Raw genomic sequence first — 130939 nt, forward strand, 5'->3', positions numbered from 1 at the left:
TATAACTCTATTTTCTGTTTGTAATTCTTTTCTTCTCCTTTAAGAGTAAAAGACAACTGCATTAAGCAATAATTATAACTCTGTTGATAAGCAAATAATGCACAAAGATGCCATTTTTATGACAAAAATGTGGCATAGGAAAGAGAGGGAATGCAGCTAGGAACAGAGTGTTTGTATAATATTGAAATTGTCTGTATTTATGCAAAGTCAATTGTAATAAATTATAATGTTCATTGTAATCAGCATGTTAACTATTAAGGAATTAACTCAAAAAATATCATTAAAAAAAAAACAGCAAAGGGATTCAAATGACACGGTAGAAAATATCTATGTAGTATCAGTTCAGTTAAGTCGCTCAGTCGTGTCCGACTCTGTGACCCCATGGACTGTAGCACACCAGGCCTTCCTGTCCATCACCAACTCCAGGAGTTTACTCAAACTCATGTCCATTGAGTCGGTGATGCCATCCAACCATCTCATCCTCTGTCGTCACCTTCTCCTCCCTCCTTTAATCTTTTCCAGCATCAGGGTCTTTTCCAATAAGTTGGTTCATCACATCAGGTGGCCAAAGTATTGGAATTTCACCTTCAGCATCAGTCCTTTCAATGAACATGCAGGACTTATTTCTTTTAGGATGGACTGGTTGAATCTCCTTCAGTCCAAGAGACTCTCAAGAGTCTTCTTCAACACCACAGTTGAAAAGCATCAATTCTTTGGTGCTCAGCTTTCTTTCTAGTCCAACTCTCACATCCATACATGACTACTGGAAAAACTATAGCTTTGACTAGACCGACATTTGTTGGCAAAGTAATGTCTCTGCCATTTAATATGTTGTCTAGGTTGGTCATAACTTTCCTTCCAAGGAGTAAGCGTCTTTTGATTTCATGGCTGCAGTCACCATCTGCAGTGATTTTGGAGCCCCAAAAAATAAAGTCTCTCACTGTTTCCATTGTTTCCCCATCTATTTGCCATGAAGTGATGGGACCAGATGCCATGATCTTAGTTTTCTGAAAGTTGAGCTTTAAGCCAGCTTTTTCACTCTCCTCTTTCACTTGCATCAGGAGACTCTTTAGTTCTTCTTCACTTTTTGCCATAAGTATGATGTCATCTGTGTATCTGAGGTTATTGATATTTCTCCCAGCAATCTTGATTCCAGCTTGTGCTTCATCCAGCCCAGAGTTTCTCATGATGTACTCTGCATAGAAGTTAAATAAGCAGGGTGACAATATACAGCCTTGCTGTACTCCTTTCCTAATTAGGAACCAGTCTGTTGTTGCATGTCCAATTCTAACTGTGGCTTCTTGATCTGCATACAGATTTCTCAGGAGGCAGATCAGGTATTCCCATCTCTTGAAGAATTTTCCACAGTTTATGGTGATCCGCACAAAGGCTTTGGTGTAGTCAATAAAGCGGAAGTAGATGTTTTTCTGGAACTCTCTTGCTTTTTTGATGATCCAGCAGATTTGGTAGTTTGATCTCTGGTTCCTCTGCCTTTTCTAAATTCAACTTGAACATCTGGAAGTTCACGGTTCATGTACTATTGAAGCCTGGCTTGGAGAATTTTGAGCATTGCTTTGCTAGCATGTGAGATGAGTATAATTTTGCAGTAGTCTGAGCATTCTTTGGAATTGGAATGAAAACTGACTTTTCCAGTCCTGTGGCCACTACTGAGTTTTCCAAATTTGCTGGCACATTGAATGCAGCACTTTCACAGCGTCATCTTTTAGGATTTGAAATAGCTCAACTGGAATTCCATCACCTCCACTAGCTTTGTTCGTAGTGATGCTTTCTAAGGCCCACTTGACTTTGCATATTCCAGGATGTCTGGCTCTAGGTGATCACACCATTGTGATTATCTGGGACATGAAGATATTTTTGTATAGTTCTTTTGTATATTCTTGCCACCTCTTAATATTTTCTGCTTCTGTTAGGTCCATACATTTTTGTCCTTTATTGAGCCCATCTTTGCATGAAATGTTCCCTTGGTATCTCTAATTTTCTTGAAGAGATCTCTAGTCTTTCCCATTCTATTGTTTTTCTCTATTTCTTTGCATTGATCACTGAGGAAGGCTTTTTTCTCTCTCCTTGCTATTCTTTGGAACTCTCCACTCAAATGGGTATCTTTCCTTTTCTCCTTTGCCTTTCACGTCTCTTCTTTTCACAGCTATTTGTAAGGCCTCCTCTGACAACCATTTTGTCTTTTTGCATTTCTTTATCTTAGGGATGGTCTTGATTACTGCTTCCTGTACAATGTCTGTGTAATATAAAATTCACTATTAGAGTAGAAACAAAAAGACATTGGCCATTCAGAAAACAAATGGAAAAATAATGGACATCAATCCTACCTTATCAGTAATTACATTAAGTGTAAATGGATTAAACACTTCAATAAAAAAAACAAAGATTGGTAGGATGGATTTTAAATAGCATAATTTAACTCTGTGTTGTCTATAGGTAACACAGTTTAAAGTCAAAGATGAAAATAGATTGAAAGTAAAAATGCAGGAAAAGATATACAAACAGCAGCTAGAAGAGAGCTTAAATCAGAAATAATAAGACTTTAAAATATAACATGTTACTACAGACAATACAGAATGCTATATAATGATAAAAATGTCAGTCTATCAAGATGACATCATCATAGACACATATAAACCTAACAACAAAAACAAATAAAATCCATAAAGCAAAAGCATATTTTATTTCTTTTATGGCTGAATAATATTCATTGCATGAAAATAATACATTGTGTTTATTATATAATAGATAAATCTTGAAAACACTACGCTCAGTCAAAACAGCTGGACATAAAAGGCCACATATTATATGATTTCACTTATATGACATGTCCAGAATAGGCAAATCCAAAGAGACAGAAAACTGATTTATGATTGCAAGAGTTATAGAGAGGGAGGATGGGGAAGTAATTGCTACAGGGTACAGGGTTTCCTTTGGGGGTGATAAAAATGTCTGGAATTAGATAGTGATGCTAGGTGCATAGCCTTGTGAATACAGTAAAAACCACTGAATTATATACTTTAAAGTGGTGATTTCTGAGGTATGTGGATTATATCTCAATTTTAAAACTGTAATAAAATTTAACTTATCCATATTTCTCTCTCTATCTCTTTCTCTGTCTCATACACACACACACACACACACACACACACAATAACAACAACCACAATAACATGGGTTACAGGTGAATGAAGATTTGATTACAAATATGTCTGACACTGAAACTTTGCTTGTTTTGTCATTGTGTGGTTCCCCTTAACATAGAATAAATAAAAAAGAAAAACACTAAAATAGTTCAAAGACTTTTGCCTTTTATTAGCTATTATCCTAGGAAATCTTTATTTTACTTTATTATTTATATAAATTTTTTATTGTTGCATAACAAATTACCAAGACTTAAAACAACACAAACTTATTACCTTGTGATTCTCAGAGCTCAGGTGTCTAGGTACTGGTGAACTGAGCCTTCTGCTTAGTGTATCACCAGTTTAAAATTAAGAAGTCAGCCAGGGCTGAAGAACTCATCTGGGCACCAGTGTCCTCTTCCAAGTGACCTGGCTGTTGGAAGAATTCAGTTCCTTGAGATAGTAGGACTGAGACCTTCAGTTTGCAGACTTCCACCCCTCCCTACCAAATGGCCCTCTGCATAACTGGGAGTTTGCTTCTTCACATGAATAGGAGACCATCTCAGCTGTTTTTTTCTGATCCTGAATTCTAGACTCTCTTTTAAATTGTTTATCTAATTAAGTCAGAAAAGCTATGACATACTTAGACAGGTATTAAAAAGCAGAGACATCACTTTGCTGACCAAGGTCCACATAGTCGAAGCCATGGTTTTTCTAGTAGTCATGTTACAGATGGAAGAGTTGGACCATAAAGAAGGGTGAGTGCCAAAGAACTGATGCTTTTGAATTGTGGTGCTGGACAAGACTCTTGAGAGACCTTTGGACAGCTCAGAGATCAAAGCAGTCAATCCTAAAGGAAATCAACCCTGAATATTAATTGGAAAGACTGATGCTGAGGTTTAAGCTCTAACACTTAGGACACCTGATGCAAAGAGCCAATTCACTGGAAAAAACCCTGATGCTAGAAAAGATTGAGGGCAGGAGGAGAAGGAGATGACAGAGGACAAGATGGTTGGAGGGCATCACTGACTCAATGGACATGAATTTGAGCAAACTCCAGGAGATAGTGAAGGACAGGGAAGCCTGGTGTGCTGCAGCCCATGGGATTGCAAAGTCAAACAAGACTTAGCAACTGAACAACAATAATCCTCCTTTCATTAGTTTAAAGTCAACTGATTGGGGACATTAATCACATCTGTAAAATCTATTCACCTTTATAGTATCATGTAACCTAATCAAGGGAGTAAGGATCTGATCAGATTCACAGGTCTAGACCATATTCAAGGGGAGAGGAATATTTAGGACATGGGTCATTGGATTATCTCAGAATTCTGCCTACCACAAGTAGGTTGTTGACTATATGACTACCAAGAGTGGATCTTACTAAGTTATGAATATATATAAGCATGGTCACTATTTGGACAATATTTAGGGAGATTTGGTCAGCCACACTCCAACAGAGCCAGACTCACCTTAAGCAGGAGACCTAACAGTAGCTTCCAAACCTGGTTGCCTATCAGAATAATCTGATAAAACCTACATTCCACCTCCTAGAAATTCTGACCCAGTATAAAAGGTGTAGCTGTCTCTGTGTCATCCCCTACATGCAGACACACATACACTATGTTTTCGAGTAGCTCTAGATGAGTAACAAGGTTAAGAACTAGTATGTTTAGATTCTGCAAGCAACAATTAATTAAGAATAAAAATAGTACTATGAGTCAACTATATGCTGGCTTGCAAAATAATATAATTTACATATACAAACAGCTACTTACAATATTTAATCACTGATTCCACCTCACTTTTTATTCACAGGAGGTAACACTGTAGCATAGGAAAGGAAATCTAAGGTTTAAATGGCAGATATATTTGAATTTAAATCTCTACTCCAATTATAACCCATTTTTAATCTCCATAAATGACTAAAGATCTCAGTCTCTGGTTCCAAATCCATGAAGTGAGACTATCAATACCTATTCCTCTGCCTCTTAGGTGGATGCTGAAAACGAAAGAAATTGCTGAACTCTTCTAAACACACATTATTAGAAACAATCTGAGTCTTTGTCTTGCAGTCTCCTTGACTTTTGAACTACAACAATTCCCTGGGTGTGTTCTAGGAGCATCCTGGGAGAACTGGTCCTCCTTCCACTCCTTCCTCCTTTTGGGAAAAGGGAGAAGAGCCTCCCAAAAGAGGACTTCTAGGAAGCCTGCCGCCTTTTGCTAAGGCTGCTTTCCATTCCCATTGTTCATTCTCCCTTTTATGGGACGTGTTTGAAGGGGAAAGAACCATCTGTGAATGTTAAAGGTTGTCTGTAGGTGGGTGAAGGGATATTCTCTAGAAAATTTTAATATCATATAATACACTTCCTTCACATTGATTACACATGAATTGGGCATGCATGGCCAATTATAGGACAAAATATCACTCCCACGCCTACCACATCCACCTGGCTAACTGTGATTAGTAGTCCCTCAGAGCCAGCCCACTGCGACTGGCTTACCCAGTGTCTGGCATTCAATGCTTCACTCCTTCCGGTGGGAAAGGTTAAGAAAAGCAGGATTTTTGGTTTGACATGAAATGGACATATAAAATGCTGTAGAAAAATAGGAGCATTAACATTTGAGCATTTATTTTCCTCAAACTTGCAAATAGTAATACTTGCTTTATCTAACTTGAAGGATTGTTCAGAGGATGAAGAGATATAATGGTTGTCAACTAAAGTCTGTGCTTTGTTAGGCACTAAATAATCATATGGTTTCAGAGCAAGATCTCAAAGTGGGTCAAGTAAAATTAGGAAGGAGTGATTTTCCTTCCCTCAAACCTCTTCCCATGTGTCAAATTTTAGTGATCATTGTTTGTGAGTATCTAAATCACTCTATTGGACTATAAGCTCTTTCAGAGCAGGGACTGTCTTGTTTGTTCAAAATGTTGGCTTTTACTATGAGTGAGAATAAGGTACAGGAGGGTAGATGCTTATTTGACTGTGCCAGGCACCCCTGCTGCATATTTATAATAACAAGGTTTATTCAGAATGAAGTTTTCCCAGGTGATGTTAGTGGTAAAGAACCCACCTGCCAATGCAGGAAACCTAATATTACGTGGGTTTGATCTCTGAGTGGGGAAGATCCCCTGGAGGAGGACATGGCAACCCACTTCAGTATTCTTGCTTGGACAATCCCATGGACAGAGAAGCCTGGTGGGCTATGGTCCATGGGGTCGCAGAGTCGGACATGACTGAAGCAACTTAGCACAGCCCAGCACACACACAGGCAGCCCAAAGATGGTGAGGAATTTTGTCTCTTTGGTCTACTATATCCTCAGCACTTTAGAGCCATGCTTGGTACAGAGAAAGCACTCAATAAATATTTATTGAGTAAATGAATGAAAAAATATTTGATGGCTTGAGTTACAATCAGTAAATTTAATTTGACAGAGTGAAATGGCAGCTCTTTTAATCTCTAAGAGGGGCTTCCCTGTAGCTCAGCTGGTAAAGAATCCATCTGCAACGCAGGAGACCCTGGTTCCATTCTTGGGTTGGGAAGATCCACTGGAGAAGGAATAGGCTACCCACTCCAGTATTCTTGGGCTTCCCTGGTGGCTCAGCTGGTAAAGAATCCGCCTGCAATGCAGGAGACCTGGGTTCGATCCCTAGGTTGGGAAGGCTACCCACCCCAGTATTCTGGCCTGGAGAATTCCATGGACTGTATAGTCCATGGGGTCACAAAGAGTTGGACATGACTGAATGACTTTCACTTTCACCTCTAAGAAAGGAGCAAGCAACAGTAGCTGAAGGCAAAGTTCAGTCTCTGAGATGCTGTCTCTGTGCTCTTCTCTTACCCCCTCAGAAGGGTATGCTCTCTCACCCTCTTTGTGTCTCTGCTTCTCTCCAATTTTCCCCAACCCAGCACATTTTATATTGTTCTATGACTACTCAAGACCTTTGCCTTGGAATCTGACCCAGGCCTCCTCATTCCTGCTCCCAAATTGCCTTCACCGTCAGGCTGTTTCCCTTCAGTACTTCCTTAACAACACTACATGGAGAGTGTAGTTGTTTCTGCATTTTTATGTCCTGTTTCTTGAGTATCCTCCCTGCCAGAACCTTAGTCCCCTTCTCCAAACCTCCAAGAGTACACTCACCACAGCCATATCTGCTTTGCCCTTTGCTGCTTACCATCTATCTTACTGAAAGGATGTTAGTCAGGGCTCTCCAAAGAAATAGGACCAACAAGATATATTTGGAGAGAGATTGATTTTAAGAAATTGGCCCACATGATTATGACAACTGAGAAGCCCCAAGCACCACAGTTGGCAAGCTGGGGACTCAGGAGAGCTGATGGTGTGGTTAGTTCCAGCTGGAAGGTTGGCAGACTTGAGACTCGAGACCTGATGTTTCATTTTGAATGGGAAGGTGGACAAAAGCTGATGTCCTAGTACAAAGGTGGTCAGACAGGAGGGATTCTGTCTTATGCAGGGGACGGTCAGCATTTTTGCTCTATTCATACCTTCAACTGATTGAATAAGGCCCACCCACATTGGAGAGGACAATCTCTTTTACCCAGTCTTATATTAAGAGTTAATCTTATTCAGAAACATCCTCACACACAGCCACAGTAATGTTTGACCAAATATCTGAGCACACCATGATTCAATCAAATTGACATAAAACTAACCACCACAGATGTAAACTTGTCACCTACTGAACCCTAAAATAATCTTCTCTGAGGCACTTGCCTTTTTTCTGTCTCCTGGAACTGAAAGGAGTCGGGCTTAAAGCAGGTGCCATGAAAGGGAAGAGATTCACCACCCCAGTTTCCACCCTGTTTCTCTTCCCAAGCTGGGGGACCAGAACTGGCTTCAAGCAGGACAGCACCCTCCCAAAGATGAACCTGCAAGGAAGGACTGCTGGGAGGCACAACCTCTTTATTTCTCCTTCTCCACTCACTCTCCAATCGCTCCTACAAATGTTGACTTTTTGCCTGAAACACATTCACCCTTTTCACTTGAGTAATTTACCATGGCTGTCCAAGGGCCAGGCAGCCCAGTCACCCATAGTTATGCTGTTAAATGTGTCAAATAAACATCATTGTAAGTTTTATTTACTAATGAGCACTGTGATCAAGTTGAAAAGACATGGGACAAATCATCAGAAGACTTGAGTTTGAATACTTGCTAGAAATAAGAAAATGAACAAAATCTAAAATCTAAATTTATTAAATCCCAGCTTTCTGATATTTTCCCCTTATCTATCTTGCAGCACCAATGTGAGCCTAAATGAAGAAAGGCCAATATTCATAATAGAAGTACTTCATAAATAATGAAGTGTTATTCCAAGTATAATATATTGTTACATGATTTTCAGTCTACACAATTTGTTGTTTACAGAAGCCGCCACTCATTACTTTAAAAACAAACTTTAAAAGGTCTCTGAAAGACAGGAACTTCAAACAAACTCTCCTGTGAAGCCCCAGAAATCAAACAGAAAAGGAGTGAAAGAAATATACACAAACTTTAGGAAATGCAAAAAACCAAAGGGCAGAAATGGCTGTGCAATAGCTGTGACTGATAGGAAGTACCTTGTCCTTGGAGGAGGCATTCTGTTCACCATCGCAGGACAGAGATACTGTACTTTAAGAAAGGCCTTCATTTATCATCAAAATGATATCGGGTATCATGCAGACCAGCTGTGAGGCTCTCCAAGGGTGAAAGAGACAGGACAAATTGTGTCCAAGTGTTGAAGGAGGGGGGTCACAACTCTTCCAGTGCAACCATGTAGCCCATGGGGCAGCAACAATGAAACAGCCCCGACTCCAATGCCGGCAAAGCAAAGGTGGGATCATGTCAGAGGCATATACAGGGAGAATTCATATCTCTGCTTTATAATGGATGTTCTCTTGTGCTCAAAAACCTTTGGTGAATTATGAAAGACATTTATCAGACATTAAAAAATTCCAACACTGGAAAAAATTTACCGTCATTTATCAAAGGCTTGAAGCTACAATGTATTTTTCATTATGTGATATGGAAACACATGTGCATGAGTGGGTGGGTTTCTGGTTCAACACCAAACCCACACTGTCCTACTAGTAATTGGATTCAGCCAAATACAGGACAGAGCACTCCAGGTCACTGAGCATCTTAAAATAAGACACAAAAATCATTCCAAATGATACTTAAACCCAACCATGATAACTGGAATGCCTGTACCAAAAAAGTTAATCTTTGGTGTCACATTATGATAAAGGTAATAGGCTTGAACATGACTTGTTGCATATTCAAGTTGAATGCATCTAATGTTCAACTGCAGGCATGATAAAGTCCATCTTAGGCTGTTCTCTCAATCTAAAATTGCTGAGGCTTTTCACTTTTGATCACATCTGCTTCATCATGGCCTGATCAGCACTTAATTGTAGCTAATTGATCACAATTTGTACCTTCGAACTGGTACATCTCAACCTAATTTAGAAACACAGTAGTGTTTCACATATCACTGTCTCCTTTGATCCTCCCTATCGTCTTGTGGGGGTGTCAGAGGTGTCTGGAGAAATATTTTTCCATCTCTTACATAGGAAAAATTCAGTCAAAGAATGGCTATTTCAAGATCTTGTTCAGTCGCTCAATCGTGTCCGACTCTTTGGGACCCCAAAGACTATAGCACACCAGGCTTCCCTGTCTTTCACTATCTTCCGGAGCTTGCTCAAACTCATGTCCAAGGTCTAGCCACTGCTAAATATCAGAGTTAATAGGAGAGCCCAGATTTTGTGACTCCTTACTCCAATGCTCCTTAAATATGGAAAAGAACTTCTCAGAGCTTAAGGCTGAGAGACCCTCACAATGTGCTCCTCCGGGACATCTCGTAATTTCCTCCTCAGGAGCTCCTTAAGAATAGCATAAAGGCATATCCAGCTGGAACCATTTACACAAACTGTACAGCCTGGAGGCAGGGGATGGACTTAATGACCCTAGGCTAATCAATTCCTGCTTCCTAACACAAGGAGTGATTGCAAAGTAATGATCCACCAGGCCCAGACAAACATCACAGTTATACATTAAATGAAGTTTCTGATTCCTCATTCCATGATAAATGTATGGTTAATCCTGATTCCTGATCCATCATAAATTGCTCTTCTCTTCAGGGTCACTAAGTGACATTTGACTGTGAGTTGTAGAGGAAGTTGAGCAGGAGAGCTTCAGCTGGAGTGGGCGCAATATTGTAGGTATTGTAAGTGTTCGCATTAATCTGTTGCCATCTGTCTTTATTTTGCTAACCCACTCAATCGGACGCCATAAATGTTAACAGACATAAAAATGCTTTTCTTCAACATTAGGCACACATATCTTCTTGCTTCACCTCCTGAATCTCAGACAGCTCTTGATTATCGTAAGCAATGCCACGATGATCCCCTAGCTCCCTGAAGTGGCTCCAAACAGCCATGCCATATAAGGCATTGTTCCAAATCCACAACCAGTTTTTGGATTCAGTCTCAAGGCTTCAATGCTCCTGTACTTGGCAGCAGATTTCTCCCTCTCTTACACAAAAGATCCAGAATTCAATCTTTAGCTCATCCTCTAAGAATGTGGACTCAAGCTGGGGTGGTGAAGGTTAAGCCAACCATTTTTATTCTTCCAAGCAGATTGTGATAAAGACAGCTACTCTCCTACCCTAGTCCCCCAACCACCCTACATATCAAAAGCCAGCAGAGGCCCTGTCTTTCTGCTACTATATAGTAAGTGGAAAAGCTATTTATTTGATGACTTGTAAAAAAGTTGCTACAAATGTGAAATATTTGCCATACAATTTCTAAGAGATCTGCCATCTCTGGGCCATTGAAGTTTCACTTGGAAATCTGTGTAGCTCTAGTACACTCTGGCAAATTTTGAAAGAATTAAATAACTTTTGAAGTCTAATTTGTATCGCAATGGATGATGTCGGGGACCGCCCAAATCCATCCTCTGAGACTGAGACACCCATTCCCTCAGCTCTCAGTTGAGTCCTTCTCTAAGATTCATCCTAGAGACCCACCTCACCCAGGGTCACAGGGCCACCCACATCCCATGACTAGTCACTGCAGGAGTATAAAGGTCCAGTCTTCTACCCCATTTCAGGGCAACTGCAAAGCTAGCCCAGTTTCAGAGATCCCCAAAGGGCCTTTGACAAGGCTAACAGGAACCCGAGGCTTTTGATGGGACTGCATCACATCTTTACTCCTTCCTCCTCCTGATCCTATTCCCTTCCCTTCTGCCAAAGGCAGGGTACTACCCAAAGCATGCTCCAGAGTCTATTTGCCAACAACATAAATATTTGAAAGATAATGAATTGATCAACTGGAAATCAAATGCATAGCAGTTTGTTAACTTGTTTTTTCTCTCCAGTATGACTAATAACTTTGAGCTTTGGGCTAGAGGGAGACTTTATTCTAGAAAAATGATTTTCACAGGGGATAAGGGAATATTGCTGAACCAGGTAAAAAATATACAAATGTTACTCTTCCAAACACAACTAATTTTACGGTGTTAACACTATATCATTCTGAGTCAGCTGCCAATTCTGTATCAGTTGAAATGTAGGTCCCTGTGTGGAAGAGGGTAAAGAGACAGCTCATGTGCTGTGCTGTGCTAAGTCACTTCAGTCGTGTCCAATTCTTTGCTACCCTACGGATTGTAGCCCTTCAGGGTCATGAAATTCTCCAGGCAAGAATACTGGAGTTTGTTGCCATGTCCTCCTCCAGGGGATCTTCCCAACCCAGAGACTGAACTCCATCTCCTGCGGCTCCTTCATTGCAGGCAGATTCTTTACTGCTGAGCCACCAGGGAAGGCCAAAGAGACATCTAATTTGTTGTTGTTCAGTTGCTAAGTCCTGTCTGACTCTTTGCAACCCCATTGACTGCAGCATACCAGGCTTCCCTGTCCTTCACCATCTCCAAGAGTTTTCTCAAACTCATGTCCATTAAGTCAGTGATGCTATCCAACGATCTCATCTTCTATCACCCCCTTCTCCTCCAGCCTTCAATCTTTCCCAGTATCGACTCTTATTGCAGGCAGATTCTGTACTGCTGAGCCACCAGGGAAGCCCAGAGAAACAGCTAATACTCCCCAGCTATTCATACTCACCCTTTATCTGAACTATCTGTCTCCTCTGAAGGTCAAACACTGGCAGGAGTCTTGCTTCTACCTTTCTCTTCATCTCTTTGGGGACCAAATCCTAATTTGTCATTGTTTTGGTAGTAATAGAACCAGAAGGAAGAGTAAGCGTATCATGTTTGAAAAGCTCAAGAAGTAGCTCCTTGCTCCCTAGTCCAATGGCTGACAGTATGTCTCGTCTTCCTTCCCTATGTTCCTTTATCCTATACAGCTCCTCGTGCCTCTAGATCTGTGTTTCTTAACTCTTATAGCTGTCTTCTTTATCTCCAGGGATGTTATGAAAACCAAAAATTATTGAAATAGGGAAGGTTTTAATTTATTAACTGGAAAGTGTATATTTCCTATATTACAATTAAAGACAGTGAAAGTGATATGAAATCAAGATAACATCCCTAAATTCCACAACTCTAAAGCTATTGTGCATCATTTTATCGCTCTGACCCACAATGACTGCCTGTGTCTATCTGGTTCTATTGAAGAGCCCAGTGAGAAGATGAGAATAAAGGCTAATACCAAATTGTATCCTTTTGAAATCATTAACTCTATCAGTTCCTTTTCCTAGATAAAGTGCTGTGCTGTGCTGTGCTTAGTCACTCAGTTATGTCCAACTCTTTGCAACCCCATGAACTGCAGCCCCCGGTTCCTCTGTCCATGGGGATTTTCTGGGCAAGAATGCTAACGGTGGATTGCCATGCCCTCCTCCAGGGGATCTTCCCAACTCAGGGATCGAACCCAGGTTTCCCACATTGCAGGCAGATTCTTTATAGTCTGAGCCATCAGGGAAGCCCTAGATAAAGTGGGAAATACTCAAATAAAATTGTCACCATTCAGCCAAAGTAACTTACATCACTTTGTTGACCATGGTATGTTATTTCAGTTTTTGAAAACAGCTGCTTAGTTATAAGCCTTTAAATTTAATGTCTAACTATAAAAACAAGGTAAATCAATATTTTGACATAAATGTTGACCAAAAAGGAAAGAGTATGATTATACAAGAAAAGAAACTTACCTTATTACCCATCTATATAACAATGTTATTTTTATTCAAATCCCAATGGCATTTTTCACAGAGATAGAACAAATTATTCTAAAATTTGTATGGAACCACAAAAGACTCCCAAACAGATAAAGCAATCTTGAGAAAGAAGAACAATCTGGAAGCATCACATTCCCTGATTGCATACTGTATTATAAAGTTGTAGTAATCAAAAAAGTATGTTTCTGGCATAAAAACAGACACATAGATCAATGGGACAGAATCAAGAGTCCAGAATAAACCCACACATATATGGTCAACTAATATTTGGCAAGGGAACCAAGAATATTAAATAAGGAAAAGAAAATCTCTTCAATAAATGGTTCTGGGAAGACTGATTATTCACATGCAGAAGAATGTAATTGGACCCTGTCTTAAAACCACTCAAAAATTAACTTGAAATAGATTAATGATTTAGATGTAAGAACAGAAATCATCTAGATGTAAGAACAGAAATCATTAGATGTAAGAACTGAAAGAAAACTTGGGAAGAGTCTTCTTGACAGTGGTCTTGGGAATGATTTCTTGGATATTATACCAAAAACACACACAAAAAAGGAAAAATAAATAAGTGGGACTACATCAAATGAAAAAGTTTCTACACAGTAAAATAAACATCAACAAAATGAAAAGGCAACATATAGAATAAAAGAAAATATTTTCAAACCATATATCTGATAAAGGGTTAATATCCAAAATATATAATGAACTCATATGACTCAATAGCAAAACAAGACAAAGTTTTAAAAACCCAGGTAATCTAATTTAAAAATGGGTGGAAGACTTGACATTTTTCCAAAATAGACATACAAATGGCCAACAGGTACCTGAAAAGATGTAGAACATCACTTATAATCAGGGAAATGCAAATCAAAATCACAAGGAGATATAACTCAAATGGTTAGAATCACTATTATCAAAAAGACAAAAGACAACAGGTTTTGGCAAGGATGTGGCAAAAAGGGATCCCTTATACACTATTGGTGAGAGTGTAAGTTGATATAGCCACTGTGAAAAACAGTATGAAGGTATTCCTCAAAAGATTAAAAATAAAGCTACCATATAATCCAGCAATCTTATTTCTGGGTATATATCTGAAAGAAATGAAATTGTCATCTTGAAGAGATGTCTGTGCTATCGTGTGCATTGCAGCATTATTCACGATAGCCAGGGTATAGCAACAACCTGTCTGTTAAAGGATGAATGGGTAAAGAAAATGTAGTATTTGCACACAAGGGAATATTATTCAACTATGACAAAGAAGGCAATCCTGCCATTTGCAACAACACAGATGAACCTTGAGGGTATTATGCTAAACAAAATAAGTTGGGCAGAGAAAGATAAAAAATGTATGATCTCACATTTGTGGAAGCTAAAAAAGGCAAACACATAGATAGAGTAGAAAAATTGTGGTTGTCTGGTGCTGTGGGGAGAGGAAATGAGACTCTGGTCTAAGAGTACAAACTTCTAATGTTTGGAATCTAATGTGCAGCATGGTGACTATAGTTAACAATACTATATTGTACACTTGAAAGTTGCTGAGAGAATAGATCTTAAACGTTCTTACCATACACACACACACACACACACGTAACTATGTGAGGAGGTGGATGTGCTAAATAACTATAGAGTTGTAATCATTTTGCAGTATATATTTGTATCAAATCTTCATGTTGGACACCTTAAACATACACAATATGTTATATGTCAATTATATTTCAGTAAAATTAGGATAAAAAATAAGAGAAAGGAGACTGAAATGGAAAAAGTAATCATACAATGACTTGTTCTCTAGCTTTCAAAGGCTTTAATTGAAGCATTTCTGTCAATAATGCTGCTTTCACTACTGCATAGCAGTAAAACATTTGAAGTAACTTTTGACACTCTAAGCATAAAAACTTACACTGAGGTGAGGAGTTTATAGAAAGCAACTCCTTCAATTGCTCTCTGCTCCAATGCTAACTGCTGTTGGAAACAACATAAAAAATGTATTCCTAAAGTTAAATGGGCAAAGTCTCAGCTGAGAAAGGGTTAAATAAAGAGAACCAGATTCCAGCCAGTCAGAGTCTGAACACCAATAAGCATTTCTTTAAATGATGTCATGCTTGAATCCTGATATCCTTTTGAAAAGAGCTTGTGGTTGAAGTTTCTATAAACCAGACTGAACTGGAATTTCCTCCCATCCCTCTCTCCCTCCTACACAATTTTCTTAGGTAAGCTTGTTCAAATGTAGTCATGTCCTTTCCTAATGTTTGAAAAAAAGCACTTTTTGTAATTGTGGTTTGCATTTGGAGATTTTCAGTGATCCTAGTCCACTGATGTCCATGGGCCCCTTTCATGCTTACTTGGCAATGACACAGGAATAAGTGCTTAATACAAAATTCAGAAAGACACCATCTCCTCTCGTTCATCCTAAATCTTGACTCTTTCCGTTTACGTTCTTCACACAGATCTTGAGGTGGGGAGGCCTGTGACAAATGAAAACAGAGACCACCACTTTCAGCTACATAGCAAGACAGAAAGTTGTTGTGGTCTGCGTGGCATTATCCTCTTTTCCAGTAGCCTTTTGTTGACAACCCAATAAGCGGGACATTTCCAGGTGACAGCAGGTCTGGTGAACTCAGGAAACCCGCCCACAGAAACAGTGAAACTGTTCACTTTCTGAAAGCCTTCACAACTATCTAGAGACAAACAGCACACATGAAGAGACAAGGGTCGTGTGCTCTGAATTTTGTTTTAGGCATTCCTCTAACTTAAACCGTAGAGCTATCAGGAGAGTTAGGTTTATAAAATGACTAGAAGATTGGTAAGGATTCTTAGGGCCGGGCAAAAATTGGCATGGTTGGCTGAGAAACAATGTCCTTTATACAAACCATTTTTTAGATTCAAAGAAACCTTTTTCTGAAAGAATTAATTGATCTTTTTTTTGCTGTTTAGTTGCTAAGTTATGTCAGACTCTTTTGAGACCCCATGGGCCATAGCCCGTCAGGCTCCTCTGTCCATGATATTTCTTTCCCAGGCAAGAATACTGCAGTGGGTTGCCATTTCCTTCTCCAGGGTATCTTTCTAACCCAGGGATCAAACCCATGTCTCCTGCATTGGAAGGCAGATTTTTTACCACTGAGCCACCAGGGAAGTCCAATTCATCATTTACCACCCCATTAAATCAAACCTTAAAATCATGGTTAAACAATACTATAACTTATTACATCTGGAATATACTAAAAAATAGCCATTAGAAGGAAACACATGTCAAATGTCATGCATTAAATGAGCTAATATATACATGAAGTGAAGAGTCTTTGGAAACAAAAAACTATAAAAATAGAAGGCACTTTTATTTTTAAGATTATTGGCTCTTATCATCATTATTGTCTACCTGTAGTGTAGTTTCCAAGGGAATAGGAACCACATTTCTTTTCATCTTCATTGTATCCCTCTTGCTTAATACAGTGCCTGCAACATCATAAATATTTCCTACACTGAATTTAAATTTGAATCCACAAATATTTATTAAGTACTGGGTATATAAGGTGCTGTGCAGATAGGTAATTGCAAAATTGAGTACAGAAAGAAGTTTCTAGCTTTTTCAGGAGCTACTGCTAAGTCACTTCAGTCGTGTCCGACTCTGTGAGACCCCATAGATGGCAGCCCACCAGGCTTCCCCGTCCCTGGGATTCTCCAGGCAAGAACACTGGAGTGGGTTGCCATTGCTTTTTCAGGAGAGGACTCAGTTTAATCCATCTCCAAGAGCTCTATCACCCCATATTGCAAGGCGATGACTGCAAACACAAATGCCTTCAGAACCAAACAGAAAACACTGCGTGGAAGCAGGCTGCTGATTTTAAGACAATAGAATATTATGAGCGTAGTGAAAATTGGAGAGTACAATGCTTGCTTAAAATTAGAGTTATTCGACTTCAAATATTTTGTAATCACTTTACTAACAAAAATATCAATAGTTTTGTCAACTTTCTGTCAGATTATTCATCCATGGAAAGAAATTAATTTCTGAAATACATTAGAATACAGATGAAACGTGAAAATATGATGCTAAGCAAAATAAGCACAAAATAAGAACAAAAGATAGATATTGTATGATTTTGCCTACATAAAATACCAGGAATAAAAAAATTCATAGACACAGGAAGAGGGATATGGAAAGTTTTTGCTTAATGGTTACACTTTCCATTTGTGATGATGTAAAACTCTTGGAAATCAATGGTGATGGTTGCACAACATTGTGAATGGAATTAATGTCACTGAATTATACATTTAAAAATAGTTAAAATGGCAAATTTTGCATTATTTATATTTTACCACAATAATTTTTGATTATGCATTTATTTATTTTTTATTGGAGTTTAACTGCTTTACAATGTTGTGTTAGCTTCTGCTATACAATAAAGTGATTCTGCTATATATATACATATATCCCCTCCCTCTTGAGCCTCCCTCCTACCCCAACTCCCATCCCTCCCCTCTAGCTCATCATAGAGCCCTGACATGAGCTTCCTATGCTATACAGCAGCTTCTCACTAGCCATCTCTTTTATACACAATATTGTGTGTGTGTGTATGTATATATATATATATATATATATGTCAATCTTACTCTCCCAATTCATTCCACCCTCCCCTTCCCCACCCCCACCCTCCATGTCACCTGGAAATGCCCCCCTTATTGAGTTGTCAATAATAGGCTACTGGAAAAGAGGATAATGCCACGCAGACCACAACAACTTTCTGTCTTGCTATGTAGCTGAAAGTGATGGTCTCTGTTTTCATTTGTCACAGGCCTCGCCATCTCAAGATCTATGTGAAGAACATAAATGGAAAGAGTCAAGACTTAGAATGAACGAGAGGAGATGGTGTCCAGATGTCCATTCTCAGTCTGTCTCTACAGTTTTTTTTTTTTTTTAATTCAGGCACAATCTATTCAATCTGGCTAGCCAGTTAAGACTCATGAGTCCTGGCACAAGGCTTTGCTCAATATTTATTTGCCAAATAAAGACATAATTTCCCCATGATATTCCAGAGTATAGTGGAAAGAACAGAGTATTTCAGTACAAGTGGTTATTGATCTTGCTATTTCCTAACAGGTAAATTAATCTCCCCATGCCTCAGCTTCCCTTTCCCACTAATAATTCAGAGATAATCACGGAACCCACCTCCTAGGATTTTAGTGAGAATTGTATGCGATAATTTTTGTAAAGCTCTTCTCAAAACGTCTGACTCATTATCATTATTAGCTATTATTAACATTAGATAAACTAATAAGAATTAACCATTATAATTATTAGAAAGACTAGAGAAATAATGATTTGCATTTTTGCTCCTAATCTAATGATTTATTTATTTACCTGACTTTGGTTTTCCTCTTAGGAACTACTTATACATCAATATAGAGTTCATAATCTGTGTTTAAACATTTCAGTTTTATCTAATGTTACTGACTGGCTGAAAATCATTTAGTGATGCCTGTGGTTTTAAGAATCCCCAAATCCTTTAACATAGGCCTGTCTTCACCTCTTCAGCCTTGTAGTGGACTCTTCATCACCATTTAATGCTTCCCAGCAGTCCCACTTTCTGCCTTAATAATCTCTGTGCTTCCAGAGAAGCTGACTTTTACATTGGCTCCAGAAAACAAACACCTGGCCCAGGCCAAGCTAAGCAGGATTTTCCTGTCTCCTCAACCCTGTGCATGGTCCAAAGCAGAGTATGTGGCTTCCACTGCTCCAATTGGGGGGCATCTCAGGCATCGTACTAGGACTTCTGTAACAACTTTTCCTCTCTTCTGGGTGGTATAGAAGCAGAGGTGAGGGCTGGAGCTGCTGCAGTCCCTTCACTACCTTCCGATACTCAAGTCAACACACAGGGGAGATTAGAGCCAAGGAAACCCAAGAGGAATAAAGAACTTCAATAATGTTTTGACTGGAGTCATCTATCTCTGAATTTTTCTGTTTACTGAACCAATAAATTTCCTTTATTATTACAACCAAAATGTCTTATCTGATTAAAAAAAAAAAAAAAAAAGTCTCATGTTGCTCCACAGCTCCCCACCTCTTTCCAGTCAACCAGATCTGGTTTTTGTTTCAGAACATAAATGAGCTTTTTTATATCAAACTGTTCTCAGCAATACACTCTCTCCCTGGATTGTTTATTCATCATTCTCCTTCCTATCATTTCCCTACCCTGCTTGCTCTGGTTAATTCTCAGTCACCCTGAATAGTTCAGCTCAAATATTATTTCTCCTAGAAAGCCTTCACAGATCCTTCAGTTTAGATATAGTTCTCCTATCATGATCACTCATAGCATTTTATACTTTTCCTTTGTAAGTCTTGCCACCATGATAATGAAACAATTGTCTAATTCATTGATTGATGCCTGTCTCCAACATTTTACTATTTTGTTCACTGCTGCTATATCTCTAGTGCTTAACATAAAGCCTTGCCCATAAAAAAAAAAAACAGTAAATAAATATTAGTTGGACAAATGACTAGCTTTTAGTTGTCAAGGCTAATTGTTAAGGCATTGATGTAGACTGCTTGATTTTAAAAAAATAATAGTTGAGAAAAGAAGGGTTAAAATATGAACAAAATTCTCATTTCTGGCTATGGATGAACAACCATATTCAACAAATTTTAGTTGGGCATACAACAGGGACTTAGGTACAGAAGACATTCGCCCTCCCCGTCACAAGCTCTTTGCTGGATATCAATTAGCTGGACATACAGAACACTGCTGCCCTGAAGGATTCCAAGTCACATCTATTACTCATTGCTTTGGTGCTTAGTTCAAACAGGGTCAAGCCTACATTTAGCCTTTTAAAAAGTCTGGCTTTGCTAGTGTCCTAAATAGCAGAAAAAGCATAGCTCTTAAGCTCTCTTTTCTTACAGTTTCCTTTGACTTTACCTTTATTCTCTAAGGCTTGGTGACAAAGAGAAGTATGTTGGTTGCCTCCAAGTCTATCCTCCCCAGGTATATGAAAACATTTTGGAAATCACAACCCACTGTCCACATTTAAGTTCTACTCTATTGTCATCCAGCAGTCAGAGATAGAAAGAGCCTCAGAATGAGATTGGATTCTAGTGGAAAGTTGAGACAAGCCAGAAGCCAGAATCAACTTTAGTTCTAAACATTCAGAACAGTGATGGCTCCGGTGCCTGAGTAAAGCCAGGCATTGATCTTTCCAAACTCGAGTTTTGTCCCTTAACTAGTTTCGTGATCTTGTGAATGTGACTTATGATTTTTGAGCCTCAGTTTTCTCATCTATAAATCAGGGATAAAAATACTGAGCTTCATAGGATGGAATGAGACAAGAGGCATGAAATACTTTGCACAAGGCCTGGCACATAGAAAACCTCCTTTTTACCTCTCTCTCTCTCTCTTTTTCTTTTTTATTCCACCAGGAGAAAGGTAACAGATCAGAGTGTAACTTTCCCCTGGCTTTTGTTTTGAGCTCAGGTTGCTTTATTCAGTGATGACCTGTATTGATTCCATAAGCAGATACTTCCTTGGAGATTTTAACTATATTTTTCCCCTGGGCCCACTTTACCCTGAAACAGCAACACGAAAGGTGAGACAGTTCAATGCCATTGCTTTACATCATGATAACAGCGTTGTTGACATGTCAGCCCCCTGTGTCAAAATATTATGACAACCATAATAAGTAAAATAAATTTAAAACATTTATTGGTTTTAAGTGTTATCATTTCCCTCTACTATCAGTGACATACGATGTCAAATGTGATCTATTTGAAGTATATTTTAAGCAAGATAATTAATGAATTGAATTTAGGAGCTGAATATTTAACATATTTTTATGATGCAGTTTGATGAAAAACCCCCATATGTAGAGACAGTTCAATAAAAACTCCTGGCCATAAGTCTAGATTACAGTCCAAAGACACCCCTCCTACTCAGGCCCCATGCCCACACACACAAGGGGAAGGAGACTATCAAAGTATGCTATTTAAAACACTCACACCATCCTGGTAGATGTGTGTGCATGCATGCTAAGTCATTTCAGTTGTGTCCAACTCTTTGTGACCCTGTGAACTGTGGCCCATCAGGTTCCTCTGTCCAAGGGATTCTCCAGGCAGGAATACTGGAGCGGGTCCCCATGCCCTCCTCCAGGGGATCTTCCCTCCCCAGGGATCGGACCTGAGTTTCGTATTTCCTGCATTGGCAGGCAGATTCTTTACCACTAGGGTCACCTGGGAAGCCCCATCCTGGTAGACATCAATAACCAATTCAGACTTGGTTAAAACAAAAAAAAACTTAGGAGAATTGGGTTAGTGGTCTTTTACTCTTCATTTGACCCCAAGCCCATCATCACGACTTATTTTCTCTCAGCTGATGGTTTTTGGGGCAAGGATAGGGCTAAGCTGGGCCTCATCAGGGGGACATCACAATGTCATGAGCAAAGGCTCTAACAGTGACAAGACCCAGGTGCTCAGGAAGATGAAAGGCCCAAGCCATTCTGCACCAAAGAGTGGCCTTCGGTTCAACAGTGGAGAAAAGAAGCAGGCAGGAAAAGGGGAACCAAAGTGTCAATGACAATTAGAGATTTCCCCGACAGGGCCTGTACTCAACGAGTTATAGAGGCAATTATCCTAAAAATTGTGAAGCGGCCATTTCCTCAGTAACCTAGCCCGACCTGACACCCCAGCAGAGATTGCCATAAGCAGGGAATTTATGTTATCGGAATGCCAGTTTAGCATAAATTACCTCCGGGAACAGATTTAAACCACTTGTGTTTTTAAAAAGTATGCAGCAAAAAAAATAAAAACAAAAAACAACACAACAACAAAATGAGTTTATGCAAACTCAGTACCATTTGCAGGATGGAGCCCTCTAAGTCTTTATCTCCAAAGACGAGGCCCTCCTCCTCGCCTGTTTGTTTCCCCTCGTTGGATGAAGATTCACAGCATTAATCCATAATAACTGTATCTCACTCCATTACAGGTAGTTCAAGGCCGCTCCACATAAACGATATGCATGGCTTTGTGTCTTCATCTTTAAAACCACCAGATATCTTAGTTGCAGACGTATGTTTGGTTTAATACATCCCCTGCCATAAAAGTGTTGCTTAAGACTAATGAACAAACGAATGTTTGTTTAAACCTCTTTGTGAAAATCAAACAAGCTTTCAACAGCTATTCACTTATTTATTGTCAGATGTGAATCATCACTTAGGTGCTTTGCCCTAAACTATTACCAGATAATGCTTGTAGTTTCATGGCATTAATTCACTTGCTGTGGTGTGTGTGTGTGTGTGTGTGTGTGTGTGTGTGTTTCCTCTCTCTTCTCCCTTTCAGTCAATGCCATCTCCAGAAAGGCTGTGCATGAGGAATCCCATAAGGTCACTGACAGAAATAACACTTGTGCTTCGCATAACCATGGTGTTCCCTTCTCAAGGGCCACAGCCTCCAGGGACAGCCAGCCAGCACTATGCTTCACCCAGCACCTGCCTGCCTTGGAAGGCGCCCTGAGACACCTCACCCCAAGCAGATGAACACAAGCAGGGCCTGTGTCCTGCCTCTGCCCCCACCCCTCCTGCCAAAGTAGCTGTTTTTTTCAGACTCAGCAGCACCTGAAAAGCTCCCACAAGATTTCCCCATTATATTAAATAACAGGTTTTAGAAGCTGGGAACTGTTATTCTAGTGTGGCTGGGTGTCATTAAGGTTGCACGTCTATGCTTGTTTAATTTTTCTTCTGCCATTAAGCAAACTAAATGCTAGGAGATTTTTTTTCTGTCTCAGTGGGGTCCACCCAGAATAGAAAAGAGAATAAGTGTTCCAGGGTTGTGTAACTGGGTTTTTTTGTTGCTTTCATTATGAGGAAGGAATTAAAAATCCCTCCTAGTCAGTACTTAAAATATCAAAGTCATTGTTTAATGCCTTTGAGTCACTGTACAACTAATTCAATTGCACAGTGCAGTGCCGTTTCACGGTGTGTGAAACACAGATAGTACATAGAAGTGATTGCAAAGTTGAATAAACACCAGATTAGTTTTAAAAAGTCTGCAACTTCCCGGTGGAGCCTTTCAAACTGAACTGCACTATTGTCTGACCAAGTCGATGGTGGCCAAAATGTTGCATTACCTTCCACTAGTGTTCACGTGAGAGGGTATCTGACACTGGCGTGAGGAAGAGGTAGTGGTCCTCCGAGGGGTGTGTGTACTGACAACTCTGTATCACCTGCCCGCCTGTCACCTCGGGAGACATCCCAAAACAGCCCTGTGTGGGAAAGTAAGGGACAAGAAGGGCAGTGACAGAAAGACTATGGCCAAAGGAGAGACCTCAAGATAATTTTTAATGCAATGTGATGTCAATGCATATTGTGACTTGAGAGCTAAAAAACTAGAGAGAAGGCCCCACTCTGCCGCTTCCTGGCCACGAGACCATGGTCAAGCCACCTGACATTTCCCAGCCTCAGTCTCCTTACCTGAGCCCACAATCAATAATAGCAATTATTGACTAACTCCTGTGTGTTCTAATATCAAATAAAACAAGCAAGCCCACATCCTCAGTGATGCTTATTAGCTGTTATAAACAATTATAGAAATCAAAGAAAACCCAATGCTTATTGATGGGGCTGTGACAAACACTGAGCTGAAGACCAGAGATGCAACTGCACACAAACCACAGCTCTCATTTGCAATCATTCGTTCATTCACCCCACAAAGATTTTTGAGGACCTGATAAGCACCAGGCACAGGGATTATAACTGATAAAAAATGAAATTTCTTGCTTTATAAAGCTTTTATTCTGATTGGAGAAGATGAGCAAAAAGCCAATAATTAGCTCACCTCTTTCAAGTCTTTGCTCATATATTCCTTTCTCAACAAAGTCTTTTTAAAATTTCAACCACCATCCAGTATCCTTTCTCTTTTCCCTGCTCTGATGGTTCATTTTATGTGCCATCTTGACTGGGCCTGAGGTGGCCAGATATTTGTTCAAACATTATTCTGGGTGTGATGGTGTTTGGGATGAGATTAACATTGAGTAAGTTGGTGAGTAAAGTAGTAATGTGGGTGGGCCTCGTCCAATCAGTTGAAGGCCTGAATGGAGCAAAAAGGTTGACCTTTCCTAGAGTAAAAGGGACCTCTTCTGCCTGACCACCTTCAAACTGGGATGTGAGCTTTTGCCAGTCTTCAGACTTAAATGGAAACATTGGTTCTTCATGGCTCTTGAGCCTATCAGCTTTCAGAGTGGAATCTTATGCCATCAGCTGTTCTGGTTCTCAGACTTCAGACTTGAACTGGAACAACACCATTCTGGGTCTCCCTGTTGCTGACTGCAGATCTCCATAATCATATGAGCCAATTTCTTACAACAAGTATTTATATATCTATTCTATTGGTTCTGTTTCTCAAGAAATCTGACTATTATGTCTATTCTTTGTCTTTTCTCCATTACACATCACTTTCCAACACACTTAATAATTCATCTAACATGTTTTTTAGTTTATTATTTATTTCCACCTGTAGAATGAAAATTTCACAAAGAGCTTATTCACTGGTACAGGGCTGGCACCAAGTAGGCACTCAATAAATAGTTGTAGAAAGATAAAACAAATAAATATATGTCAAGGGGAGATAAGTACTATGAATAAAAATTAAACCAGGTAAAGAAAATAGAGGGAACCAATGGAAGTTCTTTTTAGAGACAGTGGTCATTTCCTGCTAGGATCATGGATCCTGTTTCTTGGATGATCATACTATTACTTATCTTTCAAACTCACTTGTTTTCTTCTTCTTTTTTCAGTATAACTTTGTATCTTAAAATCATTGTAAATTCACCTGTAATTGTAAGTAATAATGCAGAAAGATCCTGTGTACCCACTATCAAATTTTCCTCAGTCTTGGCAAAACTATAGTACAATATCACAAATAAATTATAGACATTGGTGCCATCCGCTAATCTTATTCAAACTCACCCAGTTTTACTTCCCTCTCTCAGGCTACAAGTGATCGGTCCTCTATTCCTATGGCTTTTCCCAGCTGGACATTTTTGAAAGCAAATGAGGACTGTTCCTTGCAAAACCTGACAGATGACCACCTATTTATTATATTAGTAATATATAGTAATGGGTCTTCTTAGGTGGCACTGGAGGTAAAGAACCCACATGCCAATGAAGGAGATGTAAAAGACATGGGTTCAGTCTCTAGGTTGGGAAGATGCTCTGGAGGAGGGCATGGCAACACACTCCCATATTCTTGTCTGGAGATTCCCATGGACAGAGGAGCCTGGTGAGCTACAGCCCAAGGGTCGCAAAGAGTGGGACATGACCGAAGTGACTTAGCGTGTAGCATATAGTAACAACAATAGTAATAACCACTGCTAACAGTCATGGAATGCTTACAGCGTGCCAGACACTGTATTAAGCCCTGTTCATATTATTGCTTTTAAAACTCAGAACAGCTGTATAAGGCCAATACCTTCATTTTACAGATGAGGAAACCAAGGCAGGGAAGCATTAAGACATTTTCCCAGGGTCCCAGGGCATACCACTTTCAGAACCAGAAATCATAACAAGGTCTGTCTGGTTCCAGAATGTGCCTTTGAAACTCCCAGACATTAAACAAATAATTACAATAACTAAGCTATTAAATAATGACAAGTGAGCAAAATGTTTTGAAGGCAAAGTCAAAAGTGCTACTGCTTATAAAGTGGGAATTGGAGAAATACTTACCTCACACAGAATTATCTTAACTATTAAAAAATACTAGTTGAAAGGTTTGTATACAAAATAGAAACTTTAAAAAATGTTCAGCATTGTCAACCTGTATGCCAGAAGAAATGGTCTTAAGTGGTCATTCATCATCTTGAATTTCCAACATTTTAAGAGCAATCTCCTTAAAAGCACAGTAGCTTCCCTTATATTCTCTAAGATGCTGACATCAACATTGGGTTTTAAACTTTAAAAGATCTACAGTTTCCAACAGCAGCTTAAAGAAAGTTCCACTCAGCCTGACACCTTAACTGTGCAGCAGAGTTCACCCCCCAAAGAAATCATCTCTGAGTTCCCTCAACTCATAGGGAGAGGATCCATCACTGAGGGACTGAAGCTCTGATTCAGAATCAAGTGGGATGTCCTGGAAGGAAAAAAGTAAAGGATGTTCCCCAGTCACAGAGAAATGGATCCAGGAGCAATTCTGTCAAATTTTATCACATGTTTTCTCAAAAAGTGGAGCATTGAGGATCAGCTATCTGAGAACACTCTTAAAAATACTTACTTGTAAATAAAAATCCTTGATGTCTTAACATAGCAGTGGGAAAGCACAATCAAGAGTACAGCACTAGAATGAAATAATGCCATTTGCAGCAACAGGGATGGACCTAGAGATGACCACACGAATCACAATAAGTCAGGCAAATGCCATATGATATCACTGATATGTGGAATATAAAAAATGATACAAATGAGCTTATTTACAAAGCAGAAATAGATTCACAGACATAGAAAATAAACATGATTGCCAAAGAGGATGGAGGGGAGATGAATTAGGAATTCAGGATTAACATAGATAACACTGTACATACAATAGGTAAACAGCAAGGTTGCTGTTTATACCTGCTGTAAATACATGCTTTTTCAGATTCTTTCCCATTGTAGGTTTTTACAAGATATTGCACATAGTTCTCTGTGTTGTACAGTAGGTCCTTGCTGTTCACCTATTTTATGTACAGTGGAAACATGAGTTCAATCCCTGGCTTGGGAAGATCCCCTGGAGAAAGGTGTGGCAACCCACTTCAGTATTCTTATCTGGGAAATTCTAGACTCTGGGGTCACAAAGAGTCAGATACGGCTGAGCAACTAACACTTTCACTTTTCATATATATATGTGTGTGTGTATATATATATATATATATATATATATATTCCTGAAAGTAACACAATGTTGTGAATTAACTACACCTCAATTTTAAAAAGAAAAAGAGTACAGCACTGGGCTAAGTTAGAATACTGAATACAGAATCTCTTTATAGAGTTGTCTCAGATGTTCCTGTTCTAAACTTCTGGATTTGCTGAGGTCTGATGATTGCAGCCATGAAATTAAAAGACACTTACTCCTTGGAAGGAAAGTTATGACCAACCTAGATAGCATATTCAAAAGCAGAGACATTACTTTGCCAACAAAGGTCCGTCTAGTCAAGGCTATGGTTTTTCCAGTGGTCATGTATGGATGTGAGAGTCGGACTGTGAAGAAAGCTGAGCACCGAAGAATTGATGCTTTTGAACTGTGGTGTTGGAGAAGACTCTTGAGAGTCCCTTGGATTGTAAGGAGATCCAACCAGTCCATTCTGAAGGAGATCAGCCCTGGGATTTCTTTGGAAGGAATGATGCTAAAGCTGAAACTCCAGTACTTTGGCCACCTCTTGCAAAGAGTTGACTCATTGGAAAAGACTCTGATGCTGGGAGGGATTGGGGGCAGGAGGAGAAAGGGACAACAGAGGATGAGATGGCAGGATGGCATCACCGACTCGATGGATGTGAGTCGGAGTGAACTCCAGGAGTTGGTGATGGACAGGAAGGCCTGGCATGCTGCGATTCATGGGGTCGCAAAGAGTCGGACACGACTGAGCGACTGAACCGAACTGAATTGAACTGTTCCTGCAACCACTGATGGAAAATCAGAATGATTGAATCCTCCAGAAAGAAAGAGCATGAGCCCATACAAGTCAGCTGTTATGTGTAGGAGTCAGCATGGGGTGAGGGATAGGGGCGAAAATTGGTTAAGAGGGCCATTTCAGCACTGAAACAAATATTGGCTTGGAGCCAAAAGACTGAGTTTGAGTTCCAAGCTCTAATACAACTGGGTGGTCCCAAGCAAGATCCCCAAGTCCCAGTTTCCTCATCTATAAAATAATGATGAAAGTATTTAATGGACAAAGTTGTATGGGAATTAAATGAGAAAAGTATGCTCTGTATACACTCTAAATTTTTATATAAATAAAAGCATTCTTTCTGTTGATATTTGAGAAATTGAAGTGAAGGACACAATGAATAGGAGAAATAGGAGGGAAGATAAAAGCGTGAAGGAGCCCCACAGAAATTCTTAAAGGAGGGGTTTACACAGGAGCTGAGGCCCTTTCAAGCACTCTGCTTGGAAAATTGCACCCTGACAAATCTCTGCACCCCGTTTTTTTTCTTACCAGCACGATTTTGATCACTCCCCAGGCTAGAAAGCTTTTTGTTATCTTTTTCTGCTTCTACTCCTGAAGACGATAGGCCGTAGACAAAAGGTGGTTCATTTTCCCTTTAGCAAGGTCTCTGTTCAAATATTACCTTACCAGATGGGCCTTGGTTCATTTTAAATGGATCACACTCTAATATAGCAGCCTTTCTGGCACACGGTTGAACTCTTACCCTGTCTTTTTTGTCTCCAAAGCTCAAATCACTCCCTGACATGATTTTGCATGTTGATGTGTTGTTTATTGCATGTTCCATCACTGGAGTGTAAGGGCCATGGGAGCAGAAAGACCTTGTCTGTTTTGGTTACTAGTGCCTAAAGAGTATGTGGGACACGCTAGATGTTCCGTGGATATGTTTTGAGTAAAAGAAGGAATGAATTCCATTCTTGGTTTTTTTCTATTGACATTGTCAGCTACCTTGGGCAAATCTGAAGGCTCTTTTGCTACTTTGCACAGTGTTTAGTTTATTGTCTTTCTGTGTCATTTGAATCATTTCCTTACTTAGTTTTTGTTGTTCAGTCACTAAATCATGTCTGACTCTTTGCAACCCCATGGACTGCAGCACGCCAGGCTTCCCTGTCCTTCACCATCTCCCGGAGTTTGCTCAGACTCCTACTTGGTTTAGGTTCCCCCAAAAGTAGAGCCTGAGTCAATGGCTTTGGTGCCAGCTGTCAATTTTGAAAGTGATCCCAGGAGTTGAGGGAAACTTGGGGGTGGTGGGGTTGGTGGGGGGCACGGGCAGAGGAATGAGAAAGCCATTTCTAGGTCACTGGTATGGGCAGTGGTCACTCAGTTCTGCCTGGATTTCCTAAGGGATACACAGAACACCTTCCAAAATACAGAGGATGAAACATTGATCCACAAAAACTGAAGAATTTGAAAAAAATAAAATTTAGTCCTTGCCCTTGAGAACAGTTCTCTCTGAGTGAAAATGAAAACATGAAATACTTATGACCTATTTATTGTACTGAAGGGAATTAAATTTTATTGAGTGCCAAACATGAACTAGGCACTGTGCTAGGTGATTTATATAGATTATCTTATTTCATTTCAGCAACAAGAGCTGCTGTATATTGGCTTCTACCATTTAGTTAGGTTCTTTGCATACATGATCCCACTAGTTCTCACAATAAGGGTTTTCATCTTCATTTAAGAGAGAAGAAAAGGAAGACCTAGACAAAAGAAATCATTTGCCCTAAGCCACACCATCAATAAACGGCAGGTCTCTCTGACTCTATTGCTTGTCCTATAGAGAAACCATTGTAGAGAAAGTCCAGGGGAGCATACTCTTGAGTGAGTGACTGTGCTGTGCTTAGTGGCTCAGTCATGTCTGACTCTTTGTGACTCCGTGGGCTGTAGCCCACCAGGCTCCTCGATCCATGGGGATTCTCCAGGCAAGAATACTGGAGGGGGTTGCCATGCCCTCCTCCAGCAGATCTTCCCAACCCAGGGATCAAACCCAGGTCTCCCAGATTGTAGGCAGAATCTTTACAGTCTGAGCCACCAGGGAAACCTGAGTGACTGTGAAACAGACATAAAAAACTATAAGGATGCAGGCATGGGAAAAAATGTTATGCAGTAGACTTCATCTTAGCAAGATTTCATTAAGAAGGTGGATCTTGGTTAAGTTTTTTAAAAGATAATGAGAAGATTGGAGAGAAATGGAGAGGACAAAGGGTTGACTCTAGCCCAAGAAGACAGCTGGAGAGAAAGGCATGAAAACAGGGTAACAGGCTTCATGAAGCCAGAATCCTTGGTCATCAAAGAGTTCACCCTACAGTATCTTTCATAAATAAGTAGCGTGTCATGGAATTATGGAACATGAAATGTGGATTTAAAACATGATCTAGGTCAAATGAGAAAGAAGAAAAAAACTACAACAAAGAACAAAATCCACATTTCAGTGATGATTCTGGGGCCCTTGAACCTTAGGAACTCTTAATTTTCCCAAGCTTATTTGAAAAGACATATATTCTGTTTTTGTAGCCTGACAACAGTGGAATGCTAATAACGTTTAATTTCCTTGACTTCTAACCTTCTTAACCTGCTGTGCTGTGGAAATGGCACGGTAAATCAAAATACACTGAATTGTATGGGGAACATGTGTATTGAGCCATTCCAAACTGCCTGGTGATTTTTAAAAACACCACTCACAATGGCATTTATGCTGTTTTTATTTTTCATACATCTTTCTTCTCACTCCTGCCACAACTGGTTAGTATAGGCATCAAAAACAACACAGAATAAAGAAGAAAGCAGAAAAGAAAATCGGAAAATGTTGAGGGAAGCCAAAATGGCCATGACATCCCTCCCCACCTCAATGGTTCTAAATATTCTTCCATTTTCAATGAAAAAAAAAAAAATGGAGTATTGCCTTGGGCCTACTAAATCATTAGAAAATTAAGAACCTCTTTTTAAATAACATTTAACTTGTAAATAATGCATTAATTGACTAGCCTGAATGTTAGCTTGAGCATTTGAAACTCTGCTACTAAATTTGTAATGAAAGAAATGTGCTGTAACAGTAGACTATATGGTGAATATAACAGATTAAATATGACAGTTGATATTTGTGAAAATGGGGTTATAATTAGAGGACACCTGCAGCTGTTTTCCAACCAAAACAACAGAAATTAAACATGCATAAAGTGTGTGCGTGTGTGTCACATTTTCTGTTGGTGCCTTTCTTTTGTTCTCCTAGAGTCCTGTGTTGGGTTTTTTCCCGTCTTTTTGTCAGGCCATACGTCTAAGCAAGCAACAAGTGGCTGTTTGTGGACACACTTTATTGGATCTCTAAATGACACATCCCAGGGAGTAAAGAAAAAGGGCATAAATCTTTTTTTCCTAAGAGTTAGGAGTTACTAAAAAACATGACTGATGACCCAGCATATTTATAATGCTCAGAATTAGAGGAAACCATATGAAAAGGAACCAGCAGCTTCCTCAGTCTAGCCTGCCTTGCCCACAACTATCTAGTAGGATTTCTGAGATGGGAACATGGAGAAGGTGGCACCCTGCAACTTATATGTGATTAAAAATGTATGTGGCAGGGGGTGGGGTAAAGAAGTTGCTGGAAGTGAGGATTACATTGATTGTTGGCAGTGACTAATAATTAACAATTATTAGTGTTTGCAATTACATCAGTTCATTCTTTCATTCACTCAACAAACATAGATAAGTACTTTCTGATGCCTACACTATGCTGTGTCCTGAGACACAATGAAGAGAAAAAGAAACCATGAAAGTTAGGGAAAGAGATGAAATATGAAGAAGCAAATCTTGGCCCATCCTGTCACGAGCAACAGGGAAGTTAAGTAAGATAAAGATAAAAAGGCTTCTATTGAATTTGCCAATCAAAGGTCATTAGCAACCTTGGCAAAAATAGTTTTGTGGAGTGTTGGGAACAGAAACTAGATTACAGTGTGTTGCACAATGAGTAAGAGACAGAACATGAAGAAAGTGGGTGTAGACTGCTTTTTTCAGTCTGACTATTAAAGATTAGGGAGGGAGGATAAGAGGGAAAGAGAAAGACAGAAAATGTATCAATACAAAGAGCTGGTTTTCTAGTAGCACATGCCAAGTAGTGGTCATGGCCATCACAGAGAATCTTGACATATTAACATGCATGTGTGCAGCTCAGTTACACTGTTTTCTCCTTTTTTTTTTTTTTTTTGCTATCATGAGTTGAAATTATCTTCCAAATTAAAATTTTCATTTAATGCACTATTTGATCTTCATTTTAAAAAGGAATGTATTAAAACTTGGATACACATTCAACTGGATGAATCACAAACTGGAATCAAGGTTGCTGGGAGAAATATCAACAATCTCAGATATGCAGATGATACCACTCTAACGGCAGAAAGCCAAGAGGAACTAAAGAGCCTCTTGATGAGGGTGAAAGAGGAGAGTGACAAAGCAGGCTTAAAACTTAACATTTGAAAAACTAAGATCACAATATCCCATCCCATCCCACCACTTCATGGCAAATAGATAGGGAAGAAAATGGAAACAGTGGGAGATTTTATTTTCTTGGGCTCCCCCCAGAGACTGCAGCCATGAAATCAAAAGACTCTTGCTCCTTAGAAAAGCCATGACAAACCTAGACTGCGTATTAAAAAGCAGAGACATCAATTTGCCAACAAAGGTCTGTGCAGTCAAAGCTATGGTTTTTCCAGTAATCATGTATGGATGTGAGAAGTGGACCATAAAGAAGGCTGTGTCGAAAGACTGATACTGGAGAATACTCTTGAGAGTCCCGTAGCAAGATCAAGCCAGTCAGTCCTAAAGGAAATCAACCCTGAATATTCACCGGAAGGTCTGTTGCTGAAGCTGAAGCTCCAATACTTTGGCCACTTGATGCAAAAAACTGACTCATTGAAAAGACCCTGATGCTGAGAAAGATTGAGGGCAGGAGGAGAGGGGAATGACAGAGGATGAGATGGTTGGATGGCATCATTGTCTCAATGTACATGAGTCTGAGCAAACTCCAAGAGATAGTGAAGGACAGGGAAGGCTGGCATGCTGCAATCCATGGGGCCACAAAGAATCGGACATGACTTAATGACTGAACAACAATGCATTCACCTCTACTACATGTTATCAATGAATTGCCATTAACTTGATTAATAATCTGCATTTTTTTCTGTATGAGAATTTTCACAATTTGCTATCTAATTCTAAATGATTTAGAGCAAACCATATGAAATTACCACAAATTAACCACACTTGTAGGTCAAAACTAGCTGACCCACCAGGAGTTTCATATGGTTCATCCTAATAGTAGATAGGGGACTACAGAGATCATAGCATTTCAATATCGTTTTGAATGAGACGTAAAATGAGAAAGGAAGGAACAAACAGGAAAGCTGGGACAAACAGTATTGAGTGAGCAAAAAAAAAAAAAAACAATAGTAATCTTTTTGTCTGGGTTAGGTGTGTGTTCCCAAGGGAAATAATTTTTGAGCATGTAGCTTGATAGTAATAATAACACTTTTAAGGAGTATGGATGGCTCAAGGGATCAATTGGGATTTAGGGAGTGGGGTTTTTATCTGCAAGCTGTCCAATTTAGTCAGACTAACTTGCAATTTTACACAGCTAAACATCTTATGGATCTGAGACAAACAGACCAAAGAAAAACACTCTTACAATTGGATGTCTGGGTTAGGGTTAGGGTTAGTCTGGGCAAGTCTTTCATCCTCATGGTGATGTGATTGCCCCATCTTAAAGATGAAGGCATGAGTTACCTGCTCAGTCTCAATCCCATGTGAAAAGTCCAGGATTCTAAGTCAGAGTTAAGACAGTCCCCATACAGTCAGCAAGGAAAAGTAATTTTTCTAAACTGCCTGCACTAAAAATAAACCTAAGATGGTCTCGGGGGACAGTTACCCAGCCCCCTTCATGGACAGTACAGTCACTGTGGTGGGAGGCTGGGATGGACTAGGGAAAAAAACTAAAACCTAAAGAAAGAAAAACACTCTAATGAGGGCACCAGTGGTGAGTTGATGGGAAGTGAACTGCCACTGGGAATGTATTACCTGAATGTTTTCTCCAGAGCAGGGTCATTGGACAAATCTTAGAAGAGAAACTCCCAAAGCGTGCACTATTTGGGCTCTAGCTAAGTTCTTGAAATGTCCTTTATCAGCTGTCAGAATCACATATTCATAAACAAAGAGGAAAAGACTCACTAACATAAAACCAGAGAACAAAGAGCTGCAGATCCTGGTCCCTTCTGTGTTAACAAAGAAAACATGAAATTGTTTAAACCAACATACCAGGCATCCATGTCAACCTTGACACCTACACGGATGGTCTCAAGTTTCTCATCTCTGTGAGTCCAGGGCTAGGCAATCCCTCAGAACAACTCACTGCTCTGTGCAGGACACTATACTATACTCAGGCACTGGAAGTCCTGAGTCCTAGACCTTGGTTATATAGCATCTTAAAGAGATACCCAGTTCTCATCAAGCTATAAAATTCCTCCTTCTACACAAGGAAAGAATATGAAATTGTCTACCGCATATGTATTTTTATTTTACTGAGTTACAGGCAGAACTCTTTCCTTTATCATATTCAGTTCAGTTCAGTCACTCAGTCATGTCTGACCCTTTGCGACCCCATGGACTGCAGCCCATCAGGCTTCTCTGTCCATCACCAACTCCCAGAGCCTACTCAAACTCATGTCGATTGCATCAGTGATGCCATCCAACCATCTCATTCTCTTTCATCCCCTTCTCTTCCTGCCTTCAACCTTTCCCAGCATCAGGGTCTTTTCCAGTGAGTCAGTTCTTCGTATCAGGTGTCCAATGTATTGGAGTTTCAGCTTCAGCATCAGTCCTTCCAATGAATATACAGGACTGATTTCCTTTAGGATGTACTGGTTTGATCTCCTTACAGTCCAAGGGACTCTCAGGAGTCTTCTCCAACACCACAGTTCAAAAGCATCAGTTCTTTGGCACTCAGTTTTCTTTCTAGTCCAGCTCTCACACCCATACATGACTACTGGAAAAACCATAGCTTTGACTAGACAGACCTTTATTGGCAAAGTAATGTCTCTGCTTTTTAATATGCTGGCTAGGTTGGTCATAGCTTTTCTCCCAGGGAGCAAGCTTTGTTGGTAATGTCTCTGCTTTTTAATATGCTGTCTAGGTTGGTCACAGCTTTTCTTCCAAGGAGCAAGCATCTTTTAATTTCACGGCTGCAATCACCATCTGCAGTGATTTTGGAACCCCCAAAATAAAGTCTGTCACTAGGTGATGGGACCTGATGCCATGATCTTAGTTTTCTGAATGTTGAGTTTTAAGCCAACTTTTTCACTCTCCTCTTTCACTTGCATCATGAGGTTCTTTAGTTCCTCTTCACTTTCTGCCATAAGGGTGGTGTCATCTGCATATCTGAGGTTATTGATATTTCTCCCAGCAATCTTGATTCCAGCTTGTGCTTCATCTAGCCTGGCATTTCACATGGTGTACTCTGCATAGAAGTTAAATAAGCAGGGTGACAATATACAGCCTTAACGTACTCCTTTTCTTGATTTGGAACCAGTCTGTTGTTCCATGTCCAGTTCTAACTGTCGCTTCCTGACCTGCATACAGATTTCTCAGGAGGCAGGTCAGGTGGTCTGGTATTCCCATCTCTTTAAGAATTTCCCACAGTTTGTCTATTTATATTATTATAAAATTAGTCATGGAACTTAAGAAGGTCTCAAAAGATAGGTCTGGATGGGATTCTCTCCATTTAAAAAGTGTATTTTGTAACATTTAGCATATTTGCTTTTAATATTATAATATGTTAATGTATGTGATGAAATATCTAACTGACTCCCGAAAGGTATTTCCTAAATTTTAAAGTTAAATAGTATAACCCACAGGGCCAGACATGAAATTACAGCCAGAAATTCATACCAAGTGTCTAACCACCCTGAGGTTACTCCTGGAGGCTAAATGTCAATTGTGTTTGAAAAGACGTAATATGACCCATTGTGTTGCTTGAGAAGGCATTCTGCCACACATGGAAAACGTTGTGGCTAATTATATGATTGTTTCAAATTATTCATTCCTCCCTAAAAGAAGCTTAACTTCCCTTTTCCCACTGACATCAAGCTTGGATATGTGACTTGCTTTGGCCAATGACATTTGAGCAAATATGACAATTACCACTTCCATGCAGAAGCTATGATAGCCATCATGTGGTTCCACCTTGCTCTTCTTCCTCTGCCTGGAGAAGAGCATGACCTAAAATATGGACTTTTTTTTCAGCTTCAATTCCAGAATAAAGATGCGATACACAGCTGTAACTGGATGCAAGTGTAACTGGCCTACAGCCAACACATAACAAGAGAGATAAATAAACCCTGATTGTCACAAGCCACTGAGAACTGGGCATTATTTGTTACCAGAAATTAACATGGAAAAAACCAACCAATGCAAAAGTGAAACAAATCCATCAGGTACAAGAAGTGGTTCTGTTCCCTGAAATCCTCATATGACAATCCTAGCTGTATCTCGATGCAAATAAGGATGGGGATCATGAGGGAGAGGAATGCGAAAGAAAGTTAAGGAAAGAAATCCCAGGGAAGTATTGATGGTGTTCTAGAAGAAGTGGTTATGTTCTGTCAGCTGCATCTTAGGACATTTATTTGCTTCCAGGCTTTATCTCCTCTTCTCTCAGTTAGCACTTCCTTGAATATATTACTATAAGAACATCACTTTGCCAAGGACCAACCATATATGACTCCAAGAAACCAAAGGATTCTATATTCACCTCAAATGTGCTCTTAATATCCTCCAGTGATTATACTGTACTGTGTTTTCATAGTCCAATAATTTTCCCTCTATAGACAACTGTTTTACACCTACTCCTCTTTCTTCAAACCTCTAAATACTTTTGTCATCCTCTCTCTGTGCTGATGATTTTGCTTCCTGGTTCACTGAAAAAATGACAGACCTCAAGAGAATTTCACTCAACTTCTACCATCACATCTGCCTCCCCACCTACATCTGTGTCCATCTACTCCACCTTCCCTCCCAGCCATGTTGTTCTTGTTCAGTCACCAAGTTGTGTTTGATTCTTTGTGCCTCCATGGGCTGCAGCATGCCAGGCTTCCCTGTCTCTCATCATCTCCCAGAGTTTGCCCAAGTTCACGCCCAAACCAAAGTTAAGACCAAACTTTACCGGCCACTGTGTCCTATCCCATTCACTCAATAAAAGACATTGATCCAGCAATTTTCCCTTCTGTCTTCTGCATTACCAATTTTTTTCTATTTGATCACTCTCTTCAAAATTGAAACATTGGAATGACATATGTTATTTTCTCATATCTTCTATAAAAACTCTCTTTACTGCAATTCTCCTCCTGCTATTCCCCTTTTCATATTCTTTTTATAGCAAAACTTAAAGTTTCTGTATCCTCTGTCTCCAATTTCCCTCCTTCTATTCTCTCTTGAACCCACTTCAATCCAAGGTTTTACCTACAACTCTCTGAAGACATGGCTCTTATCAAGGTGCTAAAGACTTCTGATTTGCTAAGTCAGAGATCATTTCTCAGTTCTCATTTCTCAGTTCTCATCTTGCTCAACCAATGATTAGCACTATACACAATCACTGTCTCCTCTTTGAGACAGTGTTTCTTCATTAGGCCTCCAAGACTCTCGGCTTGTTTGGTTTTATTCCTACTTCTCTGATGACTCCTCTTCATTTATCTTTTATGTTTTTCCTTATCTCTGCATTGGAGTCCCCAGGCTTGGTCCTTGGACCTTGTCTGTTTTCTATCTATGCTTACTCTATTGAGAAACTCATCCAGTCTCAAGGATCTAAGCAATTATACTTCCAACCTTTCTCTGTCTCCTGAAATCCACACTCATTTGTCCATGACACATGATACAACTACTAGGCAACTAACAGTTGACATGTTTAAAATTCCTAATAGCCCCACCACCACCATCTAAACTATTGTTCTCACAATTGTTCCCATCTCATCAACAAACAACAGTTCAAACCAAAACTCTGAACTTGACTTCTATTTCCTCATACCCCACATCCTAACCATCCAGCAAGTCCTGTTCATTCTACCTTCAAGATATATCCAGAATCCCATCACTTCCCAAAACTGCTGCCATTCTAGCCTGAGCCACCATCATCTCCTGCCTGAATTAGTGCACTAGCCATTTAACTGTTCCCAATTTCTCTGCCTTGATCTTTTTCAAATTTGTTTTCAACTTGCCAGATGGCACTTTCTTTTTTTTTAAATTTTATTTTATTTTTAAACTTTACAATATTGTATTGGTTTTGCCAAATATCGAAATGAATCTGCCACAGGTATACATGTGTTCCCCATTCTGAACCCTCCTCCCTCCTCCCTCCCCATACCATCCCTCTGGGTCATCCCAGTGCACCAGCCCTAAGCATCCAGTATCGTGCATCAAACCTGGACTGGCAACTTGTTCCATATATGATATTTTACGTATTTCAATGCCGTTCTCCCAAATCATCCCACCCTCTCCCTCTCCCACAGAGTCCAAAAGACAGTTCTATACATCAATGTCTCTTTTGCTGTCTCGTATACAGGGTTATTGTTACCATCTTTATAAATTCCATATATATGCATTAGTATACTGTATTGGTGTTTTTCTTTCTGGCTTACTTCACTCTGTATAATAGGCTCCAGTTTCATCCACCTCATTAGAACTGATTCAAATGTATTCTTTTTAATGGCTGAGTAATACTCCATTGTGTATATGTACCACAGCTTTCTTATCCATTCATTTGTTGATGGACATCTAGGTTGCTTCCATGTCCTGGCTATTATAAACAGTGCTGCGATGAACACTGGGGTACACGTGTCTCTTTCCCTTCTGGTTTCCTCAGTGTGTATGCCCAGCAGTGGGATTGCTGGATCATAAGGCAGTTCTATTTCCAGTTTTTTTAAGGAATCTCCACACTGTTCTCCATAGTAGCTGTACTAGTTTGCATTCCCACCAACAGTGTAAGAGGGTTTCCTTTTCTCCACACCTTCTCCAGCATTTATTGCTTGTAGACTTTTGGATAGCAGCCATTCTGACTGGCGTGAAATGGTACCTCATAGTAGTTTTGATTTGTATTTCTCTGATAATGAGTGATGTTGAGCATCTTTTCATGTGTTTGTTAGCCTTCTGTATGTCTTCTTTGGAGAAATGTCCGTTTAGTTCTTTGGCCCATTTTTTGATTGGGTCATTTATTTTTCTGGAATTGAGCTGTAGGAGTTGCTTGTATATTTTTGAGATTAGTTGTTTGTCAGTTGCTTCATCTGCTATTATTTTCTCCCATTCTGAAGGCTGTCTTTTCACCTTGCTTATAGTTTCCTTTGTTGTGCAGAAGCTTTTAAGGTTAATTAGGTCCCATTTGTTTATTTTTGCTTTTATTTCCAATATTCTGGGAGGTGGGTCATAGAGGATCCTGCTGTGATGTATGTCAGAGAGTGTTTTGCCTATGTTCTCCTCTAGGAGTTTTATAGTTTCTGGTCTTACATTTAGATCTTTAATCCATTTTGAGTTTATTTTTGTGTATGGTGTTAGAAAGTGCTCTAGTTTCATTCTTTTACAAGTGGTTGACCAGTTTTCCCAGCACCACTTGTTAAAGAGATTGTCTTTAATCCATTGTATATTCTTGCCTCCTTTGTCAAAGATAAGGTGTCCATATGTGCGTGGATTTATCTCTGGGCTTTCTATTTTGTTCCATTGATCTATATTTCTGTCTTTGTGCCAGTACCAGACTGTCTTGATGACTGTGGCTTTGTAGTAGAGCCTGAAGTCAGGTAGGTTGATTCCTCCAGTCCCATTCTTCTTTCTCAAGATAGCTTTGGCTATTCGAGGTTTTTTGTATTTCCATACAAATTGTGAAATTATTTGTTCTAGCTCTGTGAAGAATACTGTTGGTAGCTTGATAGGGATTGCATTGAATCTATAGATTGCTTTGGGTAGTATACTCATTTTCACTATATTGATTCTTCCAATCCATGAACATGGTATATTTCTCCATCTATTAGTGTCCTCTTTGATTTCTTTCACCAGTGTTTTATAGTTTTCTATATATAGGTCTTTAGTTTCTTTAGGTAGATATATTTCTAAGTATTTTATTCTTTCTGTTGCAGTGGTGAATGGAATTGTTTCCTTAATTTCTCTTTCTGTTTTCTCATTATTAGTGGATAGGAATGCAAGGGATTTCTGGGTGTTGATTTTATATCCTGCAACTTTACTATAATCATTGATTAGTTCCAGTAATTTTCTGGTGGAGTCTTTAGGGTTTTCCATGTAGAGGATCATGTCATCTGCAAACAGTGAGAGTTTTACTTCTTCTTTTCCAATTTGGATTCCTTTTATTTCTTTTTCTGCTCTGATTGCTGTGGCCAAAACTTCTAAAACTATGTTGAATAGTAATGGTGAAAGTGGGCACCCTTGTCTTGTTCCTGACTTTAGAGGAAATGCTTTCAATTTTTCACCATTGAGGATAATGTTTGCTGTGGGTTTGTCATATATAGCTTTTATTATGTTGAGGTATGTTCCTTCTATTCCTGCTTTCTGGAGAGTTTTTATCATAAATGGATGTTGAATTTTGTCAAAGGCTTTCTCTGCATCTATTGAGATAATCATATGGTTTTTAATTTTCAATTTGTTAATGTGGTGTATTACATTGATTGATTTGCGGATATTGAAGAATCCTTGCATCCCTGGGATAAAGCCCACTTGGTCATGGTGTATGATCTTTTTAATGTGTTGTTGGATTCTGATTGCTAGAATTTTGTTAAGGATTTTTGCATCTATGTTCATCAGTGATATTGGCCTGTAGTTTTCTTTTTTTGTGGGATCTTTGTCAGGTTTTGGTATTAGGGTGATGGTGGCCTCATAGAATGAGTTTGGAAGTTTACCTTCCCAGATGGCACTTTCTACTCAACATCTTCCCAGTCTTTCTTCTGATCTCCACTCCTACTTTGCTCATATTCATTTGCTCCATTCCAGCTATCTTATCTTCCTTGCTAATGTTTGAACACATCAGACATACTTCCATCTCAGCACCTCTGCACTTGCTGTTCCCCCTGTCTTGAATGCTTTTTTGAGTTATTCTCATTATGTTCATGAAATAAGAAAGTAAAGTCATCACAGCTCTTTTCCTGACTTCCTTCAGATCTTTACTGGGTAAAGCCTCCTGGGCCACCCTCTCTGATGTTGCAGACCCCACTCAGCTTGATCAATCTTCCTTCTCTACTTTATTCTTCTTCTAAGCACTTATGATTATCTATGATTATTTTACTTACTAATTTGTTTATTGCCCATATTCCCCAATAACAGATATAGGCTCCATGAGGGCAAGGATTTTTTAACTACTGTACTCAAAATACTCAGGATAGGTGCCTGGCACATAGGAGGCTCAACAGATATTTGTTGAAAAAATAAATGAAACTTTTTTTTAAATTACTTCCTTGATAGCTAGACTCATATTATTTTTTAGTCTTGCCTTCCCTCCTCATCTGCTGATTTGTTTTTCAGTATTTATGGCCATTCTACTACATGTAATTTTCCAGATCAAAATTCCATATATCCTCTTTTTTCCCCTAAACCTATGTTACAGTCTACAACTTCACTTCCTTGATAGAGGAATGTATTTATTTGTATTTAGTGTTTCAGCCCCTTTATTGGAGTGATTAAAAAAAATATCAAAGTTGAGGAGAATTTTAGAGTCCCCCTTATCCCACCCTATCATTTGACACAAATGGAAACATGATCTAGAAAGGGACGAAATCCTTCAAGATTGCACACCTAGTTCCTAGTTAATAGCATAGCAGGGTCAATTCCCTCCCATAGTACCAACCACTTTATCTTCCTTCTGGCTTCTGTAAGTAAAACTAGCTTCTTTTAATTCTTCTGCCTCTTTTATTTTTTTCTCCCTCCCCTTAGTTATATCATTTTGATATCTTCATAAATCTGCTTTTATCTCATTTTGCAAGAATATTTGTGCAAAATGAAAAGGGAAGATTTTCATAGAATTTAAACAAAACCCCTACAGACTCTGCTAAACTTTTCATTAGATTCTTTTAAGATGTATTATGTATAAATATGCAAAAGATGTGTTAGAATTTAAACTCCAGAACAAAAATGTTTCAGAAAACATGATTAAAATGTTAATATAACATCTACCTCAAAAGAGTGTTGCAAAGATTCAATGGGAAAATGTACATTGCCTGGCATACAGGGGAGACAGAAAAAACATATGCCATGGCATGGAATTAGGTGTTTAAAGTGTGAGTGTTGTGTATGTACCAGAGTTCCCATGTGGCCTTACTGTACATAATACCAAGACCCAATTTTCACTCTTAGTAGAAAAATTTGGTGAATTTGTTTTGGTCCAACTAGTTATAATAATTTATTATTTTACTTCCTGAGTAATTCCTCCTTTTACACACATACAACATATCACTGAGTTAGTGGATGCCAACAGTTATCCTCATCTCCATTTACTTTGTGGTGGAAACTGAAATCCAAAGATGATTTACCTCAGCTCAAATGTAGCTAAGTAGTAGGAGAAATGGAAGCAGAAGCTTGAACTTCTAATTCCTAATCCTGAGTTTGCCCATTGAGTCAGTCAGCACCATAAGTATGAGTAAATAATTCAAAATAAATAAACTAAACATTATCTCCTGTAGCACTAAATATTTGGACATTCCTCTCATGGAGAGATTGACTCTATATTGCATGCCCTTGAATCTATGACTGTTTGGCCAATAGAATAGAGAAGTGAAGCTGGGCCAGATTCCAGGCCTAGGCTTTAAGAAACTGGCAACTCTCACTTCCTGTCTCTTAGAATATTCTCTCTGGAAACCCAGGATCAGAATGTAAGAAGTGCTATTGCCTTGGACCCACCATGTTAGAAAGGCAATGCAATAAGCATTCCAGCCAACAGTCCACCTTTCGGGTAAAACTGCCATGGTGATGCTCCTGTGAATAAAGACATCCTGAACCCTCCAGACAGGCCCATTCACCTGCTGAAGGCCACTGAACAACCTTACTTAATTCAGCACGAAGCTGAAGTATCACTGAACTGAGCCATGCCTGAATTCCTATGCAATAAAATCCTGATATATGAGAAATGGTTGTTATGTTAACTACTGAGTCTTGGAATAATATATTATGCAGCAAGAGATAATGAATAGAATTTTCTATCTGGAAGTAGAGTGCTATCATAACAATAAGTGAAACACATGTAGTAGTGGTTTGGGAAGCAGACAATGGGCAGAACTGAAAAGACTTTGAGGACTTTGTTAGTGAAAGCTGGGAGGACCTGAAGGAGACTGTTGGTGAATACGTAGAAGATAGTGCAGTACTGTTATTGGAAACTGGAGAAAAGTTGATCCTGGTTATGAAGTAGCAGAAATTTTGGCAGTGTTTTTGCCTATGGTAATATACATGATAGAAAATAGACATAATGAACTGGATTGAGCTGGATTTGGATTTCCAAAAGGAATGCCAAATGATTTATTTTTAGGCACATGATATGATATAGATAAATAAAGGTGAGGTGAAAAAAATAGGAACTGCTTAATTATTATAATTAAATAATTATTTATATTATTTTATTATATTCTGTATAATTCCTAGGAAGCAGGACTGAAGCTTAGTCGAAGAATGCCTATATGTGGCCAGTAAGACTACAGAAATGCTGTAGACTAGAGACTGCTCTGCGCTTTCTAGTCTCTCCATTTTTCATAGGAACGCCTATTGCCTATGTCTTACCTCCATCTCAACATTGTATGGGGAAACATGTCAGGGGAAATAACCTGTTTCTTTAGTTCTCAGGTTTTCAGACTGAGAGGACCCATACTCCTAGAAACAGATGTCAAGTGTCTCATTCATCCCTGTACCTGATTTGAATGACAAGAACCTAGATCTTAAGTCTGTTCTTGATGATGCCTGGGTCCTGATATTGTTATGAGATGAGAACTGGGGAGTACTTCGGAGACAGTGAAAGTGTTTTTGCATAGGGAAGGAATGTAAATAATCAATGATCAAAGAATGTACTGTGACAGATTAAATGTTGCCACAAATTCTCTGCTCTTCCATGAAGAAGTGGAGTATATATTCCCTCCCCTTGCATCTGGGTGAGCTCGGTGATTTGCTTTGGTCAACAGAATATGGCAGAAGTGAGAGTGAGCCAGTTGTTGGACCCAGACTTAAGGTACTGACAACCTCACCTTACCTTCTCTTGGAATGCCATTTCTGGGAGCCCTAAATCCTCGACTACATCATGCTATGTTGAAGAGATTCATTCTAGTTGACAAGAAGTACTCCAGAAGCCAAGATCAAGCATCTAGCCTAGGAACTAAATTTGTAAATGAATCTTAGAATCTCCAGACCAGTTCATCTGCCAGCTGAGAATCCCCAGTGATCTCAATTGACTCCACATGAAACAATCATCCAGCTGAGCCCTATTCAAACCATTAACCAAAAATACATGAGATATAATAACATGGTGCTTTAAGCCCCCATGTTTGGGGGTAACTTGTTAACATAGCGAGAAATAACCAGAACACTAACTATTCATAAAATAAGTAAATACATGTAGGCACATTTTTCACAATAGACGATACACCCTAAAGTTGTGATGAGTTGACTTTTTGTAAAGGTAACCACATTTCAAATTGCTAAGAATGATTTGTATTTTTCTCATCCATAAGACATGCAGTCACTACTGCACTTAGTTCACAGGAACACTGAGAGAAGCAAATGAGATAATATGTATCTCATCTGCAAAGCCTTTCCCAATTTGTAAATATATGACATTACTATTACTTTTCTGGGCTCCAAAATCACTGCAGATGGTGACTGCAGCCATGAAATTAAAAGACGCTTACTCCTTGGAAGGAAAGTTATGACCAACCTAGATAGCATATTCAAAAGCAGAGACATCACTTTGCCAACAAAGTTTCATCTAGTCAAGGCTATGGTTTTTCCTGTGGTCATGTATGGATGTGAGAGTTGGACTGGGAAGAAGGCTGAGTGCCGAAGAATTGATGCTTTTGATCTGTGGTGTTGGAGAAGACTCTTGAAAGTCCCTTGGACTGCAAGGAGATCCAACCAGTCCATTCTGAAGGAGATCAGCCCTGGGATTTCTTGGGAAGGAATGATGCTAAAGCTGAAACTCCAGTACTTTGGCCACCTCATGCAAATAGTTGACTCATTGGAAAAGACTCTGATGCTGGGAGGGATTTGGGGCAGGAGGTAAAGGGGATGACAGAGGATGAGATGGCTGGATGGCATCACCGACTCGATGGACGTGAGTCTGAGTGAACTCCGGGAGTTGGTGATGGACAGGGAGGCCTGACGTGCTGCGATTCATGGGGTCACAAAGAGTTGGACACGACTGAGCGACTGATCTGATCTGATCTGATCTGACTATTACTTTTTAAAGGCACATTTTAATAAAGTGAAGGGTTCCTTTGCCATTCAAATAATCATACAGTTTTTAATCAATTTTGTAAGTTCAGCTCATCACAGGTCTGGTTTTTCTATATACTCTTTTATAGGCACGTAAAATTTCTGTCCTATCTATGTAGACTTTATTCAGTACTACATTAAAGCCATGGTTATTAATAAAACTGTATTTTAGTACAATGTTGACCTGTAGCAGACATACTTTACATCAGATAAGTAAAGCCTAACTGGTATTAGCTCATTCAGTCAAGAATACAACTCTTGGTAGAGGTAGAAGAAGCAGGAAAGAAGTAGCTTGAGATAGAAAGTCTACCACAAGCTGTGGTTCTGCCTCGTGTTGGCTGCTGCTGCTGCTAAGTCACTTCAGTCGTGTCTGACTCTGTGGGACCCCATAGATGGCAGCCCACCAGGCTCCCCCATCCCTGGGATTCTCCAGGCAAGAACACTGGAGTGGGTTGCCATTTCCTTCTCCAATGCATGAAAGTGAAAAGTGAAAGTGAAGTTGCTCAGTCGTGTCCGACTCTTCGCGACCCCATGAACTGCCCCCCACTAGGCTCCTCTGCCCATGGGATTTTCCAGGCAAGAGTACTGGAGTGGGGTGCCATCACCTTCTCCGGCCTCATGCTGGCACTTGTGCTCAATTCATGCACAGTAAGCATGAAGGAGAGAGAGAACGGAGCATTCAAATACTTTCTTCCATAGCAAAGAATGAAGTGTTATGAAGGCCTAGAAGTAGACCCATGAATTGCTTCTGTTAAGAGAGCTGAGACTATGAGAAATTTGTCAAACTTTGGCTTACTGAACTCAAATATAGTAAGTTATATTTCATGTTTTTAATGACAGTTTTTCCCCTTCAGAAAGATAAAATATATAAAAATGGTCTTTAAAAGGTCATTCCTCAGATTTAGTATCAAAAAAAAGGGCTAAAAGCATTTAACACACAAGCACACACACACACCTGCATGCACACACACACATGCACACAATTGTTCATTAGTTTAGCTAGCATTATCTGCTTTTATACCTTAAAATCTTTCTTTCAAATAAACAATATACAATGATATACAATACCTCAACAGCATACATTTCCTCAGCTTTCCCATCACATGACATTACATTACCAATGCCTTATTAGCATTGGGCTTTCTTCTTTAGAGCAATTAGAACACCAGAAAACTGAGTGCCTCTCCAAAAGCATGCTAGCCAAGCATATCACAAGAGCCTGATAAGGTACTCTTCAGACACTGGCCCATCTTCTCCTTCAACTTAGGAAATTTCAGAGATTCTGGGAGCTGGAGAACTTGAGAGAGTCTACTTCCTGTTAAAGGAAAGACCAACTTGGGCCGGAAGACCCTTGAAGGCGTAACTAACCTTTGTTTCCATTGCTCTTCACCTTTCCTGCAACAGAACCTTAGATTCAGGGAAAGTACTAAAAAAGAAAAAAACTCTTTCATATAATCTTCTACAACATGGCCAAGATAAGACCTAGCATTCACTCTAACTTGGTATGATAGACTGACTAGTGTGTAAAGTGAAAAAATATTGAGGCTTACTTACCAAGTGCCCTCACAACAACCCTATAGACTAGATCCTCATTTTACAAATGAGGAAACTAAGGAATAGAGAGATTAAGGAATTCACTGACATCACATCAGTTCAGTCGCTCAGTTGTGTCCACTTCTTTGCGACTCCGTGGACTACAGTACGCCAGGCTTCCCTGTCCATCACCAACTCCCAGAGCTTGCTCCAACTCATGTCCATCGAGTCGGTGAGGCCATCCAACCATCTCATCCTCTGTCATCCCCTTCTCCTCCACCTTCAATCTTTCCCGGCATCAGGGTCTTTTCAAATGAGTCAGTTCTTTGCATCAGGTGGCCAAAGTATTGGAGCTTCAGCCACAGTGTCAGGCCTTCCAATGAATGTTCAGAACTGATTTCCTTTAGAATTGACTGATTTGATCTCCTTGCTGTCCAAGGGACTCTCAAGAGTCTTCTCCAACACCACAGTTACGTAGCTGCCATTTATTGGAAAGAAAGGAATTGGATTAAAACCCGAGTCTGGTTCCTTAACCCTATGCTTAATCACTGTTTATACTGGCTTCCAAGTGAGGATGGGGCAATAATGATAGTTATCATTTATCAAAAGGTGATAGAGGCAGGAAACCTGGGGCTTTTAAGACAGGCCGAATTCCAATCTCAACCTCTTAACACCTCCATGACCCCAGAGAGGTGAGTGAACATCTTTAGTGTAGTGAAATTTGCTTAGTTGTGTCCAACTCTTTGTGATCCCATGGACTATAGCCTGCCAGGTGCCGCTGTCCATGGAATTCTCCAGGCAAGAATACTGGAGTGGGTAAGCTGTTCCCTTCACCAGGGAATCTTCCCAAACCAGGGATCAAACCCTGGTCTCCTGCACTGAAGGCAGGTTCTTTATCCTCTGAGCCACCAGCAAAGCCTGAACTTCTTTAAGATAGACATAATTACAATACACTCATAAAGGTTAGTGTGTGTTTTAATGATCTGTTCAGTAGCTAGAATTTAATAGGCACTCAAAAAATGAGAAACAAATTATTATTAGTTCCTATATGCCAAATACCATTTATATATTATGAACAACCTAATAACAGCCATGAAAGGAAAGTATTTTATCCATTTTATAGACCCAGAAACTGAAGCCTAGAATTGCCCAGAATTACATAGTTGAGTCAAGATTTGATCCTAGGCCTATATGACTACAAAAGCTTTGCTAGTTGCACACTATTCCTCTCCTTCTCTCAGCACAGCAGCCTAGGCTGAGATCACCCTGCACCACAAGTGACATTTTAATAATCAATTAATGTTTGTCAGCAACTAAGGTGGTGAAGCTGCTTTGTTCACTGAACTTGTTGTTTCTCAAACTCCACTTTTACTCTAATGCTCAAGGGAGGAAGATATTTAACTTATCTCTCCCGAGGAAAATACTAAACTTATAAACAGTAGCACTTTATACAAAATATTCAAAGTTAGCTTAATTTAGAGAAAAGGAGCCTGGACTGAGGATCAAGACATTTGGTTTTTGTTTTGCTTTACTTTTATCAACACTCTAATGACAAACTGTGTATACTTAGACATGTAACTTCAGAACCTCTACATTCTCCCCGTGAAATGAAAGATGAGTTCAAAGTGTTCATTATAATTCTAAAGCGCTACTATTTAGTACCTCTTACATAGAAAGCTGAGTGCCGAAGAATTGAAGCTTTTGAACTGTGGTGTTGGAGAAGACTCTTGAGAGTCCCTTGGACTGCAAGGAGATCCAACCAGTCCATTCTGAAGGAGAACAGCCCTGTGATTTCTTTGGAAGGAATGATGCTAAAGCTGAAACTCCAGTACTTTGGCCACCTCGTGCGAAGAGTTGACTCATTGGAAAAGACTCTGATGCTGGGAGGGATTGGGGGCAGGAGGAGAAGGGGACGACAGAGGATAAGATGGCTGGATGGCATCACCGACTCGATGGACGTGAGTCTGAGTGAACTCTGGGAGTTGGTGATGGACAGGGAGGCCTGGCGTGCTGCGATTCATGGGGTTGCAAAGAGTCGGACACAACTGAGCGACTGAACTGGACTGACATACATACATGTATGGGCTTCCCCAGTGGCTCAGCAGTAAATAAAATATGCCTGCAATGAAGGAGATGCAGAAGATGTGGGTTTGATCCCTGTGTCAGGAAAATGCCCTGTAGGAGGGCATGGGAACCCACTCCAATATTCTTGCCCGGGAAATCCCATGGACAGAGGAGTCTAGCAGGCTACAGTCCATGGGATTGAAAACAGTCAGACATGACTGAAGTGACTGAGCACACATGCACACACATACATGTATGCATACACATGTAGCTGTCAAAAGCCTCTAAACCGGATCTTCTCAGTAGGAACCCAGCAACATTATTATTACTTAAAGAGCTGTTTCAAAACTCAGATATTAGGACCCTTGAGATTATGATTCCATTGATCTGATTGAAGCTTGAGATCAAATCTGTATATATTTTTTAAACACTGCTCAGCTTTTTCAGGTGAGCAATCAGGCTCCAGAAGCAGTGCTTTAGAATCCTTTGATAGGTACAAAATCACTATGCTCTGAGAACACAAGGATGACCAAATCCTGCACCAAGGCCTCAGCCCAGTGGAGGAAACTTAGTGTTGAGGTAAAGTTCAGTTCAATTCAGTCTCTCAGTCGTGTCCAACTCTTTGCGACCCTGTGGACTGCAGCACGCCAGGCCTCCCTTTCTATCACCAACTCCTAGAGCTTACTCAGACTCATGTTCATCGAGTTGATGATGCCATTCAACCATCTCATCCTCTGTCATCCCCTTCTCCTCTCACCTTCAATCTTTCCCAACATCAGGGTCTTTTCAAATGAGTCAGTTCTTCGCATCAGGTGGCCAAATTATTGGAGTTTCAGCTTCAGCATCAGTCCTTCCAAAGAATATTCAGGGCTGATTTCCATTTGGATTGAGTGGTTTGATCTTCTTGTAGTCCAAGGGACTCTCAAGAGTCTTTTCCAACACTACAATTTAAAAGCATCAATTCTTCAGTGCTCAGCTTTCTTTATAGTCCAGCTCTCACATCCATACATGACTACTGGAAAAACCATAGCTTTGACTAGATGGACCTTTGTCGGTAAAGTAACGTCTCTGCTTTTTAATATGCTGTCTAGGTTGGTCATAACTTTCCTTCCAAGGAGCAAGTGTCTTTTAATTTCATGGCTGCAGTCCCATCTGCAGTGATTTTTGGAGCCCCCCAAAAATAAAGTCTCTCACTGTTTCCATTTTTTCCCATCTATTTGCCATGAAGTGATGGGACCAGATGCCTTGATCTTAGTTTTCTGAATGTTGAGTTTTAAGCCAACTTTTTCACTCTCCTCTTTCACTTTCACCAAGAGGCTCTTTAGTTCTTCTAAATTTGATGGTATTGTCCATGTATTATCACATGGTGGATAGATGGAGGGAGAAACCTGTACAAATGATTTTCCTATTTAAAAAAAAATCCATATTGCCATTATAGCATCAATTTTAAATCTGAAGCAAAGATCTAGAAAGCAATAGGATTGACTCACATAGTTGTGGTGTCACATTCAACTTGAGAATCACCCAAAGTCAAGAGAAAGTGTGGTCAATAAAGCCCAAAGATACAGTCAGTACCTGAGCACAAAACCTGTTATCTAGTACCTGGGTTTGCTGAGCTAGGATTATGACATGATACCAAAACCATTAATAAAAATGAATATGACTGAGAAAAGTAGATTGAAGAGAATTCAAAGACAAACACAGTGGCACCCAATATCAAGAAATGAGTCATAGCTCTTTACTATTGTCAAGGCCAGCTGAAGTCATGCTGGAAAGGATGTCACCACCCAGAAAGAAATGGGTCATTTTTTAAAGTAAAAATATTAATACTACTCAGACCATCATAGTAAATAAAAATATTTACCCAAGGACCAGTGATACTGTACATAAAAGGCTGAAGGTCAGGTTGGCACATATCCACCGTCACCATTTCCAAAACTGAAGGATCATGCAAGCCAGCAGGTAAATACACATAGATCTATTGTCTATTTGGAGATATATTTTGTGTATGACCTTAAGTACTTCTTGTTTGAGTGTTATCTTCAAAATAGAGTTAACAAGACTGTCTAAGAGTATTTGACAATTATTTAATTACAACCTGCAAAGTACACTAAACTCTTTGGCAGAAAAAGATACGTGAAGAAATGTGTAAAATGGATAAGAGCAAAATAGTCCTTAAAAACACCCTGACACCCTCCTCTATAAGCTACATGCTACATCTATCTTCTAGATCTTCTAATCTCAATATTTCATCAGGTATTCATGAATGAAATCACTTATAATCAGTCAAGGAAATCCTTCATCAATAAACTGAGTCCTGTGTAGACAGCCTCTTTGCTCTGCCCAGGGGGGATATATGAAGACATTGGAATCTGAGGCATAATTTGTTATTCAGTCACTAAGTCATGTCTGACTCTTTTGTGACCCCATGGACTATAGCCCTCCAGGCTCCTCTGTCCATAGGATTTCCCAGCAAGAATATTGGAGTGAGCTGTTATTTCCTTCTCCAGGAGATCTTCCGACCCAGGGATCGAACTCAAATCCACATGAACTCGAATCTACATTGGCAGGTGGATTCTTTACCACTAAGCCACCCAGCATAATACAAAAATATATTTGGTCTTTGCCCACAGTTCCTGGTACAGAGCTTCTAAAACCCTTGGCATTTCCTGAGTGATAGGAGTATCTTTTGTTATTCCAGAGTTTATGCTAGTCATATGACTTAGGGCAAGGGCCCCTAGATAATCTCAGGATGGGGCTGGTCACCCGAGAGACCAAATGATTAGAGTGTCAGCCCCACCCAGCAACCTTCAGGAAGGGAAGGGTGGGGCTGGACCTTCAGCTGTATAGAAAATCATGAACAGTGAAATTCAGAAAGCTCCCAGTTTGGTGAACAACTCTAGGTGCTGCAAGGGTGATGTGCCTGGGAAGGCATGGAAACTCCATTCTCTGGCCCTCCTCTACTCCCCAGTACCTTAACCTATGCCTCTCTTCCATGTAGTAAGTAAGACTTTTCAGAGTTCTGAGAGCCATTATAGCAAATTATCAAACTTGAGGAGACTGTCATGGAAATCCCCCATTTAGAGTTAGGGAGTCAGAAGTACAGGTAGCCTAGGACTTGAGATTGGCCTCTGAAGTGGGAACAGTCTTGTGGGACTGAACCCTTTAACTCCTGGGATCTGAGGCTAGCTCCAGGTAGGCAGTGTCAGAATTGAATTGAATTGTTGGATACACAGCTGTGTCTGACAAATCTGGAAGTGGTGTTGGAAAAGACATCAGGTATTTGGTATCAGGAGAAAAAGAACAACAACGTATTTCTTCATATCAGAGCTTTTCTGGACTGATGTCCCAAAAGGTTACATTTCAAGACTAAAAGAAAATTGGCCAGAAACTTCATGTCAATCAACAAATTTTAAAATGAGATGTTGTTTGGTTATAGTTTCGTTAATACCTCTGTTATTTCTAAAATTTTATTCAGAGGAAATAAAGCCCTTTTTACATGTTAAATATCAATCTAAGTCCAAAATATTTCACCAGATGGATTCTTATTAAAATGCAATAAAAGAATAAAAGGAAAATACAGCGCACAGGAGCAGCCAGTTAATCCACAGGTTAAGTCCTCTCCTAATGAAATGACAGAAGCAGTTTCTATTTTTTTTTTAATTTTATTTTATGTTTAAACTTTACATAATTGTATTAGTTTTGCCAAATATCAAAATGAATCCACCACAGGTATACATGTGTTCCTCAACTGCTTATAGTAAAGCATATAATGTACTGTAAAGAGTACAAGCTGTAGATCAACAGACCTAGTTCAGTTCAGTTCAGTCACTCAGTCGTGTCCGACTCTTTGTGACCCCATGGACTGCAGCACACCAGGCCTCCCTGTCTATCACCAACTCCCAGAGCTTACTTAAACTCATGTCCATCGAGTCAGTGATGCCATCCAGCTATCTCATCCTCTGTCGTCCCCTTCTCCTCCTGCTCCCAATCCCTCCCAGCATCAGGGTCTTTTCCAATGAGTCAACTCTTCACATGAGGTGGCCAAAGTACTGGAGTTTCAGCTTTACCATCATTCCTTCCAGAGAACACCCAGGACCGATTTCCTTTAGGATGTACTGGTTTGATCTCCTTGCAGTCCAAGGGACTCTCAGGAGTCTTCTCCAACACCACAGTTCAAAAGCATCAGTTCTTTGGCACTCAGTTTTCTTTCTAGTCCAGCTCTCACACCCATACATGACTACTGGAAAAACCATAGCTTTGACTAGATGGACCTTTGTTGTAATGTCTCTGCTTTTTAATATGCTGTCTAGGTTGGTCATAACTTTTCTTCCAAGGAGCAAGAGACGTAAGTCTTAGGTTTATAATTGCCTAATACTGCCATGGGCTTCCCTGATAGCTCAGTTAAAGAATCTGCCTGCAATGCAGAAGACCCAGGTTCAATCCCTGGGTTGGGAAGATCCACTGGAGAAGGGATAGGCTACCTAGTCCAGTATTCATGGGCTTCCGTTTTGGCTCAGCTGGTAAAGAATCCGCCCTCAATGCAGGAGACCTGGATTTGATCCCTGGGTTGGGAAGATCCCCTGGAGAAAAGAAAGGCTACCCATTCCAGTATTCTGGCCTAGAGAATTCCGTGGGGTCGCAAAGAGTTGGACACGACTAGGCAACTTTCACTTCACTTCACAATACTGCCATGAACTAGTTTGGGGACTTAAGAATTAACACATAAATGCCCTGAGATTTTAGTGGTTTCATTATTATAATAATACATTTGGACCAGACAATATTGAAGATCTAAGACTCTCTAAGAAAGTTTTCTATTAACATTTTCTATAATGTTAGCAACATTGACTAGCTTTTGAAATTAAGCAAAGGTCTCAGAACTATCCCATGGTCGATACCTGAAAACAAAATTATTTTCTCACAATAGGAAAACACCTAGCTTCATCATCTACAAAATAAGAGGTCAGTATATTGTTTCATTCTTGGCATGACTGGAGAAATATAGGATTGCACATGTTATCTAAAACTTCAGGGAAACACAGGAAAACATTTCTTCTAATCTTAATAGGAAAAAAGAGCAAAGAAAACCTAGTCCATATACCAAATGAGAGGGAAAAAGGCAGCAAAAAAAGCAGAGAGGGAGATAAAAGCACAAAACCAAGATGAAAAAGATAAAGCAAAAATAGTTTTATGAAAATAAATATAAATAAAGTTCTTTATTAAAAGATTGACTCTAAAATTGGGTTAAAAAGCACAGTCCATCAGATTTTCCAGGTAAGGGTACTGGAGTGGGTTGCTATTTCCTTCTCCAGGAGATCTTCCCAACCCAGGGATTGAATCCAGGTCTCCCACATTGTAGGCAGATGCTTTACCATCTGAGCCACCAGGGAAGTCTGAATCCAACTATATGCTGGACTAAAAAATATACATCTAAATTAAAAAGATCAGTAAAGATTTACCAGGTTTATATAAAACAAAAGATTAATGACACAAAAGGTACACAAAAGGCACTAGATAAAAAATTTTAATTTAGAATAAAAAAGATAGACTTGACAACAAAAGTATAAGTAGGAGCCATTATATACCTAGTAACTGATATTAAGCTATATAAAGCACACAGCTCTTACACAGTGAGAGAACTAGCCAGATACACAACTGAGACCTTGAAACGGTTTTCCTTCTTTGATAAATCAGTAGACCTAATAGAAATTATATTTAACCAGTAATTTTTAAATAATATAATGTTTTAGTTTAAATTTTATGAAATTCCCAGAGTACATAGACTCTTAAAATATGTAGAATATTTTTAGAAGTTGATCATGTACCAAAAAAAATTAAACTTTGATAAATTCTATAAAGGAAAAATATACAGTCTACATCCTGCAACTGTAATGAAATAAACTGGGAAATAGGAGTTGGTAAAAAAGGAAACTTTATTTGTAAATTAGAAAAATACATAAGTAACTCTTGGATCAGAGAAAAAATAAAAATTTTATTATAAACTACATATATATTAGAAACTTGTATATTAGAATATTTCATATTAAAACTAAATAATATATTTAAAACTAGTCAGAAGAAATAGGAGATCTCTATGCTTGCTTTATTAGAGCAGAAGTAATTCAAGTAAAAGACTTAAGCTTAATTGAATTTAAGAAGTTAGAAAGTAAAAGTAATTTTTGAAAGCAGATGGAAATAAATAACAAAAATTAAAGCAGATAATAATGAAAGCAAACACAGAAAACATAATGGTCAAGCATATTCTGAAAAGTTCAGAAAAAAATTAAAAATATATAAAAGACCTTAGGACAATTACAAAAGATGAGAAATGAGGTAGAACTAGAGATATGAGAGACACTCTTAAAATTATACAATACCATACCATATACTGTGAAATTTTCAAAATTCACTAATGTTTTGGGGAAATAGAAATGGCTAAAATTAATTCAAAAAGAACTAGTAAATTGAATAATTCTTTGTCAGTGGAAAAAAAAATTGATTCCAATAAGATTTCTAAGTCAAAGCTATTTTACCAGTCTTTGCATGTCTTTAAAGAAATCATCTACTCATCACCTACACATTTTAGCACAGAAAAAGATGGGAAATTTTCAGACTCCTTTCATAGTGAACATATTCACAAGAACCTAATGAAGATAACATGGGGAAAAATTACAAACCAATGCTATTTCTGAGTATAGATATAAACTTCTTGAAATTGGGATCTCTTAATTAAATAATGAAGACGGTGAGATTTTATCCTATTTACAAGCTGATACGTTACCCTGCCATAGTTTCATGATGCAGAAGAAACAAGACTTTGGGGTCAGAGATGAAGGATTTTATTTCTTACAGCACAGAAATTAGCCTGAGCATCAGTATGTATGTCAGTGCCCCTTGCCCTCAATTCTCAGAGAGGTGAAGCTACATGGACCCATATAGATGCCGGCACATTCAGTGGGTTGCATTACAGGAGAGGAACCCTGAGCTTAGGAAACTCAAATCTTTAAAAGTGGACAATAAGAATCCTCCCATTGCCCCAGAGGGAGACATTATCTTTTTCATAGTGGACAGTAAGCATGAGTGCTGTTTGCTCCAGAGGGAGACACTATATCTTCAAGGCTATAAGCAAACCTGCCCTTTACTTTGGCAGGAAAGACTATCTCTGTCTTTGAAAAGATATTCTGAAACAAAGAGCAGTCAGTGCCTCTGCTTACACAATACACAGAAATATAAGAGATCCATGGAGAATCACCTCCCAGCACATCATTAGTGGGTAGTTTTCTAAAAATGCAAGGATGGTTTAATATTTAAAAATAAAAATAAAGCAAAGGAAAAACAATATAATACAATTCAACATCTAGTCTTGGGGGTTAGAAAGAAAACTTTTTTATAAATAGAAATATTACTTCTTTAAATGTCTAATTTAAATCTATCTGTTTAAATCTATCTGTTAAAATCTATGCAAATATGTTAAATATTTATCCTAAAGCAACAAGCAACATCCTTACAGTGAAACCCTACAGGCATTCACAATAAAATCAGAAACAAAATAAGGATGGCCATAATAACTGCTATTATCTAACATTATTCTGGAAGTTCCAGTCAAAGAAAAGAAAATAAAACATATATAAGAAGTATAAGTAACAAAAGTCATCATTATTTTAGGTGACACAGTTATATGTAGACAATGCAAGAAGATCAAAGGAAAAACTTTAAAAACACTGAGTTCAATAAAGAAGCCACAGCAAAATAAACATTTAAAAAATGTCCAATGCCAGCAATAATGAGTTATTTTAAACAATGTTAAACCATAATAACTAGTTACATAAGATTCCATTTCTGGTAACCTCAAAATTTTTTTAAAAATAGAAATAACCTGAAGAAGAAAGAATGCCTCCTATACAAATATAAATTCAGCACTGTTGAGGCTTTCAAAAGAAAGTATTAAAAAAAGTCACAGGTTCCTATGTGGTAAAAGGAATTTTGAAAGTTATTAAATATTTCCAAGTTGAGCTGTAAAAATAACTATATTCAAATTAAATTCCCAGTAATAATTTAGGGATCAGATTTGATAAAAAAAAATAAATGTTAAATGTATATAGAAGAATATCATATGATGATGACAAGCAGGTTTCTAAAAATAGAGAAATGAGAAGGAATATATCCTTCTAAACATTAAAGCATATCATAAAGTTACAGTAAAAACTTAAGCAAACAAAGAGTGAAATTATAGAAAAATAAGCCTACAGTGCAATGGAGGAAAACAGAGACCAGAAAAAGTGTATACACATCATAAATCAGTAGAGAAAGGATGGTACTGAGTCAACTGATTTTTTTCTTGAAAAAAAAATCTCTCTTACATGAAATAATATCTGGATTGTAAAAGCTATATTTTTTAAATAAAACCATAGGAATCTAGAGTGACAGGTGAAATCTTTGGGGAAGGCAAGGACAAAAGCCAAGATGGAGTAAGTCATGAAGAAAAATGAGAATAGATTTAGCTGAATAGAAATTTTTTTACTAAAAAGTCACTATAATATAGTATTAAAAGGCATTCTATAACAATAATAAAACATTACAAAAGTAATGATAGATTTACTGTATAATGGAGACAGCATTGGGTAGTTTACAAGTTCAAGCTCCAATTTACATACAAAAAATGTTCATGTGTTATTTATGATATAAAATAAATGAAAGGTGATATAATGAAGTGATTAGGAGCGTGGGAGTAAATCCCAGTTCCAGCTATTGCTAGAGATATTACCATGCCTCAGTTTTATCATCCCTAAAATGAGAATAATACCAAACCTCACAGGGTGGTTGGGAGAGTTATGAGAAAATGCAGCTTGGGACAGAGAAAACATTGGATAAATGTTAACTAGAGGAGTATTAGTTGCAGTATGAGATATAATCACTTACACTCTCACTCTTGACCCATTTGAATCTCCCCATCTGTGTCAGGAAACGAATGAGAGATAAACACAGGAATCTAACTGATGCGCATCTATGCATAATCTAATTGCTGATTAAGCCAGATTAGAGAAGTAACTCAATCTGTGGCCCAAAGAAATGAGTCTTATTTGCAGAATACGAGAAAGAGAAGTTGGCTGCACTCTAGAAACCAGGAGCTCCAAGAAGGGGCTGAACCAAGAAGCCTGGGGATTTCACAGGATCATGGTGGTAATGACTGAGTCATTATGACTTCTCCATCGTCACCAACCAAGGAACTCACCTCACCTTGGCATCCAGAGAAGTGACAAGTCAGTGTTCTTCTTACATGTCTCTTTCTCAGTCAGCGGAAAGGACATCCTCTCCACCTTCAGCCATAGAAACATGAGGTGAGAGGGATAAGCATTTGCCATTTCGCCCCACCTTATTATTTGGAAATAATTTTAAATGAAGGAATTGCAATGGGATGCTTTACAACCATTCAGAAGTATTTTGGACATTGGAAAACTGTCATAATACAATGTTGAGGGGCAGTGTGGAGCAGAGTCCCATTATTTATTCATATTTGCAGAGGAAAATTCAGTAAGAAAAACAATAAAATGTTTTCAAAAATTGGTTATTTGATGGGTAGTGAGCTTATAGGCAATTTTAATTTCTTATAGTTCACTGTATTTTTGAAACTTTCTTCAGTTTTTATTACATTCTTATTCAGAAATAAAGGAGAGAAATATGACTGGTTACTGGCTTCTTCAGACAATTTCAATTTCTCAAACCAACAATACTCTAATTTAAAAGGATTTAAAGTATATGGTTTACTTCTTGGCACTGAGATTTTAGAAATGGGCCAGGAAAGAGAGACTTTCCCTTTGTTTCTATATGCACATCTGTATTTTCTTTACAAGCACACATTACTTTTGAAATTAAAATATAAGGCATTAAAATTTGCATTTTAAAAAGTGGGCTTTTTTAAATCTTCTACATCAAGAGACAGGAAAAACAAAGCAAAGCCAAATATATATGTGTAAACGTTAAAGTTTATGGTTGGGCTTGGGTAGCCTACCACCTAGAAGCTGGGTATTTATTTCAGGGCTCTGTTTCTGTGAGGTTCAAGGGCACCAAACGGGCATTATAAATATTAATAAAAACTTCAAAAGCTAAGCCACATTTTTATGGAGTTAGGAGCATAAACTGAAAGAATTAATTCGGGAAGGGAAAGGTGGTGGTTTTCTATGGTTGTTTTGTTTTGCTTTTGCTGAGAAATCCAGCAGTTCCAATTCTGTCACAATAAGGAAAATCATATAGTTGGTTATTTTGAAAATCGGCAATGCTTGAGTGTGTATCAGGCCACAGACAAACACAGAGAGGGTCGAGAATAGTGTTTTCAGAGTAGAATTTATATCTAAATGTCTAGTTACTGATCTAGCCCCCAGGCCCTCCAGGAGTTGGGTCATCTATTAGACGATGCGTGTATGTTTGTATATATATGTTTTCTAAAAGCTGACCCCAAATCTGAAGAATGTGAAGGGCAAAAACATAACTGTGTAACTGGCCTCTTGAAAATAAAAGCCAAATTGAATGAGCAGAAAGGATGGGCACTTCTAAGATGGGGCTGCTGGATGGTGAATACATGTGAGCAATGATGAGAGGGGACAGCCCTGCAGTCCTACCTTCCAGCCGGACTGTGCTCACTTTATGGGCTGGAGAGGGGCTGCATTAAAGTTTAATCATACTAAGACCATTTACAAGGCCATGTTCTATTTACATGGCCACTTTCATCCCAAGAATTCCAGGATTTGGTAGACTTCTTCACATTTATTTTCACATCCTGACCGAAAAGTAAGGTGGAGCAGGTGCTAACTTCTTTTCACAGGCTGGGGAAACAGAGCAGGTAAACAGATCTTCTGTGCCCCCTGGTGAGACAGGGAGTTAAAGAAGGGAGGGCTGCACATTTTTTGTTGCTCAGAAGGAACCAGGCTAGCACACAGGAAGGACTGAATTTGCCTTCCTGTTCAAGAGGAATCTGGATTAGATAGTGCATTTGGCATCAGTGAGCAGGGAACCAATGGATGGATGAATGAAATAGGGAGTTCAGGAAAACCCCATCTCAGGAATCTGGATTAGATAGTGCATTTGGCATCAGTGAGCAGGGAACCAATGGATGGATGAATGAAATAGGGAGTTCAGGAAAACCCCATCTCAGGATGCAGAGGGGAGGTCTTCTTGACAGTCAATGCTGAAAATTCCACACAGAGTCCTTTCTTTACGTGATTGCATTGGAACCTCAAAAGCCCTCTGTAAAGTGTCAATAGCTCTAGAGGCATACTACATTTAGCCACTCTCAGACAATAGCATTGCAATATTAATTAATTTATGAAATTTGTCTCTAATTATATTGTTAGCTGAATCCTGAGTCCCAGTGGAACTAGACGCAGGGCAAAATGGAAGGAAGGAGTATCAGTCATGTTCTGCAAACTCAAGTCATTCTTGCAAAGAAGCTATATATTAATTAATGCAATTAGTTAACTAGAAAAAAATGGTCCAGACTATTTCTGATGGAAGCAGAATGACTCAGTGAGAGAATAATAATAATTCTGGTCCAAGTCTTGCCTGGCTATTCACCAGCTACACAGCAGCACACAAGTCAACCTCGCTAAGCCTTCACTTCTCCTTTGTTATGTGAGAATAATCGTGTATGTTCTTGGTTTGGATTCCCCCAAGGGCAAATATGGAGTTAAGGATGGGGGATAAGTTTGGATGGTAGTGCCAGGGATTACTGGGGAAATGAGATGGGAGGAGGGGAAAATCATTCCAAGTGGCTTCAATGAGGGGTTTCCACTGTGGTCACTGCTCTGAAGCTCTGTGAGGACCTAGAAGGAAACTGGGAAACTGCCTTAGAATTGTCCCAACAAAGTGAGAGGAAGTTGGGGGATTCACACAGGAACTCCCATTCCTCAAATGTTGAGAGTCATTCCTGGGCCAGGGATTCCTGGGTATTTCCAGCTTAGCCCCTCACTGGGCTGAGGATCTTCCCTTGAGACCAGAGCACACCTCAGGGAGAGACACTGCTGTCCCACAGGAGCCCAGACTGCTGGCAGGAGGCTTCCAAGGGTAGAGCAAGGAGTGGAGATGGGCGTCAACTGTGTTACACACAGAGCCGCTTCATATAGCTGATGCAGAAAGTCACAGAGGATAGTGTGGATATGATGGTTAGCATAACACAAGGCATGTAATAAAGAGCCAGTAAATGGCAATTGTTGTTATTGTCATTATGGCTACATTTTTACATTAAGGTGGGCTTCCCAGGTGGCATAGTAGTAAAGAATTCAGTTGCCAATGCAGAAGATGAAGGAGACAAGGATTCAGTCCCTGGAAGATTCCCTGGAGAAGGAAATTGGAACCAGCTTCAGTATTCTTGCCTGGAAAATCCCATGGATAGAGTATAGTCCATGGAGTCGCAAAGAGTCGGACACAACTGAGCGACTGAGCATACATACATACGGGCTTACTGTCACAGCAGAGGGTTCAGGGAGCCAGGAGACAGCTAAAAGCTCCTGAATAGATCTGAGAAACCCTAAGAATTGAAAAAAGTGAAAATAGTGTGAGGCTGTCAGAAGCAACCTTCATGTCCTTCCAAATTTTGCCTCCTTGATCCTGTGGGCTACTGGTGGGTCAGCTTGGCCAGATCTCTAAAGAGAACCAGAGAAGAAAAAAAGGGTTGTGGATCCTCAATACCAGCCTTCCAAGATGGAAGCATACCTGCCAGTGGAAAATCCCAACCTTCTGGCTAAGACAAGAGCTACCTGACTACAGAAGGAAGCTGCAATAAATATTTCTGGTTTAACCTGGTTTATAGGACAGAGAACAGCTTCTCTGAAGTTTTGCTTTGACTTTAGGCCCAATTCAACAGGCATAACGCAAAAGGAAAGTGAGGTCACTCAGTTGTGTCCAACTCTGTGACCCCATGGACTGTAGCCTATGAGGTTCCTCCACCCATGGAATTTTCCAGGCAAGAGTACTGGAGTGGGTTGCCATTTCCTTCTCCTCAACAGGCATGAATCCCCACAAATTAACTCCCAGGGAAAACACAAGCATTTGAGGAAAGAACTGACATCTTTTGCAAAAGAGCACAGCCCTCAGTCCAGCACATGCAAGATGACTGCCTTTCGGCTGAGGTGAGAGATAATGGAGCCAGGTGAGCCCCCGTGGACAGGTGAAGCAGCCACACTAGCTGAATCCATCACCATTCCCTTTGTGCAGTGTTGTGCTTCTAACCCCCTCGTATATGGAACACGGTTCACAAAAGGAAACTGCTTTGTTTGGCAGGTGGGAAATCATTTCAATGGTGCTATTTTTCTGTTTACTCAAATAAATATAAAGAAGCTTTTCTTTTCCACAAAGAATTGTTGTCGCTATTTGAATCTATGTTGCTTCCAAAACAAACACCTTACTTTTAGTATCAGAGCAGAGCATTCTGTTCCACAGAGAAGTGATATTCTGTAGAAGGCTGGTGGGAAACTTGGAGAATATTGAAAGGATAAAAGTAATTTCAGAACAAACAACTTGGAAACTGTGTTTTCTGAACCAGGATTTGTCCTTCCCACAGGATGGACATTAAGTGACTGGAAGATGAAGGATTAGCCTATAGAGCATGGGGTGGTCCAGACTCTCCCTAAACCCACAAGAGATCTTACTAGACTGTTCTCAAAATTGTTTCTCTTTCTCTCTGCCAACTCCGAGCCCCTTCTTCTCCTACAAGTCCACTTCTGCTTCCAGTTGTGTTTTGTGGAAACCTCACTGCCTCTCTGATGAGCAGGTGCTTACTGAGACCTGGACCAGATCTCAAATTACAATGAGTCTCAAGCAAAAATTTCTAGATTCACTCATGGATTCCTTCTACCATCACACAATTCAAGTTTCAATTCCTGCCATATCTACATCTGTGTCATTATTGCCTGGCCAAATTTCACTAGGATTCCTTCTAGTCCAACTTGTTTTTATCTTTCCAATCCGTAAAATGGATACTAACTTAACAAAAGAAAAGCAGATAAGCAAATATGCTCTTGTTATCGGTTGACTTCTCTCTTCTATCTTTTTGTATGAGTCAACATCATTATTATCATCCTCCTCAAAACAAGTGACAATCAATGAGTGTTTATATGCATTATCCTGTGCCATTCTCCAAACACAACGAGGGAGACACCATTATCCCCATTCTACATAGGAGGAATCTGTAACCTGGAAAGATTTAGTAACTATTCTACAGCTAGACAGGGCAGCACTGGCAGATAGAACCCAAGAATCTGCCTCCTCAGTTTGTGTTCTAAACCACCACATACTTCTGCCTTCCACTGCCTTATCAGGCTGTGGTCTCCTGGGGAACCATCTATAACAGCCATATATAGATCCCCTACTAATAAAGACTGCAGTCTTAATATCTTCCATGTGAGGTGCCCCATACATTGACACAGCCCCTTCCACATGCATCCTCTTGTTGAATTCGAATGGCAACAATTTCAATAGGGATCTGTCAGGTACGAGTCTGCCTTCTCAGCTTAAAAAAGAAAACTAGAAATTCAACATTCTCCATCCACAAGAACAGCCAATAAAGACATCTACTTAGCTTCGTTCTTTTTTTCCTCTCCCTTCAGGGTGCAGGCTTCTCTCACACATTGTGCCCCCCTCTCTCTCTTCCGCCTCTATAGAAACAGAATGTTGTTTCCTGTAAGCAAAGTGTTCCCCTGATGGGAGTGACACGCATGTATCAATGAAAGAATAAAACTCCCTCAGTTGAAACCTAGTTAGAACCTGCAGAATTTATAACTCAGCAGCAAGAATTTTCTCTTTGCTGAAAACTGGGGCATAATCAAGGCTTTCAATGAAGAGTAGAAAAGGGAAATCGCTGAAAATCAATTCAGTATTTTTGAGGTGTGGAAGAGAAATAAAGGAAATGTTCTCTCAACTATTTTGTGGTCAGAGAGATACGATAATTGTTTTCCTTTTTGAGGTCAAGACTTCTCCTTGGTTCATGGTGTGACCTTGCTGTGCCATTCCGTGGTCTGATGCTGCTTCCCTCAGCAATTCTAAGAATATAATCACACATCGGTAAAGCGCTCAGTGCAAACACTGAATGACTGGGATCAGTGTCACAATACTGCCTCTCATTAATGGTTTGACCTAAAGCAAGTTCTTCAGTAGACTTTCTAAGTCCATTTCCCCATCTGCAAAATGGGGATAATAAATCTACCTCAAAAGCTTGTTATTGGATTAAATAAGAATCCAAAACACTTAATGTGCCTGATAGAAAGTCCTTAGCAAACTAGAGCTAACAACATATACAATACTCTTTTTTAAAAAATCATTTCAATAGTCCTGGTTTGTTCAGTTTATTTAAATATCCTGCAATCTAGTGATGATAAATATTAATATAGATAGTAAGTTTTAGCAGTTTAGATAAATGATCACTGTGACATAAAAAAAGGACACCCAGATCTCAATGTTTTGTGGTGGTGGTGGTTTAGTCACTAAGTTGCGTTTGATTCTTATGACCCCACGGACTGTAGCCCTCCAGGCTCCTCAGTCCGTGGGATTTTCCAGGTAAGGATTCTAGAGTGGGTTGCCATTTCCTTTTCCAGAGGACTTCCTGATCTCCAGAGGATCAAAGCCTCATCTTTTGTACTGCAGGCAGGTTCTTTGCTGCTGAGCCACCAGGGAAGATCTCAGTGTCTCAGCATAGTCATTTTGCTTCTCACCCATGGCAAGTCCAAAGTGGAGGAGGTTCCTGATCAGACACACTTCTGGGTTGACCTTCTTCAGTTGGTGACTCAGGGAATAAATCATCTACTGCCAACAGACTTCTTCCATTTCCCTGTGTCTTCCAGTTCTTGGTTTTCAGTCACTTGAGGGAGGAGGGAGAGGAGCTAGAAGTCCATGTCCTACGGTCACTAGCATTCTGGTGTCTGGCCCTCGGTCATGTGACTCCCATCTAGACACACAGGGCTGGGAGATGCTGTTAGCTGTGTGTCCAGAAAGGAGGGGAAGAGTAGGTGTGGGTGAACATTGTTAGAAAAGATCAGGGAATTCATTTCACTTTTAATTTTCATACAGGAAGGACTTATTTTTTGGAGGCATGTACAAAGAAGAGAGTATATTGGTCACTTGTACATTAGAAACATGTCAGCAGAAAACAAAACTGCATGGATCAGAGGCCATACTGCAAAGGGGACAGAAGTGTGATTTTCATGTTCCCCTGACAGATCTCTACTCTGTTCTCCCTTCTTAATCAGTGTCTTTCTCTGTCTTCTAGCCTCCCACCATAGGGCCCCATATAATGTTTCATATTTAAGACAATGATATCTTTTAAAATAGGCCTTAGTTCCTCAGAGCCATATTGTCTGGGAGCTGACAACTAATTAATATGATAAGTAATTCGCACAGCTAGAACAACGATTTTTTGTGGGAATTGTGTTTCTAGGCCCAAGTAACCTGTACTTTTAATAGGTTCCTTCCAAAGACAATGGCTTTAACCAAATAACATTGGTCTAATAGTACATGCTCAGTTGCTTCAGTCATGTCCAGCTCTTTGTGACCCTGGGGACTGCAGCCGGCCAGGCTCCATGGGATTCTCCAGACAAGAATACTGGAGTGGGTTTCTATGCCCTCCTGCAGGGGATCTTCCTAACCCAGGGTTGAGCCTGTGTCTCCTGCATCTCCTACATTGCAGGCAGATTCTTTATCCGCTGAGCCACCTGGGAAGTCCCAGTTTAATGGTAAGAACTGCTCAAATGTGAGAATCTCAGTCATGATGGCAGGTCAGAGAGAACACATGTAGCAGGAGCTGCTCTGATAGAAACCTTGGACATCTTAACTTTATTCCTTTTTTTACTCAACATTCCTCTTAACTGGGCTGGTGAATTACGTGTCCAAAAAAGGTTTTTAACTGAATTTAAATTTTTATTTTATATTAGAGTATAGTTGATTTACAATGTTGTATTAGTTTCAGGTATACAGAAAAGTGATTCAGTTATACATATGCATGTATTCGTTCTTTTTCAGACTCTTTTCCTATATAGGTTATTATAGTACATTGAGTAGAGTTTCTTGTGCAGTACAGTAGGTCCTTGTTGTTTATCTATTTTATATATGGTAGTATATATAGGCACCCCACTCCAGTACTCTTGCCTGGAAAATCCCAGGGATGGGGGAGCCTGGTAGGCTGCAGTCCATGGAGTCGCTAAGAGTCGGACACGACTGAGCGACTTCACTTTCACTTTTCACTTTCATGCATTGGAGAAGGAAATGGCAACCCACTCCAGTGTTCTTGCCTGGAAAATCCCAGGGATGGGGGAGCCTGGTGGGCTGCCGTCTATGGGCTCGCACAGAGTTGGACACGACTAAAGCGACTTAGCAGCAGCAGCAGTGTATATATATTAATCCAAAATTCCTAATTTATCCCTCCCCACCCCCATCTTTCCCCTTTGGTAACTATAAGTTTGTGTTCTATATCTGTAAGACTGTTTCTGTTTTGTAAATAAGTTCATTAGTATTTTTTTTAGATTCCACATATAAGTGATACCATATAATATCTGCCTTTGTCTGACTTACTTCACTTAATATGATAATCTCTAGGTCTATCCATGTTGCTGAAAATGGCATTATTTCATTCTTTTTGTGGTTGAGTAATATTCCATTGTGTATATGTTCCACATCTTTTTTATCCATTTCTCTGTCAGTGGGCATTTAAGTCATTTTCATGTCCTGGCAATTATAAATAGTGCTGCAATGAACAATGCATGTGCAATGTATCTTTTCAAATTACAATTTTCTTTGGATATATGACCAGGAGTGGGATTACTAGATCACATGATAGAATGTTTTGCTATTAGGCTGAATCATTTAGTTCGAAAGGGTTCTTAGAAAAGCACTGCATACTTTGGAAAGAATTTTGTGTTGCTATGTAAGATTCCTTGTATCATGCTTTCCTTCCTAGATATGGAAACCCAGTGCCTGGAAGAACAGCAAAATGCAATGACTCCATGGAGGTCCCATCATCATCATAATTGTGTTCAGAAATTAAAATTCCTCATCGATTCTTTTTTTCTGTTTCTTTTTTATTTTTTACATTATGAAAGTATTATAATACATTTACGTGAGACTTGGAAAATACAGAACCAGGTTACATATAGCTTCACTGTGAAAGTGAAAGTGAAAGTCGCTCAGTCATGTCCGACTCTTTGGGACCCCCAAGGACTATACAGTACATGGAATTCTCTAGGCCAGAATAATGGAGTGGGTACCCCACTCCAGCACTCTTGCCTGAAAAATCCCATGGACGGAGGAGCCTGGTGGGCTGCAGTCCATATGGTCGCAAAGAGTCGGACACGACTGAGCGACTTTCCTTTCACTTTTCACTTTCCTGCATTGGAGAAGGAAATGGCAACCCACTCCAGTGTTCTTGCCTGGAGAGTCCCAGGGACGGGGGAGCCTGGTGGGCTCTACGGGGTCGCACAGAGTCAGACATGACTGAAGCGACTTAGCAGCAGCAGCAGTCTTTCCCTTCTTCAGGGGATCTTCCCAAACCGGAGATCAAACCTAGGTCTCCTGCATTGCAGGTGGATTCTTTACCAGCTGAGCCACAAGGGAAGCCCAAGAATACTGGAGTGGGTAGCCTATCCAGTCTCCAGCGGATCTTCCCAACCTAGGAATCGAACCCGGGTCTCCTGCATTGCAGGCAGATTCTTTACCAACTGAGCTATCAGGGAAACTCCACTATATATTACAATTATTTTTTAAGTAGTTACATCAACATTTTTAGCTGGAGTTTCAATATCAAACTCCCCAAAATTAATAAAATGAATATACAGAGAAGTAGAAGGATATAGTAGACCTGAAAAGCACTATCTTCATTGACTCTTGATTAGGAAGAATCACATTATGTCCACTTCTTCCTGAATCCAGGGCACTGTAGGGGGTTGGTTTTGATTTGGTTTTGTTTTTTGGATATGAGTAAATGCAAAGGTTTTTGTGGTAAATGTCAGCAAACTAATCCAAGCTCCTTCAGCAAGAATTGTTTCTCTGTGAGTAGGTTCATAAATGCGCAATTTCTGGCTTCCATGCCCTGAATGTGAAGAATAGAGCTGCTCTTTCTGATGTCATAAGGTAGGAGATGGACCTCTGCAATCTCATTCACAATATGAAGGGCACTATCCAGAGATCTGCTGTCTCTCATTTAAGAAATCAGACACAAGGAATGGGAAGAAAAGCAAGACTCTGCAGCTGGGGTGGCTGCACACACAATCACCCTCCTCAGGAGTGTCAAAGGATCCCAACTTCTGGTGACTGTCCCCGAGGTCAGCTCTCACAACCAGCGCCCTTTCCCTTCCTTGACACTTAGTAACCTAGTGAATTAAAGATAACCACTCCCATGCTAGAGAGGGAGACTCTGGGATACCAAAAAAGAAACAACTTTGCCAGGACCATACATGTCATTATTGCTCACGGAGACCTGGTCTTGCCTCTAAATTAGCCGGTCTTCACCTCCCAGAGCTCTTATGTGTTTGGTTTTCAGCAAACAGCAAGAGACAACCTCATTCCCACAACAGAATTAATGAAGAAGGGACGCACACTACAGATAAAGCTGAGTTCAGATCCAGCCTGGCCGCACACTAGCTGTGTGACTTTGCAAAGTCCCCCGGCCTTGGTCTCTTCCTCTTAGATTGGGGATCCAAGGGTAATTGTAAGGACATGTAAGCTGTTGTGTGTGAATGCCTAACATCTGGAAAGCATTGGCATGCAGAACTATTAATAGCTGATGATGATACTTTAATTTTTTTTAAGCTTATTAGACCCCACTTGGATATAGTGCGCTGGGCTGGGGCTGGCATACAAGAAATAGGATACATATGTGCTCCTGACAGGCTTAAAAATCTAGTTGGAAAGCTAGGTTATATGAAATAGCAAAAGAGTATATTTTCAGTGCTAAGTGAATAGAACACAAAATAGTACAGAAGTAGGAAGCAACAGTAATAAGTAGAAGTGTCAGGGAAATTAAGGTGGTTTTGGCAAAGAGTTTGAGACAGACACTAGAGGAGACATATTTTGCCCACTCCAGAGTAAGTGGTTTGAGCAGCAATGGTGAAGCTTATATATTTAACAAGAAACTCTCCATTTACCCAACTGATTGGATCTTTGATGGTAGATTCCAGACTCAATTAATGAGACACGTGGATTGCATTTTGAGAGTCGCTTCCTGATGTCTTGCAAATTCTACTTTGCAACAATCTACCTGCCTGTCTCAGTCTGGCTGTGCCACAAAAGACCAGTTAATGTCACAAAGAACACTTCAGGGTGTCAGTCAGTTCAGTCACTCAGTTGTGTCTGACTCTTTGTGACCCCATGGACTGCAGCACGGCAGGCTTCCCTGTCCATCACCAATTCCCAGAGCTTACTCAAACTCATGTCCATTGAGTTGGTGATGTCATCCAACCATCTCATCCTCTGTCGTCCCCTTCTCCTCCTGCCTTCAGTCTTTCCCAGCATCAGGGTCTTTTCCAATGAGTCAGGTGACCAAAGTATTGTAGTTTCAGCTTTAGCTATCAGTCTTTCCAATGAATATTCAGGACTGATCTCTTTTAGGATTGACTGGTTGGATCTCCTTGCAGTTCAAGAGACTCTCAAGAGTCTTCGCCAACACCACAGTTCAAAATCATCAATTTTTCAGCACTCAGCTCTATTTATAGTTCAAATCTCATATCCATACATGACTACTGCAAAAACCATAGCTTTGACTGGACAGACTGTTGTTAAGCAATGTCTCTGCTTTTTAATATGCTATCTAGATTGGTCATAGCTTTTCTTCCAAGGAGCAAGCATCTTTTAATTTCATGGCTGCAGTCACCATCTGAGTGATTTTGGAGCCCAAAAAAATAAAGTCTCTGATTGTTTCCATTGTTTCCCCATCTATTTGCCATGAAGTGATGGGAATGAATGTCATGATCTTAGTTTTCTAAATGTTGAGTTTTAAGCCAACTTTTTCACTCTCCTCTTTAACTTTCATCAAGAAGATCTTTAGTTCTTCTTTGCTTTCTGCCATAAAGGTGGTGTGATCTGCATATCTGAGGTGATTGATATTTCTCCCGGAAATCTTGATTCCAGCTTGTGCTTCATCCAGCCTGGCATTTCTCATGATGTACTCTGCATAGAAGTTAAATAAGCAGGGTGACAATATACAGACTTGATGTACTCCTTTCCTAATTTGGAACCAGTCTTTCGTTCCATGTCCAATTCTAACTGTTGCTTATAGACCCGCATACAGATTTATCAGGAGGCAGGTCAGGTGGTCTGGTATTCCCATCTCTTTCAGAATTTTCCACAGTTTATTGTGATCCACACAGTCAAAGGCTTTGCCGTGGTCAATAAAGCAGAAGTAGATGGATGTTTTTCTGGAATTCTCTTGCTTTGTTGATGATCCAATGGATGTTGGCAATTTGATTTCTGGTTCCTCTGCCTTTTCTAAATTCAGTTTGAACATCTGGAAGTTCATGGTTCATGTACTGTTGAAGCCTGGCTTGAAGAATTTTGAGCATTATTTTGCTAGTGTGTGAGATGAGTGCAATTGTGCGGTAGTTTGAACACTCTTTGTCATTGCCTTTCCATGGTGTTGGAATGAAAATTGACCTTTTCCAGTCCTGTGGATACTGCTGTGTTTTCCAAATTTGCTGGCATATTGAGTGCAGCACTTTCACAGCATCATCTTTTAGGGTTTGAAGTAGCTCAACTGGAATTCCATAACCTCCACTAGTTTGTTTGTAGTGATGCTTCCTAAGGCCCACTTCACTTCGCATTCCAGGATGTCTGGCCCTAGGTGAGTGATCCCACCATAGTGGTTATCTTCAGGGTGAGATGGTGTGAGGGGTCAAATGACCTGATTTGATCTGCAAATGGCCCATATCATCCAGGTAAAGCTCACTGAGATAAACATCCACAACCAGTGCACAGTGTCTAACTCTTGAGCCTTGCATAGGTGTTCGCAAGACAAATTAGAACTCTCTATGATGGTCATTCCCATCCTTTTCTTCTGCAGGCTATGCCGTACTCTTATCACTCAGCAGAGGTTTCCCAGAGGAGAGCTGGCCTCTGTGTGTGTCCACATGTGTGCACGCACTTACTCACACAGACATATGTCTTGAGCAAGCAGAGCACCTTAGAATTTTATGGGCACACATCACATTTTGTTAACACACAGCTTCTAGTTCAAAAAGTCTGAGGTGAGGCCTGAAATTCTGCCTTTCTGACAGGCTCCCGGGCATTCCCATTTTTCCCAAGCTGCCTCTTCACAGACCACATTGAAAGCATGTGGACCCCTTCCAGGTGGTGTGGGAAGGCAGGCTTGTAGAGACTGATTGAGAACCAGTGCTCTCCAGTGACCAGGGGACGCCCTGGATTCCCCTAGGTATCCTTGAGCAGTAGTCCTGCTCAGATGAACTGGTGTGTGGGTGCTCGACGCTGCATGCCCCTGGCAGGATCACCATGGCCAGGAGATATCATTTGGGAGTCTGGTAGCCTATGACTACCAATCTTAAAGGTAGTCAGCCCTGAATATTCATTGGAAGGACAGACGCTGAAGCTGAAGTTTCAATACTTTGGCCACCTGATGCAAACAGCCAGATCATTGGAAAAGACTTTAATATTGGGAAAAATTGAAGGCAGAAGGCGAAGAGGATGACAGAGGTTAAGACAGTTGGATGGTATCACTGATTCAATGGACATGAACTTGGGCAAACTCTGGGAGATAGTGAGGGACAGGGAAGCCTGAGGTGCTGCAGTCCATGGGGTCACAGAGTTGGACATGACTTGGTGACTGAACAACAACAAAAAGCTTATGACTAGGACAGCTGAGACCAAGTGGACACCTATTCCTAGACCACTGTGAAGTCATGGAAACCTCCGCTGCGCTCACAGGACACCTTCTCTGTGGAGGTCAGGAGATTTTTCTCCTACATGTCATAAACTCACAAACCAGGCCTGGCTCTGTCTGTGGAAACTTTCTCTGAAAGACTAAGAGGTTCCACACAGAGTGAGAGAAGGCAAGAGGGGCAGCAGGGTTTTGGCATTCCTTCCCCTGGGGGTCTTTAAGTGCAGTTCTGAGCGGTGCTGTTGGGAGGTCGGGGGCAGGTCATCTTAAGGCCTGTGTGTAGTCAGAACATAGCTTTGGATGTGAAATGTTCCCTGGCTTTAAAGGCTGTGAGAGAGACGTGGCTGGTTTTCCCCACAGACACAGTGACACAGTGTGATCCAACAGCTGCCCGCTGCCCGCCCACCCACCCCATGGCATGGGTCACCGTCACCGAAGGCCCCCAGGTAGCATGGCTTTTGTCCAGTACCCCCCTTCTATGCCCATAACTCTGAAACTACATGACATCTTAACCTTTATAAGAATTTCTTCTAGACAGCATTTAAAAACACCCAAATCTTTCTTGACCTTTACATTTCAGCAGAGTTTTTTTTCCTTAAATTGATGTTACAATAATTTTTTTTAAGCTGTGGCATTTTTAAAGCTACTTCAAGAGGAACTTCACTTTCCCTTACCCATCCTATTTGAGACCAATCATTAATCATGAAGGGAAGGCACCAGGACTCAAAGCCAGCTTTATTATGTTTTCGTGTTTGTGACATTTTCTTTCTATCAGCCAGTGGGAAGTTCTTACCCTTTTCGTTTATTATCTACAAGTTGTAGAATTTGTTTTCCAGGTTCCAGCCCTCTTCCATCACCTTCCACACCCTCCTCTGTCATGGCCCCAGCTTCTGAGAGCTCCTTCAGACTGGGGTCTGCAGAGAACGACTAATGAATATCATCTCAACTTTGCAAAAATGCAAGTCCACTTTGTCTCAGGCAAAACAGACCTTTCTGTCTGTCAAGAGACAACTCGGTTGTCATATTCCAATCTTTTTTTTTTTTCCTTCATAAGGACAACTCTTATAGAGGGACTATGAAATGATGGATCCATAATTGCATAAGGGTTTAGGTCAGAGATCATGAAAAAACTGAAGCCCTTAAGGCCACTATTCTGTCTGGGTAGAGTCCGATAGACTTGGTAGCAGTGGCACCTTCTAAACCAGGGGTTCTTAACTTGGAGTTCATAGATGCAGCTGTGTGTATGGAATTCAGATAGCTATAAACTTGGCTGGGGAAAAAAATATTGTATCTTTATTTTTATTAATTTCTAACTGAAATTTAGCATTTTATTCAAGTATATATAAAGGCAAAAAACTACTGTGGTGTTGGCAGGTATGCCTTCACTGCATCACCAATGGAAATCACAGATGTTTTCATATGTATCACAGTTGTTATAGATATCTTGAAAAACTGCTTATATTCACCACTACTTAAAATACGCTAGTTATTAGTTTGGCTGTTAGATCTTGTTATTTAATGCATTAATAAAGAAGCACATATATTACTATCTCACACATTTGTGTATTTTTAATACTTTGATAATTATATTTCCATGTAATTTGTTTCCTTTGTAATTCTATATACCTTAATGTTATATATTTAAAGCATTATTCTGAGAGGGGTCCATAAGTTTCAACCAGATTTCAAAGGGGTTCATGGCACACACAGGAATGTAAGTAAGAAGCCCCTTTCAGACTTCAAGTTTGCCAGTGTCAAAGTGGCCTAGTCATTTATTTTTTAACATTCCTAATGCTTGTAGGGATTTGAGTTGACTTGCTTAAGTTTAAGGATCTTTTTGAAAAGTTTTTCTTTGCATTAGGAGGTATGTCCTTAATCACAGGTGATATTATAGTCATCCATTCATTTTATTATTAATTTTTTAAATATACCTAATGAACTTTATTAAGCTTTCTGCCAAATATTGTGAACGATTCACTGAGACATTGTCCCTGCCTCTAACATCTTGGGCTCCAATAAGAAGTTTATCAGTCCTATAAACTCCTTATTAAATTATAAGTGTTCTGTGCTCTTATTCCCACCACTAGCAATATCTAACCCTGAGTAGCAAAGAATAGTGATCCAGCCCTATACCAGGTGTTATCAGTGGACAGAAATGTTTTCTTTCTCATCTTCTTCTAGAAAGTTTGAGGACTTTCATCCAATAGCCATTTATTAAGTGTCAATTAGATGTGTGGGCAAGGAAGATACACAACTCTAAATGAGTCTCAAGTTTCTATCTTGAGTGTCCCAGTAGAGAATGCTACATTTCAACCCAAAACAGAGTGTGTGAGAGAAGGGAGGAGATCATTCTTCCTGGAGAAGGAGATTGTTGGGTTTTGATCTTGGTGAATTTGAGGTTGTATGATTATAGGTGGATATGTGGATCCAAGCTTAGAAAAAGTTTGAATTCAAAATCGAAATATGGGTGTCATCAGCTGTACAGGTGGTTAGTAAAACCATTGGCCTAGATGAGATTGCTCTTTTAACATGCAAATGTGCATCCTATAAGGACTTTTATGCAACTGAAGACAATGACAGGTATATTGTAAATAACCTCCCAACATCCATCCCTCCATGGAACAGAACACAATAACTTAAGAACCATGAAATCTCTCTACAAAATCATATTCTCAATATTACTTTAAAAGAATACTAAGAATGCTAAATATATATAGTGAGTAAAAAGAGAAAAAGAACCAAATTCTATGCCTTTCTGTCCCTTTCATCCCCCACCACAGAGCTTTGCTGTAAGCAAAGACAGGTCAATAAAAACTGTTAGGAATACAGAAGAGGGAACAGACAAGGGGACCTTAAGAAAAGTTAAAAAGACCACCAGCAAGATTAAACAGAGCAGAATATCCTAAAGGAGATTTCAAAGTTTGTGCCTTTGAAAGGGTGTAGGCATCTCCTTAAAGGGCTAGGCACACAATTTAAAGGGAAAAGGATAGTTTAAAATGAGCAAGTAAGATTTAAAGGAATTGTCTTGCAAACAATAGTTTCTGGAAGAGAAAATAAAAGAGAAAGAAATAAGAACAAGAGTCCTTTAGCAGTTAGGTAGTAAAGCAGAAATGAAGAAAAATGTAGAGCTCAGCAAGAAAAAAAATAGATCAACAAAATGAGTGGACTCACAATCCCTCTTCCACACCAAAACAAACAAAACCTGCTAAAGTATTTGAATTTTAATACACAACAGTGAAGAGTGCCTTTCAGTTAGAACTGTGTAAAATATTCCAGTATCACAAAAAGGAAACTCAGAACAATAAAATCCAAAAAGGACTACAGCAGAATGAATTTACACAGAAATCAACACAGGAAAATCCAACCACCCTCCCCCAAAAGAAAAAAAAAAAAGACAAAAACAAAACAAAAATAAAACATGAAGCAGAAGGAAACTTTATGCTTACACTCCAAATCAAATTAAATATATCGTAACAAAGATTTAAAGATATGAAAAAAATACACTTTAAATTATGAATTCAAACACTGAGAACAGAAATGGTCAAAAAGGGGGAGAATGAAAAATTGTTGACTGAAATCAGGAAAGAAATGAAAGAAAAAAGATGATATTATAAATAAAGAACAAATTGTAGTGCCCAAGAGAAAACAGACTCAAAGGAAAATAATAATGGACATTGAAGAAATGCAGGAAAACAACAAAGAGAATGAAATGACACAAAGGAAAATATAAAGTGGATCAGAGAAAATTAGTGGAAATAGAAGACAGGCAAAAGGAATAATATTTTATTACTAGAGTCATAGAGAAGAAAAAGAAAACAAATGATGTGCAATTAGTCTTTAAAATTATAATCCAAAAAAATTTTCCAGAAATAGAAAAAGACATGAATCTAGGTTGGAAAGGCTTACTGGGTATCTGAGAAAAGTAAATAATAACTGAGACATATGCTTATAAACTCTTAGATTTCAAATGCAAAGATAAAATCTTCAAGACCTCCAGACAAAAAGAAGAAACAATTTTTTCAAAACTTATTTTTGACAAAACTAATGATGTCAAGAAAATTCAACTGGCATCAGAGTTTTAACAAATCAATGTACAAAAAAGGTGACAATGAAGTAACATTTTTTAAAAGTTTAATGAAAGAAATTGTGAACAAAAGACTTTGTATACAGTCAAGCTATCCTTCAAATATCAAATAACAATTTTTAATATACAAGAACTTATGGAATTCTGTACCTATACAGCGTTCATAAAGAATCTACCAAAGAAGGAGCTTCATCCAACTAAATCATATCAGTGTCTTATCTGGTGACTACATCACTCTAATCTCTGCCTCCATCTTCTCACCACCTTCTCCCCTACATAGGTGTCTAATCTCACTTTACTTCTATTTTACAAGCACATTTGTGATAGCATGTAGGGTCCACTTAGACAATCCATGATAATTTCCTCATCTGAAGTTCCTTAATTTAATCATATCTACAACAGTTTTATTGTAAAAGGTAGCATTTACAGCTTTTGGAAATTAGGACCTGATGGCCATTATTCAGCCTACTACAAATAATAAGTCTAAAGGAAAAAAATGATATGACAATTTCCATAGACACTGAGAAAGCATTTGACTAAATTCAACACAATCATGATAAAATTACTCCAGTATATAAGAACTGAAAGATACCTCTTGAAATAATGAATAGTTCTAAAGTCAATATCTTATTTAATGAAGAAACACTACTGCCATCCCCACTAAGATCAGGAACACAAATGCCCACGATCTCTGCTACTATTAGTACTACTGGAGAATACAATTAGACAAAAGAAATCGACTAGAGGCATAAGAATGACTAAAGAAGAAAGAAAACTATATTTGCAGATGATATAATAAACCTGGAAAATTCAAAGAATCAATAGTAAAACTAACTCAAATGATGAAAGTATTTACCGAAGTAGTAGGATATGAAATTAGCTCATTAAAATCAAATCCCTTCATATAAAGAAATAATAAACAGAAGAAATCCTGGTAAATAAAAACCCATTTACAACAGCATCAAAATGCAGTACTTACAAGTAAATTTAACAAAAAGTATACAAACCTACAAAAGGAAAAATTTTTAAACACTCTTGAATGACACTAATTAAGGTTAGAACAAATGGAAAGACATCCTTTATTCTTAATAGGATTGTAGTTATTATTTAAAAAAAAAAAACCTGTTCTCCCAAAGTTAATAATAAATTGAATATAATAACAATAACAGCAAGCTATTTTCTGAAGGTAGACAATTTGATACTAAAATTCAAATAAAAAAAAAGCATGCAAAGACAGGTAGAAAAACACTAAGAAAGAAAAACTGTGTGTGGTGACTAGTTCTTATCAGAAATTAAAATATTCTATAAAGCCTTGATAATTAAAGCAATGTGGAACATGAGTAGAGAAACAGACAAATAGACTAGAACAGAGTAGTCCAGATATAGCCTCCAAATCACATGGAAATTTAGTATATGAAAAAAGTGGCATCTCAAATCATTGGGGTAAAGATGAACTTTTAAATAAATAGTCTGAAACAAGTATGTAATCATTTGGAAAAGTTAAAATACATTTGTACCTCACATCATACAGTAAATGAACTCCAAGTGGATTAGATATCTAAATTTAAAAATTGAAATTAAATCATATAAAGGAAAACATAGCTAAATTATTCTATTCTTTAACCTTGGTAAGAAAAAGACTTCCTACCTATGGTTTAAAATCAGAGACCAGAGAAAAGTTAATAAATTTGACTGCATTTGAATGAAAAAAATTTTGCATGACAAAAAGCACCATGAACAAGATCGCAGGACAACTGATGAATGGCAAGAAAATATTTGTAATATATACCAGAAAAAAGAACTATTATTCTTTATATACAAAGAAATCTTAATTATTAATGGACAAAGGACATAAATCCTGATAGAAAAATGAAGGGAAATTCACACATACATCCCAAAGATTTTTTTTAAAAAGCCTTCAAACATGCGAAAAACTGCTCAAACTCATTCATACGCCAACAAATCCATTTTTCACCTATCAGACTGGCAAAACATGTAAAATATGAGAACACATTCTATTACTTAGGCTTATTGTTGAAACTATGGAGAAACAGGCACTTACCTACATTTCTAGTAAGAATGCAAATTACTGCAACCATTCTAGAGGAACATTTGGCAATGTCTAAAAAAACTGCATATGCATTTTCTTTTTAACCTAGCAATCTGAGTTCTAGGGGACATATCTCCAACAATGCAGGTACACATATACACAAATTTATACATTGCCTCATTGTTTGTAATTGCAAAACACTAGAAACAACTTAAATGCCCATATGTGGAACAGTGCTTGAATAAACTGGTATTGCCACGTAATAAGAGTACTATGCAACTGTATAAAAGAATGAACAAAACCTCTAGAACTGATGTTTCACATATATTAAGTGAAAAGAAGCAAATCATCAAAGAGTGTATCTCCTTTCTTCAATTCGGTTAAGTTGCTTAGTCATGTCTGACTTTTTGCAACACCATGGACTACATACAGCATGCCAGGCTTCCCTGTCCATCGGCAGCTCCCAGAGCTTGCTCAAATTCATGTCCATCAAGTCAGCGATGCCAGCCAACTGTCTCATCCTCTGTCATCCCCTTCTCCTCCCGCCTTCAATCTTTCCCAGCATCCGGTTCTTTTTCAGTGAATCAGTAATTCACATCAAGTGGCCAAAGTATTAGAGCTTCAGCTTCAGCCTCAGTCTTTCCAATGAATATTCAGGACTGATTTCCTTTAGGATTGACTGGTTTGATCTCCTTGCAGTCCAGGGGACTCTCAAGAGTCTTCTCCAACACCACAGTTCAAAAGCACCAATTCTTCAGTGCTCAGCTTTCTTTATGGTCCAACTTTCACATCCATACATGGCTACTGGAAGAACAATAGCTTTGACTCGATGGACCTTTGTCAGCAAAGTAATGTCTCTGATTTTTAATATGTTGTCTAGGTTTGTCATGGCTTTTCCTTTTCTTAAGTGCTTAATATTTCATGCAGAAAAAATTCAAGAATGATAGAAAATTTGAATAAACTCAAAGCACCTGCCTCAAAGTACTTATCAATACAAAGGGAAAGATAGTAACTTCATTGTGGAGAAACAAGCAGGTACCAACTTAACCAAGTGATCAAAGTCTAGTAATAAGACACACCAGTAATAAGACATCCTGCTTATTTAACTTACATGCAGAGTACATCATGTGAAATGCCAGGCTGGATGAAGCACAAGCTGGAATGAAGATTGCCGGGAGAAATATCAATAACCTCAGACATGCAGATGACACCACCGTTATGGCAGAAAGTGAAGAAGAACTAAAGAGCCTCTTGATAAAAGTGAAAGAGGAGAGTGAAAAAGTTGGCTTAAAACTCAACATTCAGAAAACTAAGATAATGGCATCCAGTCCCGTCACTTCATGGCAAATAGATGGGGAAACAATGGAAACGGTGAGAGACTTTATTTTTGGGAGGCTTCAAAATCACTGCAGATGGTGATTGCAGCCATGAAATTAAAAGACTCTTGCTCCTTGGAAAAAAAGCTATGACAAACCTAGACAGCATATTAAAAAGCAGAGATATTACTTTACCAACAAAGGTCCATCTAGTCAAAGCTATGGTTTTTGCAGTAGTCATGTATGGATGTGAGATTTGGACTATAAAGAAAGCTGAGCGCTGAAGAATTGGTGCTTTTGAACTGTGGTGTTGGAGAAGACTCTTGAGAGTCTCTTGGACTACAAGGAGATCAAACCAGTCAATCCTAAAGGAAATCAGCCCTGAATATTCAGGAAGGACTGATGCTTAAGCTGAAACTCCAACAGTTCGGCCACCTGATGCAAAGAACTGACTCGTTGGTAAAGACCTTGATGCTGGGAAAGATGGAAGGCAGGAGGAGAAGGGGATGATAGAGGATGAGATTGTTGGGTGGCATCACCATGTGATGGACATGAGTTTAAATAGGCTCCAGGAGTTGGTGATGGACAGGGAATCCTGTCATGCTGCGGTCCATGGGGTCACAAAGAGTCAGACACAACTGAGTGAGTGAATTGAACTGAACTGAACTGAATAAGACATATTGGCATCATAGCATATGATATGATGTGCTGAAAAGGGACACAATATCATTTCTGTGGTATTTTTGCAAAACCTGCATAACCTTACCCCAATCATGAGAAAACATTAGACAAAGCTAAATTAAAGAATATTTTACAAAATTACTGATCACTACTCTTCTAAAAGAGCCAGTCATAAGGGACAAGGAAAGACTGAGAAACTGTGACAGATTGGAGGCAAAATGCAATGTGAGGTTCTGGATACGATCCTGGAACTGGAAAACGATATTTGTAGGAAACTTTGTGAATTTCTAATGAAGTCTGTAGTTTCGTTACTAACACTGTACTAATGTTAATCTCCTGTTCTTGATAATTATAACGGTGATGAGAGACTTTAACATAAGTAGAAGCAGAGTGAGGGATATAAAGGAATACTTTATAGTATTTTTTTTCAACATTTTCAAGCCTAAAATTAGTTTAAACTGAAATGTTGTTTTAAAATCTAAATAAATAAATAAATGGATCTCTGAACTTCTGTTACAGGTTTTCTGGAAACCTCCACCTTTTCACAACTCTTCTATAAAAGTTTTGAAACATTTCTGAAACCACATACCACTAATTGTAAACTCATGATCAGAAGGGCAGCCTCGCAGGCTGCCAAATTTGTGAAGAAGAGAAAGCTAGAAGGGGCACCAGACGAAATGGGGCATCTGAAAGGAGAGATTTTTAAATGACCTCTTTTGTGTTGCTAAATTTATTCCTACCCCGCAATAGGCTACAACCATCACAAGGACACAAAACTCATCAGGTAAATTCAAGGACTTTTTAAAAATGCATCTAAACCACCTCCTGTCCAAAACATTCAAGCTTAACCTTTCTCCTGAAAATGCAATCTGCTCTTTCCACCCCGCCTGCATACCAGACTCTGAGACCTAGATTGTCACACGAGCAGAACCATTCCCTTGTCCTGATTCAATAGGTTCTCGTTGTTACATTATCAGCTTGAGATCCTAGGGGTATGTGGAGACGTGCCTATTCATTGCTGAGAGAGTCCACACACAATTTCTGTCCTTCACATAACTTTGTCCTTAAAAGCTATCTTTGGAATTCATTTCAGTTATGTTTTCCCAAAGACCGTGTAAAGGGATGACTGCTGTTTCTTCATATTAGAAGTAAAAGAAATGAGCCAAAACTCTCAAAACAATTGATTGAGGTGCTCACAGTAAAAAAAAAAGTCTTGATAACCATAAGGACAGATTTAAAGTCTCCAGCCTATGCTTCCTCTTTTTGGTTTAGAAAACTGTGCTGCTCTGGCAAATGTATACGTTAGCCTACTGACCACAAGCCACCCAGCTGACAGCGCTCTGCCACTCCATTCATGATATAGTGATGTGCAAAGCCTTTTGCACATATTTCATTTAATTTGATCCTCAAACCAACTATATTGTAATAGAGGTAGGATAGAAATTTCCTTTTAATAAAGATGCTATATTCTGAATGTTTGGTGTCCCCCCAAAACTCACATGTTGAACTCCTAACCCCTAAGCTGATGTATCAGGGAGCTAGCCATGGGAGGTGATTAGGTCAGGGGGACAGAGCTCTTGTAATGAGATCAATGCCCTCAGAGAACACAGGGAAGACACAGGGAAGGAGAGGCTAGGACAAACTGAGAGAGTAGCATTGAAACATACACATTACCATATGTAAACTAGATCAGTTCAGTCGCTCAGTCGTGTCTGACTCTTTGCGACCCCATGAATCACAGCACGCCAGGCCTCCCTGTCCATCACCAACTCCCGGAGTTCACTCAGACTCACGTCCATCGAGTCAGCGATGCCATCCAGCCATCTCATCCTCTGTCGTCCCCTTCTCCTCCTGCCCCCAATCCCTCCCAGCACCAGAGTCTTTTCCAATGAGTCAACTCTTCGCATGAGGTGGCCAAAGTGCTAGAGTTTCAGCTTTAGCATCATTCCTTCCAAAGAAATCCCAGGGCTGATCTCCTTCAGAATGGACTGGTTGGATCTCCTTGCAGTCCAAGGGACTCTCAAGAGTCTTCTCCAACACCACAGTTCAAAAGCATCAATTCTTCGGCGCTCAGCCTTCTTCACAGTCCAACTCTCACATCCATACATGACCACTGGAAAAACCATAGCCTTGACTAGATGGACCTTTGTTGGCAAAGTAATGTCTCTGCTTTTGAATATGGTATCTAGGTTGGTCATAACTTTCCTTCCAAGGAGTAAGCGTCTTTTAATTTCATCACTGCAGTCACCATCTGCAGTGATTTTGGAGCCCCCAAAAATAAAGTCTGACACTGTTTCCACTGTTTCCCCATCTATTTCCCATGAAGTGATGGGACCAGATGCCATGATCTTCGTTTTCTGAATGTTGAGCTTTAAGCCAAATTTTTCACTCTCCACTTTCACTTTCATCAACTAGATAGCCAGTGGAAATGTGCTGTATGACACAAGAAGCTCAAATCCAGTGCTCTGTGACAACCTAGAAGGCTGGGATGGGGTGGGAGGCAGGGGAGAGGTTCAAGAAGGAGGGGACATATGTATACCTATGGCTGATCCATGTTGATATATGGAAGAAACTAAAAATATTGTAAAGCAATCATCTTGCAATTAAAAATAAGTAAATTTAAATTTGAAATGGGTCCAGAAAGATCCTCCCTTCTTCTCCAGCATGCATAGACACAGTCAGAAGCTGAGAAGTCTACAACCAGAAAAGAGCCTTCACACAACCATGCTGGCTCCCAGATTTCAGACTTCCAGCCTCCAGAACTTAAAGAAATGAATTTTTTTTGCTGACAAGCTACTCAGTGTGGTGTATTTCGTTATGGTAGCCTGAACAAAGACAAATAACCCCATACCCTTCAATAACACATAACGCTCTAAACCATTCAATAACAGCACATAAACAGCCCTCTTATGTGCGTGACCTTATTTAGGTCACACTGAAGTGAAAAGTGTGAGGTAATACTATCCCCATTTTCAATAATAAGTGAGGCTCAGAGGTGGATGAATCCAAAGTCACTCAGGTAGATTCAAGAAGACGTCAGAGCAATCTTCTGACTCATAACCTAGTAATTTCCCCCACTAGCTACATACCTGAACAAGGAGAAATTACATGTTTCTGAATGTGACTCCAAAGATGAGTCCATGAGTGACTTCTTACCAGAAGGGAATCTAACGGGGTCATTCTGCTTAGTGGCTTAGCCACACAGCTATTCCAATGGGTGAGGCAGAAATAGAACATGGTCACAAGTCATGAGAGTGGAGCAGCACCTGACCAGGCTTCGGGATAGAAATCAGACAGTTATCTTTGTGGGTATCTGTGGTTCACTTAGGAACCATTCCAAGGACTCCAGGAGAGCCAGATAGGATGTACGTTAACTCATTAATTAAAAGCTCAGAAGAAATCACAAGGTATTTGAGGTAGGAGCCGATTAGGCTTAGGGTGTCTCCTGTTACATAAAAGGTTGTAATGAGCCAGCTTCCTCCGCTTTACCTCCCTCCCTAGCATCTCTTAAAGATATGAGGGTTCAGCTTGCATGACTCAGAAGAACTGGGTTTCATAAACAACAGGACACCAGAGTCATGCTTAACCCTTGAGCATGCCACTGGGTCTCATGATGTTCCAGAGTCTGACTATGGGTTTATGATAGAAAAAAAAAGAACCAAGAAACTGGAGAGGGAAGAGCTGCAGGGGTGAGTGAGTGTGCAGAGAATCAGGCTCCCCTTGGATTCTGGCTATGCTGAGGATAGTGCCCAGTGGAAAATTCTGGCCACCCGTGTAATGGCCCCATAGCTCAGCTGGACAAACTCGCTAATCTGGCAACTGTCACTTTATTTAGTGATCCAGACAACACGATTGAGTTTATTGACAGTGGCCTGGACTCCAGGAGTCACATGGGTGACATAGGCCTGGGCAGGAAGCACACCTTCTACCCTCCCCGTGGGCACTGCAATGCAAGTTTCAAGGCCCTTTCCCCCAGAGCTGAGGGGATTTCTATTCACTCCTGTTAACATATTTACAGAAAGGTATTTGGGGAAAACTTTCACATGTGCAAAGCAGCATTCTGATAAGGCGTGCAGAGCCCCACAGAGTCCCGGGGCTGAAGGTCACAAGGAAGAAAGCAAAACCAGTAAACTCGGGGATGTTTTGTCCTGAACTTGTAAATCCAAACCATCTCCCAGTTATGAAATGGAAAGTTTGTGGGGAAAAACAAATGCTTTGGTTATTACGGTGTTACTACATTCATAAAATATATTTCATTGAGGGGGGAGTTTACACAGGGGGTAATGAGATTTTTGCTTTATAAATTATTTATAACCACTTAATCCAGGTACTGTGGGTTATTTTTTTTATTCCTTCGTTTTCACAGCTACACAACACTTCAGTATTTCTAATTTATTTCTGCTTACAATACAGATGTTCTCAATTGTGTTTCTAACTACATTTCAACCGTTATGATCGCATTTATTTGTTTGTGTCAGCACACAAGCAAGGGTTGAATGTGCACCACACAATAGTGAGGCTTCGAGAAGCCTGTAAGAGGCCTCTTGTGCTTTAGTTATCAACAAATTAAAGCAGCTTGGCAGCTCTATCTTTATCATCGGTGGTTTTAATCTCCAGATAATTCCCCCGCAGTTGGGTAAGCAGGACGACAGCCCTCTCTTAGTGCAGAAAGGTTGCACGCCTTAAAACAGCACTTTTCACGATGACCATTTGGAAGGAACATTTGGAGAACATTTGGGTTATGTCCTCTAACTGAATTTCCAAGCTGTTGGTAACAGGCTAAAGAAAACGCAGTCTGTACTGAATCCTAAGAAAGCAAGAGTGTAAGAGCCTTGAAGGTCATGTGTAAATATTGACATTTTAATTTTTTTTAGCATACCCAAGTGGAGCCCTCCAGTTGCTTATCTTGCCGTAAAAACCCACCCATCTGCACTGCCCTACAGGAGTGTGGGGAGAAAATCTGATCTGAGCAGCCATGGGTACTCCTCCTGCCTTTGCTAACAAGGATGAGTTTTGTTTGTGCAAAAACTGAGTCAGAGGGGCGTTCCTCCCTTCTCGTCTCCACCACAGACCGATGCACCTGATTAGATAACAGAAATCTGTGGGCTGAATGTTCGTGTAGTGACAGGAAAGCCAAGAGGCAAAAGTACGCAGGGAAGATAACCTCTCACTTACTCACAGAGGCAAGTCAGGGGTCCAAAACCGAAGTTATTCGGGGAACCGATAACTGGTTAATTTGGCCAGAACACTCTCCTGTGTGTCCTCAGGAGCAGTGTGAGGAATAAATGCCAGCATGTCTTCAGGGTCTCTATCCTTCTCACAATCCAGGACACTGCCTGCAGAGCTTAATTCAAGCAGAGGAGAATTCTGAAGGTGAAGTACAAGTGACAGCCTGATCTTCCCACCAAAAACGGTGGTTAGGGTACCCCACGCACTTCGTGAGTTCACCAAGATGCTTCGGTGTTACCCGATGAAGGCATTCCTTTCCTAATCCAGAGCCAAGAGCCCACTTACATAGAACAGCCTGGCAGTTTGATGACTCACCAGAAACTCCTGTCTCCCCACAGTGAGGTCACTAGAATCATTTCCCTCCTGAGAAATGGTGAATGCAAATACAGGTCCAACAGATTCCAGGAGCCAGGAGCCAGTGAGTGAAACATGGAGGAATCAGGGACATCTCAAGTGGTCTTTGGCCTAAAAGGTCTTTTCTAGGTGAAAAGAAGAAAATCGAATGCAGGAACAAAACGATCTTTGATGCTTCATAACTCAAGCTCAAACTTACAAAACGGGGAATGTGATATTAAAGACCAACTCTCTTTTCCGCCCTCTGTGTTTGAGCTTTGAAGGGAACTCCTCAAATATTCTAGCCTCTGTGCCCAAATCAATGTCATGATTTACAAGTCATGCTAGAGCTGAAATGTTAACCACCCTTCCTAAGTCTAGTCTTGCTGAGTCCTGACCAGTACAATTACTGAAATAGTGCAATAAAGTGCTCTCAAAGATATGTTGCTTGTTTTGTTTTTAAGCAGTACTTAGTGGGCACTTTCATATGTGCTAAGTTGATCCATTTGTGTCCAACTCTGTGTGACTATGTACTGTAGCTGCCATGGAATTCTCCAGGTAAGAATATGGGAGTGGGCTGCCATGCCCTTCTCTGGGGGATCTTCCCAACCCAGGGATTGAACTCGTGTCTCTTATAGCTCCTGCACTGGCAAGGATCTTTACCACTAGCACCACCTGGGAAGCTCGAGTGGGCAATTGGCCCCGTTCAAATTTTCCAAGTGGGCAAAAAAATGTCAGCTGGCCCCTTCTTCTTCTCTCTGTGCTTTCCCTTCACCTACTTAGCAAACCTTTCCTTCTTTCCCAATGATGAAATTGCAAGTTTCTTCTAGCTCAACTAGTTCCTTTTAGTCACTGGAAAGCAAAGCTAATCACTACCTTAATGTATTTGCTTGCATATGGTAGTTTTGTATTTTGCACAAACCAAAAAAATTTTCAATTTGAGTGAAGCAAAGAAAAACAAAGGAATGACTCTTTGGAGGTGGAGTGTCAGAGACATGGATAAAATATAACTTGGGGCAGCAAAGTATACTTTCAGCATCCTTAAATCAGAGGAACCAGTCAAGTCAGTATCCACCAGGCAGACCTGGCAAATTTCAGGACAGGCTCCCCCCTACAGTCCCACTGTGATGTTTTAAGCATCCTTTATAGTCAGCTCTACCAACCTACCTTGCAATCCCTGGTAGCTCAGACAGTAAAGCGTCTGCCTACAATGCCGGAGACCCAGGTTCGATCCCTGGGTCAGGAAGATCCACTGGAGAAGGAGATAGCAACCCACTCCAGTATTCTTGCCTGGAAAATCCCATGGACTGAGAAGCCTGTTAGGCTACAGTCCATGGGGTCACAAAGAGTCAGACACGACTGAGCAACTTCACTTTCACTTTCATCAACCTACTCAGAACTTAATATTCCTAAATACCTGAACTAAAGTAACAGAGTCTAGCTATTCTGGTTATTTTCAAGACCCTACTGGACACTGGTTTGAAACAATCCAGAAATGAATAAAGAGCACATTGGAGTTTCTTTGAAACAGCTAAGTTAGAGTAGCACAATTCATTGTTTTTATACAGAAGTTGATTACCTGGTTAGCCCTGATTTGTTTCAGTTTAAAGTGATGCCTTCTTTCCGGTTTGGTCTACTCTGCATACTTGAACCTGCAGAGGTGGGAGGGGAGACAAAGAAGATGTGTTTCATTTGAGCTTGTGAAAATGATGGCTCTTATCAAGTTCAATGTCATAAGTTTTCTTCCACAAGAAGGAAGAGTATACTTCCCGGTGATCGATGGTTCTTTATTACATAGAAATGGTTCCTAATTCTCAGCAGATAGAGCACTTGAGGTAACAGGAGTATTCTCCCAAGTCACAAAGAATAATGTGATGGTCAATATGATTGACTGTTGTAAGCTTTCATAGCTTGTTTCAAACTGAGATCCTGAAATATGGAAAAAGAACAGTGCCGGCTGGCCAAGGGAACCCATTGCTGGGAAAAGGAACATAAACATCCCCAAAGGCCATCAGACAATGATCATTTTCAACATTAGTCTGAAAGTGATAAGCTAATAAGAATAGGAAACTTAGGCTATATATACTGGATTCATAAAACATCCTTCCAAAAAAGGGGAAGTTTTTAATTTTCCATGATGTTTGAAATCTACAATGGTCTGGCATTATTTCCACGTATGTTAGGGAAATTCATTTTTACTTTCATCTGGATTAGTGTATGTCAATCAGTAGGCACATCAGAAGCACATGGGAGTTACTTGGGGCTTGAGGTTTTGTTTATTTGTTTGTCTTCATAAAATATTTTAGTATCTCACTATGAAACTACACTGAAATTGAATTTCATAGGCTGTGTCAAAGAAACGTGTACTTCGAAAAATTCCCCAAGTAGCTTCTGAGAATGAACCCCTAATTCAATGACTTTTTGAATGTTGTGATGAAAATCATTCAGATTTAAAAACCACACCTTCTTAATCTGGTGCTTGGGGACAAGGAAAGAAGAGAGTCTTTAAACACTAAAGACAATTTTGACAAAAGTGGGCACAAGGTTAAGGAATTTAGAACCCAATATAAAAGAAGCAAAGGACCCTTTCTTCCCTTGTCTTCTCTCACTGTCCTCTCACAATTCTTCTCTCAGTAACTACTCTGCAAGGTTTTTACTCCTTGGTTCTCTTACACTCTCTCCCTACACGTTTGTCTAGATGATCTAACCTATCTCCTTGGCTCCAGCTCCATATATATTTGACTCCTGCCTTAGTCTGCTCAGGTTGCCACAAGATACGATAGACTGGGTGACTTACACAACATTTATTTTCTCACAGTCCTGGAGGTTAGAAGTCTTAGCCAAGATGCTGGCAGGTTGGTTTCTTCTGGGGCCTATCTCCTTAGCTTATACATGGCCATCTTCTCCCTGGACCTTCACCTGGTCTCCTTTCTGTCTTTCTAGATCTTGCTATCCTAATTTTTTCTATCAAGACATCAGCTATATTGGAATAGGGTCTATCCTAATAACCTCATTTTAATTTATTACCTCTTTCAAGACTTCATCTAAAAGTACAGTCACATTCCGAAGTGTTAGGCTGTTCAGTCGCTAAGCCGTGTCCGACTCTGCATCCCCAAGGACTGCAGCACGCCCGGCTTCTCCATCCATCACCATCTCTCGGAGTCAGGACATCAATGTGTGAACTTTAGGGACACGCAATTCAGCCCTAATAACTCTGAATCATCTGACTCTGGACCTACATGATGACTGGCTCCTGTGTTTGAAAAACTCTCACATGAAAACAAGGGACAAGACGTCTCTACTAAGAGATCAGAACAAGGAGCAGAGTGTGGAAGGTAAAGTGGGAAAGTCTCAGCCCAACATAAAGAATTGTGTGACAATGAGAGGAATCCAGTTCTTAGGGGCTGCAGGCCCTAACAGTGTGTCTCCATCTCAGAAGGTCACAGCAGAAGCTAGCTGGACCCTCTACTGCTCCTGTCTTCAGGGATATCTAGCAGGAGCCTAGAAGATATCTTTTTCTTCTTTAATTTGATGACTTTAATGAAGGAATTAAATCAAGATGATCAAAATAAAGCAATGTGCATGCTAAGTCACAAAGTCGTATCTTTGTGGTCCTATGGACTGTAGCCCACCAGACTCCTATGTCCATGGGATTTTCCAGGAAAGAATACTGGAGTGGGTTGCCATGCCCCCCTCCAAGGGATCTTCCAAACCCAGGGATTGAACCCGTGTCTCTTACGTCTCCAGCATTGGCACGCAAGTTCTTTACCACTAGCGCCACCTCAAAGTGAAAGTGAAAGTGAAGTCACTCAGTCGTGTCCGACTCTCTGCGACCCCCTGGACTGTAGCCCACCAGGCTTTTCCATTCATGGGATTCTCCTGGCAAGAATACTGGAGTGGGTTGTCATTTCCTTCTCCAGGGGATCTTCCCAACCCAGGGATCAAACCCAGGTCTCCCACATTGCAGGCAGACGCTTTAACCTCTGAACCACCAGGGAAGCCCCAAATAAAGCAATGGAAACGTCTAAAAAGCCTGTGACTAGATGTGTCTATAAGTACAGCATAATCAGATATGAGGAGAAAGGTTTTCGGAATTCTTAATTCATGACTTCCCTGGAGTAATATAATGGCAAATTACGTAAGGGTGAGAGCTGTTTCAAACATAGTGAGGCCTCAGGTAACACTGATGGGGAAGGCTAGACCAACTCAGAAACGTCTTTCCCAAGACAAAATCATCATTCAACAAGTGGATATCCATGGCAATTAAATGGAGGTTTTCCCCACCAAAATTACAAACATCAGAAACTGAGTGGTCTGACAGAACCTCTTTGTTCTCAGCATCAGCTTACAATGTATGCGCACCAAAGCCACTCAAGAGGCCATCGTATGGCATGTGTCAGCATCCAAGGGCCATTTGTGGGAAGACCCTGACTCCAGGTCCCATTCTTCCATAGACAAGTCTGCTGACCTATGGTGGGGCCTTGTCTTCTCAATTTATTTTTTTTCTTTTATTATGATTTTTTTTAATTGGAGGATAATTGCTTTACAATGCTGTGTTAGTTTCTGTTGTACAACAATGTTAATCAGCTGTGCGTATACATATATCCCCTCCCTCCTGAGCCTCCCTGCCACTAGCACCATTCCACCGCACTAGGTCATCACAGAGCACCAAGCTGAGCTTCCTGTGCTTTACAGCGGGTTCCCACAAGCTATCTCTTTAACACATGGTAGTGTATATATGGGAGAAGGCAATGGCAATCCACTCCAGTACTCTTGCCTGGAAAATCCCATGGATGAAGGAGCCTGGTAGGCTGCAGTCCACGGGATTGCTAAGAGTCGGACACAACTGAGCGACTTTACTTTCACTTTACACTTTCATGCATTGGAGAAGGAAATGGCAACCCACTCCAGTGTTCTTGCCTGGAGAATCCCAGGTACAGGGGAACCTTGTGGTCCGCCATCTCTGGAGTCGCACAGAGTCAGACACGACTTAGCAGCAGCAGCAGTGTATATATGTCAATCCTATTCCCTCAATTCATCCCATCTTTTCCTTTCCCCCATCCCATGTCCACAAGTCTCTTCTCTAGAAAAATGATACTGATGAACCTACTTGCAGGATAGGAGTAGAGAGCCATCCTCAATTTTTTAATCTGTAAAACAGGAGTAACAGTACCTAGCTTCACATCAAGTTGTGAGAATTGATGAGATTATGTAATTTATGAATTCATGCAATTTAATTGAACTTAACTGTGAATTGTAGATTATTCAACTATATGGTATTAGTACTATTTCCCTCCCAAAATATTATTGACATTATGCTTTTCTTGTTGCCCAAGGTCACTGACTATGCGTGTGTGCATGTGAAGTCGCTTCAGTCATGTCCAAATCTTTGCGATCCTATAGACTGTAGCCCACCAGCCTCCTCTGTCCAAGGGATTCTCCAGGCAAGAATAGTGGAGTGGGTTGCCACTACCTCCTCCAGGGGAACTTCCCAACTCAGGGATCAAACCCATATCTCTTTATGTCTCCTGCATTGGCAGATGCATTCTTTACCACTACCACCACCTGGAAATCCCATCACTGCCTATACGGTGTGCTATAAATGCAGGTCATCTCCTTCTTAGATGGACCATGAAAGGTTTCTAGGGACTCTGACAGTACAACTCATTCAGAAAGATGCAGAAGATGTCCTAGACCCAGTGAGGAAAATAATCCAGGAGAGGCATTCCTATCCCAAGAAACTATAAAGAGATAATCAAAACCAAAAGCTGAAAAATGTGCGAAAATGAAGAAATTCCATACATCAGAGCAACAAGAGATCTTGTGAATCTTTTCATAGATGATAATTCCAAACTTTACTCAGGATTAAGCTCTAAGATGCTTATTAAAAATGCAGACTCTCCCTTCCTGGAAACCCTCCCCACCACCACCATCACTACCACCCCTGATATTCCAGTTCACTAGGACAACACTTTGAAAAACACTTACCTGGAGTGGATTCAGACTCTCAAAAAAAAATAAATAAATAAAAGCCATGCTTCTTACAACACTAAGAAGGCGTGAAGGCTTTGTGGTATTTACTAAATCTGGGTTCCATGAGAAGAATCTAGGGGTGACCTGGGGTTTCCTTAGCATTCCTCTTTAGTATCTCTACCTGCCCACCTCTAAAATATGCCACAGTAAGCATTCAAGTTAAGTAAAAATTTTGCGCTTGCCGGGCAAAGCAGTCTCAAAACAAAGCCCCATTCCTTCTTTCAGATTGGCATCCTAAACACCTAAGTCTAGAAATTCTGAATTTGCCAGCTGCACAGAAGGATGAGAGCTACGTGTATGACAGTGTCAAGTCCCCATTGAGCTGTGCAAAGCTGTCATATGTAAAGCAAAAATATATATACAAGCAAAGCTGACTTAGCTTATAAGGGGCTCTTCCTGGCACATGTAGCTCAGGTGGAATGAAGGACCTGAGAAGATTCATCCAGTCCGCCCAACCCACCACCCACTTTCATTAGTGTACACATGAATAGGTGAAACAGCCAAAAAAACAACTCTATAATGTATCTGTGATCCAAAAGTCTACAAGCAATAAATGCTGGAGAAGATGTGGAGAAAAGGGAACCTTCTTACACTGTTGGTGGGAATGCAAACTAGTACAGCCACTATGGAGAACAGTGTGGAGATTTCTCAAAAAACTGGAAATAGAACTGCCATACAACCCAGCAATCCCACTGCTGGGCATACACACCGAGGAAACCAGAATTGAAAGAGACGCGTGTACCCCAATGTTCATCGCAGCACTGTTTATAATAGCCAGGACATGGAAGCAACCTAGATGTCCATCAGCAGATGAATGGATAAGAAAGCTGTGGTACATATACACAATGGAGTATTACTCAGCCATTAAAAAGAATACATTTGAATCGGTTCTAATGAGGTGGATGAAACTGGAGCCTATTATACAGAGTGAAGTAAGCCAGAAAGAAAAACACCAATACAGTATACTAACGCATATATATGGAATTTAGAAAGAGGGTAATGATAACCCTCTATGCGAGACAGCAAAAGAGACACAGATGTATAGAACAGTCTTTTGGACTCTGTGGGAGAGGGAGGAGGGGGGATGATCTGGGAGAATGGCATTAAAACATGCATAATATCATATAAGAAACGAATCGCCAGTCCAAGTTCAATGCAGGATACAGGAAGCTTGGGGCTGGTGCCCTGGGATGACCCAGAGGGATGGTACGGGGATGGAGGTGAGGGGGGTTCAGAATGGGGAACACGTGTACACCTGTGGCGGATTCATGTTGATGTATGGCAAAACCAATACAATATTGTAAAGCAAAAAATATATTTAGAATAATAATAAAAAAATTATAAAAAAAAAGATCCTGAGGCTCTGAGTAAGAAACTGAGACACTTACAAGAACTTTTGGAATTGTTTTTATACCCTGGTAATCATGATCGCTGAGGAAGTTGTAGGGCCATTTTTCCTGCTCTTGATATACTGAACTCACCTGCTGTATCTCCAGATCATGCCCACTCAATTCTGTATCCACAGCCACATGCAGCCTCGGGGTTCCACCTTGACAGCCTGACCCACTTGAATCCAGGAAAATACTTGAATCAGTGAGGGATAACTAATAGTAGGTGACATGCTAAGACAAACTCTTGTATCTGGCACTATTTCTTTCTTTGCTAAGTATACTTATAATTTGATCAGTAGAATATGTGTAGCACTCTCTTTTATAATATTTTTATAGAAATCAATACAGTGTAACCAAATTGGTGTCAATAGGTTAGGTTCCTTATTTGTCATTATTGAGAATTTTCATTTCTTCATTGAAAAACTGTTGGTTATGTCATGCCATTTGACTTCTGGTTCAAGTGCTTTCAAAGAAACTGATTTATAAAAACGCATCTTTGAAATCCTGACAGTCTAAGAACTGGAAAGTCTAAGTCAAATCAGAATAGCAGACTGAAGTTGGTTAAGATGGGAAAGTAAGAGGGTAACTAGAACAACAATATTAAGTACACATATATATGTTTACCAACAAAAGGCAGAAGGTCAAATGAAGCAGGCAGTAATAAAAAATGGGCAAGCACATTTTGATTTATCTTTTAAAAAGTATTCAGTGTCCCAATACTTTTCCCATTGAAACAAATACATTATTCAAAGGGAAAATGTGTATGTGGAACATTAAGACAAGACTCTTATTTCAATTTCTGAGCCTAGTAAGCCATCATTTGCATCATCTGTCCATTTATGAAAGGTTTCACAGTGTAAGGTGCACTTTCAAAAGCACTATTTATTCATCTAACCAACATTTTTTTATTTTAGTTGCTCCTCTCTTGCATGTTAAAAAAATCACTTTCCCCTTCTGATCTGGGGAAATTATTTTTTAACATGCAATTTTTCCCCTAGAATTCCCAAATCCTAGTAATGACAAAAAATAAAAATGACCACCAAGTTCCCCATATTTAGAGGGTGCCATTTCACTACTTCTCACTCATTGTACTCAGTTGCTAGTCATTTGACAGTTTCATAGAATGTAAGGAGCATGTCTCCTAAGCCTCTAAAAGTTTCTAGGAATGCCCTAGGACCTATAGAACTCTTCTTTGTTTGCCATGTCATGTAATTGGCTGGGCATTAGGTTTACAAATAAACCTTGAGTATATCGATTTTAAAAGAATTAAGGATCACCTATGTTGTATCACAGAGAAGGCAATGGCACCCCACTCCAGTACTCTTGCCTGGAAAATCCCATGGATGGAGGAGCCTGGTAGGCTGCAGTCCATGGGGTCGCTAAGAGTCGGACATGACTGAGCGACTTCACTTTCACTTTTCACTTTCATACATTGGAGAAGGAAATGGCAACCCACTCCAGTGTTCTTGCCTGGAGAATCCAAGGGACGGGGGAGCCTGGAGGGCTGCCGTCTATGGGGTCATACAGAGTCGGACACGACTGAAGTGACTTAGCATAGCATAGCATATGTTGTGTCATACACTGTAATAGAAATTACAAGAGAGAAGTAAAAGCAGGGCCCTGACCATAAGAGCTCAAAAGGGGAGAAATACATATAAAAAACTTAGTAAATATAAAGCAAGTGCTCTACAACCGAGGTAAGGGCAGTATCTGAGGGTGGATTTTTTTTAACCTAGTTTATCTGCCCAATTCTCTCACTAACATCCTCGACTTTCTATGCTGGTGAGGATGAGCATCTGAAACACATAGCTGTCATATGTTTTAGGTACTATGATCTATTTTATTTACATTCTTCAAAATGTTAGAATGTGTTGTGAAAATATGTCCTCTGAGCCCTTTTTGAATACAAGCCAGACTAATTTCACTTAGAAATCACATCAGATTAATCTTTTTATCTTGATAAGAGTATTGAATTAGTCTACTAGGCGGATCTAGTGAATCTGGACTTGAGCAAAAATTCTGAGAGGGTCTCGAGATTTCCTGCTGGTCAAGTTGAAATGTAATTTATACCAAATGATACCACAGTAAGATGGATTCATAATGGTTAAACTACAGCACCCTAACAGCATCAGTCAGCCTGAGGAGAGTTTCTAAGACATACCTTAGGCCTGTGCCCTAGCACTTAGCCAAGCATGTTATGCAACAGTTTGCCTGAAGACATAAAAACTGTGCTCTACTAAAACTCCAATGAATTTAAAAATAACAGAGTAGGGCAAAAAACTGGTACTGAGCCCGGTCCCTGATAAATATATTTTTTAAAGTTTCAATAATAAATGAATGAATAAAAAAATGGATTGCACAGATTTAAAGGAACTAACATATAATAGATCACATGTAATGAAAGAAATGTGAGGTCCTGCACCAGGGTCTAAAGCTACCGAAGTACAACAGCAAAGGAGAGGGTTTACTAGGCAGTTTGGGGTAGCCAGACTCTCTCTCCACAAAAAAGATAAAACATAAACAAAAACATTAATACTCTAATTGGTTATAACCAATTATAATTCAACAGAAGTATGGAACCTAAAATGAAGAAGATGGTCATCTGGTTTGTACTCTTGATATAAGCCCATATCTGGAGCATTTTGTTCAATTCTGAATGCTACACACTGAATAAGTTAAAGAAAAATTGAATGGTGAGTAAGCTAAATAGGATGTCATATGAGAAATAATTTATTATACAGGGTTATCATCATAATCATAAAAGGAACTAGGTGACAAGCACTTCACATGAATTTTCTTGTTAGATCCTCACAACATTTTGCCTGTGAAGCAAATATCAGTATTATCCCCCTTACAAATAAGAAAAGGCTGAGAAAGGCCAGGCAATTTGCCCAAACTCAGGTGATAGATGAAGGCAGCCTTGAGTCTCAACAAGGTTTCTCTGATTCTAGAGCCTACATACTTAAGAAGAGGAGACAAAAATGGGAAAGACTATTGCGTGGACACAAAATTAGAGCCTATTCATATTGGCTTCAAGAAAGAGCACTGGAACCAAAGCATGGAAACTACTAGGAAAACTGGCCTCAACGTATGAAAAAATGTATAATAGTTCTTTTAGGTGTCTCTACAGATTCCCTCCCATGGTTTTCCACACCATTTCAGGTCAAATTGACCATTTCCTTAAACGAGGGCAATTATATTAATTGCAAAGAGTTTTCTGTTTTCTGTGTAAGACTCATAGTTCAGATTTTTAAGGTGGTATATTACTGTTGGCCACTTTTCTATATGTGTCTATATTTCTGTTCCTCTTAACTACTGCACAGATCTGAGTAATGCGAGGATCCAAGATGTGTTGTTTTGACTTTATAAAATATACTAGTTATAGTTGCCCTTGAAAACTGAGAATTGTGCTCTCCTTCAGTGCTACCTTGAAGCCACCATGGGAGATATACAAGTCACCCTTGGTTTTGAAAAGAAGCAATCCATTTCCAAGTTGCAATCTACTTGAAATAATCTCCCCAATTACATGGAAGTAATTTACTCTATATTTACTTTCTGCTTTGGACTATCAAATATCTCCTCCTCTCACCCCCAGGGGCAGCAGCTGGGATTAAAAGTTCCACTACCCTCCCAGCTGGGGCTTTATTATTTAACTCTTTCATGCCCATTTAAGAGCAGACAAGGTTTGCACCAGATGATGACTGAAGTCCCCTTTAGCCTAAGACATAATATTGCAATATTAACCTAACTTATTTTAGATCCAACCTATTTCCAAAGATGTTTATTGTTTTTAGTACAAATTCTTTCTCCAGCACAAAGGCTGACCTATATAAAGCTAAGCAGTTGAAAACTAAAACATTTAATCAAGTGTCAAATCCACCTATGCAATACCAAACAGATAAATGCATATATTGTTTGCTCCAAGGTCAGGCAAAACTCAAGTGGCACTAAGCCCAGTCACCCCTCTCAGCCGGGTAAAGTCTAACTTTCCATCCTACCCATGGAGGCCTCCAAAACTCAGAGGAGAGGGCATTTTTTATTGCTAATTCTCTGTCCTGGGTGTAGCCCTGCGAATCTCTGGGCTTCTTCCTGTTCTAGCACCTATAGTGAGGAAGAAAAATCCTTTTCAAATCAATCTTGGCCTCTCACAGCCCAGAACCATGGGTGAGCCTGACTCCTGGTTTGTTTTTAATAGTGGACTTAATTTCATATAGCTGGTTCAGGTTTACAGAAAACCTGAGCAGAAATAACAAACGGTTCCCATGTCCCCTTCCCCAGCCCCTCCTTTATCCCACAGTTTCCCCAATTATGACACCTGGCCTTGAATTTGACTTATGATAGAAGAGTCCAGGTTTGGAGTTCTGAAGTTCCCTGCCCTTCAGATGATAGAGCATGTGCTCAAGCCCACCCCTGTTTTAAATTGAACTCACTTGCTCTGGAGGCTTCCATCAGCTGCTAGGACCATCCTGAACTGAGTTCTTCAAGAACACAAACCCGGCCCAGAGGCAACCACTGCTAAAAACAAGCCAGACAGCAGGCAGGAGGCAGGAATGGGCTCTGGCAAGAGCCCGAGGACAGCAAGTTTCAACAGGGTATTTTTTGAAGAGATTGTTGGCGACATTATCTTATTAAGTTACAGCAAGATCATCCTTCCGTGAGTAAAGTCTATATGAAAAACAATTCAGCAAACATCACGGTGCTGTTATCTGTGAGAGTTGCCCCTGCAAATCTCTGACCAGGGCTGCTGTGCTAGGATGAACCTCTCCCCAGGCCTGGCCCTCTTTCTGCACTAACTTTTAATTGTTAATGAATTAAACTTGCTGAGGAGATAAGAATAATGTTGTTTTGTTTGCACACAGGCTGCATGACTAACAAGGACAATATAAATAAACCCATTCCCAGCTTTGTCTGCAGGTGTACGCATAGCGCCTGTGTTCAAGTGAAGCCTGGGATGGCTCCCACACAAGATTAGGTGGTTATTGCGGAAGCCAAGGCTTGCACACTGTTAAAAGCCCAAGCTAATATGTTCACTTAAGACATTATGCCTAATTATGCTATTTGTCAGTAGGGAAACCTGTTCTCCAAACCTGAAACCTTCCTGATGCACCGATGTGGGTCTGAGTCCTATAAATATGCCAAGACGACTCTGTAGGATTCAGAGCCAACGATGCTCCATGATGTTTATGAAAATGAGCAAAATCAAATCCTTGTGCATTCTGTCCCCCCAGGATGGTATGAGTTTCTTTTTGGTCCTGTAGCTATCATAACAAATAAGTGCAAGGGGAACTGTTTGTTCTTTTATTTTTGGAAACTTACTGCAATCTCTGCAGGCATCTCCTATGAAATACAGAGCTCTCTGTCCACCACATTGTTTCAAGGTATTGGTAGGGAGGGGGTTCTTTATTTATGAGTTTGTTTCAAATTCGAAGAAGGGCTGCCCTGGGGCATGTAAAGTACAGCATGCTGACTGTGGTTAATAGCACTGCATTAAATATTTGAAAGTTGCTAAAAGAGTAGGTCTTAAAAGTTCTCATCCCAGAAAACAAAATTTTTATAACTAAATATGGTGACAGATGTTAACTAGACTTATTGTAGTGATCATTTCATAATATATACAACTGTCAAAGCATCATGTTGTACACACCTGAAACTAATATCACGTTATACATCAATCATCCCTTAAAAAAAAAAAAAAAGGAATGCCTTCATGACCAGGAGAAGTTACTAAAGTCTCAAGTTCTGAGTCATGGTTTGGGCTTGGCTCCTGATGTTAGTAGAGTCAAGTGTCTTGTGGTTTGTATTCCTTGTCTGTAGACAGGTGTGATGTGGTATGATAAGAACACTAACCAATGTTTTGGCCGTGTGCTGAGTACACAGAATCCTCTGGTGATGTGTGAACATCGTGTGTGTGTGTGTGTGTGTACCTTCCTCTGCCCCTACCCCATTGATATAGAGGAAGCAGGTCCCACCAACCAGGATAGGAATCGATGCACTGGGAGCCGATCAGAATGTCTGCAGATCACTAACCACCAGTTCAAAAGGCTTCAAAAAAATGAATTTAATTTGATTAATCAGAGACTGAAATCACACATCAAGGCCTTAGGAGATCTCATGGTGAACTAAATCAAGTGGATCGCTTCATTCCTCAAATCCTGCCTGTGGCTCCCAGGCAGAAACTGTAATCTCTGGGAGCTTACAAGGCAATCATTCACCCCCAGACATATTTGGACTCCTCCTCCAACAGGTAGAGGCTTGAACCTATGCATCCATCCTCATCCATACCCCTACAGTCTTGTCATATATACTAACATGTCCAAATACCCAAAATCACCCTAAATTCAATATAGTTATTTATGTTTAAAATCTGCAATACAGCGAGTCTAAAAGTAGCTCGCTATTACCTAAAACAAGATCATTCTCCTGCATCCCACATTTCCTCCTGTAGGATCCCTGCCTTCTCTTGTCTCTTCATCAGACTTCTAACCAAAGCCCATTGTTGCTCACTGCTCCTTGACTTCTAATTCTTCATTTTCCCCTTTCTCAATTTTACTGCTCCAGACTCTTAATTGCCTTGGTTTTTCTTGTTTCTCACCATTCTAACCCCTTCAGAAATACTGCAATTTTCTCATTAACTTAATCAAGATCTTTTTTACCTTTTTTTTTTTCCTCTCTGCCAATCTGGCTCTAGCTTTTACCTACTATCATTCCACCTTTCATCCAGCAACCACTTTCCATCCATCCATTTCACAAGTGTTTACTGAGCATCTGTGGGCACCATGCACTGCTTTAAGCATTGGGGAAAAGAAGATAGATAATAAATATCCCTATTCTCAAGGAGCTCATGTGAAAATGTGGATGGATATGTACGCAGTGTGTGTGGTCAATAACTTCAGTGTGGTTCAAGTATTATGAGAGGAGCCCCAGTGCTCTGGAGGTCGGAGAGGGAGAGGAAAGTGATCAGACCTTCTCCTCCTCCACCAGGCTCATGTCCCCTCTGCAACATGAATACCAAGCCTGGGCTCACATCATTGACACTTCACACCTGAAGAGTCCTTTTTATCCAAATCTTGGCTACATTATGAGATCATAGGCCCTTGGGTTCCAGTAATCATCAGCACATATACTTATCTCAATCTTGGTGAACTTTGAGACTTATCATTGTGTGTGTGCTCAGTCACTTAGTCATGTCCGACTCTTTGGAGCCCATGGGCTGTAACCCACCAGGGTCCTCTGTCCATGGAATTCTCCAGGCAAGAACACTGGAGTGGGTTGCCATTTCCTTCTTCAGGGGATCTTCCTAAGGCAGAGATTGAACTGTCATTCATAGGACCCAATTTAAAAATTGTTTTATATGTGTTGCTTTGCCTTCTCAAATCAAGTTTGACTTCCAATTGGAGGGTCTGTAACTGTGTCTGCATACATCTCTTGTATTCTTCATAGTGTTCTGCTAGGAACACAATAAAAACACAATTAAAAAGACATCAGGTGAATCACTGATACTTAGATTTTCCTGACCATTTCCGCTCCTCCCTCCCCCTGCTTTCTTAACAGAAGTAACATCACATCTACACATAGTAAGCACTCAATAAAAGGAATATTGAGGAAAGGAAAAATAAAATATTCCTACAGGAATATTTTCCTGTACTCTCAATATAAGAGAGTACAGGAACTTTGAAATTAAACAGATCCAAGTTCAAATTCCAATTCAACTACTCCGTGTTTGATCTTGAGCTAGTTTAACTTTTCTGAGCCTTACATTCCTGAATTGCAAAATGAGAACTAATAATACAAACTTGTTTCCGTTTCCAGGATGGTTAAATAAGTCTGTGAATGTAGTTTGGCATGTAATAAGGGACCAAAACCTGCTAGATCCTGTCTTCCCCACTATTCTTCCTCCTCTATCACCACTCTTTCTCAGCAAGCAAAATTTGCCAAAAACCAATAGAGACATTTAAAACTTCTCCACCTGTGTGATTTTGATTGCCGAACAGAGCTATAAACTTTTCTCAAGCAGCCAACCTAAAGCCTGGTAATTAACTACATCATGTCCTTCACACCTAGCATATCACAGGGAAATTGTTGGCTTATGTACTTTTTTTTTTAGTGTTATTATGCGGACATAAATGTATAAGAATTCTGTGATCTTTGAGTCCTACGGCTCTCAAAAACGTGAAGCTGTACATTTTTTGACTGCCCTTCATTCAGTCCACAGGAATGCGAGATCCTGTACATTCTGCTACCCACAGAAAGGGTTAAACATTCCCACTACAAAAAGACTTAGTGTTCTAACTATAAATGTCATGGGAACATGGCCTGGAAAAGCTGAAGGCCATTGCATTATACAATTACCTATTTACTGGAGACAGTATATTTAATAACTAATCATCTAATCTAATAATACAGAAGAATATCAGACTGAAAGGTCAAGTGTTTAGGATTAGGGAGAAAGCAGCCTTAAAAGTACATTTAAAAGAGCCTCACAGATCAACAAGTCAGCTTGAGATTCTGCCATGTTACTGCTGCTCCCAGGCCTTTAGGGGTCTAAGAAATGTCACTATCTTTCAAACTCAGAATATTTATTACAGACTCTGCTCATAGGGGTTTTATTGCATGAAGTCTCTTCATTAGCACTTGAAGATGATTATTTCACCTTGTGTAACGGCATATTAGCTCTATGAAGAAAAATGTTATACTAGGAGATTTTCAATATACTCTTAATGAGAGCTCTTGCCCTAAATGTTATTCTTCCCTTGGGACCCGCTTGTGACAAGTTCTGTTTGCTTCCATTTGTGGTTCTTTCTTCTGAATGTCTTTCTCAGAGACCTAAGTGGTCATTATTCCTAGAAATTTTCATGGTACAAACTCTTCATTTTGTAAAATCTTAAAAACCTCATATGGAAAAGCACCTCACTTTTAAAAAATCCCTCACTTTTAAAAGCCTGAATGGACACCTTCACCATTCTTTAAAAAGGAAAATTCTTGTCACAATTCAAATTCCATGGATAAATCTCTTGAAGAACCACAATGCGGTTCTGATGATACAAACTTGGTCAAGACATTTATCTTTATTCCAGATATTTAAGTCCTTTTCCTTGATGTTTTAGTAAGTCACTCTCACTTCAGTCACCTGATGTCTTCAAATCTTGGAACTTTTTTTACAGTTTCTCAGAGTAGAACATCTTTGGAGAAAGATCCAAGTATCCCCTCTTCTTCCAAAAACTCCCCAAAACCTAAAACCCTATAACTCTCAGGATAGAATAGGTTATTCTGAGGTAACAAAATTAGCCCTGAACTCCCAGTGGATTATCAAGACTAACTTTTATCTTTTTGTTCCATTTTATATTCATCACAAGTTAGTGGGAAACTACTCATATGGTTATTCAGGGACCACGTTGAAGGAGGTTACACCAACCTAGCCAGGCATCCACAGCAGAAGGAAGAAGAGACAAGGGGTGTCTCATTGGCACCTTTCTATGCCTTGACTCAAAACTGACACCATCCTGCTTCAGTTTACAATGCATTAGCTAGAACTTGTCGCAGATCCCCCTAAGTTGCAGGAAATGTGGTCTTCTCTATGTGCAAAACATAAGAGGAGAACCTGATATTGGTGAAACTAGAAATACCTAAACCAAGCATGGTGTTTGGTGGTAGTTTAGTCGCTCAGTCATGTCCAACTCTTTGGGACCCCATGGACTGTAGTCCTCCAGGCTCCTCTGACTGTGGAATTTTTCAGGCAAAAATACTGGAGTGGTTTGCCATTTCCTTCTCCAGAAAACCTCCCTGATCCAGGGATCGAACCCAGGTCTCCTGCATTGCAGGCCTGTTCTTTACCAACTGAGCCACCAGGGAAGCCCCAACACAAGCATATGCACACTAAATATTACCACTGTCTACACTGAGACAAGAAGAATGAAGCCAACCAAAAAGTTTGAACACAAAGCAAATCTCTAAGCCTGGCTACCCAGTGAATCCAGAATAACCCAAACAGAAGTACAAATACTTCCTGTGTGCTCTTGTCAATTGGAAGGTGAATCCAAATTCACATTCTGCTTTTAGATCCCTGATTTTTTTTTTCAATACTTTGTTGTAAGATTTTTTTTCCCAAAGTTTTACACTCTAGGCAATAAAAGAATTTCCAAAGAGAAAGACTGATGCTCACTAATTTAAGTTTAAGGTCAGTTACCATGTGTTGCATATCAAATTCCCAGCAAATCCCAAGTTCCTGAGTGGGAATTTGGGCTCTTTAGTATTTATTTCCATCAGATCCTATGATTTGCTTCTCTTTGTTCAAAAGACAAATTCATACCCAAAATAATGCCTGGCACAGTACCTGACTTAGAGCGGATGCTCAATATATGTAACAATGCTTAGGAATAACAAAAGAATGCGTGTGAAAATAGAAAAAAATATAAGAGAATATACTTATACAAATTTCTAGACTTACACTCAATGCCAAAACAATGAATTTCAAAATCAGTGTGTCTTACTAATTGCATATGATAAATAATGTCAAGGACAGTGCTGATTATAGTAAAAGGATAATTAGGGAAAAGACAGAGACATTTCTGTTTTCTTCCAATTTTGAATCTCCCCCCTCCCCATTCTCTTTCCCATTTGGACAGATCCTTATGATATAGTTTTCATTTATCAAGGAGGTAATATCATGCCAGCTTCACACCAGGGAAAGCAACTGTGCTGTCTTCAGTACCCTTCTGAAGGGGAGAAGTCACCAATCGTTCTTGGAAATAAGGTGTTGTTGAAAATAATTGTGTAATTCTTCTCTTGGTAGAAGAAAATATTGGCCAGGATTGTGCAAAAAGATTCTTCTATGTTGGAAGAGCTTTGACTTACAACTCAGCCATTCTCTGCTACATACATAAAATGGTAGTCATGTCAGAAAAAGAAGCCAATATGAGGTTGAAAATTCTTCATTTCAGTTGGACTTTTCCTTGGGCATAAAAATAAATCATATATAGTATATAGTGAGTTTTGCTTCATGTAAGGCAGTGTTCTAAAGTTACCAAACCAAACTTGGATCCACTCACCTGCCACACAGCAAAGTCAATCTATTGACATCAGGTTGTGGTGAAGTAAAGTACAGCGTTTATTTTCAGGGCACAAGACAAGGAGAGTAGGAAGCTCATGCTCAAAAGACCCGAACTCCCCAGTGGCAGTCAGGGAACAGTTTATAGAGGCAAATGTGGGGGTGAGGGGTACAGAGTGCAGGACTTTCTTCTGATCCTTTGGTGGTGAGGTAACAGGGTGTTCAGGAAACTTAATCACCAACTTTCTGGTCCCAACCAGTCTGGGATTTACATGTTCAGCATGTTGTCACCATCTTCCACCTGGGTGGGAGTTTCATTTCTGTAGAACAGCTCAAAGATATATGCATCAGATATTTATGTATATTCCTTGAGGAGGAAGTAGGACTCTCTTTTTTTGCTGAACTATTATTCAACCTACCTTGTTTAACTGTCTTTCCTTTGTTTCCACATTCTCTCACTTCCCTAATTGGTAACTCCTTAAGTCTGCTGTTTGGAACTCAGAGAAAGTCTAGGATACTAAAGCCTTCTCTACAAAGAAATGGGAGACATGGAGGGGCTTTTGTTTCTGGGAGGATGCTGCAGTTTCCTGATTTGTTTCAATCCCTGCTTTTCTTTGTCACTCCTCCTCCTGAGGGAAATAGAGGAGGAATAAGAAAGAGAATAAAGCTTTAGATAGAGAGGATAATCATAAAGTAGGCAAGGAAACTTGGTTTAAGGGGGATTCAGCTTCATTAAGCATGTTATATGTATTTTACTTCTCCAAAGTGGGGTCATGTACTCCACAAGTTGTGCAAGATGACAAGAAAGTATTAAAATACTTCTTTCTGTTTATTTTGTAATTTCATTATTTAATTTCTATGTTTGTGTATTTCATACTTTACATAACATATGATGTAATGGTACTTGTGTAAAAAAGAAGTATGTATGAATGTATACATATGTTAAAGGTACATGAATGATCATTTGCTTATTATTTTTTTTTAACTGATGAGATGGGATGATGATGATGATGATGATTCTGTTTACAGAAGAGGAAACTGAGGCATAACAACATTAAAATGACTCCTCCAAAATGTCAAAGCTGGTAAATTACAGAACTGGAAACAAAGTGTCTGATTCCCACCTCTATGTTGTCTGGCATGATCATTAAAGGAATTCTTGGTGTTCAGACACTGGTGCCTGAAAACCAATCTCATTTGTGCCTGCAGAAATGCCAATCTCTGGGGCAGAAGAAATTCCATACTTTGATCATTTTCCACAGGGCATTAGAAGGAAAAGAAATTGAAGGAACCAAAGCCAGACAAACCCTAGGTAGTAAATGCAAAAGAATTCACAGAAAGTAAAAATCAAAGGAAAATGTCACAACATTTGGTCCAACATCCTATTCTTCACCCACCCCCTTCATGTCCTTCTACGGAAATCAGATTCCTGGCACATGCAATCCATTGTTTGGACATGCAGTAGTGGACCCAACCAGATTCCTAACACCAGGGAGTTGAGAGGCAATCAACATGAATTGAGACACTCAACACGAATTGAGTCTCATCTTCTGCTGATTGAGCACTGAAGGGTGTGACTCCCCATGTGGTCCCTAAAAGCTACACCCAAGGGAGAAACATTTTACGTTGTTCAAAATACTCAGAGCTATGTCACTTTTTGTGGTTGTTATCTTCAATTTTCTTAACTAGTAATGAGTGATGCTCGTAAATGTTAAGCCAAAAAGCACTAGACTCTCTGTAGGACAGTCATTATAGAAGACTTTGAAGCTTAGGAAGAAGTTTGAAGCTTAAAAAATTTTTTAAAAATTTAAAACTCTATATTGTACACATTAAAAAAATAAGTGCAATGGAGTACTTTATAGGTAACCAAGTTTCTCAGGCAGTGATAAAGATTTAATTTTTTTAAATCACTATCAAACTCTTTTGCACATTATTTGCATAAGTTCTCAAACAATGGGACTGTTTTCATGTAAATTTCTTTTCAGGGAGATTCTTGCTTTCTGAAAGCAGTGTAACTGTAGCTGAGTTATATAAAGTAACATTTTATTGCCTCCTGCGGAAGATGCTTTGTACTAATGATCTGAAAACTGGTGTTTCGTGCTTGGTATTAGTCGATGATCTGTGGTTCAAAATGTGAAGAAAAAGAGGGGCCTTTATTTTTTAGTTAATTACTTTTGACTAAGATGGTGAGAGCGCTTCCCAGAACTTCCTGGATCACTGAAATCCAGAAACCCACTACAATACCTAAATGAAGCCATTGACCCCATCACAGGAGGGACAGAAGGGAAAAAAAAAAGAAAAGCAATTCACGAATATTGTACATGCCTGATTTCAGTGAGAAATCTTTCTGTGTTTCAGAAATCTCTTTTCTCTAACTGCCCTTGTCACCTTACTAGCTGAGAAAAAGGAGATCAAAAAGCAACATGAATATGTAAAAAGGTGAGTTTTGTTGGAACTACAGAAATAGAATTGACTGCCCCAACACAAACAAAGCTCCCGTCCCCCATCCCCCGGGACTTCACAATGAGAAAAAAACAGAAACAAAACAGAAAAACCAACTTACTCGGTTTAAGGTTTTTGGCTCAGATATACTTCTATCTGAAAATTATAGCAAATCAATCAATCAATCTTTTCTTTCACTCTCTGTCCCCTTATTTCTCAGGGAACTCCTGAGTTCTCTAATTCCTGAACACTCCTAGGGTAGTTCAGCTTATACAATAGAATGTTCTGTGATTGTTTTCTGAATTCCACATTAACTCCTGTCTACATTTGCAGAGAACATGACTCCTTGATGGCATTTGACTTTCAAAGAGTAAAGGCTCAACCCAGTTTAGATAACCCAAGTCCTCAATGCATAACACACAAAAAATGTCAGTCCTGATTGCAAAGTTCAGGATAGAGCTGTGTCAGCTAATTTAATCATTGACCATGAAATACCAGTTATCTTAATCCTAAATGGCTGCATATTTCTGTGCAATTGAATACTGACCCTACTAGGAAGAATTCAAGGATTTCGCTTTTTAGTAAATACTGTTAGAAATCAGATGTCTCAATTGAACACAAAATAGTAATGTTTTTTAGGCACTGAGTCTTCTCCCCAATTCTCACATGCTACTACCCTTCCTGTAGTCTCTGGCTTAGGCTAGTGGCTCTCCTTCCCGCCACCACCCCCAGCAGAACCACACACCCCTTCGGTTCCACCTCTATTCTTATTTTGTTTTGTTTTTTTCGGTCACCAGTTGAAACATTCTGTGTCCGAGGATTCCATTTGGACACTTAGGAAGAAGAGCACTCTGGCAGAACTGGGCCACAGGAAGCAGAGAGCTAGCTTGGCATCTCTCTGACATATTCTGTCTCTCGGTCTCCTTTTCCTTTCTGGATATCCGACATGCTTGCTACTGGCGTGACAAACACAACAAGGTCGAGATGTCTTCATTTTCTGCCAAAGCAAGGCCTCTGCTACACTGTGATGGAGGTCCTGGATTTTCAAGGCCAGCTCGGCATCCCCAGCTGCTGTGAGCCAGGCAGGAGATGGAGGCTAGGAGGCTGTTGAGGCCCAGCCTATGGCCCTGTGTGGGACCTCAGCAGAGAGGCCGGGGGCCTGAGGAAACCCCAGCAGCAAGGGAAAAACAGATTGACTCTCAGTGACTCATTTAGCTCCTGGATTGGACAGATCTCTCCCCTGCTGGCAATTTGGCTCAGCATCAATAGTTTGGATACCAGGCTGAATAGCTTAAAATAATTAGGGGGAAAAAATCTGCAAAACTGCTAGCCATCCAACTCTTTACTCTGTGCTGAAAGACATGGGACAAATGACATCTAGGTTATTAAAAATGAAGTCACTGGATTTGCTGTCCATTTGGTCCAAAAAGCAGAAAACTGGATAAAACTCAAATTTATAATTCAGCGTAGATGGCCTGTTTGTCCTTGAGGCGATCCATGAATTTTGGCCAGGCAGGCACTATGACATGTGGAAGTAATAGGGCGGGGGGAGGTGGGGGCAGGGATGAACAATGTTCGATTTCACCCCCACTCGCTTCCACCCCCTGGGTGGGGGAGGGAAATGAAAATGTCAATAAAGAGTGTGAATGCAAAGAGAAATGGAATGGGAGCCCAGAGTTTAGTAGCTGGCAGTTTCAACTTTATATACTTTAGGCCGACAGGCGGCTGGATTTCCTGTACTTTATATCCAGTGTACAAAAACAGAAGCAACAGGCTCATTTGGTATCAGTAAAGGTCAGTTAAAATTATAGAGACATCCTTTGGAGCAAATCCCCAGTCTTGTATTTGCATATTTATGAACTAGAGATTATGACAGGCCATTCCATTTATTAGAGCAGTGCTGCTATAGTTAATAGTCTGTCAGCATTTCCATTATAAACCCCGTTTTTCAGTGTTTTAATATCTCAGCTGTTAGAAATCACATCAGGCTGAAAAGTGGTCTTCAGCCTCTCCAGGCCACAGCAGGGTGAGCTGCTGGTGGTAGTGGTGATGGGGCTTTGAACCCAGCAAAGGCACTTAAATCAAGTCGATTTTTACACTGGTCATTGGCAGTAAATAGAAAATCAAGGATTCTGAGAAGCGTTGTTGAATTCCTTTCTTTCCCCACCACCTCGAGTTCCCAAATCATCTTTCCCTTGTCATGGTATACTTGTCAGTATTAGGGCTTTCACTGTCTATTTAGAGGAAAGACTAGGATTTTAGGACAAAGATTGGGTGCTTTAACTTGTCAAAGTAGTCTCTCCCCACTGGAATTGAGAGGGGAAAGAGCCCCAGAGTCGAGCAAAGATGTGGGAGGCCTTCATTCACTCATTTAGAATTAGGTCACAAAATCATGGAGACTGGCAAATTCAAGTTCTGCAGGATCTGTTGGCAGGCTGGACACCCAGGGAGGAACTGATTTTGCAGTTGAAGTCTGAAGGCCATCTACTGGCAGAATTCTCTCTTTCTCAAGGGAGGTCAATCTTCCTCTCAAGGCTTTCAACTGATTGAATGATGCCTACTCACACTAAAGCCCATCAAATTAAGCAGTAATCTACTTTACTCAAAGTTTACAGCCATAAGTGTTAATATCCTTTTAAAAATACTTCCACAGCAGCATCCAGACATATCTGACCAAGTATCCAGGTAGAGTGGCCTAAACAAGTTGCCCCCTAAAATTAACTATAGAAGGCATGAATAACATCATATCTTAAGCATCTCCTGTATATCAAGTTCTGGGTTTGACCCTGGCAACACAAAATTACCGACACAGTCCTTGTCCTCGAGGATCTTATAGTCTACCATCTCACTGCTACCAAGATTACACAAGTTACAGGACCCAACAGAATCAGCAGTTAGTTCCATCCTTTGCTTTCTCTTTTCAATGACTCAAGATGCCCTCTGTTAGAAGCATTTTGGTGGGTATGATTTCAGCTGCATTCTCAAGAGAAGGCACTGGTATCTAGGGACTCCTTATCATCCAGGAAGACAGCTTGCTCTTTCCAAACCAAATTCTTGTCATTTTGACCTGACATGAAGCTGCGGAGTAACTCAGTGATAGTCAAAGCTCCCTTGGGATTTGAGAAGCTATTGGAATAATAGGAAAAAGGAAGCAGGTTGCCTTCTCATTAACAAGTCATTACAAAAAATGAGTAGTCACTCCTGTTACATAGCTCCTGACATATCTCTAGAGAAACCCCACATCCTCAGTTGGAGAGTCTCCATGGGGTAGGTTGAAAATTCCCACACTGCTAAGCAGAGCTTCCAGGATTCTCCCTCCACAGCACTGCATACCAGACCCAAAACCCTGCATCAGAAGACCCTTCAATCTCCAGGATGATCTGACCCTAGCAAGACCATGTGTATAACCAAAGTCTCTAGCTCTATCTTTGAGAGCTGCTTTACCTAATAGAAGCAATTCTTCTTGCCCTTTTGTTTCTTTTTAGAGTCAGAGGCCCTTTTTCTTTACTTCCTTAAGATGTGTCACAGACTTCCCTGGTGGCACAGTGGATAAGAATCTGCCTGCAATTGCACAGGGCACGGGTTCAACCCCTGGTCCAGGAGGATTCCACATGCCGCAGGTCAACTAACCCTGTGTGACACACTAATGAGTCTGTGGTCTAGAGACTACGAGCTGCAACTACTCAACCCCTGAGCCCTAGAGCCCATGGTCCGAAAGAAGAAAAGCCCCCACGATGAGAAGCCCGTGCACCACAATGAACTGTAGTCCCTGCTCTCTGCAACGAGAGAAAGCCCACAAGCAGTAAGGAAGACCCAGTGCAGCAAAAAATAAATTAATTAAATAAGTGAATGTTAAAAAAAAGATGTGTCACTTCTAGATACACAGAACAGGCTTTTGAAGTCTTGAGGCAGAGAATGTCAGCACTATATCACTCAATTTCACTGTTAAGAAAAAAATTTAAATAAAACTAAATGCACAAATTACAGATGCTGCTATTGCTTGCTGTCTGGGGTGGGGGCGGGGGGGAACCTGAAGGCAATTGGAATAAGAAGACCAAAAAGTGCTGATTCAGTCTCCTGAGAGTGTAGCTCAATATTCCATCAAGAGATGCAGCATTCAGTCTAAGAAACAGCTGTCTCCATGTCTATGAATTTGGCTCTTATTTACTTCCATCTTTTAGGTTCCCCACAAAATGAATAGGACTTATGTAACTGCTTTCAGCAGCATCTCTGAATGAGAAGAACAATTACGTAATAAAACATACACCAGGATGTGTGTAACTGTGTAATAACGCATGCCTCACCGTGCTAGGCTGGTTGCCAAGAACCACCTAGGCATGTTATTTTATTACAAGAACATATTCTCTCCAGGCATGTTGAAATTATTTTTAAGTTTAAGAAAAAAAAGTTTACTAATCAAAAGAGAACATCAACTTAAAAAACAACAAGACAATTTTTAAAAGTCTGATCATGATCCCTAAAGGTAACAGAAAAATTACACCTTACCTAACAAAACTTACAGTATAAAATTAAAACTTGGTGTTATGATTCACTCCTGTCACCACAGGACTTAAGATGACAGAATGTCAATAAGGAAAAAAACAGAAGCTGGACTTCAGATGACATGTTACTCTCACGGTTGGCCAGAGTTCTGACCAAAGTGGAGCCATTTCCCAACCAAGAGAGTTTCAGCTTTGTAGAGCCTGCTCTGACCCAACAAAGAGACACACCAAAGGCCTTTTAGACTGGCCACACTCTGAAATTCTTTTTTGTAGTTCTGATAGTCATACAACCAAAAATTAATCTCAGAAATTTGACAGTTGAGATTTTTTTTTTGGCAGCTCAACCTCTTCAATGTTGTCTTCCCTCAAGTGAAACTATGTGCTAGGATAAAGTCCTCACACCTTATATTTATAGTGTACCTATCTATCAGTCTATACTCTCACACAAACATATACAACATATGCATTATAAAGTTCCAATCTTATTTTTCTATATATGCAAGCTAATTATATTTACATCTCTCCTGTTCTTTCAACTCACTCCACAGAAACTAAAGCTCATGTGCCAAGGATAAGTATGAGATAAGGGGAGGGGTGAGAGGGCTATTTCTGCAATTTGTAAGATTAATTTGTAATTTCTCAGATCAGATTGTATCCACTTTACAATCAACACAAGTTATCATATCAAAGCAAGTATAGAGGCATATGTATGATAGACTCCAAATCTACAAGTATTTTTTTTTTTTGGTTTTGATTTTTTTTTTATTGACCTGATAGATCCTTAAGATATAGAAGGTTTGATTGCAATCCTTATAGACTGAATTGATCCCCTCAAATTCACAAGCTGAAGACCTAGTACCTCAGAATGTAATTGTATTTGGGGATAAGGTCTTCAAAGAAGGAAAGTTAAATGAAAATATTGGGGTGGATTTTCAGATCAGATCAGATCATCAGTCGCTCAGTCCTGTCCTACTCTTTGCGACCCCACGAATCGCAGCACGCCAGGCCTCCCTGTCCATCACCAACTCCCGGAGTTCACTCAGACTCACGTCCATCGAGTCAGTGATGCCATCCAGCCATCTCATCCTCTGTCGTCCCCATCTCCTCTTGCCCCCAATCCCTCCCACCATCAGAGTCTTTTCCAATGAGTCAACTCTTTGCATGAGGTGGCCAAAGTACTGGAGTTTCAGCTTTAGCATCATTCCTTCCAAAGAAATCCCAGGGCTGATCTCCTTCAGAATGGACTGGTTGGATCTCCTTGCAGTCCAAGGGACTCTCAAGAGTTTTCTCCAACACCACAGTTCAAAAGCATCAATTCTTTGGCACTCAGCCTTCTTCACAGTCTAACTCTCACATCCATACATGACCACAGGAAAAACCATAGCCTTGATTAGACGAAACTTTGTTGGCAAAGTAATGTCTCTGCTTTTGAATATGCTATCTAGGTTGGTCATAACTTTCCTTCCAAGGAGTAAGCGTCTTTTAATTTCATGGCTGCAGTCACAATCTGCAGTGATTTTGGAGCCCCCAAAAATAAAGTCTGACACTGTTTCCACTGTTTCCCCATCTATTTCCCATGAAGTGATGGGACCATGATCTTCGTTTTCTGAATGTTGAGCTTTAAGCCAACTTTTTCACTCTCCTCTTTCACTTTCATCAAGAGGCTTTTTAGTTCCTCTTCACTCTCTGCCATAAGGGTGGTGTCATCTGCATATCTGAGGTGATTGATATTTCTCCCGGCAATCTTGATTCCAGCTTGTGTTTCTTCCAGTCCAGCATGTCTCATGATGTACTCTGCCTAGAAGTTAAATAAGCAGGATGACAATATACAGCCTTGACGTACTCCTTTTCCTATGTGGAACCAGTCAGTTGTTCCATGTCGGGTTCTAACTGTTGCTTCCTGACCTCCATACAAATTTCTCAAGAGGCAGATCAGGTGGTCTGGTATTCCCATCTCTTTCAGAATTTTACACAGTTTATTGTGATCCACACAGTCAAAGGCTTTGGCATAGTCAAGAAAGCAGAAATAGATGTTTTTCTGGAACTCTCTTGCTTTTTCCATGATCCAGTGGATGTTGGCAATTTGATCTCTGGTTCCTCTGCCTTTTCTAAAACCAGCTTCAACATCTGGAAGTTCACGGTTCACATATTGCTGAAGCCTGGCTTGGAGAATTTTGAGCATTACTCTATTAGCGTATGAGATGAGTGTAATTGTGCGATAGTTTGAGCATTCTTTGGCATTGCCTTTCTTTGGGATTGGAATGAAAACTGACCTTTTCCAGTCCTGTGGCCACTGCTGAGTTTTCCAAATTTGCTGGCATATTGAGTGCAGCACTTTCACAGCATCATCTTTCAGGATTTGGAATAGCTCAACTGGAATTCCATCACCTCCACTAGCTTTGTTCGTAGTGATGCTTTCTAAGGCCCACTTGACTTCACATTCCAGGATGTCTGGCTCTAGCTCAGTGATCACACCTTCATGATTATCTGGGTCGTGAAGATCTTTTTTGTACAGTTCTTCTGTGTATTCTTGCCACCTCTTCTTAATATCTTCTGCTTCTGTTAGGTCCATACCATTTCTGTCCTTTATCGAGCCCATCTTTGCATGAAATGTTCCTTTGGTATCTCTGATTTTCTTGGAGAGATCTCTAGTCTTTCCCATTCTGGTGGATTTTAATTCAATGTAACTGGTGTCCCTATAGAAGAGAGGGTTTGGACATACAGAGACATGTCAGAGGAACAATCACGAGAGGACACAGATAGAAGGTAGCCCTCTGCCAGCCAAGGAGAGAGCCCTCAGAAGAAGACAAAACATGCCAATACTTGACCTTGGACTTCCAGTCTGCAGAACTGTGAGAAAACAGTATCTGGTGTTTAAGCCAACCACTCTGTGATACTTTGTTATGGAAGCCTTAGTAAACTACTATAGTTATTAATACTAATTTATTAATTCAACAAACATTTTGGGGACAATTTTTTTTGTCTTATTTATTTTTATTGAAGTATAGGTGATTTATAATGTTATTCAGTTCAGTTCTGTTCAGTTCAGTCGCTCAGTTGTGTCCGACTCTTTGCGACCCCATGAACCGCAGCGCACCAGGCCTCCCTGTCCATCACCAACTCCCGGAGTCCACCCAAACCCATGTCCATTGTGTCAGTGATGTCATCCAACTATCTCATCCTCTGTCATCCCCTTCTCCTCCTGCCCTCAATCTTTCCCAGCATCAGGGTCTTTTCAAATGAATCAGCTCTCCCCATCAGGTGGCCAAAGTATTGGAGTTTCAGCTTTAGCATCAGTCCCTCCAATGAACACCCAGGACTGACCTCCTTTAGGATGGACTGGTTGGATCTCCTTGCAGTCCAAGGGACGCTCAAGAGTCTTTTCCAATACCACAGTTCAAAAGCATCAATTCTTTGGCACTCAGCTCTCTTTATAGTCCAACTCTCACATGCATACATGACCACTGGAAAAACAATAGCCTTGACTAGACAGACCTTTGTTGGCAAAGTAATGTCTCTGCTTTTGAATATGCTGTCTAGGTTGGTCATAACTTTCCTTCCAAGGAGTAAGCATCTTTTAATTTCATGGCTGCAGTCACCATCTGCAGTGATTTTGGAGCCCCCAAAAATAAAGTCTGACACTGTTTCCACTGTTTCCCCATCTATTTCCCATGAAGTGATGGGACCGGAAGCCATGATCTTCGTTTTCTGAATGTTGAGCTTTAAGCCAACTTTTTCACTCTCCTCTTTCACTTTCATCAAGAGGCTTTTTAGTTCCTCTTCACTTTCTGCCTTAAGGGTGGTGTCATCTGCATATCTGAGGTGATTGATATTTCTCCCGGCAATCTTGATTCCAGTTTGTGCTTCATCCAGCCCAGAGTTTCTCATGATGTACTCTGCATATAAGTTAAATAAGCAGGGTGACAATATGCAGCCTTGACGTACTCCTTTTCCTATTTGGAACCAGTCAGTTGTTCCATGTCGGGTTCTAACTGTTGCTTCCTGACCTGCATACAGGTTTCTCAAGAGGCAGGTCAGGTGGGCTGGTATTCCCATCTCTTTCAGAATTTTCCACAGTTTATTGTGATCCACACAGTCAAAGGCTTTGGCATAGTCAAGAAAGCAGAAATAGATGCTTTTCTGGAACTGTCTTGCTTTTTCCATGATCCAGCAGATGTTGGCAATTTGATCTCTGGTTCCTCTGCCTTTTCTAAAACAAGCTTGAACATCTGGAAGTTCATGGTTCACATATTGCTGAAGCCTGGCTTGGAGAATTTTGAGCATTACTTTACTAGCTTGTGAGATGAGTGCAATTGTGCGGTAGTTTGAGCATTCTTTGGCATTGCCTTTCTTTGGGATTGGAATGAAAACTGACCTTTTCCAGTCCTGTGGCCACTGCTGAGTTTTCCAAATTTGCTGGCATATTGAGTGCAGCACTTTCACAGCATCATCTTTCAGGATTTGAAATAGCTCAACTGGAATTCCATCGCCTCCACTAGCTTTGTTCATAGTGATGCTTCCTAAGGCCCACCTGACTTCACATTCCAGGATGTCCAGCTCTAGGTGAGTGTGAGTGATCACACCTTCATGAATATCTGGGTCATGAAGATCTTTTTTGTACAGTTCTTCTGTGTATTCTTGCCACCTCTTCTTAATATCTTCTGCTTCTGTTAGGTCCAGACCATTTCTGTCCTTTATTGAGCCCTCTTTGCATGAAATGTTCCCTTGGTATCTCTAATTTTCTTGAAGAGATCTCTAGTCCTTCCCATTCTATTATTTTCCACTGTTAATTCCTATTAAATACCAATGTGATTTGGTTATACATATTTATACATTCTTTCTTTAATATTCTTTTCCATTATGGTTTATCATATTTTTTTTTAATTGGAGGATAATTGCTTTACAATGTTGTGTTAGTTTCTCCTGCACAGCAATGTGAATTAGCTATAAGCATACATACAACTTTGGGAGATAGTGAAGGACAAGGAAACCCAGCATGCTACAATACATGGAGTCTCAAAGAGTTTGATGTGATTTAGCAACTGAACAACTCCCTCTTCAGCCTCCTTCCCACCCACCCCCAATCCCTCCCCTCTAGGTCATCACAGAGAACCAGGCTGAGCTTCCTGTGCTCTACAGCAGCTTCCCACTAGCTCTCTGTTTTACACATGGTAGTGTATATACATCATAGCTACTCTTTCAATTTGTCCTTCGTTCTCCTTCACCATCTGTGTTCACAAGTCCATTCTCTATGTCTGCATCTCTACTCCTGCTTCGGGGCAGTTCTGAGTGTAAGTAATAAAGATGGAATGGTGAACAAAACAACAAACTGCATGTTTTTTGAGGGCTTACCATCTACCAAAGAAGTAATCTGATGGGGCATGCAAAGAAAAGCATCAAATATAGGCATGGTTTTGAATCTATTACGTGTGTGACATCTGCAAAATGCCAGTTCCAAGCTGATTTTGAATATTTCCAGTGATCTTAAAGGATATCAACTGGATATTTTAGTTGCCTTAATGATCAAAAGTATTTAATGATTCAACAAATGGCCTGCAAATAATGACTCCAAGTTTGCATGTAAACCCAATCTAAATTCCCAGTGAGTTAAATTCAAGCCAATACCTACAGGATTATTGGTTCCTCACCACAGGGTGTTAAGGCTGCTCACACCTACTCTGGAGAGCAATTATGCACATCTCTTCTCAACTCCGTTTGCAGTAAGATCATGTGAGTAGTTTGCATTCAACCATGGTTGGAGTATTTACACCACAGAAACAATGAAAGGCTACACAACAAGGCAGCCTTCTCCTGAGACTATCTTTAAGCCTTGGCCAGCACACCACTCATCAGGGTGAGCCCCAGCCACAGGATGATTCAAAGACATTTAGAAAGAGAATCCAAGATTGAGAAAATATTACAGGGGTAAAAAGGGATATAGAAATATGGAGTAAAAAAAAGAAAGAAAGTGGAAGATTCTGGCATATTAGGTGAGACCAGTGATTCTCAAACTCCCAGATCTCCAGGAGACAGAGGGTGAGGCAAAGGATTTGCGTTTTTAACAAGTTCCAGGTAATACTGACTCTGCAGTAGATTGCCAGCATGGTCATTCCTCCTGCTGCTGGCCACCTGGATGAAGAGAAGGTGGACTTGCTTGACAGGTAGAGCTAATTCCATTGGATTGGCAGCTCTTGGTAAAGAAAATCAATGGCCATGTATAAACAACATTTAAGTTGAAGCCTTGTGAAATGCTCCCTGGGGACCCACAGGCTGCTCACAGCCAGAGGCAGCACTGGCCAACATCGTCCCCAGAATGTGAAAATAATACGTGCCAAACTCCTTCATCTACTCCTGAATGTATTTTTAATACACCTGTGGCTCAGTGGTAAAGAATCCACCTGCAATGCAGGAGACACAGGTTAAAGCCCTGGGTCAGGAAGATCCCCTGGAGGAGGAAATGGCAACCCACTCTAGTATTCTTGCCTGGAAAATCCCATAAAGAGAGGAGCCTAGGGGGCTGCAGTCCATGGGGTTGCAGAGTCAGACACAACTGAGCTCGCATGGCACTGCGGTATTCTTGCCTGGGAGAAATCCCATAGCCAGAGGAGCCTGGTGGGCTATAGTCTATGGGGGTCACAAGAGAGCTGGACATGACATAGCAACTAAACAACAATGACAAGGTGGTTTGACCAAAGCAATTTGAGTCATCACCTATGGAAAGATGCAATCTGAGAACTACAATGAGTTATTTGTCTGAGAGGCAGGACCCCATGATGACACTGGGGGTTGTCACTCATATTTGGATTACCACAGGCAAACCACATCCCCAGAAACAGAAAATGACATACCACAAAGAGAGGGAGAAAGCTAAATGGCATGACTGGTAAGGTGAGTGTGTGTGTGCTCTCACAAAATAAGGATGATAGAAGAATTTCATCCTATTCACTTTTCTTCTATAATGCTAAAGATCTGAAATTTGCTTATAAATCGATTGGTTGGTTTTTTTCAAATTGCATTCTCAAGACACAAAGATTAAAACTGAATGCAGGTTGAAGTTTGGCTCTTTTATAAACATGCAGCTGATGATAACACTGTCAGAAGTGAAAAATCATAGATGATTAATAAGAAATCGTTCAAAGAAATGATTCTTGCCAAACAAAACATCAATGAGTTTGAAAATAATTTTCATTGACAAAGCATGTGCCTGTTGGGCATTCCAGAGGAATGTGATGGGAATAAACTTGATTGAACCTTTAAAAAGAGTTTCTACTTGTTGGGTCAGATTTTCCGGCTAAATCCCTCACTGTTAAAATGCTGTTTTGCTTTTCCTAACTGCTCTGGGCACACCCTCTTACAAACTATGTGATGTGATTCTGAGGATCACATTGTAAATAAGTTCCTGGATTGCTCAAGAAATAGTTCAAGCTATACTTTAAAAAAAGCCTTTGCTCACCCAGGTCCTCTGGGAAAAGTTTATTCACAAGAAAAAAGAAAGTAACCTCAAAAGCAAACTTTGGAACCTCTACAAACATGGAAGCCATGTGCACACCAGGCTGTCAGCATTTCCTGAAGAAGCTGTGTGTGGGCTTCACTGCTCTTGAATGATAATCTGGAAATGATGAGGTATTCTTTTATGTATTTTATTAAAGGACTCATAAAAGTTGAGATTTGTAAATGTTATTATTGTACTAATTGTAAATTAAAACAATAATATGATACTATTTTTTCAACCATAAATTGCCCCCCAAATTTTAACCTTTCATTTTATATTGGAGGATAGCCAATTAACAATGTTGCGATGGTTTCCAGTGTAAGCAAAGCGACTCAGCCATATACATACATGTATCTGTTGTCCCCCACAAATCTTTAAAGCATATAGCTTTGGTAAGGAAATGAGGAAATGGGTGAATTCTCAAATTCAGTTGGTGGAAGTATAAGGTGATATAAACTTTTTGGAGGACAACTTGGCAGTGTCTATCAAAAATTCCAAATATACCTATCCCATGGGGCAGGAAAGCATAGAAATTAAGCACAGGCTCTGAATTCAGAGAGCCTGTATTCCACCCCTGGCTATACCACTTAGTGCTGTGAGCCTGCAAGCAAGTTACTTAACCTCTCTGAGCCTAATTTTATCTTCTGCAAAATGGAGATAGTAACAGTATCTATATTATTATAGGTGGAGAAGGAAATGGCAACCCACTCCAGTACTCTTGCCTGGACATTTCCATGGATGGAGGAACCTGGTAAGCTACAATCCATGGGGTCGCAAAGAGTTGGACATGACTGAGCGACTTCACTTTCTTTCTTTTTTTCTTTCTTTCTATAGTTTCTTTTGGAGAAGGAAATGGCAACCCACTCCGGTGTTCTTGCCTGGAGAATCCCACGGTCGGAGGGGCCTGGTGGGCTGCGGTCTATGGGGTTGCAAAGAGTCGGACACGACTCAGAAACTAACACACACATACTATTATAAGAATGAAAAAGGTTAATATTTTAAAGTGGTTACAATGGTGCCTAGCATGTAGCAAGCTCTATGTAATCTAAAACCTCAATTAAAAAAAAAGTATTCTATAAAATTCTAGCCAAATGGCTAAGTTCAATGAACACTGCCTCTCACAGCATATAAATAGAAGCTAACTCTACATACCTATTACTAAGATAATATGTAAATAAATCATGGCACATTTGTGTGACTCAATATAGTGCAGCTCTTTAAAGGATGAGACAGAGCAACGTGTACAATATTTTGCTGTGCAGAAAGGCAAATTATAAAACAGTATGTTCAATATAATCCCATTAGTGTAAAAACAGTGTGTGTGTGTCTATGTGTGTGTAAAAATACGTGCCATACTAAAAATGTTTACCTCTAAGGAGTGGGATTGAAGCAATACAGAGGAAACCAATTCTTACTTCTTTATTGTTTGAATTTTTGCAAATAAACTTGAATTACTTTTTATAAAGATTTTAAGTTATTAGTCTGAGCATAGTTTTGATTTAAATTACTGTTCTCTTTTTTTTGAGAATCAGAGTTATAACCATGGAGTGGATACTACAGTTATCATCAATACAGATGACCAGCCAGGAAATGAGATTGTATGAATAGTCCATTTAATTAAATGTTTTGGCCACTTAGATCTATGTGAGCATAAAACGTAAAAACACAAAATAAGCTTTCATTGTACAGTAAATAGAGAGTAATAAGATTTGGTCCGTCTCTGAGAGACTTAAGTCTACTCAGTCTCAAAGAAAAACAGGCCTAAAATATTTCAAATGTAAAGTTATATTAAAAATCTCAGTTTCAAACTGTGAATCCAAACAAACAATTATTTTAACGTATTATCTTAAGGAAAGCACAGTTTCATACTTGAACGAGAACCAAAGGGAAGGTTAACACTCTAAGCAACCAATACTTTCATCTAATACTAACACTTTCATTTGCCAACTTATCTTCAAAGACACTGCCTGACTGAAATACCTCTGCAATAAGAGTATCTCCATGAGGGTAGATGAAACTGGGGAGTGTTAAAGTTTAAAGAGGCCTTGGAGATTATTTAGGTCAGTGTCTTCAGTTCACAGAAGACACTGAGTTCTGGAAGGGTCATGAGACTTTGTCAGAACAAAACCGGAATACAGTGTCAGGCAGGTGAGGGTTGAGGGCAATTGATCACCAATACGATGTAGCTTCAAACAGACGACTTTCCTAGCACTTTTCAGGTCTTTTTTATGTAATGGTTAAAAACATGCATATGGTAAAAATAAATGACAGGATAGAATAGAATGAACACAAAAATACCCAATGAAAAGTTTCTTTCTTATCCCTGACTCAAAGCCCCAGTTCTTCTCCTCAGATATAACCACTATTAGGAATCCCATGTAGAGCCTTCCAGAGACACTCTATAAATTTCTAAGTATGTGTGTGTATGTGTGGCATATTATACAAACTCTCAAGGTTCTTCTTTCTTTCTTTGTTTTCACATAAACATGTCACAGAAAGTATTCCACATCAAAATATATAAATCTTTCCCCTTTCTGTTTAATGGTTGCATAGTATTCTATTGTGTGATATATTATAATTTATTTGACCAATCCTCCTTTGATATTTAGATTGTTTCCAGTCTTTTTATTATAATAAACATACTGTTACCAATGAATATCCTCATATACATTCCTTTGAGCACTTATTCAAGTAAATACAAAGTATGTATCAAATACTTAGATGTGGAATTATTTAGCCAAAGTATATATACGTATTTAATTTTGAAAAGTATTATTAAACTTACCTTCAAAGAACTATAATCATTTACAATTCTACTAAGAAAGTATGGAAGCCTGACATTAACTGTATTTTATAGAGTAGTTTTTTTTTTCTTTTTTTTTTTAATTTTATTTTTAAACTTTACAAATTGTATTAGTTTTGCCAAATATCAAAATGAATCCGCCACAGGTATACATGTGCTCCCCATCCTGAACCCTCCTCCCTCCTCCCTCCCCATACCATCCCTCTGGGTTGTCCCAGTGCACCAGCCCCAAGCATCCAGTATCGTGCATCGAACCTGGACTGGCAACCCGTTTCATACATGATATTATACATGTTTCAATGCCATTCTCCCAAATCTTCCCACCCTCTCCCTCTGCAACAGAGTCCATAAGACTGTTCTATACATCAGTGCCTCTTTTGCTGTCTCGTACACAGGGTTATTGTTACCATCTTTCTAAATTCCATATATATGCGTTAGTATACTATATTGGTGTTTTTCTTTCTGGCTTACTTCACTCTGTATAATAGGCTCCAGTTTCATCCACCTCATTAGAACTGCTATGGTACATATACACAATGGAGTATTACTCAGCCATTAAAAAGAATACATTTGAATCAGTTCTAATGAGGTAGAGTAGTTATTATTTAAAGTTTTTTGTGTATTTTATTTCCTTGCCTAATAATGGTAAGGGCTTCCCTGGGGGCTCAGATGGTGAAGAATCCGCCTGTGAAGCAGGAGACCTGGGTTTGATCCCTGGGTCAGGAAGTTCCTCTGGAGAAGGGAATGGCTACCCACTTCAGTATTCTTGCCTGGAGACTCCTATGGACAGAGGAGCCTGGCAGGCTACAGTCCATAAGGTCGCAAAGAGTCAGACATGGCTGAACAACCAACACTTCAATAAACGTAAGTTCCTTGAAGATAGTAAACTATAGCTTGTACAGCTTGATTTCAGTGTCCATGACCATTCACATAGTCATTATTCAGTAAACATGGAGTGACCAGAACTGTGCTAAAAAATTAAAGTACAAAAGCAGAATTCTATCCTGCAATAGTAGACTAGTTTTTCTCAGATTAACCCTTCTTCGGAAAAAAGTAAAATAAAGTTGGGGAAAAAAGTTTTTAGAAACCCACACCTTTCAAAAGCAAACGATTAGCCAAAAACGAGAAATTGCCCAATCAAAATCTAGAGGAAAATAAAAATCTTATATTCAAATCTTCCCCCCTCTCCCCAAAGGATACATGCCTTTCTGAAAGAAATGGCTAGAATATTGAATTTCCTTTGAAGGTCTTGGAGAGTGGGAACAAGACTTAATGCTCTGGGTCCACCACAGTTTAGGTCTCAGATAAACTACATACCACTCTTACATCTCAAAGTATTCATAAAATAGTTTATCAAATATATTGAAGAGTACACAATGAAAAAAAAAATAGGTACACAGAAAATAAGACACCTTGATGAGAACCAGTCAAAACAATAAAATAATAGAAACAGACTAACAAAGATGCCATATGTTGGAAATATCAACACCAAGTCAAGGAAAGAAAGAAAAACCAAGCATGAGAATTTCAGGAAGGAACTGGAAAAAAGTGACATAGTTTTGCAAAGGAAAAATATAATAACAAATTAAGAATATATTGAATGAGTTTAATGGAAGATTCAACATTCTGAAGAGAGAATTAATTAGCAAGAAAAGAGGTCAGAACAGAATTTCTACATATAGCAAAAAGAGACAATAGAAAATATAGAAGAGAGGGTAATAGAGGATATAGTGAAAAGATCTAATATATTTAACTGCAGGTTTAGAAATAAAATCAAAAGAGAGAAATGGAGCAAAAACAATATTTAAAATGCCATGGCTGAAATGGCAGAATTTTCCAGAACAGATTAACAAAACCTAAGAACCCCAAATAGTATAAAGAAAAAATAAATATGTATCAAGATGTATCATTGTGAAGCTACAGAAAACTAAAGAAAAAAATGAAAAAGATTTACATCAGCTAGAGAAAAAAAGACAGATTTACCTTCCAAGGATCTATAGTTTAAGTAACTCAAGGGCAAAAATGAAAACTAAAGGAAAATGGGAATATGTTTTCAATGTTCTTATAGAAAATAAAAACTATCATAGGATTTTATACTTAGCAAAATATCCTTCAAGCATGTAAGTGAAATATGGAAATTTTCAGATGACCAAAAACTGAGAGAATTCACAGCCAGTAAACTGAGCTGAAGGATTAAAGAACTAAAAAAGTGGTAAACATGTGGGTGAATATAAACATTGACTTTAAAATTATAATATGAATGTGTCTTACAGAGTTTTAAACTGTTAAAATTCATGACAACTACAAGTTTCAACTATGATTGGGACAAAGGGAGAATTGAGTTAAATTAAGTCCTTGTATTGGTTCTAGAAGAGAGTAAACGTGTTGATTAACTTTAGACTTTGATAAGTGAAGGGTGAATGTTGGAAACTCTAGGGTAACCACTAAAAGAATAGAAAAAAGTAAATGATTCCCAAACCAACAGAGAGGGGGGAAAAAATAGATTGCACTAATACAATTATGTAAAGTTTAAAAATAAAATAAAATTTAAAAAAAAATAGATTGCAAAGAAAAAAATCAATCCAGAAGAAGTCAAGAAAGGTGTGGGGGGAAAAAAAAGACATGATGGATCAATTGTTGTTATTTAATCACTAAACCATGTCCAACTCTTTTGAGAACCCAAGGACTGTAACCCATGAGGGTCCTGTGTCCGTGGGATTTCCCAGGGAAGATTACTGGAGTGGGTTGCCATTTCCTTCTCCAGGGGATCTTCCTGACCCAGGGATTGAACCCACTGGCAGGCAGATTCTCTACCACTGAACCACTTGGGAAGCCTCATGGATCAATTAAAAGCACAAAATAAGATGGTTGATTTTAACCTAAATAATTCAGTGGTTGCATTAGGCATAAGTGTCCTAAACGTTCTAGCTAAAGCACAAAGATTGTCATGCTGGATAATAACAAAATTAAACTGAATTAAACGTCATTTATAGGAGACATATCTAAAATATAATACAGAAAAATTTAAAGTAAAAGAATTAAAAGAATAAACCATACAAATGCTCACCAAAAGACAGAAGGTATAACTATGCTAATGTTAGACGTACAGACTTTAAATAATGACTTATTCACTAGAGTTTTGTATTGGGTGAAAAAATAAGAAAAAGATACTAATACAAATAAGATTCCCCAATACAGTCATCTTAATATGTGACTAATGCCCTGGAAAAGGCATACATGAATGCTTTGATGGCACAGAAATAGAAAAGATAGTGTATAACTGTATGTCATAGTTAAAAGTGGTTCCTTAGAGGAACTGACATATTTCCAGAATTTTGGTGCATTAATTCACCAGATATCTCTAAGTGAGGGGAAGGCATTTGATGCAAAGGAAACAATACACAAAGTAGGTGTTCATAAATATTGGTTGAAAGTATTGTTTAATTTAAGGATGGTGAGTACTGAAACAGTACCGTGCATTACCCACGTGGCAGCTACAGTGGATGCTATGGTGGCCTGCAAAGGTTCTCTTCCCTTCTCCTGAAGGCACTCATTTTTCAAGATGTGAGACGTGTCACCTGCTGGTGATGCCTCACAGGCAAGTCCTCCTGCAGACACCCACCTTTCCTAGGATCATGACCCGTTCCTTGGGGTCATGTTCGGTGGGGGCAGCTTATATGCACTGGCTGGTTGATGCAACAGTTCAAAGGCCCTTTGCCTCAATTTGGGGCAGTTCTGAAAGGACACTCCCCACCCCACCCCCCAGCTCCAGAGCTCCCTGTGGAATCTAGTGAGACCTTGGTCACACCTAGATCACCCTTCATCCTCTCCTGGCTAACCCTACGTCCCTCAACCTCTCACAGGTGTTGCTGAGAGCACACCCCAGTAAACCTCCAGTGCAGCAGTCTACGTATTAGAATCTATTTCTCAGGAAACCTGCCATAAAATAGTGGCCAATGTGGGAAAAAGCCCGAGGATTCTACCCTCTGGCCCAGTGTTTCACCCCCATATTTAGTTGATGGTGGGTACCATTTACTGTCAAAATCTCTGGGACTGGAGGCCACACTAAGATTGCTCCTAGTATTTTTCAGTTGCTTTTTTTCTCATTCATTCTCAAGCTAATGCCAGTTCTGCTGAAGACCAGTTCTACTTCTCACTTACACAGTTCAGCAAGTAGTAAAGAATAGTAAAATGAAAAAGAAAAAAATCTGCTCATTGAGTATCTACAAATCTGCAAGATCCTTTTTTTCCATGAGATCTGGGCTTGAGGGTGGTTTGTGATCAGTCAGTTCCCTCAAAGCTACCAAGTGGCAGAGACAATATCTGAACAAAGAGTCAGATAAACCTCTTTCTCCACAGTTGCCACCCTAAGCGAGGAACATATTTGAAGTGACCTGCCTGCCAATGCAGGTTTAATGTTCAATCCCTGAGTCAGGAAGATCCTCTGGAGAAGGAAATGGCAACCCACTCCAGTAGTATTGCCTGGGAAATCCCATGGACAGAGGAGTCTGATGGGCTACAGACCATGGGGTCGCAAGAGTCAGACATGACTTTATAGCTAAACAACAACAAATGGAACAATAGAGAATGTAAAAGGAGAGAAATTAGACTGCTCCCTAGCATCAGTCAGGCCTTATTCAGGCTGGCCTACTTGCTGGGTTAGTAAGTGTTCTTTCAGGCCATCCTGCCCTCAGTCCTAAGTCTTTGCTCTTACTTCTTGGTCAACACAAGTTCCCTGGACCTTATGTCACTGACAACCTTTTATCTAATGATCCTGGCCAAGATTTAGTTCTGTGGATTGATTTGATGAGACTTTTTAGAGTTTAGAGAAAAGTTAGTTCTGGATACCAAGATATCACTACAACAGATTTCTTTTGTTTCACAACCTCCCACTTCTCACTAGACGGGAAATAGTGTTGGGGCTCTGCAGCCAGCCCTAGGCTCACTTGTTGTGTGCAGCAAGGTTTGGAGAATGAAAACCAGAAGCATCTCAAAGAACATTCCAGTTGGACTCTGGGGCAGCGCCTGGGCACTCTGCCAGAGTGGCTGGGAATTCTGGAGAGGTGCTTTGACGCAAATGGCTATCCTGGTTCATTCTGTATTTACCCCATGGGGTTATCTGCAGGGTATTTGTTTGTCATACCACTGCAGCCTGCAGTGACCATCCTCCTCCTGCTATACACACTAAACACTGAGAACGCGCCAGCCTCCAGATGGAGGTGAGAATATACGATCCAGGTAAAGGGAAAGTCTTTGCAGTTAGAGAGCCCTAAGTCTAAATCCTGGCTCTAAGACTAGTAGCTGTGGGCAAGCTACTTCAACCTGTAAACCTCAGTAAACTCATCTACACAACAGGGATAACACCCACTTTATTGATGGAAAGCTTAATGAAATAATGAATATAAAGGTATTAGCACAGTTCTTGGATCACAGTAAGGGATTCAATAGATAGTAGTTGTTACTATAAACAAACAATACTTCCTACTTGCTCACACTGGCAGAGATCATGCTTTAGAGATGCCCTTCATATTGTTCTTTTTCCTTTGAAGTTTGTCCATCTGAGCACAATGCTTGGTTGGCAGTACCTGAATGTGGGATAACCAGCATCAGTAATCCTGACATTTTTAATAGCAATCTTGTACTCAAGCACAAGATAGACTACAGAGGCCCTTTCCAGTTGATCATTTGCTATTTGTCCTTAACTGACCAGTCTGTACTAATGAAGTTCACATATCCAGACGATGCAGATGTTTTTCAAAGTCTGTTCTCTTGAGAAAAATAAAATGGGTATTGTAAGAAATGCTAACATCATTCTGGTCCTGAGAGATTTTCCTGAATTATCCAGTTACGTGCCTGAATTCTCCATGGAGGTTTGACAGGGAAAGTCATAGCTTTGGTGTGTCATCAAGTATATGAACTTCCCCATGACTTGCTGCTCTGAAAACAGGTATTAGTAGTGACTCCCATGAACAGCCCTCAAAAAATGCTGCAGTGTGAAGCAGAGTGTGGGTACAGAGCATTCACAACTACAGGATTCGATGAGTTAAATTTACCCCCCTGACTCTCAGGGCACTCTCCATCTCCCAAATATGCCACAATAATAATGCTAATGATTGCAAGCAGCACCTTTGTTGTATCTCATTTATTTTTACCCCAAATTATGGAGTCTTGAAAGAATTTACTGACTGCTTGGGTTTTCTGACTAATTGGGGTAACTCTATGCTATAGCCATTAGGAGATTTAAATATAGCTCTTCTTGAGCAATACTCTTTATTGGATCCCCTGTTATCCTTTAAATATCTTGGTGTGCAAGTGGATAAAATTAGAAAGAATTTGTTTGCTTTAAATTACCAACCTCTGCTTGATAAAACTATTAGCGATTTAGCTAATTGGACGGCTCTTCCATTATCATTAATTGGCAGAGTTAATACTATTAAAATGGTTGTTTTATCTAAATGTTTGTATTTATTTCAATGCTTTCCCATCAAGCCACCTAAAAATGCTCTAAAGCGTTGAATTCTGCAATTAGTTTTGTTTTATAGGCTACAAACAGAGTTAAGATTAATCTTAAAACTACAACTACTCTAGGAGGCCAAAGGATTAATTCTTCCTTTTCAAGGAGTAGATGAACGTTGGAGTTTCTTGAACAGGCTTTGTCCATTGTCTCTGGATATCGTCAATAAGAAGTGCCAAAGCCCAAAAGAAACTTAAGAGAGATTCTGGTTAATGTTCTTGATCTAACAAATCTTTACAAGAAAACTTTATTTCACATTCACTTATGGATTCAATCACAGTCATTCATTCAGCAAATATTTATTGTGACTTGCACCAATCTCTATTTAGATGCTATGGAAGGCTTCCAAGCTGAGTAAAATACAGCCCTTGCCTTTAAGAAGTTCAAATAAAGAAAACATAAATATCCTGCAAGGTAACATGGTAAGTGTTACACTGGAGGAATAATCAGTATGCTGAGTCAGAGGAAAGGGTGTTGCTAAATCTGCATGGAAGATCAAAAAAGGCTTTCCAGAGAATATGACATCCAAGCTGATTTTTGAAGGATGGGGCTCCCACAGGGTCCTTCCAAGATTTAAAGGAACACCTTGAGTGTTTTCTTCCAAATAATGAAGTAGCTTGATTTGTGAGACAGTTAAAATTGTCCACTCAGACAAAAGGTGACCATTTTCTCCTTGGTGGATCAAGGGAATTCCATAGACATAATGTATCAGCACTTTAGCAAGATACTTAACTAGGGCTTTCATGATTTTTTTTTTTTTTTTGCTTTTTTTAACTTTTTATTTTATATTGGAGTATAGTCGATTAGCAATGTTGCGATACTTTCTGATATACAGCAAAGTGATTCCGTTAAATACCTACATGTATCTATCCATGATCTTTTTGAATGTCAAGACTGGGACATGTGAGCAGAGTGATGACACGGGTACATAAAATTCTGTGTGTGCATGTTCAGTTGTTCAGTTGTGTCTGAATCTTTCCAATTCTGTTGTCTATAGTCTGTCAGGCTCCTCTGTCCATGGAATTCTCCAGGCAAGAATACTGGAGTGGGTTGCCATTTTCTACTCCAGGGGACCTTCCCAACCCAGGGATCAAACTCATGGTTTTTCCATCTCCTGCATTAGCAGGTAGATTTTTTACCACTGCACTACCTGGGAAGCCCCACATAAAATTCTAGTAGGTTGAAAAATGGACTCCAATATGTTAACTATGGTTTTAATGCTAACCTAGAGAACAGTCTCCCCAAAATATGCCAATGAGTATTCTCTTTGACCATGTCCTGTTCAGAGTTTTTAATAATTTGGATCAGGACATAGAGGCTTGTTCAGTCAATTTGTGGATGATACAAATCGTCCAAGGCAGCCAATATATTGATGGATTAATCAAGGATTTATAAAGATCTCAAGAAGCTGGAATAAAGGGTCAAAGTTAATCACATATAACTAAATAAGAAAAATGAATGTCCTCCCTTACTTCATGCCAGTTACTAAAGTATAGGCAGAAAAGCCCTCACCTATGGCATTGTGAGGCAGTAGAAAAGGTTCCAAATGTGGTGTCAGAAGATCTAAGTTCAAATCCTAGCTTGACTGAATGTTACATGGGCAATTTTAAGCAGTATTCTAAAACTTCACCTAGCATCAGTTTTTCCATCCATAAATGAAAAATAAGACAATTTCACAGAGCGTCTATGAGAATAGGGAATACACGAAGACTTTGTAAACTATATATCACTATCCAAAAGTTATCTTTTGTCATGCTTTTAATAACAATAGTGAAATAATAACAACAGCAGCAATAGTAATTTATTTGAGAGCCTATAGTCTTAAATTCCAACCTAGAGACCAACAGTGTGGCTTTCAGAATAGCCAATATAGTCTCTACCCAGCCTTCCTTATTTTCAACAACTTCTACAGACAATTCTGATACATTGCTAGGGCTGAGAACCAGTGGAGTAGTTTGTTTCAAACTTTCCTGATGATAAAAATACCACATTGTTTAAACACAGTTTCTAAGGGAGGCCCCGCCCCTGGAGATTCAAATTCAATAGGTCTGTAATAAGGACCAGGAATTACTATCATCAGGAGAGTTTGAAAAACATTGGACTAGATAATCTGTAATATTCTCCCCAACTTCTAAGATTCTGAAGATCTCATCCAACTCTAGCTGCTCACTGGTTCTGATAACAGTTTTGAAATACTTGGATTATAGTAATCAAGCCCCAAGAGAAAATATATATGCTTGTAGCTGGCCATGATATTCTTCATATGGTGTCTCTAAAGAATTAAACACATTTTTTAATAAACTAAACAGCATTGAACATGTTGACTTTCCAACTGGCTGTAGTTTGCTATTCTGGCTGATTCCAGTAAATCTATGTATGCATAAATGCAAATGACAAAGTGAATCATTTTTGTTAAAGTATTACTCACTATAAACACACTTTAAACCTTTGATCAGTTAGGAGTTGAGTGTAATATATTTAAATCAATATTTTGTAAATATTTTCATGTAAACATACTCCATTCTCTGATGATGTGAACACAAGTCACTCGAGTTTCAGTCTAGACACATTCTTTTTTTTTTTTTTTAGCTAATATTTCACCTTAAAGTAGAGGTGAGAAAGTATGAGTGTTTGAGTGCTGCTCTGCCATCACATTCAGCAACTTTCATTAGTCTTTGACTGTCTCATCTGTGTCCACTCAAGAATAATGTTCTCGCCCAATGACCGCAGATCTAGATCTTCTGCAAGTCCTCTTTTCTTTCTTCAATTCCTTGCAGCTTAGAACCAAAAGCAAAGCTTTCTATGCATTTCTGAGAAAGAGGCTGGGGAAAAAACGAAAAGGAAATTATTACAGAGCAAGTGAAATGTGATTTTTGCATTGAGGTTTCTCTTTCAGAGCACGGTTCCCTTAGTCCAGAGGGAGATGGCGCAGACTCGGCTGCAGCCCCAGAGCTGTTTGCGTCTCTGCCAGGTAGAAGATGTTCTGAGGAACTGAGAGTCTTGTACGCCCTGCTTGTGAGATATAGGTTGAAGATAAAGGTGAAGAAAGAAGACAGATAAATAGGCAGGAAGAGAGG

The 130939-nt window shown here is 39.7% G+C and overlaps 2 long non-coding RNA genes across 4 annotated transcripts; one reads left to right on the plus strand and one right to left on the minus strand.

Annotated features, from left to right (window-relative positions):
- Positions 1-2194: 2194 nt before the first annotated feature.
- LOC123465900 lies at positions 2195-98696 on the minus strand. Of its 3 annotated transcripts, XR_006641205.1 has the most exons (6): positions 97496-98696; positions 93156-93240; positions 87221-87293; positions 85624-85787; positions 3438-3576; positions 2195-2254 (listed from the first exon to the last, which is right to left on the minus strand). It is a non-coding gene; the product is annotated as an uncharacterized LOC123465900 (long non-coding RNA). The 3 variants fall into 3 exon arrangements; XR_006641206.1 differs by lacking the exons at positions 2195-2254; positions 3438-3576 and adding an exon at positions 82487-85423; XR_006641204.1 differs by lacking the exons at positions 2195-2254; positions 3438-3576 and having other exon boundaries at positions 82488-85787.
- Positions 97593-107485, plus strand: LOC123334069. Its single transcript, XR_006551825.1, has 3 exons — positions 97593-97719; positions 106468-106548; positions 107349-107485. It is a non-coding gene; the product is annotated as an uncharacterized LOC123334069 (long non-coding RNA).
- Positions 107486-130939: the final 23454 nt, after the last annotated feature.

The sequence above is a fragment of the Bubalus bubalis genome, chromosome 6, assembly GCF_019923935.1.
Source record: "Bubalus bubalis isolate 160015118507 breed Murrah chromosome 6, NDDB_SH_1, whole genome shotgun sequence".
Taxonomy (NCBI): domain Eukaryota; kingdom Metazoa; phylum Chordata; class Mammalia; order Artiodactyla; family Bovidae; genus Bubalus; species Bubalus bubalis.